The 144,179-nt window shown below is 36.6% G+C and overlaps 2 protein-coding genes and 1 long non-coding RNA gene across 10 annotated transcripts; 1 reads left to right on the top strand and 2 right to left on the bottom strand.

Annotated features, from left to right (window-relative positions):
• Positions 1–48,336: 48,336 nt before the first annotated feature.
• Positions 48,337–55,632, top strand: LOC18445612 (autophagy-related protein 8f). Of its 8 annotated transcripts, none has more exons than XM_006855748.4 (6): positions 48,337–48,384; positions 51,978–52,020; positions 52,220–52,275; positions 53,866–53,918; positions 54,019–54,137; positions 55,292–55,632. In XM_006855748.4, exons 2-6 carry the CDS (start codon positions 51,984–51,986, stop codon positions 55,381–55,383), a joined length of 357 nt encoding a protein of 118 aa, XP_006855810.1. In that variant the 5' UTR covers positions 48,337–48,384; positions 51,978–51,983; the 3' UTR covers positions 55,384–55,632. The 8 variants fall into 8 exon arrangements, with proteins under 8 accessions (XP_006855810.1, XP_011627562.1, XP_011627563.1 ...); XM_011629260.3 differs by having other exon boundaries at positions 51,975–52,020; XM_011629261.3 differs by having other exon boundaries at positions 51,956–52,020.
• A 1,274-nt stretch (positions 55,633–56,906) lies between these two features.
• Positions 56,907–58,779, bottom strand: LOC148779418 (uncharacterized). The gene is made up of 2 exons (XR_016045628.1): positions 58,677–58,779; positions 56,907–57,441 (listed from the first exon to the last, which is right to left on the bottom strand). It is a non-coding gene; the product is annotated as an uncharacterized LOC148779418 (long non-coding RNA).
• Positions 58,780–59,342: 563 nt separating this feature from the next.
• Positions 59,343–138,694, bottom strand: LOC18445613 (Protein phosphatase 2C family protein). Its single transcript, XM_006855749.4, has 12 exons — positions 138,564–138,694; positions 124,299–124,351; positions 123,477–123,921; positions 96,089–96,197; positions 90,648–90,684; positions 86,364–86,408; positions 82,910–82,962; positions 70,080–70,235; positions 67,721–67,804; positions 64,662–64,751; positions 64,503–64,550; positions 59,343–60,040 (listed from the first exon to the last, which is right to left on the bottom strand). Exons 2-12 carry the CDS (start codon positions 124,336–124,338, stop codon positions 59,930–59,932), a joined length of 1,218 nt encoding a protein of 405 aa, XP_006855811.3. The 5' UTR covers positions 124,339–124,351; positions 138,564–138,694; the 3' UTR covers positions 59,343–59,929.
• Positions 138,695–144,179: the final 5,485 nt, after the last annotated feature.

Here is a 144,179-nt window from a genome sequence, read left to right as displayed (position 1 = left end):
TACATTACTGAGTTAGAGCAGGTTCGTTGACATTCTAACAAGTTACCAACATGGGAGTTTTTATCTGCTTTTTTCCAGGAATTTCAAATTTTCATGTTGAAAGTAATTGATTATCAGAGAAAGAAGTACGTATTTTTTTACTGAGATCTATGTCATGGGTGTGTACTTTGTCATCTATCAGAAATAAGACTTGGGCGCAGTCTCTGTTGGAATTTAATAGGATCTTGTTTCATCAAATAGCACCTTCTTTTGTTTATTGTCTTGATGTTCCTATAATATGGAGATCCTCATGGTTGTGAGTTTATATTGTATGCCAAGTGTTTTACTAGCAAAATGCACGTGCGTTGCACATGAATTGTAGTAGCAAAATGCACAATTATAATCTGTAGAGTATTTCTCCCCTACTCTCTCATTATTTCTCTCAGCCCGTTTGAAAGCTTAAAAATCCTAAAACCCCAATCTCTATCTTCCCCATTGATCTCCCCTATTTAGAAACTTAATCTATCTCTATCTTCCCTGCTGATCTCCCTTGTTTAGAGACTTACTCTCTCCTATATATGTGAGCAGAGAGCCATGGGCCAATACATGAGAAAAGGAAAAGGATTAGGATTGCGATAATGGATGTTTCATCACCTTCTCTAGGTGTTAGAATTAGAGCTCGAACGCTGGCCCTGCAAACGAGCACCACAAAGAAAAACCTATATGATCTTTTGTTGGAAAATACAATTTTTTTATTATTATTATTATTAATAATCACCTTTTATGTTTTGGCAACAAGATCACTCACAGATGGTCTTATTACAAACCATAGATGTTCCAAAAATAAATAGCACATCAATAAAATAAATCTCAACTATTTGATGTTATTCATACAACCTAATATTGTGCATGAGAATATAAAATAAAAGAACAAGCAAATAAAAGAAAATAGTGTCGGAGATTACTTCAACCGAGCTTTTTACACCCCACACCAAGTCACCACATCCAATGGCACTGGATGTACGGTCTAGCTTCAATCTCGAACCGAGATAGCTGATTTCGGCCAAACTAGGTAGCCACCCTTAAAATCTCTACTAAACCTTAAACCCCAAAATTAATTTAGGCTCCCTCTATTTTTTCAAGCCCTTAATTTCTTCTTAAGTCTAGAGTGGAGAAAGAGTACTACCTAGGGTTTTTGAGATTAGAGAGAGAAATATAGAGGAGAGAGAGTGGGGCATGCCCTTCGAAGAGAGAGATATTAGGGGAGAGAAGGAGAAGTTGTGTAAAAATGGGGGAGAGCACCCATATTTATAGTGAATATTTAGGTTTAGGGTTTTTTAGGGTTTTCCCATAGTTTTCCTCTTTCATGATATTGAATCTAAACCGTTAATCAAGGTGACTTGTGGGGTGAGAGATCTGAGCCATCCATTTCATAGATGGGTCATCAATATTATAGAATGTGCTTAAATAGTTTTTAAAATTAAACAAATTAATATATAAATTTTTACAATTTTGTACAATCAATAACTATATTTTTATAAATCCAAAAATCATAAATAAAATATTGAGATATTCATAAAAAATTCAAATAATTAAACTAAAATTATTTCAATAATAAAATGAACACAATTAAATTAATATGATGGAAAAAATGATCCATATGGTTTTAGGAATTCAATCTGTAATTATGGGGTACTCCACCTTCAACTGTGGACTACAGACCATACTAGCTTTATTGAACTGAACTAATGTTTTTCATGACCCACAGTCCAAGCAGGGGCTCATTAACGGGTCACCAAAGTCAGACCGATAAATCAAGGGGTCGCAATCCCAGTATGTGGATTACTGGTCCTCCCATGGAGACGAGTCAATGTCACCACGACATGATGTGACCACAGATCTATGGCGCATAGGGGTATCTCTCGCACATGCATATACTTCACCTAAAGGTGGATATCTAGCTTTGCCGAATGATCAATCGATATGTATGCCGTGTGATGAAACATGGATGAGGTTTTGACCCCCGTTTCAGTAGGCCTACCATCACACACAAGGGTTACACAGTCCCTCGGCTCACTCATCTAGGCATAAGCTTCGACCTCATCAAGGGCTAAGCCTAAAACCCTCCTCGGTTAATTCTTTATGCCCAGGTACCTTGGGTTTTCCAACCGACTGGCCTAGATCGATAAGTACAGTCCAGTATAAGAAAACATAATTCGCTTAGTATGGTTATCGAGGGACCACACTTCCACTGAGTTTATGTTTCACTATAAAAGTATTTCAATACACACTCATAAGGCCTTTAAAGGCCACATAAACCCAACATCTCCCACTTGGCCTTTGAAGGCCTTACATTCTATCTTCCTCACTTTCTCTCATCTTCATCTTTCGCACATGTCTTATAAAAACATTAGGGATAATTCCTTTAGTCGGAAGATCTGCAATCATCAAATCTGTAGATATGTAGCTGATCTCAATCTTTTTTAATCTAACCTCATTTCTCAGGTGATAAAAACAAAGCCTAATATGCTTGGAGTTCTTGTGAAACCGAGGCTCCTTAGAGACATAAATAGCGACAGTATTGTCACAGAAAATTCGTACTGCCTCACAACGTACAGGATGAAAATTAAATTGATTAAGAAACTTCTTAATCCACACGTCCTCCTTGGCTACTAGACAGCATGCCACATACTCGGATTTCATGGTGGACAAGGCCACAATATCTTGTTTTTTTTACTTCCAAAAAACCACACCTCCTCCAAGCATAAACACATACCCAGATGTAGACTTTGCATCATCTGGATACATAAGATAGCTTGCATCTGAATAGCCCTCTATTGTTATTTCAGTTCCCCCTTATATGTGAGCACCTAGTTTATAGTCCCCTTTAAATATCTGAAAATTCTTTTTACAGCTTTTCAATACTCATATCCTGGATTACTTTGGAAACGGCTCACCAAACTCATGGCGAAGGACAAGTCAGACCTTATTCCTATCATGACATATATAAGGGACCCAACTGCGCTCCTATATGACACTCTCTCCATGGCTTTTATATCCATGTCTTCGGTAGGACATATCTTATTACTGAGGTTCGGCTTTTTGTCAATTAGAGTAGACATAGGCTTACACATACTAATGTCAAACTTTTCCAGTATCATCTTACAATAGGTTGCCTGGGAAAGTTTGATAGTCTTTTATCTCTTGTTTCTTATTATCTTGAAGCCCAACACATATGAAGCTTCTCTAATGTCCTTCATATCGAAGTGTTGTGCAAGAAAATTTTTCGTCTCTACTACTAAAGCAATGGAGCTCCTAACAATTAGCATATCATCCACATATAACGATATAAATACCACATCACTCTCATTGACCTTTTGATATATGCAATAATCATCAGTATCGTGGAGAACCCTACAAGAGCAAAGGTCTCTTGGAATTTTATATGCCACTGTCGCGATGCTTGTTTTAGGCTATAAAGGGATTTATTAAGTTTGCATACTAAGTTCTCTTTCTCTTTTTCTTCAAATCCCTCAAGTTGGGTCATATAAATTTTTTTTTCTAAATCCCCATTTAGAAAGGCTGTTTTGACATCCATTTGATAAAACCTCAAAGTCAAAATGGGCAGCTATGGCTATAAGGATTCGGATGGATGGAAATTTGGTAACAGGGGAAAAAGTTTCCTTATAATCTATCCCTTCTTTTTGAGTGAAACCCTTTGCAACCAGCCTAACTTTGTATTTTTCTATTTTTCCTTTAGAGTTCAACTTTCTCTTAAAAATCCACTTGAGGTAGAGGTACTAATTCTCATACATAGTTTTGGTTAATGGAAGCATACTCATATTTCATGGCTTCTACGCAGTATTCCCTTTCAGGAGAGGTCAAGGCTTCATGGTGAGTTCTAAATTCTGAATCTGGATCTTTCCCAACCTTATCAAAATGTTCTCCAAGGTAAACAAATTGTTCTCTGTAAAGAGGTGGTCTACTGACTTGGTTACTTCGTCTTGGTTCAAGTAAAGGTTCACTTTCTATAGGGAGTTCAAGATCAGTTTGGGTTGGTTTAGAAGTTTCAGGTTCGGGGTCTCAAACTACATCCTTGTTTTGAGTCTCCTCATAAAAGTCGGCTTGTTTTCTACTCACCCTTGCTTCAAGAAACTCTTTCTCGAAGAAGTGAGCATCACGGTTTTCAATAACCGCACATGTTTTAAAATTGTAAAATCGATACCCCTTATCATGATTGGGGTAACCGATGAAAATGGATTTGACAGTTTTGGATTGTAATTTGGTTCTATTTTGATATGGAATAAGGACATGGGTTGAGCAACTCCAAACTCTTAAGTATTCAAGGTAGGGAGTATGATTTGTGAAAATTTCGTGAAGAGTAAGTGGGGCAGCTTTTGTGGGAGTCCAGTTAAGGATGTAACATACCGTTAATACGACTTCTCCCCAAAACTCCAACGAGAGATTTGCATACCTCATCATACTCCTTACCATTTCCACTAAGGTCCTATTCCTTCTCTCAGCTATACCAATTTGTTCAGAACTATAAGGCATGGTGTACTGATGGATGATCTCATTTTACATGCACAATTCTTTGAAAATGTCAGATGAGTATTTCTCCCCTCTATAGGTTCTAAGGACTTTAATTTTCAGGTTGGTTTGATTCTCTACCTGAGCATTATATTCTTTGAATTTTTCTAAAGCTACTGATTTTGCATGAATAAAGAACACATGGCCATATCGCGAGTGATCATCTATAAAAGAGATAAAATATCTTTTTCCACTTTTGGTGGTCACATTCATAGGTCCATATATGTCACTATGAATAATTTCCAATACGTTAGTAGCTCTTTTTTCCCTGGTGGTATTTTTTCTTATTAATTTTCCTTGCATACAAAACTTGCACACTTTCGATAAATCTTCCTTATAATTTTGAAGAATCCCGTTCCTTTTTAATCTTTCCATTTGTTTCATATTAATTTGTCCTAACCTCATATGCCATAGGTTAGTATCCAATTCATTAGGAGATGAGACATAAGCAATATTCTATTTTATTTCAAGTCGTCTAGTCATGATCACATCTTTCTCCTTTTTTACCACCACTTTCTCCCCAATGAAAGTGGTAATGAATCCAGCCATAGACATCTTAGGAACCGAAACCAAGTACTTCATCATATCATGAGCATAAAGTGCTTGCTTTAGGATCAAGGTGCTCCCACTCATTAGTTTCAGCTCAAAATCCCCAACTCTAATAATATCAGTCTTCTAATTTCCTCCCATGTAAATATGTTGATGTCCTGACCCCATGAGAGTGAAAGAACAGAAACTATCCTTGGTATTTGTAACATGGGTCATAGCACCCGAGTCAAGATACCAAGAGGCTCCCTTGAGGTCAGCCAGCATAGACTCAAAATCCTCACATGTCAAGTCTTTGTTGGTCCTTCCAGATTTGTTAAACCGATAACTATTGGCTATGTGGCCCACCTTCTTGCAAATAAAGCAAGTTCGAGTGTCTCTCTTTGCTCCCTTATTTCCAAAATCTCTCTTTTTGAAATATCTTTTCTTTTCAAAATTATTTATTCCCTTTTCCTTCTTAAATTTAAAAGAAGGTGGAGACTTTACCATATGCACAGCTTCCATTGGTGTTGTTGTCAGTAGTTGTCTTGAATTTTTCCTCTCCTCTTCTGCTTTGATTGTAGTGATGAGCTCCTCTAGTTTTGGTGCTTTCCTTCTAGATGAGATAGAAGATATGAAGGTCTCCCATAAATTAGGAAGTGAATTCATAAGATGAATCACATGCATAGGTTCATTAGGTTTCATGCAAGTGTCTTCTAACTCTCTGACTAGCGCACGAAACACGTGTATATGATCTGCAAACTTGGCACCTTCTGTCATCTTTAATTCATTATACCTCCTCAGAGCCATGGTTTGCTTCATAAGAGAGGGTTTAGCATACACTTTCTCAAGTTTATCATAAATCTCACTTGCAGTATAGATTGACTCATACTCAGAAGCATATAAGTTAGTCATGACAAATAAAAGAATGTAATTACATCTCAAATTCCTCCACTTCCAATTGGCGTACTCATCTTTAATAACTTGAGATGAGTCGTCAATTGGACGACGAGGTCGGACCTAAAAGAGTACATCATGCAAGTTTTCCTCATATAGAAAAAATTTGATTTTTCTTTTCCATGAAACAAAGTTGGTCCCATCAAACCTTTCGGTTTTCAGGATTTCTGAGATGAAGGTACGAACAACCATATATTTCTATTCTCAAGCAAAAATAGGAAAAGGCTCCTAATGGCAATCAAGTAAAATTAGCTCTGATACTAATGAAAAGAAAGACATATGTGATCTTTTGTCGAGAAATACAATTTTCTTTTTTTTTAATAATAATCACCCCTTATGTTTTAGCAACCAGATCACTCACAGATGGTCTTATTACAAATCATAGATGTTCTAAAAATAAATAGCGCATCAATAAAGTAAATCTCAACTACTTGAGGCCATTCATACAACTTAATATTGTGCTTGAGAATATAAAATAAAAGAACAAGCAAATAAAAGAAAAGAGTGCCAGAGATTACCTCAACCCGGCTTTTTACACCCCACATTGAGTCACTACATCCAATGGCACTGGATCTACGATCTAGCTTCAATTTTGAACCGGGATAGCTGGTTTCGACCAAACTTGGTAACCACCCTTAAAATCTCTACTAAATCTTAACCCTCAAAATTAACTTAGGCTCCCTCTAATTTTTCAAACCCTTAGTTTCTTCTTAAGTCTAGATAAGAGAGAAAGTACTACCTAAAGTTAGAGAGAGAAATATAAAGGAGAGAGAGTGAGGCATGCCCCTCTTGGAGAGAGAGATGAGAGAGAGATTAAGGGAGAGATGAGAGAGAGGTTGTGTAGAGATGGGGGAGAGCACCCCTATTTCTGGTGAATATTTAGGTTTAAAGTTTCTTAGGGTTTTACCATAGTTTGCCTCTTTCATGAGAATAAATTTAGACCGTTAATCAATGTGACTTGTGGGGTGAGAGATCTGAGTCATCCATTCCATAGATGGGCCATCAACATTATGGAAGGTGCTTGTACCACTATCCCTATTTCTTTAAACCATTTTCCCATCAATATATTTAAATAAAATAAATATCATGCATTTCATAAAATTGTATGATCCATCTCACATATTCCATAAGGATATGTCAAATTTTATCAAGAAAATAACTATTACCACATATAAATAAAATAAGGTCAATATTTACTATCTATTCAAATTGACCACATCCCTATAAAGCAAATTTGCTATAAAACAAAATAAGCCATGGTCAATATTTCCCTTCCAAGATTTGACCACATGCCACAAATCAAAGTTACCATAATTTAAAGACTTGAACACAAAGCAAATAATGAGAATCCAAAGGGTAGGGCATGCCACCCCTTTGTGGCACATGTGGGCCCCCACCCACATGCCACATGGTGAGCTCATGTGCACTTTGGGCCCCCCAAAAATTTTTATAAATAGTTTTTAAAATTAAACAAATTAATATATGAATTTTTACAATTTTTTAAAATCAATAACTGTATTTTTATAAATCCAAAAATCATCAATAAAATATTGAGAGATTCAATAAAAATTCAAATAATAAAACTAAAATCATTTCAATAATAAAATGAACACAATTAAATTAATATGAAGGGAAAAATGATGCATATGGTTTTAGGAATTCAATCTGTAATTATGGGGTACTCCACCTTCAACTGTGAACTACAGACTACACTAGCTTTATTGAACTGACCCAATGTTTCTCATGACCTACAGTCCAAGCAGGGGCTCATTAGCGGGTCACCAAAGTCAGGCCGATAAATCAAGGGGTCGCAATCCTAGTCTATGGATTACAGGTCCTTCCCCAAAGACGAGTCAGGTCACCACGACCTGATGCAACAACAGCTATATGACATATAGGGGTATCTCTCGCACATGCATATGCTTCACCTAAAGGTGGATATCTGACTTTTCCGAACGATCTATCGATATGTATGCCGTATGATGGAATATAGATGAGGTTTTGGCCCCCGTCTCAGTAGGCCTACCATCACACACAAGGGTCACACAGTCCCTTGGCTCACTCATCTAGGCATAAGCTCCGACCTCATCAAGAGCTAGCCCAAAACCCTCCTCCGTTAATTCTTTATGCCTAGGTACCTTGGGTTTTCCTACCGACTGGCCTAGATCGATAAGCACTGTCTGGTATAAGCCAACATCATTCGTTTAGTATGGTCCTCAAAGGACCACACTTCCACTTAATTTATATTTCACTATAAAAGTATTTCAATACACACCCATAACCCATAAGGTCTTTAAAAGCCATATAAACCCAACAAGCACCACAACCGCTACTCGGCTCAAAAAAAACCATCTCTTATCTCCAGATTGAATACCAAAATTCCCTCTCTCCCAACCTCATCCACTCTTAAAAAAAACACGCTCTCCCACACACACACTCTCTCGTTCATGCGTTCAAAAAACAAACACACATTGTTCAACAACAACAAAAATGATGTTCCAAATATGTACATTAGATATTTCAATCAGAACAAACGGTGTTCCGCTTATGTATATGGACAGTTCATTGTGAACCTCGATGTGAAAAGTAACCATATATAATCAAGAGCAAGACTCCTTGTGGCCAACTACAAATTGCTCATACCTCATTTCATTTGAAACAAAACCTTCCATAAGATATAAAAAGTTCAGAAGAAAAAACCACATATCCCAGATACACAGATTTTATCCATCTCTCTTCAAAGGAGTCAATTAATATCAATAATATTTAAGAAAATCTTCATAACTGAAAATTGCCAGGCAAAAATTACAACGATTACAGCAACCACCAAGAACCATATTTCATATTAAAAGGCATTCATATGATCAAGAGATGCAAGCAAATATCAACAGATTAAATTGCACATAGATTCTAGTACAACAATTATTATTTAAGATTCAGGAAGTAAGATGGACTAAGCAGAGCGCATTAAACATTAGCAGCCGTTGAATAAATAGTCGCTTGTGTTAGAGCGCCATTATTTCTGATATACTCAATCTAAAGGTAATACATTGTTCCATTTATCATAAAGTTGGTATTTTTGTGGGTCCGAACAAAGCATAGCACAAGAAATTAATAGGGAAAAAAAAAAAGGCCAGCTTTCTATGCTTCCCTAGAGCATAAAACTTCTATGCTTCCCCCTATCCAACCGTCCATTCTAAATGGACGGTTTAGATGGCCCCAATCATAATGTCACCCTCTATACTATTGTATTTTTAATTTTTTTTATAGAAAACATTTTAACTCCAAATTTTGGGCATTCAATCTTCTCTTGAACTCGCACATATAAATAATATAAAAAATATTCTCAATAAAATAAAATAACTAAAATACCTCTAAAAGATGCAAGTATATTTTATCAAAACTATTTTTTTAATATTTTATTTAAGTTTGCTCCCATTGAGATGATGCCACATACCAAATTTCATCTCCATATAATTAGTAGAAAATAAATTAAAAATAAAATACTCTGATGCATCGGATCTAAGATTAAATGATTAGGAGCTCACTTGATCCAAATTGGACGGTTGGATGAAGGGGAAGTATATATCTTCTATATTGTAGGAAAAACATAGAAACCTTTTCCAAAAAAAAAATCTTTCAAAATAAAAGAACAAAGCATCTATTAGGGTTTTGAGTACTGGAATTGCTCATGTATGGAGAGTTTTGGCATATTTTGGGTCCTAAATTTTCAAATTTTATGGCTTAACTTTAGAATCTCAGTTTTTTTACCCCTTTCTCATGGTCAATGTAAAAATAAAATAAAGAATCATCTTTTAGTGTTTGATAAAAAAAAAAAAAGGCTTAGATTGCTCTCATATATATATATATATATATATATATGGTATTCTTTCTTATATACTAAGTTCGAACTATAGTATGCTAATTCTTGGTTTCCGTACACGTAAAATTTCATGATGTGCCTTCTTCTTTTCATGGGCATAGTCCTCATTAAACATAAAGAAACTCTCTTGCAGACTCTCTCTCTCTCAATAAACAAAATTTTAGAAAGTATGAAACTTCACCTTAGATGTCTATTTTTTGTATTTCAATTACATTATCTTTTTTCATGTTTTATATTTTCTTTTTCTTTGATATTGATTCATATTTTAGACATTTATTATCGTCATATTTAGAACAGTCTGACCATTTTGTTTCTAATTATGTGAAATCCAACCAAGAATTCAACTCAAAATTTTTTGAGATGGAATTTAGGTTAGTCAAAGTTAACATCATATAAATAAGTGTAATTATCATGAATTTTTTATTATATATGAACAAGCAGTTTCATATAAAATAAATTTCTTTTCAATTTAGTTGGACCATCACCATTTTTTTCTTTAGCGCTTATATTTTGAACTACATCTCTCTTATCACTATCCTTTGCTTTTCCAATCCCATACATCACAACAATTACCTATTGTTTTCTACAAATCTTTTTTTGTTTGCATATTGTTTTCATCAAATAATGAAAGTGATGATCATCAAATCAAGTAAAATCTCTAAAATTTATATTTAAAATATCCATTTGATCCTAATCTTTTTTTAGTCCTTTATCTTTGCTACTTCCCTTGTATCTATTATCTTTACATTTTCAATAGGATCTACATATTACATTTTTGGCAAATAACCTACATGGGTTATTTTTAATTAGAACCATTTGTTTTATCTTTTGGATATATATGTTTGCATGTGTGTATAGTTATTTTATTGGATTTCATCACATTCTAGAATGACCAAAGAATCTTATCTTGCAATTGTAGACTATTTTGATTTTGTTATTGCTTCATTGTGATGCTTTTTTCTTGGTGTAGGTTAGTTGGCTTGCATGCAAGATATTTTGGTATGATACCCTTATGCCTTACTTAAAAATCCAGGTATTAGAATCTCATCAAATATATTTTAGAAGTCTTATTTCAAGTCAGATCATCACATTTTCATTACAAATTCTCGTTATTATTTGGATAAGTTTGTATGCATTCTTGGTATGTTAATTTCTCACTTAATTTGTCGCAGTAAAGAGAAGAAGTTGTGGATTTTAAATAATATCCCAATATGTATTATAGAAATACTACATGAATGTCTTAACAACAAAAAATCATTCTTTCCATTTTACTCTTCTTGAAAATGCATAATACATTATATATATGGGAAAGGATCCGGTCAGCCCACGGGCTGACAGATTGAATCTGGGCTCAATCTAATGCCCACGACCTCAATTCGTATTTGAATTTTCAATTTATTTTTTCAGAAATCCAAATCACTTGAAATTATGAGCATCTATTCTTTGAAAATAGGAAAATATAAAAAATAATTCATAAAATATAAGTTGACAAAAATACCCCCAAAAATTTTCAGGGGTATTTTTTATCAATTTATATGTTTCGAATTATTTTTTTATATTTTTATAGTTGTGCCTTGATGAAAAGAATGAACACCTAAAATTTCAAGTGATTTTGATTTGTCGAAAAAAAGGAAAATTCAAATAATTTTGATTTGTAAAAAAAAATTAAAATACAAATACAAAATGAGATTGTAACCATCAAATTGGCCCATAATTAATTGAGCCATTGGTTGACATTGTAGCTCTCAGCCCATGAGCTGACAGAATCCATTCTCTATTTAAGCTACAATGATTTCACCCAAAGGCCAATCGCCATCCAAAAAATCAGACGACGAGCATTTTTCGATTGCCACGAACCTAGCATGTCTGTGGTGAGCTCCGTCACAGACATACTAGCTCCGTGGCAGTCTAAAACCTCATGCAGAACCGCAACGGATGGTGTCGTCTGTTGCGGGTCCGTTCAATAAACTGCCACATACATAGCAAGTCTGTGACAGGGGTGAAACAATGTAGCATTTCTCCTATCAGTATTTTTTAGGTTTTTCCATATATATATATTTGTGTGTGTATGTATTTTGCGTGTGTGTTTGTCATTTTAAAATGCTAACTGGCCTTCCATTCACCAACTATAAAAACACACACCTAGGTGGGTTATCCAAAGGTTTGTAGTGGTGAATGGATGGCCAGTTACATTCACTATTTCAATGTACCTCATTTGAATCTTGATGCTTCTTAAATTAAGGGATAAGTAGGATGAATCTTAGCACAATGCTTATGGAATTATACTTCAATCCAATTTAATTTTATGGGTACATATCTTTATTTGGCTACAATGTTGCCTATGGTTTGGGTGTATTTTTGGGCCATGATACATGGGGAACACACTTGAGAGATTCATGAATGAAATCACAGGATAATCTTAGACGATAAGGGTTGATCAGATGTCAATCCTACATATGCTTAGTAGACGATAGGTCATTGTATATGAACAATCAACCCGATTTTGGAATATATTTGTGAGATACACTTCAAGTATGATAACGAGGTGTACCAAAGCTAGGACCTACCATACAAGGCCCTGATACACCTTGAAAGCCTTGATAGTCAGTCACTATATGCATCTTGGTAACCAACCGATTATAAAAGCTACCAAATCCATCTCTATTTAAGACCAAACTTTGGGATATATATTTCCAATGGCCTCTACATGGCTCGCAGCACAATATTAGAGGAGTTTGGATACAATTTATGTTTTTTCTAATTCATCCTCTGCCAAAGAGGAGTTTAATAGCTGGACCTTTTGAAAATTCATCAAATCGTATCAAAATAATGTGGAACTTTTCATATATGGTCATGAGGACTCATATTCTCTGGTCCAAAAATTATATAAATTAGATCGCATCCAATTTGTCGGTTGCCAAGATATGCCTTGATCGTCAGCCTCATCATGATATTTGGGAAATTGATCTCAAACTTTTGAAACCTGATATGTGAGTTATGATAACCTTCTATCTGAAGTTTCAAGTTATTTGGAGATGACTAAGCCCTTATCTAAATCCATAAGTAGCCAAGACGCACATTTGTCATTTGCCAGATGTATATTCTACAACCAAGATGATCTCGAATCACTAAAATTGGTACTTCTCCCATTCTATAAGAAGTTTTTTACATGAGGCTTGGACCATTAGATTCCTAACATGAAGTCATATTAACAACAGGAGGATGGCACCTTATTGGGCTTCCATAGGAGAGAGGCTAGCCTTGCAATAGAAATGTTACTGCCTGTCCAAAATATACCCAAAATAAACAAAGTATTTTCGTCTCAAATTTTATATAGTTATGCATCATGAGCCCTTCAAAAAGATTGTCAAACTCAGGGTCTAGAATACCATGAGTAAAATACGGTGGCATCTGCAATGGTCAGATCTATTGTCACAATTTGCAAAAAAAATTGGTCGAATTTGGTGAGCCATGTCTCTCATATTATTGATCCATTAAAGATAACACTTAGACCATTGGGTTCACCTTTGAATTCACTTTCACATGAAATGTTTTAAATCTAAAGGATTTATCATGAGAGAGTGACATCATTTAGATTTAGACATGCTAGAATAATAGGAAAGCTTGGCTGATGACAAATCCAAATAACCACTCACCCTTTTTTTTTCAAACAATATCACAACAAACAATTGCTTTCAGGTTTAAGTTTGAATATTAGGATGTAATGAATGATCTAGATTCGTTTTTGGAGTGGACTCATTTTGACCATATCTAGGCTTCAAATTGAACTTTTGTTTTTTGGGAGATTGATTATTGAGATGAAGAGATTGTGTGCAAAATTTGAGGTCATATAAATACCACAAACAAGGTTTTCTAGAAGTGTCGTTCCATTATACTATGATACAACAGTTGCATTGGATCATTGCTATATATATATATATATATATATATATATATATATATATATATATATATATATATATATATATATATATATATATATATATATATATATATAAATAGGGCAATGATTTCATGCAACCGTTATATAGTAATATGATGCAACAACCTTAAAAAAACATCTTATGGCTATTTGTTTGATCCAAATTTTGAAAAATACACTCTTTTCACTCCAATGAACAATCAAAAGAAAAGAAAAAAATTGAAAACACAAGCTAGAAAGTATATTTTTAGCCCAATTAACATAGACTGATCATTTTGGTGAGATGCTTAGATCTAGGCCTTAGAAGAATTTTTTTCATTTCCAATTTTTTTGGATGGCTTTATTATCATTAGATGAACAATATTAAAAAATAGGAAAAAGGTTTTAAGTTTATAAAGGCTACGATCTTGAAATTCACAAAATGAATGGTCTCGATTCTTTTTTGGAGAAGACTCATTTTGACTATATCTAGGGTTCAAATTGAACTTTTTTTTGTTTAGGGATTGATTATTGAGATGAAGAGAGTGTGTGTGCAAAATTTGGGGTCACACAAATACCACAAACATGGTTTTCTAAAAGTGTCGTTGTATTATACTATGATACAACCGTTGCTTTGAATCATTGCTCATCTATATATATATATATATATATATATATATATATATATATATATATATATATATATATATATATATATAAGGTTTATCTAGAGTTAACAACCCCTCAAAATACAAAGGTTTAAGTTAGAAGGGGTTATGATGGGCGTATTTATCAAAACAATCATTACTTTTTTATTAAAAAATTATTTAAATAGGTAACTTTATCATTAAGCAAGGGCAAATTTGAAATTTTCACAAAAGTACAATGGCATTTTGGAAGTTAGTATTTTGGAACTTTATTTGTAGAGTGCCCTTGTCTTTTAGTTAATTTTCCCCCTTATGGAGATGACAAAAATACCCTTTATTTTGTAGTAATATTTACAAATTTACCCCACAAAAGTAACTTGTTTAAAAAGATAGACAACAAAATTAATAAATCCACCTTTCACTACTCTCTCTATCTTAAACCTTTATAATTTAAAGGGTTGTGAAGTTTAGAATATATATATATATATATATATATATATATATATATATATATATATATATATATATGAGTTTATCTTTTAACTCAAGAATAGGAGGTGCGCAAGGATAAATAGGTGGGCATATTTTGTGTGCAAATTGATATTGATCAATTGGTTGGTTAGTTTACGAGTATAAATAGGATAAACTTAAGTAAGGGAGGATTATTTGTTCAACAATAAAGCAACATTTTGTCTCTAGGGGAAGGCTTTGGATAATGGATTAAATGTGGGCTATCTAACCAATTTTTTAAGCACGTGAGGTTAAGAGATAGGGATGAGAGTGAAAATAGGTTAAGATATAGAAAACAGGGAGGAGAGATAAAATAGGAAGATGTTTTATCTTCTTTTTTTAGTTTATTTAAGGGTGATTTCCCATCATTGTAGATTAGTGAATGAGTTAATAAAATTTGGTCTCGTAAAGATATTGTTTTATGGTTAAGATAGAGAAAACAGGGAGGAGAGATAAAATAGGAAGATGTTTATCTTCTTTTTTTAGTTTATTTAAGGGTGATTTCCCATCATTGTAGATTAGTGAATGAGTTAATAAAATTTGGTCTCGTAAAGATATTGTTTTATGGTGGATTCCCTTGCAGACCTTTGAGAGAGGGTATATTCTCTCAACCTTTCTTTTTTATTGTTATTCTGATTTTATTTTCTCCCTGCATCAATTGGTATCAGAGTCCGGAGTGCAAGTTAGATCCATAAGTAAAATTAGATCCAAAGATATCCAGTTTGTTTTGCAAGCTAATCCTGCTACTGCTATAGATGATCATTGGCTACAAGCTATAGAAAATTTGACTAAAGCCCTAAAGGATTTTCGAACTGAATTACATGAAATAAATCAGGAGTTGAGGATGAACCGGTTGGAACAATGGTTGCAGTGCTTGAAGAACAATATTCATCGTGAAAAAGGTGCTCGCAGCCACATTCATCTTGTACCAGTAATTCCACGACAAACCTAGGGTATTAATTCCAAGCGTAACGAAAAATTTACATGACAGATCTGTGTCCTATAGAACGACTACGGGATTCTAATATTAAAATCAATCTCCCAAAATTTCATGGTCAAGAGTGTTCATCGATTGGATACGTCTTTGGAGCAGGACCCATTCCAGTTAGGAATAATCATAATGAGCTCAAGCTCGTATTCAATAATTACTCTTGAAACACAGTTGTATGCAAAGAGTCTTATATTAGTCTTAAATAAATTGAAGAAAAGGTGTTGAGGCGCATGGTGGGATTACATCACCAATTAGCAGATGGTGATTGGCTTCAAGCTTGAGGTCGAGCTTCTCTCAACCCCGGGATAATGATGTAGCGAAAAAGAAAAATTATTATTATCAGTTTTTGTTTTAGTTTATCTTTTAACTCAAGAATAGAAGGTGCGCAGGGATAATTAGGTGGGAATATTTTTTGCGTGAATTGATTTTGATCAATTGGTTGGTTAGTTTAGGAGTATAAATAAGATAAAGTTAAATAAGGGAATTTATATGTTCAACAATAAGGCAACGTTTTGCCTCTAGGGGAAGGCTTTGGATAATGGATAAAACGTGGGCTATTTAACCAATGTTTTTAGCAAAATAGGGAGGAGAGATAAAATAGGAAAGTGTTTATCTTCCTTTTTTAGTTTATTTAAGGGAGATTTCCCATCATTGTAAATCAGTGAATGAGTTAATAAAATTAGGTCTCATGAAAAGATTTGGTCTCGTGAAGAGATTGTTTTGGGGTGGTTTCCTTGCAGACGTTTGAGAGATGATATATTCTCTCAACTTTTTTTTTTTATTGTTATTTTTCTGGTTTTATTTTCTCCATGCATCAATTGGTATCAGAGCAAGTCAGATCCAGAGAGCAAGATAGAACCAGAAGCAAAATTAGATCCAGAGATATCTAGTTTGTTTTGCAAGCTAATCATGCTCTTGCTATGGACGATCATTGGATACAAGCTATAGAAAATTTGATTAAATCCCTAGAGGATTTTCGAACTAAGTTACATGCGATGAATCAGCAAATGAGGATGCAGCGGTTGGAATAGAGGTTGCAGCGATTGGAGAACAATCTTCATCATGAAAAATGTGCTCGCAACCACATTCATCTTGCACCAGTAATTCTACAACAAACCCAGGGTGTTAATTTCAAGCGTAACGAACAAATTTACAGAACAAATCCGCATCCTATAGAGCGACCACAAGTTCTGATATTAAAATCGATTTCCCAAAATTTCATGGTTAAGAGTGCTCATCAATTGCACATGATGCGTCTTTGGAGCTGGACCCATTCCTAGTTAAGAATAATCATAATCAGCCTAAGCTCATATTCAATAATTACTCTTGGAACACAGTCGCAGGCAAAGAGTCTTACATTAGTCTTAAAGAAATTGAAGAAAATATGTTGAGGCGCATCGTGAGATTACATCACCAATTAGCAGATGGTGATTGGCTTCAAGCTTGAGGTCGAGCTTCCCAACCCCGGGAGAATGATGTAGAGAAAAAAAAATTATTATTATTAGTTTTTTTGAGTTTATCTATTAACTCAAAAATAGGAAGTGCGTAGGGATAATTAGGTGGGCATAATTTGTGCGTGAATTGATATTGATCAATTGGCTAGTTAGTTTAGAAGTATAAATAAGATATGGTTAAATAAGGGAGGTTTATCTGTTCAATAATATGGCAACGTTTTGCCTCTAGGATAAGGCTTTGGATAATAGATAAAACGTGGGCTATCTAACTAATGTTTTTAGCACATAAGGTTAAGAGATAAGAATGAGAGAGAAAATAGGTTAAGAGAGAGAAATAGGGAGGAGAGATAAAATAAGAAAGTGTTTATCTTCTTTTTTTAGTTTATTTAAAGAAGATTTCCCTTCATTGTAAATCAGTGAATGAGTTAATAAAATTTGGTCTCATGAAGAGATTTGGTCTCGTGAAGAGTGTGGACACCCCATTTTAAATCTGCCAAATTTTATGGTTTTAGGACTATATTATTCTAGTATACCCAATTTAATTATCCCAAAACTACCCAAATCCTATCCCAATTTGAAGTAGAACCCAAGAGCTTTCCAACGGTCCAATAATAGCTTGAATTGGACTTACATATAAAAAGATATAACAAATGATAATTTAGTCCATATAAGACCCAACTGTCGGGCCCGACAGGCCCAGACGCAGGCTGATTATGCAGTCAATGCATCTAACAACTCAGTAAACGTGTTTTCTTTAATTATACAAGGCTAAAACTTCAAGATAAATCCAAGAAATTTCGAAAAAACTCCAAAAAATTTTGAAAAAAATCACCAATTGAATCTTGTAAATACCCCCTCTCCCTAATCAAAAGGAGAGAAAAAAAGAGACCAAAGAAAAAAAACCCTAGAAATTCTTGAAATTAGGAAAATTACCCAAAAAATACCAAAAATAGAAAAAACCTTTAGAAAATTCCTAAAAATTTAGGAAAATCCCAAAAAATTAGAGAAAATAACCTTTGGAGATCACAAAAACCCTTAGAAAACTAAGTAAATTCTCCTCCAGTCCACGAGAAAGACCGACAGCTTTAGAAAAATCTCTAGATTGAAAACCCTAGAGAAGATATAAACTTTAGCCTCCTGAAGTCCTAACCACCATGACTGAGAAAACCTAGACCTAAGGCACAAAAACTTTAGATCAAAACTAGAATTATGACACAACAACCCTAGATCTAACCATTCACACCAGAGATCTGCTGGTCAACATCTGAATCAGAGAGGCAAAGAGGATCGTTTCTGATAAGGGGGAGCCCTCAAAGGCTCGGGAATTCCAAGCAATCCAGCCCGGTTTGGTATTATTTTTTCCTCTCTCTCTTTCTTCTTTTTTTTACTGTTTTTCTTCTTTTATTTATTTTTTATCTATTAACTTGTCTTAAAAATCGTATTTTAATGCTCTGGATCATGCATGCTCTGCCACAGATATGAGAGTAGATCTGTTTGTTTCCGGGCAAATCTGGTCTCAGATCTAAATTTGATCTGTCCCGCCTTCCCTACCACTTTATTTACATATTTTAAATTATTTTAAGGTGTTAAAATTCAAGAGATCTTCATTGGAAGATCTGTCAAATTTTCATCGTAAACAGTTTGGCGCCCACAGTGGGACTATTTCGAGCTTGATCCAAGCTTCAAAATAAGTTTATTCATTGTTTTCCACTGTTTTCAATCACAAAAGCTCTTAAAAGTTGGCTGTGGCCAAAATCCAGGGTTTCGGTGCTCTGAAACCCTGCTTTTTCTGGGCGACACTCGGAGTGTTACCCAAATTCAAATGTCTCATAAACCTCTGGAACTTTGTAGATCTGTTGTAGGGACTATTTTATGACTTCAAAAAAACATCTGGATCAAAATAAAATTTTTAAAAACATAAAAAAAAAAATATTTTTCAGTTCAATCTAGGCTTTTCTATTTTATTTTATTTTAATTTATTTCATCATAAATATTTTTATTTCCTAATTTTTCTAAGTTTAAATTAGTATTATTTCATCAATATTAACAAGATAAAAATATAAAACAAATTAAAAAATAATAATTTTTTGGGCGACACCAGCCATGTCGCCCACCTTGCAAGGACGACACCACCGGTGTCGCCCAACTGCAAGTGTCCCAGAAAAATTTTGGGACCCCACAAGACCATTCCAGGGACTTTTGGCTCCTTTATGACCAACTTTTTACCTAAAATAAAATTTTTCAAAATATAAAAAAAAATATTTTACTTCAGATAGATATGTTCTGTTTCTGCCCTTTTGATTTTATTTTAGTTTATTAATTTTGACTAAAATCGTATTTTCTCTGCTTTCACCAAGCTTATTTTAACTTGTTTCATCAAAATTAAAAATTTAAAAAAATTTAAAAAAGTAAAATATATATATATATATATATACATTAGGGTTACTTACCTCTCCAAACTAAACCCACTCTTGGTCTGAGCCGAGACTCGTGCAACATCTAGTAGAGATCTTAGTCTAGCATAGGTTTAAGCGTAAGAGTTGCCTCTAGAGCTAGACTAGGCTTACCCTAGTTCAGGGTCTTAACCAAAATCCATTAAGTCTAGTAAGTCTTGGTTCCAGTCTAGTCTTAGCTAAGGTTTTTGCCCCTAGTGTCAGGCTAGGTTTAACCTAGTCGTCGAGTTTAGATCTTACCTAAGTCTAAATTTTAGAACCCAGCCAAAAGCAATCACCATGTCAATCACTCAAAGTGACCATGATGACTGATTCACGATCGACTCTAAGCTTACTCTGCCCAAACCTAAGGACCAGTATACTGTAATCCCTTGGAGTCATCGACAGACCTCAGGACAATCCATTATCCAATGCCCAAGTCTTCAATTAGAGGCAGAGTCCCAAGAATCCACTATAATCCTGAGATTTGTGTAAAGTCAGGGAGTCCGATCAAGCGTCGTCCTACAAGGGATTTTAGGCAACCAAAGTAGAAGCCGAGTGAGGGAAAAAATTCATGCAACATCTAAAACCAATTTCCGTAACTTGAACCAAAATAACTCTGAGGTGCAACGATCTCAAAACCAAGACCCACCTAGATCTAGGGGATCTAACCCAACCTCGAGCCACCATAGAACAGCTCATGATATCTTGAACATTGAATGAAGTGTCTACTCAAACCGACTCTTAGCCAAGATAGGCGTCCAAGCTGCCCTCAAAAGTCTAGTTGACCTAGGTTACACTGTTCATGCCCCATCTTATAGGTCGATCCCAAACCGAGTTAGTGGTATAGGTCAACCCTTAGCACAACCCAGTCAGCCGATTCTTCAATCGGTCTCTCTGGTTCATCCAATTCAACAAACTATGCAATTTTCGCAAACCGGTGGCGACACCTATGGGTTAATACGCCCCTCATGCACCAATGTATCAAACCTCCGCAGTGACTGCGGCTCATCAATCTCAGGCCCATGCAGGCTAACATATACCCCAAGTTTCAACTTATCAGTCTACGCTTGGGAACCCACCAAGTAGTGGGCCTACTGCCATGCCAAATACTCAACAAGAAGGCACCTTAAAAGCAATGCAGGATATGCTTATAAGAATGGGCATGCATGAAATTCTACCCCCAAAGGCCTATGTTCATTAGACCCTTGGAGGCATGGAAGAACTTCCCCTAGGATTTGTCATCTCAGAATTTAGAAACAAGTTCAATGGGAAGAGCGATCCAGATACTCACGTCAACGCATATCTCCTCTCCGTTCGAGCTTTGCAAGACAGACCTAACCAACTGAAGGCCATCTTTTCACAAACATTGACGGGTGAGGCCTTGAACTGGCATCGGAGAATAATGTCCACTCGACCACACATCACTCTAGATGAAATGTTCTACCCAGTGAATCAAAACTCGATGAGTTTAACTGGACTCACCAGGTTCAACTCGAGAACTGACACACCCATGCCGGTTCCAACGAAATACAGGGAATCACCCATGTCCAAAGAGAACCGGGTGATTCTCAATAGTGAATCGCCGAGTCAACCAGATTCTCAATAGTAAAACACGGGTGTAACAGTGTTCTTCACGAGATTCATGGTTTTTTGTTATTTTTCATCATTTTCAGCTTTGTAATCAAATCTTTCAGCCTTTACTTTAATCTTTTTAGACATTTCAGTCAATAAATTGTAGTAGAATCATCGATTTTGATCACAAATATTTGGATCTATGAAGAACAAAGCGTGAGTTTTAGGGATCTGCCATTTCTCTGATTTCAAGCAAAATATAGCATAATTTTTTGTAAAATCTAAGGGTTGTTGATATAAAGAGTGTTGTTTAGAAGTTGTTCATAATTTGTGAGTATTTTGGACGATTATATCTCATATTTGAATTTGAAGCCACGGGTCAAGGAAAAACATGTAAGAATTGCGTTTTTTTTTTTTTTTCCGTCATTCTATCAATTTTATTAAATATTTTGCAAATAATGTGTTAATATTATAGGGTTTTGATTCCTTATAGTGTTGTTTATCATCAAATGTATTCAATTTGATCTGATTTATTCAATTTAAGGTTGATTTTCGAGAAAAAATGACTGATGTTTGTGAAGAACTACGTTTTTTTTTTTTTTTTCACCATTCCATCGATATTACTCAATTATTTGCAAATAATGTGTTAAATTTATAGGGTTTTGATTTCTTATAGTGTTGTTTATCATCACATGTATTCAATTTGATCTGATTTATTCAATTTGAGCTTGATTTTTTAGAAAAAATGACTGATGTCTACGAAGAACTGCTTTTTCTTTTCTTTTCTTTTTTCCGCCATTCAATCTATTTTACTCAATTATTTCCAAATAATGTGTTAATTTTATAGGGTTTTGATTCCTTATAGTGTTGTTTATCATCAAATATATTCAATTTGATCTAATTTATTTAATTTGAGCTTGATTTTTGAGATGGAATGACTGATATCAGGTGGGTCTGTGAAGAACTGCGTTTTTTTTTTTTTCCGTCATTCAATCGATTTTATTAAATTTTTTTATAATAATGTGTTAATACTATAGGGCTTTGATTCCTTATAATGTTGTTTATCATAACATGTATTCGATTTGATATAATTTATTTCATTTGAGGCGGATTTTCGAGTTGGAATGACTGATGTCAGGTGGGTTTGTAAAGAACTGTGTTTTTTAAAAAAAAAATTGATGATCGATTTATTCAAGAAATCTTGATTTTCTGAAAATTTGTGAAAATCGTGACTAATTATCATGATGAATTAAACTGTATTTTTAATTTTTATTGTTAAATGTTTAATGCAAAAAATTGTATGTTGATAAATTATTGATGCAAAAAAATACATGTTAAATTTTTAATGCAAAACTGTATTTTTAAATTTTAATATATAAAATGTATGTATATGATTGATAAATATTTTATTATTATATTATCTTGAATGACTATATCATTGTAAATATTATTTGTGGGATGTATGAATATTGTTGATATTAACTGTATGAATATCATTGTAAAAAATCGTGGCATGTATGATAAATATATTATCTTGTATTTTTCAATTTTATTATTAAAGTTTTAATGGAAAAAAATATATGTTGATACATAAATTGTATATATATTCTTGATAATTGAGTTGTAGGCATGTTTGGAGCTTGCATTTTTTATTATATTATCTTGTAGTTTTGTAATTAAGATGTACGACTATTTGTAATCATTTTAATTGAGTTGGGATTGTGCCCATATATTATTGTAAATATTATTTGTGGAATTGTGAATGACTATATCATTGTAAATATTTTTTATGCCAAATGTAGACTATATTATTGTAATGGTTGATATATATTATTTTTATCTATAATGTTGCATAAATAAATTATTTTTGCCACTTGGAACTAAAATATTTTTGCCAGTAGAAGTATTTTGCATTAACAACAAATATAACTTCATGAACTACCTTTACATATTATCACTACACATGGTGATTATTTTTCATGTTGAATTGTCAGGTTAATTTTTAACCATTTATATATTAAAATAGTTGAACCATGGCAAGATTTAGGGAAGACCCTACATGGCAACATGGGGTCAAACTTGATCCCAACAAAAAAGATAAAATTATTTGTAATTACTGCTAAAAAGTAATAAGTAGTGGGGTACATAGGTTCAAGCAACACTTGGCAAGGGTTAAGGGAGATGTTTCTGCATGCAATACTGTCCCTAGTAATGTAAGAAAGCAGATGACGGCATTTCTCAAGGCTATCAAAGATAAAAAAATTGCAAAGCAGAGGATGGATGAGGAGATAGTTGGTTTATATACGCCATCGAGCGGGAATGATGCAGAAGAGCACTATAATAATGACTTGGAAATGGCCATAAGAATGAGTTTACAGGAAACATACCAGAAGAAATGTGGGTTTAGAATGCCTGATGGTTATGACATGGGCATGCATGGTGGGCCTAGCTCAGACATATATGGCGGGCCCAGCTCGAGCATGTACGGAGGGCCCAATTCAAATATGTATGGAGGGGTTGGTGGCAATATGTATCAAGAGGAACCGGACGTTGAAGAAATTGTTTCTGGCTTATCTAGGAGTGCCAGTATTGCAGGTCATGGTCATATAGACTCATTTCTCTCAAAGCTTAAGTCACAATAAATGACCCTCAAAGGCATGGTGAAAGGTACGAAGAACATGTTGAGCAGATATGTTGTTAAATGATTCTACGATAAATGGATCCCCTTCGATGCAGCCAACAGCCCATATTTCCCACTTATGGTTAACGCAATCTAGAGAGCAGGGCCCGGGATAAAGCCCCCAACGACATATGAGCTCAGTGGGTCAATCTTGGATGAAGATGTGGAGGAAGTTAGAAAGTGGATTGAATAAATAGAGTTGGCCAAGAATAGACATTACTCTCATGAGTAATGGTTAATTGAATAAAGTTAGCAAAAAAGAGTTTTTAACTTCTTGGCCTATTCCTCAAAAGGTACAACTTTTTTGTCTAGCAAAGGCGTATCGGGGATAAAGAAGGATGCAAACTTCTTGGTATGACTATATGATCAGATAGTGGAGGAGGTAAGAGATAAGCATGTAGTCCAGTTTATTACGGACAATGCGCATGCATGTGTTTCTGTGGGTAACAAGTTGATAGATAAGAGGAAGCATCTAGTATGGACCACGTGTACCGCACACAGCATCGATCTTATGTTAGAGGAGATCAGTGAGATCAAAATTGTGAATGAGACTCTACGGGAAGCGTGGTTGGTGTCAAGATTTATATATAACCACTCTAAAATTCTATTTTTGTTTAGAGAACAGTCTAAGAAAAAAGAGCTAATCAGGCCTGCCATAACCCCCTTTGTGACAGATTACTTGGATCTGGACTCCATTCAAGAATATGAAGCTGCATTAAAGAGATTGTTTACCAATGAAGAGTGATTAAAGGACCGCCTCTCAAAGTTCAGTATCGAGCTAAAAGTGGTCGACATATTCTCAAATAGGAGGTTCTGGTCTCAATGTTCCAGAGTCGTAAAAGCCACTACCCCTTTGGTCAAGGTATTAAGAATGGTGGATGCTGATAAGAAAGCTACCATAGGCATCCTTTACGAAGGTATCGAGAGAACCAAATCAGCTATTGAGGATAAGTGTAGTTTTGCTAGTAAAGTGATCAAGATTATAGAAAGAAGGTGGAACACCAAATTTCGACGTCTAATTCATTATGCACATACATATAAATTTATATCATTAAAATGTTTAATTCTCAATTATTTTTTTAAGAAATTTGAAATGACCTTTCTCTATCTATGTATTTTTTTTGTTACTACTTCAATCCAAAATTTTTTTATTTGACACCTGAACGTCCCCACATGATTATGGAAGGAGTCAGATACATTATTGTCAGGCTGGATAGAAGCCATCGAAAGCAGGTAGCAGTAATACAAGAGGTAATATTCAATATTTGGGTAAGAACTTCATTGAGATGTTATATTTGTGAGGAATAATGCACTAAAACAAAATATTTTGTTTTAGCTTGCTATGTATAAGGATGCTATAGGATCCTTCGAAACTAGACTTGCTAGGAATTATCGAACTACGATGGATCTAAGTTATCCCCTAACTAATATTTTGTTCATTCATATATTTAATCTTATGAATTGTTTTTTGCTCTTACAATGCTTTTTGCATTTTAATCCAGCTGAATGGTGGGAGATATATAGTAGTGATACATCTCACTTAAAGAGGATAACAATCAAGATGCTCTTCCAAACATACTCTGCTACTGGGTGTGAGCGAAATTGGAGTACATTCCAATGGTTGCATACTACTAGGAGGAATCGACTCGCTTCGGAGAGGCTTCATAAACTAGTCTACGTTCATTACAACTTAAACCTCTGAGAGCGACAAATAAGAAAGAAACTTGAAGACTACGGGCCGATAGACTTGGACACAATATTTGTCACAGACACAGTAGAACAATTGGTAGTAGAGGAAGAGGAGCCAGTGTTGCACAATATAGCGTTCCTTGAGGCTATCGGTGAGGAAGATCTTGAAGAAGGTGATGAGCCGCATAAAAGAGGAAGCAGCCCCCGCCAATATATCCACAATTCATCGAAGATGTCGGTGATATTGCACCTAATGAGGGAGAGTGGGAAGGGGGTCTAAGGGAAAATGAGAGAGATGTTGATTCTGAGGCCACCCAATCCCAGCCAAATTATTCACATATCGAGTCCCAACAGCAAAAGGGTAGGGATGAACACGATAGTGTAGGTGAGCATGAAGGATGGACAATCTTCGGGGAGTTTGGATTAAGGCCACAACAAAACACTAACACTCAGGGATTTTGGTATAGTCAGGTGCCCACTAATTTGGATGATTCATTTTTAGAACGAGTCAATGAATTGTCGCGTGAATTCAATCAATGGCACCAACGTGACCAAGATGAAGAACGACATCGTCTGTCGATTTATTTTTAGGTCATATGTTACGAATTGTATGCTTTATTGTAGTCCATGTATGATGATATACTTAATCCATGATAATTCTATATTTATCCTTTTGAGTGATGTAAATTAAATGATAAACAGTAGTTCATGCAGGGAAAGAACATATCAATATTCGCATATTCATGCAAAGAAATAAAAATTCTTAATGGAGTACCCTCATTTCTTATTGGATTCTTAAAAAACAACATTTATAATGAATTTTAATAATTTTTTTGGATTTTTTTAAGGCTTAATCCAACTGATTCGACCGATTCTCGATCCGGATCGCCGATTCATCAATTCTGATGGGTTTTTGAAGTGCTCAATCCGAGTCAGCGATCCGCTTTTTAAACCACTGGTTCAACCGATTCATCTCTCACTACCGCTCGTCGACACCAAGACCTCTCTCCCTATGTGAACTTAGTGCAACCAAACAAAACCTATGAGAATCCTTTGAGGATTTTATCGGTCGATTCTGTGAGGCAGCAATGCGGGTCATAAAATGTCCACTTACAGACCCAGCCAAGATCTCCATAGTCATAAAGAATGCTACTCCCGAGTACAAGACCTTCTTCAGCCAAGGTCTTATCCCCGACTCTTTTGACTCCATGATCGAGCGGGTGGCATGAAATGAAAGGGCCAGAGGGACACCCCTCAGCCCGACAATAAGCCGATAACGCTCCCCAAAATAAGAACAAAAACAAGGGAAATACTTTCAGTCAGGTTAATGAGATCGCCATTAACGGATCGGCCCAAGGTTCAGCTGCTCAATGCAACAATCAGAATCAAAATCGAAGGAGTCAGCTTAGAGCCCCTTAGAGCCAACACTCAAAATAATAACCAAAGGAGAGAGGATAATTACACGTCTCTCAAAGACCCATTAGAAAAAGTGTTGGAATTACTCTTGGCTATGAATATGGTTTATCTCCCACCACCATCTGAACCACCATTTCAAGTCACGGATAAGAGCAGGTGGTGCAAATGGCATCAAAACCATGCTCATGATACTCAAAACTGCATATATTTGAAACGGGTGATTCAATGGTTAATCAATAGGGGGGACATCACTGCGGCACCTAGAAATCAACCTATCGAAGAGCCTAATCAAAATATGGGCATCTTCACAAATCCTCTCCTTAAAAATATAGTCACAACGACCGAAAAGCCGAGTTCTCAAGACAACTTAAAAGAGAACGTTGTTATTCACATGATTGAGTGTGGAGATGAAGAAAAGGATCACAGTCAGTTCATATTGGCTTGTGATCATCATTTTCAAGAACCCGAAGAAGATCTTTTGAGCCTCTTAAGAAGCCCTTCATCTCCAAACCTCGATAACCTTCCTAAATGGGACCGATATGACGAAGATGACTCACTAGAGATTAATATGGTTAGGACCAATGAAAAGGCGTCATCTCCAAACAAAAGGGCTAACACCCCAAAGTCTCCCATTACTCTTGCTAGGGCTGACCCTATCGAGCTTCAGGCTGGTGAGGTCGACTCCTTAACCCGAAGAGGCCGAGTGTTCAAGGCCATTTAATTGATGGCCGATAGTCTCAATGAAAGAATGGGAAACAACTCAAAAACCAAACAACCAGCAAGGGTCGTAGATCACGAGCCGAACAAGGAAATTCAAGGATCTACAATCACCTATGATCTATCAACTCATCTGCCTCTCACACTCAAAAGACACGGAACCAAAAGACAAGCTGAAGGCATACTGCGTCTCACCCTTAAGATCAGCTCTACGGTCCAAGTGATAAAGTTTTATGTCTTGGATATAAAACCTCCATTCAACATTTTGCTAAGAAGACCATGGCTGCATGAAAACCTTGTGATCGCCTCTACACTCCATTAATGCCTCAAATTTTCAACTAAAAATGGCGTCACGAAGGTATATGTTGAACCCCCTGTTTTCTCAATCCTAATATACATAACGGGAAGCTAGCTGTAGGGGTCGAGCTCAGAAAAATCCCACTCGCTTCCTTCGAGCAAGCCGATTGTGCCGCCTTACGCCTAGAGGTCGGCGACCCTATTCCTCAAATTTTGCAAACTTCTGCATCGATGGATGACATTATCCAATGTCAATGTCGATACGGTTTCGGGTCCCTCGAAGCTTGGCACATGTTCTTCTCTCAAGGCTTCCAACTAGGCCAAGGCTTGGGTAGTCAAGGGCAAGGCATAACAGACACAATTTCTGAATCATTAGAAGCCAAAACTGAAAATGGAGATCGAAGAGGTCTCGAGTGTTCTCTCACCTTATTGCAAAGGCAAATGAAGCCTTCAAGCTATCCGAGCTTTATATCTGGAGGCATTCAAAGCCTCGATCCTCTCGATACCCATCCTTCAAATCGGCTTAAGGTATTCATTGAATCCCCAACAGGGAATAACTCTTCTTTCACATCTCAGCACATACAAGAACTGGGAATTGAAGACCTTTTTCTTGACTTGAATTTGAAGGTATGCACAATGGACTCCAACACAGCCAAGCGTGCTCATCCACCGATTCAAACCTAGGAACAGAATTGGTCGATCACTCCCCTATCTCGAGAATCATATCAGCGGCACCTTCAAGTCCCGGTGCCAAAAAATAGGTAGGCGCAGGGTGGCCATCTAACCACCCTACCTGTCCAGTCCCCAACATTTCTCTCGCGAGTCCCATGAGGGACACCTCTTGTGTTATTTCAAAAACTATTGAAAAATCAAAACATGATAAAACTGAAAATAATGAAAAAGAATTTTAAAAAACGACGAACACTCAAGATAGCCCGATAACGGTGCACAATACAAAAGATGACGAATTAGATGACCAAGACGAAGATCAAGAGAGCCAAGAGTCTAAAGAAATCCCTCAACCTGAAGAACTCACTTCTCATGTTGAGCAATTCAAGAAGAGATTCGATGTTGACCCAACAGCTATCAGCGAAGAGACGATCGACATAAACTTAAGAACTGAGAAGGGCCCAAGGTTAACCAAGATTAGAACCTCCCTATCTCCTGAGAGAGAGGGAAAATATGATTTCCTTTCTCAAGGAATATCGCAATGTCTTCGCCTGGTCATACGATGATATGCTAGGGCTAGATTTTGCATTGGTGCAACATCAGCTAATAATCAATGAAGGGGCCAAACCTGTAACGCAGAAACTCCGACGTCAAAAGACCCACCTTGAGCTCAAAATTAAAGATGAAATCGACAAGCCGCTCAAAGCGAAGTTCATTACCCCCCTCGATTACTCAGAATGGCTGGCCAACATAGTGGTCGTACCCAAGAAAGACGGGAGAATCCGAGTGTGTGTTAACTACAGAGACCTCAACAAGGCATGCCCAAAGGACAATTTTCTATTATTAAACATAGATGCATTGGTCGACAACACTGCGGGGCACGAGATTTTGTCATTCATGGACGGCTTCTCAGGCTATAACCAGATCCTTGTGGCAGAAGAAAACCAAGCCAAGACATCATTCATAACAGAATGTGGAACTTACTGTTACTATGTCATGCCCTTTGACCTCAAAAATGTAGGGGCAACTTATCAGTGTGCAATGGCTAGCATCTTCCACAACTTAATGCATACCATCATGGAAGAATATGTCAACGATATTCTGGTCAAGTAAAAAACTAGGTCTGATCATCTCACCAACCTAAGAACCATTTTCGAAAGACTCTGGAAATACCAACTCAAACTCAATTCACAAAAATGTGCTTTTGGAGTTGAATCTGGCAAATTACTAGGATATATAGTAAGCTAAAGGGGCATTGAGGTCGACCTATTCGAAATACGAGTCATCACTGAAATGCCCTCTCCTTGGAGCATCAGAGAAATCTGTACACTTCAACGTCACATATAAGCTATAAGGCATTTCATTTCACAACTGGCAGATAAGTGCTCGTCGTTCAATAGGCTCCTTAAGAAGGATACCCCATTCATATGGGATGATCAATGCCAAGAAGCGTTTGATCAAATCAAGGAGTACCTAACCAAACCTCTCATCCTTAGTCCTTCTAGTCCATATAAACCCATGTTCTTATACATATCTGTGACAGATAAGACCATGGGGGCAATGTTAGGACAATACGACGACCATGAAAAAGAACAAACGATATACTACATCAGCAAAACCATAGTCGACTATAAGACAAGATACACAGATGTAGAGAACAATTGCTTGATGCTTGTATGGGCCATGCATAAGTTAAGACACTATGTCTTATCTCATTCAGTTAAGCTCATCTAAAAAATAGATCCACTCAAGTACCTATTGAAGAGATCAGTCCTGAACAGACGTTTGGCGAAGTGGAGAATGCTATTGAGCTAGTTCGAGATCGAATATGTTACTCAAAAATCGATCAAAGGACAAGCCATTGCTAGCCACTTAGCTGAACACGCACTGCCAAATAACACTCCTATCAACACGGATCTCCCTGATGAGAACATCTTCACAATTGAGGAATCAATTTGGGAGCTATACTTCGATGGTGCAAGGAATAAATACGGGTCAGGTATAAGAGTCATACTATGCTCACCTGAGAAGATTTTAGTGCCAACAGGCATCAGATTGAATTCCCATAGACCAATAACATTGCTGAATATGAAGCCTTGATAGCCGGGCTCGCGAACGCCATGAGAATGAAAATCCAATAAATACGAGTGATTGGTGACTCCTTACTCGTCATAAACCAAGTTCAATGGATTTGGAAGGTGAAAGAAGAAAAGCTCAAGCCCTATCAAGAAAAGGTGGAAAAGATGATCCCATATTTCAAGAAAATCACCTTTCAGACTAGGGAAAATAATCGGTTCGCCGATGCCCTTGCGACCCTTGCTTCAATGGTTGATATTCCTCAAAAAATCACCATGCTGCTATTCTATATCAGAAATAAACATGATCCTTCTTCACCAAGGATCGAAGAAGAAATAGAGCAAGAAAATGAGAAAGATGCGGAAGTATGTCTCGTGGCTTTAGATGCGCTAGTTAAGGCAAAACTATGGTTCCATGATGTTTTGTCCTTGCTAAAAGATGGGTGTTATACTATGAAAGAGCCATCAAAAAGGATAAAGAAGCCCTTCGAAGGTTTTCTATGAGATTCTTAGTAAGAGGTGATCTCCTGTTCAAAATGTCATTTGATGGCATCATTCTACAGTGTCTTAATCAGCCAGAAATTGACCAAGTACTGACAGAGTTACACAATGAAGGAGGTCATTCTGAGACAGCCGCCTTAGCTCAAAAAATCAAGCATCAAGGCTATTATTAGACCACCTGGCTGAAGATTGTTGGAAGTTCGTTACGAGGTGTCCCAAATGTCAACTTTATGAAGACCTCATCCATGCATCGTTCGTACCACTCAACTCAACACCGCCCGTATGGCCCTTTGCCATGTGGGGTCTTGATATCAAAGGATTGATCTCACCAAAAGCTTCAAAAGACCACCGTTTTATATTAACGGCTACATAGTACTTCACCAAATGGGCTAAGGCTGCATCATTTGTCAAAATTGAGGGACAACATGTTGGCCATTTCATAAAGAAAAATATTGTATTCAGGTTCGATGTTCCTGAGTCAATCATTACTAACAATGGTTCCAATCTCAAAAATGAAAAGGCCTCTAAGGTGTGCAAAAAAGTTTGGGATAACGCAGAAATTCTCTACACCTTACTACCCTCAAGGAAATGGACAAGCAGAGGCTACAAACAAAGTACTTCTCAAAATTATAGACAGAATAATCACAGGTGGCAAAGATTGGCACGAAAAGCTAAATGACGTGTTATGGGCCTATCGGACAACTGAGAAGACTCCTACTGACATGATCGCATACTCAGCAATGTATGGTATGGAACCAGCGTTACCCATTAAAGTTGAGATACCGTCTCTTCGAGTGCTTATTCATAAAGATTCAGATGAGGAACAAAAGATCGAAGCACGAATCACTGCCCTCGTTAATTTGGATGAAAGACGATTACGAGCAACACAAAATATTGTTGCTGACTAGCGTAGAATCAAGAGGGCATACCAAAGTAAAGTTATTCCTCGACAGTTCAGGGAAGGGGACATGGTACTCAAGAAAATCTTCCACACTCCTGCAAACCCACACCCTTTAGGTAAGTTCAAACTAATCGGGAGGGGTCATTTGTGGTCACTTGAGTGCACCTAGGCAATTCTTACAAGATCAAGAATCAGGAGGGGTGCGAGCTCAACGACCCCATGAATGCGATGTATCTCAGAAAATACTACCTGTAACGGGCTCAAAAGAGTGGTAAAAACCTGAAAAGGCATAAAAAAAAAATGAACGTGGTGAAAACTTGAAAGGGCATCACGATTGTCTATATATATATATATATATATATATATATATATATATCCAAGAACGAGCTTTTGATTCAAAAACACTCAAGTACAAACAAGTACTTTCAAGTTCCAACAATATGGCACAAGTAGACCCTTAGAACGAAGACTCCTCCTAGACCCTGCAAGTTCCCAACATGAATGGAAAACTGAAGTGACTTCGACGATTCCTGGAAGAACATCGGGACCTCTCCAAGATGGAAGCTCAGTAAGAATCCAGAGAACTCTTCATGGGCTCGCGAAACACAGGATGAAAGCTTTAAAGGTAAAAAGACAACTTCGAGACTTTTGAGTTCTCATGATATCATAAGGAAATCCTTTCAGCATCTTTGGGTAAAATATAATAAAGAAAATGATCACGAAAGGGGCCACAAGTGGCAAAACTGTAAGGCTCGTCCCTTTTAAAAGCATTTTTTCAATCTGATTGTTAAAACCCTCCATTTGTAAAACCCTTTTAGAAAGAACTTCCTCTATCACTACAAGAGGTTAAACTGTTAGTCGATGTGCCTCATTCTCGAAGCCAACTTCCTACGCCTATTATGAAGGCTTGAAACTAGCCAGGCACTCCATGGTTGTATGAGTATAACTACCAACTACCACATATTAGAGATGGGTGCACCTCGCCAATGATGATATTGGCTAGTCTATGAGCATTTTTCTCTCGACTGGATCACCTGAAACGAAATGAGGCAAGCTCCTCCCAGTGTGTGCGTACGATGTCCCAAAGTCCAATTCGAAAAACGTCAAACTCATATGACGTAAAAGAGCTGAGACATGATAAACGTCAAACTCGTGCGATGTTAATGAGCCGAGACAAGATAAGCGACAAACTCATGCGACGTTAAAGAGTCGAGACATGATAAACGTCAAACTCGTGCGACGTAAAAGAGACGAAACAAGATAAGTGTCAAACTTGTGAGTCGTTAAAAAGCCGAGATAGGAAAAACGGTAAACTCGTGCGAGGTTAAAGAGCCAAGACAGGAAAAACGGTAAACTCGTGCGAGGTTAAAGAGCCGAGACAGGAAAAACGTCAAACTCGTACAACGTAAAAAAGTCGAGACAGAGACCGTCTAGCACCGTATGACGCGAAAGGCGGGTGTATCTAGGGCACGACCACCCTGTTCAATGAAAAAATGTCAAGTTCATGCGATGTAAAAGAGCAGAGACAAGTATCGTTTAGCCCCGTATGACATGAAAGGTCAGGTGTATTAGGGGTACAACCACCCTATTTCAATGGAAAAACATCAAACTCATACGACGTAAAAAAGCCGAGGCAGGTACCGTCTATCCCCATATGACGTGAAAGGTCGGGTGTATCCATGGCATAACCACCATGTTCAATGAAAAACATCAAACTCGTGCGACGTAAAAGAGCCGAGATAGGTATCGTCTAGCCCCATATGACGTAAAAGGTCGGGTGTATCCAGGGCACAACCACCCTATTTCAATGGAAAAATGTCAAACTCGTGCGACGTAAAAGAGCCGAGCCAAGTACCATCTATCCCCATATGATGTGAAAGGTTGGGTATATCTAGGGCACAACCACCCTGTTCAGTGGAAAAACATCAAACTCGTACGACGTAAAAGAGCCGAGACAGGTATCGTCTAACCTTGTATGACGTGAAAGGTCGGGTGTATCCAAGGCACAATCGCCATATTTCAATGGAAAAACGTCAAACTCGTGCGACGTAAAAGAGCCGAGGCAGGTATCATCTATCCCTGTATGACGTGAAAGGTCGGGTGTATCCAAGGCACAACCACCCTATTCGATGGAAAAATGTCAAACTCGTGTGACGTAAAAGAGCCAAAGCAGGTACCGTCTAGCCCCATATGACTCAAAAACATCAGGTGTATCTAGGGCATAACCACCCTGTTCGATGGATTCCGTCTATCCCCGTATTGACGTAAAAGGGTCGAGTGTATGTTCCATCGCTGCATGATGCTAAATTGCTTAGAGGGCTCTATGGTTGCAGGAGTTAAAACTGCTAACCAAACTTGTTTTCTGAAATATCTTTCTCTTTTCAAAATTTTCACTATATGTCTTGTGTTTTTCAAAAATTTTACTTTCTTTGTTAAAATCATAATTTGTCCTTGCTCCGTGTTCTATTTCAAATCTTCCCCTACTTTCAAAAATTCTAAAAAAGTCTATAGAAAACAAAGGAGCTTGGACACCCGTATATGATGATTACCGCGTTGTTGCGATTGTCGCGTTGCCGCAGTGCTGGATCATCTCTCACTTCAGATTCGGCCAGACTTGTCTCTTCCTATAGAAAGCCTTTTCCTATAAACAGCCTTAGGAAACCCTAAGGAGATCAAAGAAAATGCTAGGGTTAAAAATTCAAACTACAAATACCCCTAAAGTTAAGTGGCATGGTTAGAAAATCCAACTCGAGTTTAAAGCATGTGTAACTCACCGACACGCCAAAAACCTTAGGAGGAAAATATCCCTAGGTGGGTGAGCTTGGTAAGCACAATGACTTAGAGGGATAGTTGGTGTGCCCCCTGACCACGTGAACTTAGGAACAAATTTAAAATGTACGTTTTATCTTTGATGTTCACCTGCTCGTCGAAGGACAAGGAATGCTATAGTGTCTACTTATTTGCCACTCACCTGTCCCTCGAAGGACAGGGAGTGCCAACGAGGGGCAATTGTAGACACCTCATTTTAAATATGGCAAATTCTATGTTTTTCTAAACCCTTAGGACCACATTATCCTAGTAGATCCAATTTAATTACCTCAAAACTACCCAAATCCTATCCTAATTTGAAGTAGAGCCCAAGAGCTTTCCAACGGTTCAAGAATATCTTGAATCAAACCTACATATGAAAAGATATAACAAATGACAATTTAGTCCATGTGAGACCCAACTATCGAGCCGCAAGCCGGACTGTAACGGGTCGACAGGCCCATACGCGGGCTGATGATTCATTCAACGCATCTGAAAACTTCAATATGAATCCAAAAACTTCAAGATAAATCCAAAAACTTCAAGATAAATCCAAAAACTTCTAAAAAAACTCCAAACAATTTAGAAAAAATCACCAATTGAATCTTGTAAATACCCCCTCCCCCTAACCAAAATGAGAGAAAAAAAGAGGCCAAAGAAAAAAAACCTTAGAAATTCTTGAAATTAGAAAAATTACCCCAAAAATACCAAAAATAGAAAAAACCCTTAAAAAATTCTTACAAATTTAGGAAAATCCCAAAAAATTAAAGAAAATCTCATAATTCATATTCAACCTCTAAATATCACAAAACCCTTAGAAAACTAAGTTAGTTCTTCTCCAAACCCCGAAAAAGAACGACAGCTTTAGAAAAATCTCTAGATTGAAAACCCCAGAGAAGATAGAAACCCTAGCTTCCTGAAGTCCTAACCCCCAAGATTGAGAAAACCTAGATCTAGGGTACAAAAATCCTAGATCAAAACTAGAATTAGGGCACAACTGATGATCTACATTTGAATTGGAGAGGCAAAGATGACCGGTTTTGATACGGGCGGGCCCTTGAAGGCTCGGGAATCCAGGGCCATTCAGCCCGGTTTGGTATTATTTGTTCCTCTCTCTTTCTTCTTCTTTTTACTCTTTTTCTTTTTTTAGCTATTTTTGATCTGTTAACTTGTCTTAAAAATCGTATTTTAACGCTCTGGATCATGCTAGCTCTGCTATAGATCTGATAGTAGATCTGCTCGTTTCCAGACAAAACTAGCCTCATATCTGAATTCGATCTGTCGTACTTTCTCTACCACTTTATTTATATCTTTTTAGTTAGTTTAAGGTTTTAAAATTCGAGAGATCTCCATCAGAAGATTTGTCAGATTTTCATCGCAAACAAAGGGATTGTTTTGGGGTGGATTCCCTTGCAGACCTTTGAGAGATGGCATATTCTCTCAACCTTTCTTTTTTATTGTTATTTTTCTAGTTTTATTTTCTCCCTACATCAGTGTTTCACTCCTTAGATTACACTTCTTTCTTTTTTTGCAGTTATTACCATTTCTAAGGTTTTTTGTTGTAGGGTAAGAGAAGTCTGGCCAACTTTTGCAGAAGATATTTAATATTTCTAGTAAGATTCAGTTACAGATTAACATCGAGCAGGTGAAAGGGGAGCTGCATGAGGGACAAAAAATATCAAGGAATATGCTTAAATCAGAGATAGAGAATTCACTACGATTGGAGGAAATATTATGGTGCTAACGATTGAGATCAAGATGGCTTACAGAAGGGTAAAACGATCCTAACTACTTAGGACATTTTCAAAGATAATATGTTGATATTGTTTCAAGAGTTTCATCAGAAAGGAATTGTTAATGAGGTATTAAATTCAATTTTTACCGCTCTTGTGCCCAAGAAACACAATATTGAATGCCTTCAAGCTATTAGACCTCTGCTGCCGTCGACCTACAAGACTTGGTTGAATTTTTGGTGAGCATACTTAAAAAAGTCGTCAACCTACGAGACTTGGTTGAAATTTTGGTGAGCAGAATTAAAAGAGTAACACTTGAAGTGACACATGATCGACATACAACTTTTATTAAACATAAGAAGATTATGGATAGCATTCTAGTGGCACGGGAGACCATTCACTCCGCTAGACACCAAAGGCTTAAGCATTTGCTAAAATCGACTTTGAAAAGGCTTATTGGAGGGTTTGACTGGGACTACATAGAGGAGATCATGAGATTGATGGCTTTGGAACTAAGTAGATGTCATGGATCAAGGGTTTGTGTCTTCAGCACATTTTTTATCTTGATCAATGGAGGAGTAGTTCCATAGTTCAAGCCTTCGAGGGGTTTATGTAGGGCAAACTCCTCACCATATTTCTGTATAGTATAGTGGGAATGTCTTTTAGCTTGATGTTAGAAGGAGTGGTGCCTAGTGGCATGTTAGAAGACCTACATATGTCTTGTAATGGCCCTCATATATCACATCTATAATAGGTAAATGACACTCTATTATTCGTGAAGACTTCCATGGAGCAGGTTCAACATTTACAGTGTTTTCTTCACGCAAAAGACACAGGAAACCATAACAGCTCTATGAGAGCCGTTGTGACTTTTAGGCAAAACTGCATGTGAGACATTGTTCATTTTCGCTCCATGGCATTTTTAAGACTTTATATATATATATATATATATAGGAAAACTCTTCTCAACGCCTATAGGTGAAAATGAATAGTGATTTCGCCTACCCTCATCACCTTCCAAAGTCCATCGCACGGTCACGATTGTTCAATAGTATTTTATTTTTTATTTTTTTTCTATAAATCAGAATAACTTGAAATTTGGAGTGTGTATACATCTTAGGAAGGCGTATCTAATAAAAAAATAAAAAATAAATTGACCAAAATACCTCCAAAACTTTGTGGGGGTATTTTGGTCAATGTTTTTAATGTAAAATATTATTTTGATATTTTTTGTAGATTCGCCTCCTTTTTATGAATACACATTCCAAATTTTAGGTCATTTCGATTTGTAAAATAAAAATGAAAAATAAAAAACTACCAAACAATCGTGACCGTGCGATGAACTTTGGATGGTGATGAGGGTAGGCGAATCACTGCTCATTTTCGCTTATAGGAGTTTTGTAGTATGTATGTGTATATATATATATATATATATATATATATATATATATATATATATATATATATATATATATATGGGAAAAGTTTATATAGAACCGAGGTTCTAAACAATCAAAGTTGAGCCTACCTCAAAACGTTTACTAGAAGATTTTATTCTGATGCCCAAATATCTTCAAATTGATCATCTCGACATTAAGATGCATGGACATGAGAAAAAAATGAATGTCAAGTTATGGAAATAGTGTATTTTGTAACGCATTTTTAGACCATCAATTTTCAAGATTATCAAGTTTTCATAGATCTGATGATCTACACTATTTTTTAAGCTTTGAGCTTTATAAATAAATATGAAAATATATTTTTAGGCTATCACAAAGATTTCCAGTTGTAAAACCACATTTCTTGATACTATTTGAAGGTAGGCTCTAATTTGATTGTTAAGAGCCTGGGCTATATACAAAGCGCACCCTATACCACGCAACAATCACCTATACCATGCAAGACAACTTCTACTGAAAAATCCCAGTACGAAGAAACTTATTTTATTGTCGATGCCATTATTGAAGACAAACATGTTTTAGACAACCCAAATACAGTTGCCAAGTGTTATTTGTGCAATAACCTCTGTCCTTCAAATGGCAACAAAAGCAGAGAATGGTACGAGAAGATTCTACTAGAAACATAATCAATTTCACTAGTTCACTATCACCAGAAAAATTCAAAAATAGTTGCTTATTCGAAATTACAAATAAGAAAAATATTATCCTTTGAAGATTGGGGATCAGACCCATTTAGAGCAAAGAAATTATATTCCCCTGAATTCCCAAATAAATATTATCGCCATTCAGATTATATTAATGCTTGGCACAAAATTCTAGCCATACAAAACCCATATAATTCGCACACTTGGTTTCTGCAATTTAAGATGCCCATAACAACCCCATTTCCGAACTGGTTCCAAAACTGGTTTGCTATATGAGGATCTTCATCCCAAATATTACCTGAGTCTCTACAGGTATCCCAAGCTCGTTTCATTGAATATAATGGGAATAATCCCAATATTGATTATCATTTATATTTTATAGCACTTTACCAGATTCCATGAATAATGAAATGGTCATTTACTATATCTCCAAATAATACTAATAATCATGAATATATTCCTTGCATTGGCAAACAAATTGCTATTAAATGGTGGGACGTCTTTGTCTACCATAATCTTAAACCAGATACTATACAAATCAAACAAATCCCTACTAGTCATGGTTCTCATTCCTATGCCAACCCAAATAGTCTTGCTGAATATATTGCAATGATGAAAAAACAAAACCCCAAAGCAACCAAAGATGAGCTTGAAAAACAATTGTTAAAAATGTTCAAAGAAGAGGCAGAAACGCTCAAATCCATGATGAAGAAGGTACACCAGAAATAAATGTCTTAAATGATTCACCAGACCCAGATCCAACAAGACATAATATGTCTCAAAAACATACCTTGTACTAGACCAGGCCAATCTACAATCTGATGTATCCAAAGAAGCCCAAGTACCTGTCATATCAAATAAAGTAGATTCTCTATCTCTGTGACAAGCCATAAAGTAGATTCTCTATCTCTGTGACAAGCCATAAAGCAAAAAGAAGATTCCTTCGCCACCATAAATCAAAAAGAAGATTCGTCGACGCTAGAAGACAAAGCACCGACATCTCACGACAAAAGAAGATGCCCACTAGCAAAAAAATAAAGCATAGGCTTTCCTACTTTCCCTCACAGCCAACCACCTGTCCTCCACTACTTGCCGACAATCAACCATCCTTTATCCACCGTCCATCTGGCGACAATCAACAACAATGATAAAAAGCAATCAACCAAAATAATTCCCTCTTCACATCCGTTGCTATATAAGGAGCTGCATCCCTCAGAAGAAGGCAGGTCGAGCACCACTTCAAAGAGTCTTGACATCTATTCTCTGCCCTATCTCTCTCTCTCTTGTAAAAATTTCCTTTAAGTTTAGTTTGAGCAACTTGCTTACGTGTGATTGTAATAAGTCTCAATTACCAAGCCACTGTCCACCAGAGTGGAAGGATTTCTGCAGTTATTGTTTGTGTGTTCTGTAAGTACTTTCTTTCTTTTCATTCCAGAGTCTGTTTTATGTTTGTAATACAGTTTGTAAACAGTTAGTTAGATTAATTTGTACTAAGGTCTCTTGTAAATGATGTTATGCAATTTAGAGCAATTTATAGTGTTCTTTAACTTGTTCAATATTATATCCGAATTGTTGACAGAAATCTCTTAATTCTTTGTTGCCAGTCATTCTTTGCCTATCTAATTATTTTTTAAGTTATATATCATTGCATAAGGCTAATCCTTCAACACATATTTCAGCGGATAGCTCTCCTAATGTGTAGGCAGAGTACTGTATTACTCCTCCATGCTTATTTTTCAATCTATTCTTAACTTTTTCAGCAAATAAATATGGTAGACTAGCTATAAATTTTTCTTTCCAATGGTCTAAATGGCTATCCTCTCTGGTTAAAAGTCTAGAAAAGAATACGTCTTTATACCATTTATAATGGGATAATGTTGGGCACCTTAAATTTGAGGGTAAATCCTCTGATCTGGCTTCTAATAATGCGATACTGCCCACAAAATGAAGAGTGATGGTATAAATGAGAGTATTAACTGCATCACTTTCTGAATAGAGGACATCTTGTTGTTGTTCATTCTTTACTGTCCATTGCCTATTGGTAGTAAGAATTTGATTTTTTATTGTTTCAAGTAGATGAAAATCCCACCAGCCGCGTAACCAGCCAGTGAATCCACATATTATTGCTTTAGCCATTTCTTGGTCATGATTGCCTACCATTTTGCAGGCTGAAGCATACATGGTCATACGTTTCATTGTGTCACGAATTTGATGTTCTGACATGCCATCTATATTCCAATTTACTATGGTTCTTCCTGAATAAGAGGTGGTATGGGATATTAAGTCTTCTTCAAATTGAATATCTACTGGTGTAGGTCTATGATGGTAAGGTCTAGCGGTAGCAGGTTTCCACCCTTTACCATAGGCTATTCTTTGTATATGTGAATCTTGGGATTCTGTGAATGCTAGTCCTTGATTTTCTAAAGTGTCGTGAATCATTGGTTCTTGTTCTTGAAGCGTTAATGTTGAAGATTCGGGAAGTATTTTTTATTTTCTTTTGATATCTTTTATCTCTAATTCAGATAATTTTGATATCAATTGATCCATTAGATTAGTATTGGCTTCTCCCATGTGAAATTTTTCTTTGTTTAACTCAGGAGGTGGTTTGAATAATAGGGTCTTTTTAAGTTCTTGAAAAGGATTTGGTCTAATCATATTTTCTATTCTTAAAGTTTGTTTCCCTATTGATTGCATAAAAAGATTGGTATAATTATTCTGCTCTATAATATGGGAAATTAATTCAGTTCTATGAACTATCTCTCCAGTAGTCATTTTATAGGGGGTAGCTCTTGTTCTGACACAAGAGAGCTTTCTCCTTCTTTGTTTGTTCCTTTTATGATAATACTTCGTTCTGGAGGATGAACACTAGTAATATTAGTTCCTTCTATGGTATTATAGGTAGTGTATTGTTTTTCTATTGTATTTATTTCAAAATTAAGAACTTTAACATTTCTTTCCTCTAATATATTTCTTAACCAAATAAAAAACCCTATAGTGCAGGTTTTAGTTTTATATAACTTATTGTATTTTTTATGGAATAATTCTATTAGTCTAGGTTCAAATTTTTTCAAATACCAATTTCTTATATCTTTGTTTTCGTTTGACACATAATCCTGTTCTATCCATTGTTTTGATACTCTTTCTGGAGTAGTAAGAGTTAAAACATGAAAATCCATTTCGATATCTGATAGATCAGGTTCAGCTTTTACTGTGGATTGACATTGGGGGATGACTATATTATCTCTTGTTCCTAATAGGCTTTGTATCCTTGGATTCATACTGCTTGAAGTAGAATTCCTGGATGTTCCATAGGCCTAGGGTTTAAATTGATACTAGCATCAGCTCTAGTATGTCTAGTAATCTGATTTGGAAATTGGATTTCTATTTTCCCGTCTGTATGTTCTATAAATTTATCAGGAACATTATGAATGGGTGCCTTTAAATGTTGGTTCTCATTTTGTATATTCCATGATTCTGGTAATACAATATCTGACCATTGTATGGTTTTGGGAATTATCACATTAGATTTTTCTATGTTTGTTTAGAAGAAAGTAGTTTTTCCCTTTGTGTCCATTTGTATAGCATTGGGACATAAAATATTCATACTTTATAATATATGCGATATACTATAACAATATTTTGTGATCCTGGAATCATATCAAAACCTTGAGTTTTAAGATTTAATGATAATACTTTTAATATATTTGAATCACTTAATGATATAGAATAATCTGTAAAACAATTGAAATAGACAGGCCCACTACATAAACTAGATTCTATCATACCTAATAAGGAATTAGAAAACTTATTATGCCTAGTATCTCTTAAGCATACTAAAATAGAGGTATTTAATCCTAACTTAGTTAATGGTTTAATAGCTATTTGAATTAGTCTTATATGTAGATAGTTACAATGTTTATTCCTATGTGCCTGTATTATTTTATCAGATAATAATTGGAAATTTTCTTGACTATTGGTTACTGATAAAGTTTGTTCTAAAGTTTTTATGGCATAACCTACTTTTAATTCAAATGTTCCTTTTCTTTATATATATATATATATCTGATATAGGTACTTTAGGTATGTTCCAGTTTGAGAATTGTTTATATATATATAGGAAAGAGTTTATATGGACCAGAGGCTCTAAATAATCAAATTTGAGCCCAACTAAAAAATTTCATTGGAAGAAGTTGTTTTGATGCTCAAATATCGTCAAACTGATCATCTCGACAACAAGATGTATGGACATGAGAAAAAAATGGATTTCAAGTTTTGAAAATAGTGCATCTTGTAGTGCATTTTTGGACCATAAATTTTCAAGTTTTCATGAACCTACTATACATACACTATTTTTTAAGATTTTAAATTTATAATTGAAGATGCAAATATATTTTAAGGCTATCACAAAGATTTTCAATATTGAAATGAAAAGTCTTCCCAACGCCTATAGGCAAAAATGAACAATGATTTCGCCTACCCTCATCACCTTCCAAAGTTCATCGCACGGTCACGATTGTCCAATAGTATTTTATTTTTTATGTTTTTCTATAAATCAAAATAACCTGAAATTTGGAGCGTGTATATCTTAGTGAGACACATCTAATAAAAATATAAAAAAAAATAAAAAATAAATTGATCAAAATACCCCGAAACTTTGCTAGGGTATTTTGGTCAATGTTTTTCATGTAAAATATTGTTTTGATATTTTTTGTAGATTCACCTCTCTTCTATGAATACACATTCCAAATTTCAGATCATTCTGATTTGTAAAAAATAAAAAATAAAAAACTACCAGACAATAGTGACCGTGCGATGAACTTTGTACGGTAATAAGGGTAGGCGAAATTACTGGTCATTTTCACTTATAGGAGTTTTGTAGTAGATATATATATATATATATATATATATATATATATATATATATGGGAAAAGTATATATAGAGCCGAGGTTCTAAACAATCAAATTTGAGCCTACCTCAAAAAGTTCCTTAGAAAGATGTTATTTTGATGCCCAAATATCTTCAAATTGATCATCTCGACATCAAGATGCATGGATATGATAAAAAATGAATGTCAAGTTATGGAAATAGTGTATTTTGTAACTCATTTTTAGACCGTCAATTTTCAAGATTATAAAGTTTTCATGGATCTGTTGATCTACACTATTTTTGAAGCTTTGAGCTTTATAAATAAATATGAAAATATCTTTTAAGGCTATTACAAAGATTTCCAGTTGTAAAACTACATTTCTCGACACTATTTGAAGGTAGGCTCTAATTTGATTGTTAAGAGCCTAGGCTCTATACAAAGCGCACCATATATATGGGAAAAAGTTTATATAGAACGGAGGCTCTAAACAATCAAACTCGAGCCCAACTAAAAAATTTCACTGCAAGAAGTTATTTTGATGCTCAAATATCCTCAAACTGATCATCTCGACATCAAGATGTATGGACATGAGAAAAAAATGGATTCAAGTTTTGAAAATAGTGCATCTTGTAATGCATTTTTGGACCGTAAATTTTCAAGTTTTCATGGACCTACTTTATATACACTATTTTTTAAGCTTTTAAATTTATAATTGAAGATGAAAGTATATTTTAAGGCTATCACAAAGATTTTTAATATTGAAATGACATTTCTTGACACTATTTGAAAGTAGCCTCTAATTTGATTGTTTAAAGCCTAGGCTCTATACAAACCGCACACACACATACACATACACATACACACACACACACACACACACACACACACACACACACATATATATATATATATATATTAAAGTACTGACACTATAGAGCATTTTATAATTGTACTTAACAAATTTTAGACACTAATATACCCTTTTTTTGTATATGAAGAATTTTTTAACAAGGGTATTTTTAGGGATTAGGAGATGCGTGACATCATCTGCATAGTATGTGTTTTCACCCACATACAGTACACTAGTAGCATTTAATGCTTCAAGTAGGTGATATCACACTTTATATGAATGATGTAATACCTCTCCTAATGACAAAAAAATATACTTATTAAAAAATATATATTGTATTACAAAACAAGGTTATATAAGTGTCTAAAATTTGTTGAGTACAATTATAAAATGGAGTGGTTTATATAGAGCCTAGGCTCTAAACAATCAAAATTAGAGCCTACCTTCAAATAATATCGAGAAATGTGGTTTCAAAATCATGAATCTTTGTGATATACTTAAAATACATTTTTATATTTATTTATAAAGTTTAAAGCTTCAAAAATAGTGGATATCGATAGATCTATGAAAATCTGAAAAATTGACAATCCAAAAATGCATTACAAAATGCACTATTTTCAAAACTTGAAATCCATTTTTTTTCATATGCAAACATCATGATGTCGAGATGATCAATTTGAAAATATTTGGCCATAAAAAAAACATTTTCTAGTGAATTTTTTGTACTAGGCTAAATGGTTGAATTTCAGGCAACCATTGTATATTAATATGATGCAATAATCTTAAAAAACCATTTTTAGGGCCATTTGTTTGATCCAAATTTTGAAATATACACTCTTTTTATTCTAATTAACAATTAACAAAAAAGAAAATTTTGAAAACACAACTTAGAAAGTATTTTTTTAGCCCAATTAACCTAGGCCATTCATTTTGGTGAGATACTTAGATCTAGGCCTTAGAAGGATTTTTTTATTTCCAATTCTTTTGGATGGCTTTATTATCATTAAATGAACAATGTTAAAAAAGAAAAAAATGATTTTGAGTTTATAAAGGCTAAGATTTTGAAATTCACAAAATGAATTGTCTTGATTCGTTTTTAAAGGGGACTCATTTTGATCATATCTAGGGTTCAAATTGATCCCTTTTTTTTTTGAAGGATTGATTATTGAGATGAAGAGAGTGTGTGTGCAAAATTTGGGGGCATACAAATAACAAGAACATGGTTTTCTAGAAGTGTTGTTGCATTACACTATGATACAACTGTTGCATTAGATCATAGCTCATATATATATATATATATATATATATATATATATATATATATATATATATATATATGTGTGTGTGTGTGTGTGTGTGTGTGTATGTGTGTGTGTATGTGTGTGTGGAAGATACTACAAAATGCCTTTAAGCGAAAATGAACAATGATTTGTCTACCTTTATCACCTTCCAAAGTTCATCGTACGGTCACGATTGTCCCGTAGTGTTTTATATTTCATTTTTTTTCTGCAAATCAGAATGATCTGAAATTTGGAGAATCAAAAATAGGAGAATATATGAAAAAATATTAAAAAAATAGTTAACATGAAATAAATTGACCAAACTACCCTCAAAAACTTTCATGGGTATTCTGGTCAATTATTTTTGCGAATTAATGTTTTTATATTTTTATTGAACGGAATAATTGACCAAAATACCCTCAAAATAGTTTTTTATTTTGGTCAATAATTGAGGGTATTTTGGTCAATAATTGACCAGAATACCAAATTGAGGGTATTTTGGACAATAATTTGGTATTTTGGTCAATAATTGAAGGTATTTTGAGGGTATTTTAACCAAAATTTGGTATTCTGGTCAATAATTTGGTATTTTGGTCAAATTACCAAATTGAGGGTATTATTTTGACCAAAATACCCTCAATTTTGGCCTTAAAATATCCTCAATTTGGTCAATAATTTGGTATTTTGGTCAAAATACCAAATTGAGGGTATTTTGGTCAATCAATTTGGTAATTTATTGACCAAAATACCCTAAAAATAGTTTCATGGGTATTCTGGTCAATTATTCTGGTCAAAAAGTTTCATGGGTATTCTAGTCACGATTGTCCGGTAGTGTTTTATATATATATATTTTTTTCTATAAATCAGAATGATCAGAAATTTGGAACGTGTACATAAAAAAAGAAAGAAAATTTACAGAAAATATAAAAAAAATATTTTACATAAAATAAATTAGCCAAAATACCATCAAAAAAACAATTTATATGAAATAATTTTTTTACATTTTTATAATTAATTCTTATTAGGTGCTACCCAAATAGCTCACACCCCTATCCCAAGACATACAAATTTCAAAAGAAGCTAATTCCCATAAAAGCCATATCCCCAAGACAAGCATCTCTAGGTATCCAATGCCTTTAAGCCATAAATTGCCAAGGACCATGGTGTTCTTGAGCTACGGATCTAATAGATCCATGGTTAGAAATTTTGTTTTTTAAACATAAATTTAGGTTCTGTTTGACAAAACATAGTATAAATATTTAAATTTATAAAAATATGAATAAAGCCACTGGCCGTTTTGCATAGTTATAAATTGTATATTATTCTAATATATCTTTATTTATGCATGTTTGATGGTAATTATATTATTCTAATATATCTCTTTGGGTTCTCGTCTTTTCTCTCTCTCTAAAACCCTCTTTCCCTAACAGCACCTTTTTGTCCGAGAAAATAGCGGCCTATAGTGGTTAGTGGCCAATGGTGGTTTAAAGGCCTCAGCTGAAGAGTAGAGAGTTTTTTTTTTTTTTTTTCTTTTAAGGGTTTTTTTTTTCTGTTGGGTATCTCTAATGTACATGCCCTGTAAGAAACAAGGTGACGGACGAATTGAATCGCGTAAAATTCACTTGAATTTTGTGGGATTATGATAATTATAGGTTCTTTAATATCCTTGAATATCAAGATATCACGGTGTCATCAAACATACCCTTAAGAATAAAAAAGGAAGGGTTAACGAGGGTAAGCAACCAAACAACCCCATATGTTTAGGGCTCGTTTGGATCATCTCCCGCTATTACGATGTATACACATAATAAAGAATGGAGTCTAAAGTTTTGAAATAGTACATCTTGTAAAATATTTTTGAATGATCGATTTTTAAGATTTTCATAAACCTGTTCGATCTACACTATTTTTTAAAATTTAAATTTTATAGTTAGAAATAAAAATATATGATTTTCAGTATTAAAACAGCATTTTTCCATATTTGAAGGTACGCTTTATTTTGATTGTTTAGAGCCTCGGCATCATACAAACACAACCCCGGAGAGAAAATAGGAAAAAGCCCGGGATTTTTTCCCATTTCCCTCTCCATGAAAACAGGAAAGAAAGCGAGAGATTCGTATTAAAGATGATGGTGTTTTTCGTCATTTATAAAGTTTGGGTGTATCATCATGCTTGCCGTCTTTATCCTGTACTTATAAAAGGGCCGATGACGTGCTTTTCTTCGTCTCTAAACTTGTTGTACAGGGTTTCCTCTCTCTCCTCTCTTTCTCTCTCTAAAACGATCGCAGTTAGGGCATCGGGCAACTTCTTGTTTCCCCTCTGTCTTTCAGGTTAGGCATCTTCTTCTTGTGATTGTGGGTTTCATTGTTTGTTTTCTCTCTGGATTATTAGGATTTCTTTCTTCTTACTGGTTTTATTCTCTCTTCTGATGATTAAGGTGTTTGTTTCCCTCTGAAAATTAAGGATTTGTTTCCTGATATCTGGTTTTATTCTCTTCCTGATTTATCAGCTTAGATATGTGTTTTGTTTTTGGTTCTTTTTTATTATCCTGTTTCTTCTGTGAGCTCTAGAATACTTGGGTTCACCCCATTAGAAATCTAAATGAAATTATTTGGCTTCTCCATCTCTTATTCAGATTCTGTTATCGAGATTTCCATAGCTCTTCCCCTCTCTATATATATTTGACCGGGTTTCTTTAGTCAGTTTGTTGTGTCAACTAACTAGGTTTTTGTCTCTGATGTTAATTTTTGTTTATATTTCGTGTTGTTTGTTAAAAACCACTTTTGACTACCTGATGCATGCATCTATATTTGTTCGATTCAATGAAGGAGGTTTTGTTTGTTTATGGCCTTATTGGTGTTTACGTTTCAGAATTGATTTGATTAAATTCTGTTCATTCGAGATGCAATTATTATTATGTTTTAAAATTCTTGTTACATTTGACTTGGATTGATGATTACAGGGGCAAATTCGTTTTTCTAGGAAACAAAACTAAGAAAAAAAATCAAAAGCATTCTTTTTTTTTCATGTATGAATTTGTTGGCTAGTTACATGTTTCTTTCGAATTCCAAAACAGAAAGAGACTGTACTGTTATGGATTTTATTGGCTTAAATAGCATATACACATATATGAGAGACTTGCATATCCTTCTTTTTTTTTTTTCTGCTTTTCTCTTTATTGTGGAAATCAGTCTTGCTCATAGTCATGGCCACATAGGTTTTTTGTGAAAATATGATATGCTTTAAACCTATTGAAACAATTTGTTGTTCCCTTTTTGGTGAGAGCTAATTCTTTGGTATTGTTAAATTTTTTTTGTGCAAATATGATATTCTTTAAACCTATTGAAACTATTTCTTGTTCTCTTTTTGGTGAGGAGTATGCACATGAGTTTCTTCCGCAAGTTGGTACCCCAAACATGTTTTGATGGCAAACTCAGCTCTACTTGAGTTTTCACTTGAGTTTTCAATAACGTCCTTCCTTTTTGTGCTTTTAACAGATTCAGATTTCATGACCCTGATGTCTTTATCATATAAGACTTGTGTTATTGTGATGGACTAAAGTCATGTCCTTTCACTTGTTCTAGGCAACATGTACGTTCATTAAGTGGTTAAGTGCCATGTTCTCTGTTCCAATCACTAAGAGAAGTATTGATCCGTCTCCTATGTATGGTGCCTTTCATTTTTATTTCCAATGTTTCACTATTGATAACATGTGGTAGTACTATGCAAGCTGCCTTTTTAAAAGTCTGTCGGAATTTTTATAAGGATCAGGTTGCCCATGGGTTATTGGATTTGAGGCGCAGGGAGGGAGGCTTGGTATTGTCTTCAAGATCGATGAAAAAGGCCTATGTTTTGCGAGTTGGAATCTCTTGAACTATGCTTTCATTAGATAGGTTTAAAGATCTATCGTGGATGTTTTTAGTAGCGTAGTAAGTCTTTGAAAACGGATACTATCAGTCTCTGAAAACCAATACTATTGGTCTCTGAAAACGGATGCTATCTACGTCCATAATTTTCTAGTTTCTGATCCAAAATTCTAAATCTTTAGGAATCCTTAGCCATTCAAAGAAATCCTTTGAGTTTCCTTAGTAGGTGGGCTGTAGATTGTGGATCAATAGAAGATTTCAAGGTGATCCCTTGGGGCGTTGTGGTTTCCCATTTACATATCACCAATGATGCTCTAATGTTCTAGGATTTCTTGACCGTTGCTATGAACAGAATCTATTTTTAAGAGGATTGCGAAGCTAGCAATCTTCTGGGGCTCTCTGAAGATGAAAAGAGTCTGTTTTTAAGGTGCGCGTTCCAATTGCAGGGGAGCTGAAGTAAAAATAAGAAGCATGAACGATCTCTTAGCAATTGTCGATAGAGTATAGTGGCATCAAAATGAATGAATTTGTGCGAGTCTGCGAGACTAAAGATATTTTTACTGAGTGAAGGTACAAATTTTATGATTTAATCTTCTGGGAAATGATTCTTGAGCTAAATTGCGCGGGTCCGTTGAAATTGGGAGACATAATAACATGAATGGCTTGATATTAACAGCATAGGAGGATCCCTTTGGGTTTAGAGAGTGTTCTCCACCAGATTGGGGGTTTTGTTTAAATTAATCTTGATGAGAAGCAATTTTCTTTGAGCATTTCTTGTGCTTCACTTGATTAAGTATGATTACTTGAGTGATTCACCACTAGAGGAGATTTGAAGTTCTCTAAATTGTTTGCACACATTTCATAGCATCCTTGATTCCTGGTTATGCCAAAGAGTTTTTTTTTTTTTTTTTGAAAAGGTTGACTATGCATTATGTATAATATTGTAAAGCTTTAAATAGTTAAAAAAAGTGCAACCCACATACCGGGTGCTCTGTCAGAACATTAAAACCAAAATACGGGGCTGTAGTCTTGAACAAATACACTACGATGTGTGGCGTGCTTATCAGTGTTGCATAAATTGAAAAATAATGATGGGCTATACATACCCACATTGACAAAAATGCCAGGTATGGGGTCCTCCAATGATGCAGTGGTCTAAAAGAGATGCTACTTACCATGGTTAGCCCCACTGTGGCACCCTCTCTGGCAACAGTCAACAATCTGGTTGGCTTCCTGTCAGATGTGCTGAAAGACACTCACAGATGCCTGCAAAGGTGAAATATATGGTTGAAAAAGGGATCTCTAATCTCGAGGTGCATTGAGCGGAAGTAGGAGCCCACAATGTGATGTTTTTGGAGTCACCCTCCATTATGAGGGTATTTTGCCCCAGGTTGCATCGAATCTTTGTAATTCTATGAGCAAAGCAATTGCAGCCCTGGGCTACCAAAGGAGCATCCATCTATGTTGAGCTTGATGAAAAGGAATAGAGCAGTTGCTGTTTTGGATTGTGGTTCAGTTAGCGAAATTGATGTTAGGGTGGACATTTTCTGCAGACACCTTTTTTTTTTGAAATATTTAATACAACTTCTTTTGTTGAGTAATAAGTATATTTCCTCTTTTAAGTAAAATTTGTAGGCATTGCAAACACAGTATGCTAACATTTATTTAATTATCTAGTAAAACATTATTATGTTTTGTACATTTGTTTCCTAAAACTAGTGACCTCCGCAAGCCACATGCTATGTTTGATTTGTAGCCCTTTAATGAGGTAAGTTGTCTGTACTTGCCTATCCATGTTTTGTTGGAATTCTTGATTCCGTAACTCATTCGAAGGAGTGAGCTACTTATTCCCATCTAATTTTGCTTCTATGGATCTTCAGAATTGAATTTTCATTATACCGCTTATTAGCTAGAGATGCATGTTGATGACATCTTATTCTAACCTCGCATGTGTGTTCCATTATTTAATTGCATGATGTTTCTTTATTTTCTTTTGGTGTTACCTTTCGACTGAATCTCATGATGGCAAAGATAGCCTTCACACTGTCTTTCAGCAGGAGAAAATGACAACGAGTTCTTTCAAGCAGGAGCATGACCTTGGTATGCAAGACTTAGTTACATTGCTAGATTCTTTCCATTGATGTTCTTCTTCTTTCATATTTCTATTGTACTCTTTCTTGCCAGAAACTCCTTGATACAAAATGACATAAAAAGAAATTTTTTTTTGAGATTTTCTTTGGATTCAATTTTCGATTGCTGTTTCTGTGTTTCATGCTTGTGTCCTTATATTGGTCTGCAGAGAAGAGACGCGCTGAAGCTGCTAGGATCAGGGAAAAATATCCAGATAGAATCCCAGTGAGATCTCCTTCTATATTTTATCTAGTGTCACTTTTTGCTATGAGTTTCTTTTACACACTGGCATTGCATTTGCTTTGTATGTGTAAAATAATGACCCAATTGGCTGAACAGGTCTTTCACACGTAGTTCATAATAGATATGGTTCAGATCTTTTTGATATGTTGTACCTTCTGTTTGTTGAGCTGATTTTCTGGTCTCATAATGGAATACTGGAATAGAACATTTTCCGTAATGTCTCCTTTAGAATTGCCTTGATTAGGAAAGGAATGAATGATCGCCGAGAAAGTTTGATCTGTCCTTCCATTTTAGTGGCCTTCAGAGTGGAACATGGGATTCTAAGGAAGCATTGAAGATCCAGGTCTAGAAGTGGGTTATTGTGAATTAAAATATTCTTCTTAATTGAAATATTCTTTTTATGCTAACTTCCCTGATAACATGTGACATTGTTGTGATGAAGATGATTTTGTGGTATTTATGTATCTTTCTTCTTCAAATATTATATGAATGTGAAACTTGTAATTAGTGCATGGTATGAGTTGACATTATTAAATTTAGATACCTAACATTCATTAGAGCTTATGCTCCTTCCAGCATTTCAGATTTGAAGAACTTTTACCTGATAAAGGAATTAGGTCCTTGTGGAGACCAATATGTGAACACAACAATCCACAAAAAAAGAGAAACTATAAGTGAATGTGCTAGCTTGAAAGATGTTGGAAAACCAGTAGACGTTTTGTTAAAATATGCTTTCCTTTTCGCAACTGACATAGTACTTGTGTCTCATAATTTCGGTTGGCTAGAATACAGCTACTGCTACTATTACTAGTATTACTATTACTTCTTGGTATGTGCAGTCTAGGTGCATCGGGCTCCAGAGCCACACCTCTTGTAGTGAGTCATTTCCTTGAAAATCCATCTTGGAGATGGATTGAGATCCCAAATTTTGCATGTCTTATCATCTCAACTGCCATGATCATGAATCTGAAATGACGGAATTCCTTAACGTTTTTTGTTTTAGACCGTTCATTTCATTTTTCTAAGATCATTAGATCTGCACTGTTTTTGGATTTCCAAATTTCATGGATTTGAGACGAAAATGGATTTGAGGGCATTCGGATGTGTGCTTTGTGTCCTAAATTAGGTGAAAACCAGGGTGGACAATGCATCCATCCTTTGGCAAATGAAAAGCTTTCTCCTAATTGATGGGCTTTATTTGTTTTCTGGATATTCAATTGGTTGGGGACCATTTGGTTTGCATCTTTGATTGTGAATACTATGGATGCCCTTTCGTTATGACTAGCTTTGTTAGGATCCTTTAGTAAGAGTTCTACAGTGTTAGTTTTGTATGGAATATTTATGTGTATTCTTGTTATAGTTGTGGTGCTTTAAAGCAATATGAATATGGTGATTTAAACGGACATCTCAACTTTTAGAGCACCCAGACATTTTTTAAAGGCATATGTTCGTTTGTTCCAAGAATTTAGCATTTGTAATATGACCAACTATTTTTTTTTAATTATTATATAAGAATTATATAAGATTGTGTTTTAAATATTGAGTGGTACATGTTATTTGTTATATCTTTAGGTGATTGTTGAGAAGGCTGAGAGAAGCGATATTCCCAACATAGACAAGAAAAAGTGAGTTGGTCTTACTTCTTACTTCTCTCTACCAATGCGTGCTTTCCAGGTATCATCAAAATATCCCATCGATAATCGAATGGTGGCATTATCTTATTAGGTACCTCGTCCCTGCTGATCTGACTGTTGGGCAGTTTGTGTATGTGATTCGCAAACGGATTAAGTTGAGTGCTGAGAAGGCAATATTCATCTTTGTGGACAATGTGCTCCCTCCTACAGGTTTCCCTCTCCTAAGAGTGATATACTTGTTAGCATTTGAATCATTGATTTTACTCTCCCCAACTCTCTTGCTTTTAGAGTCATATTCTTCTAGCATTATTTGAATGGTGTGTGTGTGTGAGTTGGTTTTCTTTTAATTGGATCTCTGAAAGGTTTAAAAAAACCTGCCTGACGCTGTGGTGCAAAGTCTTAGCACCATTTTAGAGATTTGAGGGTTTCTGTTTTTTCACTTTAGGGTTAAAAAATATACCCCATGACATTTTGATACAACAAACTTGGGTCAAAATGACCCATTGCTCTATTGGGCAAATTTTAAAAATCAAAATGACCCATTGTTCTATCGGACAAAATTTTAAAACCGAAACATGCCTTACGGTCGCCTATCCGCTTGGGCTCGCCCACCCAAGCCCTAGGTGCCCCCCTAGCCCGCTTGGGCATGCCCGCCCAGGTACAACTGCGGTTTAAAAATCAAAAAACGCCGTACGGCCGCCTAGCCCTTTTGGGCCTGCCCACGCAGGCCCTAGGTGCCTGCCTAGCTCGCTTGGGCGTGCCCTCCCAGGTTCAACTGCAGGGCAAAATTTAAAAATTGAAAAATGCCTTGCGCCCGCCTAGCTTGCTTGGGCACGCTTACCCAGGCCCTAGGTGCCCGCCTAGCCTGCTTGGGCGTGCCCACCCAAGCTTTAGGTGCCCGCCTACAACCGCCTGTGTAGGGCCGCCTCGATCGAGGTGGTGTGCGGTTTTTTAGTTTAGCCCGCCCAGGCCCCGGGCGGACCGTTTTTCTGTCTCTTTCATTTAGTCCGCCTAGGCCCCGGGCGGACCGTTTTTCTGTCTAATTCATTTAGTCTGCCTAGGACCGGGCGGACCGTTTTTTTGTCTCACATACATTTGTGTGTTTGTTTTTTGAAACCTTCTGTGTCTCTCTCTCACGCATTTGTGTGCTTGTATGCGTGTCTCTCACACATTTGTGTTCTTGTATGCGTCTCTCACACACATTTGTGTGCTTGTGTGCGTGTGCATGTGTGTGCATACTGTATTTGGCCGCAGTGGTGTTATTGAAGCTCTGTCGAACAGGCATGCAAACGCACATCAACAAACCTAACAAATGAATGTAATTGGGCTAAATGCAGTTTCTTTTGGTTTTGTGATGCATGCAGCTGCGATCATGTCGACAATCTATGATGAGAAGAAAGATGAAGATGGATTTCTCTATGTCACGTACAGCGGGGAGAACACATTTGGGCACTAGGCTACAAATGCTCATTTCCTTTTTATCGTCCTTATTATTATGTCCATGCACTTGTTATATACCTTCCTTCCAGGTACTGATGAATTGTACAGTCGGCCCTCTGTACATAGCCGTCCTTTGTTGCTCATGTTGGAACCTCCTTCAATATCTTATATGGGCTTCCCGACAAACTTTTAATATTTGGGTTCTCAATTGCACGCATCTCTAAAGTACAGGCGTGATTCTCAATAAATGACCTTGATTTTACCACCATTGTGTTGCAGTTTTTTTTTTTTTTTAAAATATGTTGATGGTGGGAATGAAGGGTTGGATGTTGTGTTAGAGGCATCCGCCCCCAACCACCCGTGTGTTTCTAAAGGATGAGGTTTCTGGTAAGGCCTAGGTTTTATGAAACAAAATAAAGCCTTGCTTCAAGTCAAGTCCTCGTCCTAAGCACTTGAAATCTTTATGATGCTTTTAAAATCAATTTCTAATACCGATAATGAAATTAAAAAATATATAAAGGTACAGGCCTCGCGGATTTATGTATTACTTATTTTTTAGGGTGAAATGGATGGTGGTCTAGATAATTTGTTACAATAATTATATTTTTAGAGCTTGAAGTCTTTTTAGATCTTGAAGTCATTTTAGAACTTGGGGAAGTTGACGGTCTAAGATAATTTGTGACAATAACTATAATTTTAGGGCTTGTGTTTTTTACAGTTAGAACGTTTAAGCCAAGATGTTCGTAAAGGTTGAATTAAAATTTTTGACGAGTTATAAAGTGAGGCTTCACTTATTTTAATATGGTTGCGGCCCTATCAAGCTATTTTACTTATCTAATGTATCAAAGCACTTGCTATGCTTTTAATTAGGGAAAATTGTTTCATGGGCTGGATGGCATTTTTACATATGCTATCTAGAAAGTGTAAAGCATCCATTTTCATCTTAAAGATGTTTTTTTATTCTATCTGAAAACAATGAAAACTAACTGTCTAAATGTTTTTTTATTAGAATTATTATTTTTAGTTTTTAAATTTATTTTTTTCATATTCATGATCTTCATGTTAGAGATTACGTATCTTTAAAAATTAAGGTCTAAAATCCATCTGAAAAATAGATTTATTAAGAGGCTTGCTTTTTTATATATGCGGGCTTGGCTGCATAAACGGACTCCTTTAATTAGAATCTGGTTTATATAATACGGTGCGCCGCAAAATTTGGAAGTGCGCTCTAATTGGATTGATGAAAGTTGCAACTTTGTAGAAACCGCACTGGAGATCCACTTTTTTGGTAAATGCAAACTGCTTATTTACTTCGTGCACTCCTCTTCAGATTGATTGAAATGTTTTTGACCAATATTATGAATTTTATTACTAGATAAAAGCGAAAGACTTCGTTTTTTTTTTTTGTTTTTTTGTTTTTTGAGTAAGCACATGTATTTCATTAAGGTAGTTACAAAGAAACAAGGAAAATAAAGAAAGAGAAAAGAAAGAACCGAAAAGAGCACAACCACAAGAGCAAAGAACGAAGAGAAGAGACACTTCTACAATTCTCTAGAAGTTGTAAGTTTGGCTAGATCATCGGCATCGGAGTTGAACCCCCCATGACATGAGCAAATACCACCTCACAGGACGTCAAAGCCATAGTGATTTCATCCATAATAACTCGCAAATTCCATAATATAACATCCGGCCATGTGTACCATTTGATATAACATTTGCTGAATCTCCTTCTATAATAACTTGGAGGTGTTCGTCGAGCCACTTCCATCTTGAGTGGTCAGAGTTTTGCTTCATTGATTTCACAACCATGCAACCTCCCGTAATAAGACCATAAGGTGGCTCCATGGTGATCTCGAAGAAGACCACAATAATCAAAGGCGTTTTGACGAACACTCCAATCAACCACAAGCGAAAGTTAGAAAGATGCAGCACCGAGCTTGAGCTCCAACCAAGAAACCTCCTCTTTGGCTGGGTGATTCGAATTTTCTCGATTGAACAAAGAGACCTGAAATGCTTATGTAACATTAATGGTCTTCCTCCAAATCGATCGAAGTTTACGAGGCACGTTTCATTCCTGCAACACCAATTAATAGCATTTTGAGAATCTCCTTCCACAGTGAAAACTTTACCCAATCAATAATCAACTAGTGTTTCAAACCCCGGATCGGTGGAACGGATCGTTAATCCTAGTGCAGGCTTGGACGACCCGGCTGCAGAATCCAGCTATTGGCTGGGTCCAAGTAACTTGGAATCGGTTTGGGCAACTTGCTCGTGTCGAGTTGGTAGGCGAAAAAGTGTCTAAAAAATAAAAATATATAAATTTTTTTTTTTTCAAAAAAGACGAAACAATGTGAACACTAAATGACATTAAAAAGTAGTGAAAAATAGATTTTGAAAAATCAATTTGTGATGAGCGGTAATTTAGAAATAATCTAAAAAATAAGGGAAAATGTAACAATAAGAATTCAAAGCTAAAATACTTTTTAATCTTTGCCAAAATAATAGAAAAACATATAAAAACACATTAAAATAAATTTCTTATTTTTTTTGGATTCTTTTCATATTTTTTTGTGAATTTTTTCAAACTTGGGAACTTGACCGCCAAACTAGGATTAACTGGACTTGCCCATGGACCGGTTCTAGGTAACCTGGCCGGGTCCTGTTCGACCCGGTTGCTATGTCTAACACCGGTTCAACCATAGATCTGTGTTGTATCAGTAATCTATAAAATATTACAAATAAATAAAATAAAATAAAATTAAAATCAAGATTTATAAGGTGGAGATTTAAAAAGAACCTAAAAAAATATTAAATAAGCTTAAAAAATAAGAAAACGATAAGTTTTTTTTTTTTGGTTGGGGTGGGGGTAGAGTAGTGTGTGAGGGACAAAGTCAAGACCCATATGATCCAAGAGCCAGTTCTGACCTAACCTATTCCCATCCTAATTGCTACCTCCATTTTAGCGATTCCAAAACGTGACGTCCAACATGTGTGCCAGACCGGTAGAACTTGTATATAGAGCCGGTCTGACACAACAAAATTGTGCCGGCCCAATTTTGTATTCAAGATGTATCGGTCTAGTTTAAAGAGTGAAAAATATAGCCTAGAAAGAGGATATTTTGGTTTGACTTTGGGGGGTTACAAATATGGAAAGCTCCAAGGTTAGGAGTGTGATTTGCACGTCTAAGAAGCAGAGTTAAAAAAGGGTCCCTATAATTTACCTTAAATACAACGAGGAGAAAATGGAGATTTTCAGAAATCATCATTTTCCCCTCTTTCGAAAAAGACGGGATTCACCAATTTGCTTACTTTGAAGTTTCTACTAAGATCTCGTATGAACCATTTGCCCCTTCTCTACCATGTCTTGTGATTTCCTTGCTGCTGCTTCAGCTTGGTGCTTTTTTGACGTCAACTGTAGAAAATTCAGAGAGAGAGTTGATGAAAAAAAAGAGGGGCAACCGGATTTTCTACTTAGCAAATCATCATCGTCCAAAATAATGGCCGGTACTTTGGCTGCAGCCTTATAAAAGCATTTTTCTTTTTTCTAATGATTTGGAACCCTAGATTGTTAGTTTAATGGCAGCCAGGGGGTTGAGAATTGATTGGGGATAAATCTTTTGAGCTTTTAGTTAAAATTTTCTTTTTCCTTAATTGATCAAAAGATGAACAAAGATGGTTTTATTTTTTCCTTCACAATAACAAATTAAAATAAGCGAAACAAATTTAAAGTTGTAAAGCAAGCACATCATGAAAAGACAAATAGGAAGCAGTTTGTTTAACAATGAAATCAAAATATTTTGCATGGTTAAATAAGCTTAACAAACCCTATCAAATTAAGCGTCCCTGTACAATAAAAGTACTGGGGAGGTGAACCTCTTGTGTCACCCTTGTACTGTACCCACGCAAGAAAAATATAAATTGGGAAAAAAAAATTGAAAATGAGAGAAATCATGAAATAAAAGAGCAGCAGCCAAATCATGAAAATATCTTCATTTCTCTTAAAATGAAATTTGTCCCAACAAGTATAAAATCCTTAATTTCTCCACTATTTCCCAACTAGTTCAATCAGCATCCCAGATGGTCTGGAGCAATCTTCAACAAAAGCACTAGTTCTAAAAACGGCACTAATATGACAGCCAAAATAATATGCGATTTCATGGGAGGCAGTTATGAGAGAGCCGCACAATAGACTTTGAGTGCAGGGGAGGAACATATTCTGACCAGTTGTGATGCCAATGCATCATCTGCAGTAACTGATAATGCGACAAGATTCCACTAGTTTACTTATGTTCGAAATGTGAGACTTATCCAGCAGCCCTTCGAACCACTCACATCTAACCTAACCGCATCAGGTCTCATAACCCAAAAGGAAAACCACTAAATTGAAGTGTCCACAAAACATTAGAATGAAGTTTCCATTCAATTATCCCAGGTAACTTTGAAACAAAGTTCTAATTTCATCAACATTTTGTAAATGGAGTGAAGTATATGGCCTAGAAAGTTTGGCAGCAAGAAGCCCTGCACTTTCCCTCAAAAGAAGGAAGTATGCATCCTTAGAGCGGTCACTTTTGCCTGAACACTATGACAATTGCAGTACAGTTATCCTTGCATCGACGTTCACGAATGGCTTCACGAACAAGGCGCCGACTTACAATACTAGCAGAAAGCCCCTCCTGCAGTTGATAGCGACCAAACAAAATCACGAAGACATTCAATTCACATGTAATATCTTTTTGATTCCCAGAAATTATTGTGCAGTAAATCACGATGGCTATAAATGAAACTGCAGGTTAAAAAACTAATCTACAGATGTGAAATATTTACAACGACAAGTATGGTTATTTAAAAGCTCATAACACAAAGTAGCTTCCCACTGCCTAAACAGCAATTCATGGTGCGTGCTGGCCAACCATCAGCACTGGCCCCTCAAGAAGTTGAATCTACTGTGTTCGTTTATTCAATCTCAGAACAGAATAACAATGCCTGTTTTAAGAGGAATTGCTGTGAGGATTATATATTCCTCTTTTCAAGTCCCATGAAAAATCTTGTTGCATCAATTGGTAACTGCAACAAACCCAATCCCAGCAAGTGTACGCTGTGTCTGGGAAGACGAGGTACCACCCAAGCTTCGTATTTCAATTGGCCTGCTGGCTTGAACAAGGCCCTAACCTTTGACCATCTACAACATAGGGGCATCCAATTACTGAACAGATGCAACATGTAACAGAAGAAGAGGAACAAGATCATCTGTTTTTCCATCTCAAAACAGCCTAATGCAGTTGGTCCTGGTCTATAAATAGTCAAGACATCCCGTGGGTTTGGCTAAAATTAGTTGACAAAATCTTTAGGTTATGGATGCCATCCTCAAATTCAAAAACAGCTAGGATAATGTGGCATCTCTCCAGTTGGACCATCACTTAGTCAATTTGGATGGAAAGAAATCACAGAATATCCCAGTGTGGAGTGTCAAGCCTTTTAGCTCTAAAGGACCACACCGTGAGTCTTGTACTATCGTGTGACATCAAATATAAATAATTCATTGGCTATTCGGCAATGGACGTTCACAATCAATGGGGGGGAATCTCTAAATCCACCTCATATCATGAGACAAGATTTTCAAACTGGTTCACCAAATATAGGGAAATCAAAGTAAACTCAATGGAAGTTCGAAGGGCAAACCAGGGCCTGCTTTTGTAATGCCATAGGAGTCAGGACCAATAGGCCATTGTGACTCTACACAAGAAGATGCCACAGCCTTGCTGGTCAATTCGGTTTCCGAATCGCTTTGGGTAACTATGAATCTGATGATTGTCATTGTTTTTTAGTATATGTCAATGTTATCTGAACCGGACCAGACCAGAAACACCGTTGGATTGGTGGTCATTCTGATTAGGTTCGCCCCCGGGACGAAAATGTCCACCGAACCGGTCCAATCACTGGACTAGCTAGTCACCAGTTCATACCCCAACAGGCCTGTCCAATGGTTTTAAAAGATTAACATTTCTCCCCTAAATGTTTTGGTCATTGTTCTAAACTTTTTGGTGCTTTTTGTTCTTTATTTTTTATTGGGGCGTTTTGGATTTTTTATTAAACTGGGTGGATTTGGGGGCTCTAGAAACTAGAAACCTTTGTTTAGAGAGAGAAAAAGAGTAGTGATTATTCTCTCTCCCTCTCCCTACTTGAAAGCACTCCAACCAAGCCCAATTTTCCAGCAACAACTTAGGAGGAATTTGTTCGGTTTTGTGGTATTTAAAGGCCTAAAGAGCTTGTAAATATGATATTTTATAATGGAATATGCACTTCAGTGGGAGTGTGTTGATTGACTAAGGGTTAGACTGTTTATGGCCCTAGTCATTTTCAAAACCCTTACCCTTTGGGTATGTGCACTACCGAGAAGGGTTTGTAGTAGGTCATCTTATGTTGATGCTGGAGAGATGCCCAGGGATGATATTTATAGGTCAGAAAACTGTGTGGTCTCCTGCATGCAGTTGTAGGCCTGTGATAATAAGGGCCAAAGCCTTAACAAACTTCCGCACGACATGTACCAATCTACTCCTAGTATATTTTATTTGGGTATTAAAAATATTTTTATGATTTTTAAAATTTTAAAATATTATTTTTGTTGTAATTTTCATCAAAAGGGTATTTATGAAATCTTCAGAACTTAGAATAACAAATGTGGGACCAAAAATATAACCCCAGATCATATCTTTCAATCACGCGAGCATAGGCAGACGAGTCATAACCATTTCAACGATCATGTTTCCTATCATAATCGAGTTCAAGTGCCTCCACTTTCTCATCAGGTGTTATGTGTTTACCGGTACACTTTGCTCCCACCTTCGACGTCTATCCATGCATGACTTCGTATTAACTTCGAGGTCTATCTATCCATCACTTCGCATTATGAGTAATTGCCCCACAGTTTTCACAAGCCTCGATTATTTTGGTCAATTTAGTTTTATGAATTATTTTTTAAATATTTTTATTAGGTGCATTTTGATGAGAAGAATAAACGTCTAAAATTTCAAGTTATGTGGATTTGTAGAAAAAAAATAAAATTTAAACATGGAATGAGCTCGTGACCGTCAGATTGACCCATATTGAATCTAGGCCGTTGGGCTCATATGAGTTTTTTATAGTGAGGAACATGTGCCACCCTCAAGGGGGCCACGCCCAAATTTTTTTTATACAAAAACTGGCACGCCACTTATTTGGGAAATAAAAGGGGTACACCACGTATTTCCGAAGTGGAGGGCATGCCCCACTTTCTTATTGTTGTTTAAAAATTAAAATTAATTAATATAGAACGTCTCTTATTTTAAATTAGATTTTGTTTCCTATCCTATGAGAGTTTTAAAAAATAGATTATCTTTGATTATGGGAGATCTAGATAATGATAAAACATAGATTATCTGTGATTATGAGAGATTTAGATAATGATAAAGTTTAGTTATATTTCAAAGTTAAACAAGATTTGAACCCCCTCTCAACATAAGATTCTCTCTCTCACGCCATAAAATTTTATCCCCCTCTCTTTCTCTCACACCACCTTCTCTCCTATTTTCTTTCACACCGCCCTCTCTCCTCATATTTTCTATCACACCACCCTCTCTTATTGGAGTAAGTTCTATGAAAAGAAAATAACAAGAGGAAAGATGGGACTTTCAAAACCCTAAGTGAAGCTTGTTGTCTTTTGAAGAAATGTTGGGTGACAACCAACCTAGAGAGAGATCAACTTACAAGCTCAGCCCTAGTTTGTTCACATAGAGTTTCTAGAAAGGGAAAAGTTTATATAGAGCCGAGGCTCTAAAGAATCAAATTAGAGCCTACCTCAAAAATTTCACTAGAAGAGGTTGTTTTGATGCCTAAATATCCTCAAATTGATCATCTCGACATAACATGCATGGACATAAGAAAAAAATGGATTTCATCAGATCAGCCCAGATTCAATCTGAGCCGTTGGGCTCATTTTTTCCTTTGAGCAAGTGGGCTCACCCTAGCATCTTCGATATATATATATATGAAAAGATCCTGTTCGCCCACTAGAAGATGGAATAGTCTAAGCCCAACAGTCTAGATTCAATTTGGGCCAATCTTATGGTCACGATTGCATTTCATATTTGAATTTTGATATTTTTTCTATAAATCCAAATCTTTTGAAATGCGGAGCAATCACTCTTCTCATCAAGGCACACCGAATAAATATTAAAAATATTGTTCGTCAAAACTAAAATTGACCTATAACTTTTGGGGATATTTTAGTCAATTTATTTGTTACAAATTACATTTTTAATATTTTTATTAAGTTCGACTATTTTTCAAGAGTAGACACTCAAAACTTTAAGTGATTTGGGTTTCAAAAAATTTAAAATTAAAATTATAATACGAAATGCAATCATGACCATCAATCAACCCATATTCAATATAAGACCGTTGGGCCTTTATTAGAGTCTGTCAGCTAGCAAGCTGACCTCGGACTCTCCTCATATATATTTATATACATATATATAAGGTGCAGTGATAGTAGGAGAAGCCTTTAACTATTGTGTTTATGGGCAGGATTGCAAACATAAGGAGCAGAGAGCATGACATTTAACCCAGGTTGATAAGTCAACTTGCTTTTTTCCTACTAAATGAGCACTAGAATTAAGCTCTCGAGTGTGCACAATCTTCATGTGATTTCATTTTATGTTTTCCAAATTGATGGGCATTGAAGTATGTTTTTCTATTAAGATCACAGACAATTTGTCACTATCACAAAATGCTTTTACATATAAAATGGATATTCAACCCTGAGAAGTAAAACAGTTTTTGTATCTCAAATAATATGCATTTCCTTGTGATTTCCCTTGCTCAATTGTTCTTTTCTTCCTTCCAGTCTCAACAACTAACAATATAGAAAAGAATATGCCCTAGCTTTCAAACAAACGTGTGTGTGCACATGCACACTCATTTGTACATGTATGTGTAGCAATATGTGTGCATGTGCGGCATAGTATTGATGTGCAATTTCATGAAAGAACATAAGAAAAGAGAAACACAAGAAATAACATATACAAAGGTAATACGATCATCTAAAAGAACATGCACCATGAAATTATTATGTTTCCAGAATAGTGCAGATAATATTACCTTCAATAGTTTCCCAACAAACTCAACAGCATCTCCTGATCCAAAAACCTGATGTCATGAACAACGACATCATCAATAGATAAATACTACATTCTATTATCACTATAAGGCATGTGGATGCAAAATGTACAGGAAACTAAGATAGGAAAGAGAACATACTCCCCACAGTCCATCGCAACCGAGAATAATGAAATGCTCTCTTTTAGTGATATTAAACGAATGGATGTCAGGCACCGCAGTCACACCTACCTGTCATACACCTCAATATTATGCACAGTACAAAAACACGACCCAACCGTAATGAGCCAATACAAAGGATTCAATCATAGTAAGTTGATCATTTTACAAAAAGAGGTCAAGTGAATCATAGTTTTACATGGAAGAAAATGTATAATTGCTGCAGACACATGTATTTTCTCACGTCTAATTATTTTCTCACGTCCAATTTCAAGCAATAATATAAGCCACGATCAAGAGTAAAGCCTAAGACCCAGTTGGATGGATTGATTAAGTGTTTTCTTGATTACTTTTTATCAAGGACTAAGAAAAAGCAGGTTCTTTTTAGTGATTTATTACTGATTTGCAGGCTTTTGTGACACTTTTCAAGTAAATAGGGTTCAAATACAAAGCAGGACAAAAAAAATCTCACTATAAGTGGTCAATGTCTAGTGCGTTGGAACAAACGTTTTTAGTCAGTCTAGGGTGGCCTGTCCAAACTGGCACAAAACGACGAAAGTATTTACTAATCAAATTCTTAAGATACAGCAGATGTAACATAATCAATCAAAAGAGAAGGAATAATTGTCCATGAGTTAGGCACTTCAATGAAATGAGGCCAAACATACTTTTATAAAGCGAGCTAGTCATGAACAGTTGTCTTCTTTTCAAGCGACTGATATGTGAAAAGCACACATAATAGTACAAGGAAGTCACAATCAGTCAGCCATTAGATGTGAAATCTGATAGCTTTAGTTGTGTCACAGTTTATAAAATGTTCTTTTAAACTTTGAGCTTAGTCAATGGAGCAGTCCAAGCAACTTGTTTCACATCCAATGGCGATAATGGATTGTGACCTCCTTGTGCCGAAGAAAAATGGCATTATTGTATGCTTGTCCTAATTATTACTTTTAATGAGTTAACCAGAAAAACCAAATTAATGGAAAAATGCTTCGCCTCTCAAAACCAAAAATCCAGTGACTCCAATCAAAGACCCACAAAAATCCAATCTAACATGCAATATTAATAACTCATATATATTAAGCTCCCGACTTCCCAATTTCCAAAAACTAACTTGTCTTTAGTATGGAATGTCCCAAAGAAAACATGGATCAAGCCATGTCTGTGGGGCCCTTTTATCACATGCATGGCTTACCTAAGTGTCTCAAATTCCATCTAAAAACTCTAGTAGATGTGATTCGCAGTCCATTATATACCAGCATGAATTCCCTAGCATTCATAAATTGATCTTCTAGACTTCCAACCAACTTCACCTTGTTGGTTCAAGCCCTCCATAATCAGCCCTGAGTTTCCACCCACGTGGACAATACTCCAACAGTCCCAATGCCTCTGCTTGATTGTTGGTTGCAATGTACCCAATAGATGTCATTGCTACCATGTCCATGTTCTTATCATGGAAGAGAAATCAGCCCCTGCCCTTCTCAGATGGCATTGTGTTGCACATATGAAAATGTCCATTCAGTGGGGCATGCAATGCACAAAAAATCAGTGTTTAAAAAATTGGAATCAGCCTGCACCTTGCCAGGGTCATATTCCCAGTCGCCCAGTCTGGCTCAGGCAATTTACGATTCAGACTAGCCTATATTTGACCAAAAAAAAAAAGGAAGAAAAATGGAAAACAAGGAGACTTGGGCGATTCCATGGTTGTTTGGCCTGATATTGCGAGCCTCCACATCCAATCCACCTCAGGAAATTTCTTAGTAGGACGAATGATTTTTGAAACACTACAACAAACGCCCAACAGGCTCCATCTCCCCCTTCTCATAGTCATATCCGAGACCCTCAAAGTTATGGGAAAGAGAGATTCAGAATGCTATTACCTCCCAAAAATGGCTAATGGATCCCACTAAGGCCGTTTATGTAGTATGTAGTTTCTGGTAAACCAAATGAGCCGTTGCCTTCTATGCAGTGTTGACAACCCCCACTTTTAATATCTTGGTAGCTAATCTCTAAAAAATTCCCAGGCATTAATCTAGTTGATTATGCATTGTCCAAAGGTTTCACATGTGCTCATCTCATTCCTAATCAAATATGTGGATGGGTAGCCAGCAAGAAGATAATTCATGTCCTCTTCACTGTAAGAAAAATGGGCATCTGGATGCAAAGTTAACTGTTGCAGCCTTTATTGCAAGGTTTGGTAACCCGCCATGCATGGATGGCCTTGCAGACCAGGTTGTTTGCTCCCATAGGAGCATGAACACAAGAATCTGCTGTTGGGTGCTTCCATTCAAACAATCAGACCCTATTCATCTCACTACAGCTTAGGTAGTGAGAGCACCAAGGCATCTCCAGATCAAGATGATCTTGGTCCTAGTGTTCATCACCACACATTATTATGATAGTAAAATGTTGAATTACAAAGACTAATATTATCGTAGTGTGCGTGTGAGTGAAATCGATAAAAGACAACTCTCCAAGAAAAAAAATAGTGAAAAGAGGAAAAGCAGTTTCAGTGGTTTCTTTCTCTCCAACAGAACCGCATGGTGCATTGTATGCAACAAACATGTACACAGTATAAAAAAGATACTGCATGAAAAAACAATACTACAACTAAAGTCACAAGTTTCCAAGACTACTGTAAGCAAAATCCCATACAGAGGCAAACATAACAAATGGAATTTCATGGAGCTTCAATACCTCAAATGTTGCAGCATACTTATCTAAATGGAATATAAGCATATAACTGAATTATAAGCCTAGCAAAAGCACTTAGATAAAACAAGATCTGTTCCCAATCCCAGCTAGTATTGTTGACCTCCTGGTGCTACAGTGGTGGTGGCAGTTTGCTCATAGCAATTATGTCTTGGAATTTGATTATGACAAAGACAATATGAAACTTGCAGCATTACTGCAGAAAAGACTCATGTCCAATTGGTCAGTTTACGTATTACCATAACATGGAGGCACATGTATATGCCAAGAGAATACAGGAAATCAATAGTTGAGTGAAATAATTAGTCAAGGAGAATAGAGTAACTAACCTTCTTGAATTGGCGATCTCCAAATGCCCTAGAGACTTCAAGGCGTCCTTGCAATCGTCCATTAGAACCTATTACTCCACCAGCCTAGAAAAGAAAACATACATATGAACTCACAATGTGTAACAGGAAGAGAGACAAATAATAGCAGCATAAATGGAAACCACAGTTTAACTACAATAAGCTGATCTTTATAATGCAATATCAAATCTCGGAGCATGAGAACAATATCAAAGTCCTCAATGAATGGCGAACTCCAAATGCCCTAGAGACTTCGAGGTATCCTCGCAGTCGTCCATTAGGACAGATTACCCACCAGCCTAACAAAGAAAATATGGCTATGTACCACAATGTCCAACAGGAAGAGAGATAATTAGTAGCCGCATAATTGGAAACCACAGATTAACTACAACAAGCTGATCTCACAATGAAACATCAAAGCATGGAGCATAAGAATAATATCAAAGTCCTCAATGAATATGGTTTATACTATGTATAAAGTTCACATATGATTTGACATAAAATATCAATCTACTATGGTGCAGTAAATTAAAAAAGCAGGGATGCGTGCCATTTGACAATTTTCTGGCCAGATTTCGTTTACATTAACCTAAATGGTCCAATAATAAGGAAGAAGCAAAATAGGGGCTGAACCTGCCTTTTATTTGTTCAGCTTTTGAATTTCCAAATGATATTGAAGGAAACAGAGCACTCGCTCTGTCTAGCTGTTGGGATCCAGTCCTGGACCATTGCAGATGGACCCAATAACCCATTAGGTCAAACCCACCCGATAACCTGGTCTTTGTAAATTTGGAGTCGACCCATATTTGGACCATGACGGGACCTCATAAGGTCCAAGTCTGGACCTGGACCCAGAATTGCCCCATCTTGACCTAACGACTGGATCCAAGAGATCCGAACCTTGGTTGGATTGACCTGGCAAGTCAACAGGTTGATCTTACCAGATTGACAACTCTATCTGTACTTAAGGTGGCATAACCCAAAACTTTAATCCCCATCTTGCTTGAAACATTGTTCAAGCCATTTCCTACCCTAATACATCCGAATATTGGCCCTCCCCCTTTCCTTCTTTCGCACCCTCTCGTGCTCCAACTCCCTAACTATACAACCATAAAGATGGTTTGGTGTCTTGAAGAACAAATATTTTGATACAGGTGAATCAAATATAGACTATCTTTTTGGTAATAACTAAGTCAAATATGCTTTACATTTACATAGGAGAATAGACCAAACAAGGCATCATGATCAAGCAAAGTCAAGGTCAGTACTTGAAAACGAAAGGGTATCGAATGAGAAGGCAAAGAAGATTTAGTAATGGCAGGAAACAAGAAATTTAAAACAACAAAGAATATAAGAAAAACACACCAATTGAGATGTGAAGAAAATTGAAAGAGTGTAAGTGAATACTGAGGGATTTTCAAGGGAATCAACCAAAGTTTTCTAGAAAATATGTCAAAATTGTGTTGCACAGAAACCAGGACATAATTATGGGAATTGAGGTGGTCCAACTTCAAAAATTGCATTAGTGTCAACCAATGATGGAAAACTCGGACTCAGGCATCCAACAGGGTAGGGCTCGAGCCTAGAGCAGCTCTTGGGAACTTGTGAAACAGTCAGTTCCCGAGGTTTTTCAATGCAACACAGCCCCTGCCAGGTCTGAGTCAGTAGGACGAGTTTGATTGGACTCCCTGAGTTTTAAAACATTTTGCGTAAATAAAAATAGCTACGTAGGATGCATTTACCGGAAATTGTGTATGCATCATACTATTCAATGAAGCGGACAATAAGCAAAATCACAAGTCCTTTATGTTTCTGGGATGGAAATTTGAGCCAACAAACAGTAATTGAATAGTATGATGCATAAACATAAAGGACCTGTGATTTTGAGCAAACAGACACTACCTCCATTATAAAAAAAACTGAGCCAACATACTCTAATTCCATAATCAAATAAATTGAGTTCTTGATCCTCACTTTCTCTCTCTCTCTCACACACGCACACACATATGTATGTATGAAATGCATGGATCATGCTTCTATCAGCCTATGTACGTACATGCAAGTTTATATTTAAGCATGTATGTATGCACAGATGCATGTATGTTTGTGTGTATAAGCAAGTTTAAGCTTATTTGGGTCATTTGTGCAGTAGAGTCTAAAACCTGAATCTGTAGTGCAATCCACTCTTCAGTCCAGAAAATTTCACAACTATATGATAGGAAAAATAAAAGCCCTAGCCCTGACCTTAGGTACATGAGAACTTACAATCAAAGTCAAAAAGAGTAACATCAATGAATACTTTTTCACAATGGATTAATTAAAACAAACACACTAATTTTACCTTCTGTATGCGAGCACGTTCTTCTGGATAGATTGCTTTGTGTTCTCTAGATACAACAATGGCTTTTAATGATCTTTCATCTGAAGAATCCAGATATCCATCTCCTGTTGAACGAGCCAAGACTGCTTTTGCATCTCCAATGTTAGCAATTAACACCTGTGCATGCATCATAGTCATCAGCTATGAAATCCTCATCACAAAATTGATCAAAAAATATATGAAATGGAGAGGCCTGAATCAACAAGGGATATAAATGTCTTAAATATGGGAAAGATATAGCATCAACACTTTCTCAAAAAAAAAAGGGTGAACATGTACAAGTCAAATCAAATCTCTTGCAAAACTAGATGGGGTAGAAACAATACATTTAGGCAAAATTCATCATCGATACAAGAGAGAGCCTTTCTCACTTACGCCAATCTAGGGATTAAGACTTGAGGACCTTCATATATTAGGGTACACGGTTGATTCTTTCTTTTGTTTGATCAATTGTCATGTTGTTTACTTACCCATTTTATGTGTAGGAGGCCTATAGGAATTGCCTAATACAAGAAGTAATTGCAATTTGCAAACAAATTTTTTTTTTTTGGGTAACTTCAATGGGGATGGGGCCCCCTAACCGTTGTACAATGGAATTAAAGTCATCATGATCCAGCGACCCACCATCCTGGCTACCTAGACTTGAGCCCATTCCTAAATTTGCAAACAACTGAAAAGACGAAACAGACACAAAGGCCCTGGCTAAACCCAAAAGACGGGCCTTTAAATAATTTCCTTTCAACTAACACCCTAAGGACACCAAATGCCTAACGAATTTTATTAAATAAAGATCTAATAAACCATCATCGCCAGATCTACAAATCAAATTTAAAGCTGAATAGATAATAATTCGTCTGAAACTAGTAGTTTGGGAGTTTTATCTCATTAAATTCATCTATCTAGGTTGCTAATAATGCATGTTGTTCATGTTGTTAAGAATGAGGGAATCATCCTTCTAGTTGGGGTATGCAATGGATAGAAATGCACTCGTATGAATAGTAAAATGCATACAAGGAAAACACACACACACACATTTACAACACAACCACACACACATATACAATTCAAACTCAACACCCTTAAAAAGATGCACCAATGAAGACCATCAACAGTTTGCCCACAAGACGGTCATAGTGCCTTGTCCTGACAGCCCTTAGTGAACAACTTCACGTAATCATCACACAAAATATAAGAGAAAGAATGCCAATATTAAGTCCCATCTGAGCGAAGTCAACCTCCACACACTTGGTCTGATCATGAATGATGGCAATCCTTGTTTTGCATGCTCTGTGTATGTGTGTGTGTGTGTGTGCGTGTGTCAGTGTGGATGAAGGAAAATGATGGTGTGTTCCTCCCGAAGCTTCCATTTGGAGCTTCCCCCATCTCAAAAACTAGTTTGGACTTTGGAGGTGACCCAAGACTCATTTGATTTGGAGATTCATGAAAGCTCCAAATCCTCTAGATCTACCTCTCATTCAAATGGACAGTCTAGATCTCATTTGGGGGCTATAGTTGACTTGGAGCATTTTGAGAGCTCCGAAAAAAATTTTCTGAATGAGACTGTTTTTGAAGTGAAGGAGACAATTCACAAACTGTATTGGATCCTTCAATCATATCAAAAGTTGTTTTCAAGGTGGGAGGAGTACTAATAGTGTGCACACCCCATCATTTTCCATATAAATATTTGTGATGGGCATGGGCATTTTAGTCCTTTATATCCCAGATCTTCTATATAAAAGTGATAAATCCCTTTAGTCAAACAGTTAATGAGAATCAGTTGTACTCTTAGATTATAATAAGGTATCTGAACCAGTCCGAATTCCTGATATAGAAAGTCCCAATGTCTGTTCATAGCGAATTTGTAGTAGAAATCAACCAATGTACATCTCTAGTAACAAAATCCACAAGGACTCAATCTTTAATATTGGATGAGAAATTTCTCCCTATTATCTCTTTGACTCCCAAGGTTTGAAACCCTAATTTGGCAATAGTGTTTTAAAATGTGGGATGCGGCCGAAAGCGATGGGGGGGGGGGGGGGGAGAGGGGGAGGTTGCGGCTCGATGCGGTCCGGATGCGGGTGCATCGCGGCGATGCGGTAAATAAATATAAGAAATATTAAAAATTATAAAAAAATTGGTTAATGCACAGGAAAAAATATGGAGGTGATATATGTAACAATAGGTATTTTAAGTTTATTCATTAACTCCAAAAGTATTAGCTGTCGAAGATTCTGTATCCACTATCCCCTGATAGAAACTAGAAACTAGCTTCATAAACATTCAACAACCATAAGTACAAATCTGTAATCACAAACTTTAAAGTTACAAAGTACTACAAACTAAAGGTCCATGATGTTGGCAATATGGGCTTTCAAGGCCTTAATGCCAAGAGTCTTTCGATTAGTGGGAGTAAGTGAAAGAGATAGAATCTGGGTACTTTGCGAACTGGGGCCCAGATTCTCTTACCCCGAGTATATGAGGCACTGAGAGTTTACGTTTTGAGAAATCAATTTCTTAAGGAAGTGTGAGGGTCACCTCCTAGTCAGGAATTTTAATTAGAATGCCTCATGATTAGTTGTGATTAACCAGGGCTTGGAGAATCCAATCGAGTAGCATAAAACCCGAGTGTTTGTTGAGAGTTGGCCCTGTATGGGATGGTCAAGAATCATGAGACATGAGTCCGTAACCTGATACAAGACCATTCCATGGCATGTGCATGTTCATTCGCAAGGGAAGCCACTCTTCTTAAGTTTTATCCGACTTAGAAGAGCCAGTGCACATGTGTTTTGAGAGGACCCCTGTATTTAAGTAGGAATATGTCCCATAGGGGTGCGCTTGTAATCTATTGAGAACTCGATGATGGGAAGCTCTGCCTCAATGACTTTGATGTGTCCAATTATGTGTTCCTGCCTTAAATTGTGGAGCATAAGTGCATTGGGTCAACTTGAGACATAGTGGAACATCATACGAGACTAGTGCAATGGAGTGCTTCGATACTTAGAATCAAAGCCTCGAGATCTCACATGCCTTTTGTCCGATTTTATTTTAATGAGAAATGATGTTTAAAAATGATTTAAATATTTATTGGAATTTTTGGAGAATTTTTTGGATTGTTTTAATCACCAAAAATGTGATTTTCAAAATTGTTCTGGCTTATGTGAGGATGTCCATGTGGATGCCATGTGGCACCCAAGTGGTCATAGGGTGGCCACGTGGCACCATGGACCGCTCACGTTGGGTCCTCCTTTGTTTGGGAGAAGATTCCCATGCATGGGAGACCCTATGGCACTTGGTCACTTACCTTCTTTTTTATTTTTCTTTTTTTTCAAACCTTATGTTATATTGTTATGACTTAAAGTTGGATTTTAGTCACATGCTTAAATGTCACACATGTGACATGCTTGGCTTGTGTAGAGCCAAAGCAATTTTAAAATAAAATAATGTTTTAAAATATTACTATCCACATGGGACATATGCCATGTGAACATTTCATGTGAATGTGCCCCATTGGTGTGACCCATGTGAAAAGTGCAAGGTACATGTGAAGGGTGTAGGTTGAGCTAATTCTATTGGTGGTGTCATAAGCCCCTTTTACCTTTCCCATGTGATTGAAACATTTTACCAAAATGCCCTTACCCTTGATCAGTCTCTACAATTATAGATTTATTAAAATTCAAAGGTCATTATGTAAAGCCCTTTTGGATATGATTGGAATTAATATATGGGGACAAGGATAAAAGGGTAATGTGGCATTGATTTAATGTTTATGAAGTAATAAGGTGCTTAAATCGCATCCCTTCATCCCAGTAGTTGGATGGGGATGAGTATAATTAGTCTCTCACATGCCATTGATGAAGTGCATCAAGTGTCATAATCAATTCATAACTGATACACTTCATATAAATACACTTAAAGCCCAAACTCAAACCCTAAAAAAACATTATCATGAATCAAAGAGAGAGAAAAGACATCAAAACTTGAGCTCCACGTTCAGCCCCTTCTGATTCATGTTCTTGATCACAAGATGATATTTATTGGTGCTCCTTCTACAAAGTCAAGTCCATCATATGTCACCATCAAGGTATTATCTATTTGTGAGTTTCTCCTTCATTGCTTTACTTCTTCATGATCTAAACTTGCTGTAAATTCATGTTTACAGAAGTTTAACTTCCTTTTATCATTGGTTTTTCTAGATCTTTAAGCTAGAGTTATAAGTTGTGCTCCTTAACCTTGATCGTGAGTTTAATACCTTGATTGCTTTATGAATCATGTCTAGTTTCTTACAGATTCCTTCCATCCAAATTTTCTTGAGTACATCCTTTATTAATCTTCATGTCCAAAGAGTTAATATCCATTTTAAAAATTCATTTGTTGAGTTAGAGTTTATCTTTTTACATTGAGAGAAACATTCGTGGACCATATGGAGTAGTTTGTTCATATTTGGCTCATTTTGAGTCCGATCTCTCTCATTCCTTTTGCAAACTGATTTCCATCATTTTAATCTCTCTCATTGGGCTTTATTAGTTGTTTTAAAAGTGCTTCAATCTTCCCATTTGAATTGATCACCTTGTGATTACAAAACCACTCTTGCACTCATCCTTGGGACGATACTAATTCCTCAAAAGGTCCGGTTGTGGCTCAGGCATAAAGGTTCAAATCCATTGGCTTCCCCACTTAATATTGGCACTCAACTCAATGTTACAAGTCTAGAAAAGTTATGTAATTTTTGTTTCAAGTGTTTATATTATGTCATTTAGTTATGTAAGAGCATAAACTCATTTCTTATAAAAATGTCATGCTTTTTGACAAAGTTTTGATTTGTGGGCAAAGACATGTATTGTGCCGCATAAGAGAACTGTTATAGAGTCATTTGTAGGTAGTATTCATGTCTTAAAGTTTTTTTACTTCTGATTTGAGTGGCTGTAATTGTTTATTTGCTTGTTTAAGCAAGACCGCTTATTAAAAATTTCGAGTTGTATCGTCATTTTGGTTTTGCTCAAAGAACACCCTAGACTCTATACACATCAATTGGTATCAGAGCTAGGGCTCTTTAGCAGCCCCGTTTTGGAGTCTTAAGTGAGTGTCTAGAGTGCCAAGTTAGGGACCAATGGCTGCCAAGTCGATTTTGACCGAATTGCTCAAAGAGAAGCTGTTCAGTGGAACCAATTTTCTGGAATGGAGGAGCATAATAGGTTATGCCTTTCATGAAGAAGATCTCATACCTCTTCTTACATCTAGACCACCAAATCAGCCAGCCCTTAATGCCCCTCACGTTATTAAGGATGCTTATGAAACTTGGCACCGAAAAAATAAAAGTGTCAAGAACATTATGCTTGCCACAATGAATGAAACCTATGTTAAGGATTATGAAGATTTTATATTTGTGAAAGACATAATAGATGATATGAAAAATAAGTTTGACACTCCCAATGAGGCCAAGAGAATTTTGAGGTTGAGAGGCCTTGTTACTTGCAAGATGGATGATCACACAAAAGTAAGTGATCATTTAAGAGAGTTTAAGAATTGTGTTAAGGAAGGAGAGAAAACCGGTCTCCACTTTGATTGAGTTACTATTAACACACACTTTGTACTCTCCATTTCTCCCTCATGGGAGAGTTTCGTGGCGAACTTAATGGCGAAAGATGCACCATGCACGATCAATGACATAGCTTCTTTCATGGAGATGGAAGAATAAAGAAGAATGGCAATGGATGGATCTTTGGCTATGATCCATATGGTAAAAGCTCAAAACCCACCCTTTTCTTCTACTCCCCTTCTTCTCTTCCTTCTTCTTCTATGGTGAATGCATGTAATACTGGGGTGAGTGGGAGTGCTCACATTCAAAACAAGAAAAAGAAAGGAAAAGGAAAATGGATGGGGAAGGGTAAGAAAAATCAATGAGGAAAACCATACCCCCCTTATCCGTTTAGCCCTTAGCCTCCTAAACCCCATGCCCTCCATCCTAACCAAGCAAGTCAAGAGTCTTTTAGACATAAGCTGTCGCGCACACCAATGATGGTTCATGGGAGGCCCGTGTGGCCCTCTAACCAAGACTTCTCAAAAGTGCAATGCTTTAGGTGTAAGAAGTTTGGACACACGCAAAAGTTTTGTAGATACCCTCCTCCACCACAAAACCCTCCCTTTTCTCTTAAGCCTAATGCTGGTAAGCCTAATGCTTATGCTAGTAGTGGACCAAGGAAAGAGGATTTGTGTGGTTTATGAGACTCTAATTACTAATGAGGACGTTGATGTGTGGGTGCTTGATTCCGGTGCCACCGTTCAAGTGACCAACTCGATGAAAGGGTTTAAATCCTTTATTGAAGTCAAACCCGACACCCATAATCTTTATATGAGCGAAAATCAAGCGGAAAATTTTTAGGAAAAGGGGAATATATGTTGGAGCTCACTAATTGTGAGACTCTAATCCTTAAAGAAACCCTCTATGCCCCTCTACGATACAACTCGAAATTTTCAATAAGCAATCTTGCTTAAACAAATAAATAAACAATTACAACCTCTCAAATCAGACGTAAGAACACTTTAAGACATGAATACCACTTACAAATGACTTTATAACGGTTCCCTTTTGGGGCACAATACATATCCTTACCCACAAATCAAAACTATGCCACAAAGCATGATATTTTTACAAGAAATGAGCTTATGCTCTTACATAACCAAATGGGAAAATATAAACACCTTAAACAAAAATTATAAAACTTTTCTAGACTTGTAACAATGAGTTAAGTACCAATATTAAGGGGGGGAAGCCAATGGATTCGAACCTTTATGCCCGGGTCACAACCGGACCTTTTGAAGACTTAATATTGTCCTAAAGATGAGTGCAAGACTGGTTTTGTAATCACAAGGTGATCAATTCAAATGGGAAACTTGAAACACTTTTAAAACAATTAATAACGCCCAATGAGAGAGATGAAAATGATGGAGATCAGTTTGCCAAAGGAACGAGAGAGATCGGGCTCAAAACGAGCCAAAGATGAACAAACTACTCCATATGGTCCATCGGTCCACCAATGTTTTTCTCAATATGAAAAGAGGAACTCTAACTCAACAAATGAACTTTTAAAATGGATATTAATTCTCTGAACTTGAAGATTAATAAAGGATGTACTTAAGAAAATTTGGATGGAAAAGATCTATGAGAAACTAGATATGATTCATAAAACAAACAAGGTATTGAACTCACGATCAAGGTTAAGAGGTACACCTTATAAATCAAGCTTAAAGATCATGCAAAACCAATGATAAAAGGAAGTTAAACTTATGTAAACATGAATTTACAGCAAGTTTAGATCATGAAGAAGTGAAGCAATGAAGGAGAAACTCACAAATAAATGATACCTTGATGGTGACATATGATGGACTTGACTTTATAGAAGGAAGGAGCACCATTAAAGATCATCTTGTGATCAAGAACATGAACCAAATGAGCTTGAATGTGGCGCTCAAGTTTTGATCTCTTTTTCTCTCTTTGATTCATGAAAAGTGTTTTCTTAGGGTTTGAATTTGAGCTTGAAGTGTATTTATATGAAGTGTATAAGTTATGAATTGATTATAACCCTTGATGCACTTCATCAATAGCACATGAGACGCTAATTATCCTAGCCACTCATCCTCATCCAACCACTAGGATGAAGGGATGAGATTTAAGCACCTTATCACCTCATAAACCCTAAATCAAAGCCACATTACCCTTTTGTCCTTGTCCCCATATATTAATTCCAATCATATCCAAAAGGGCTTTACATAAAGACCCTTGAATTTTAATAAATCTATAACTGTAGAGAATGATCAAGAGTAAGGGCATTTTGGTAAAAGGTGTCAATCACATGGGAAAGGTAAAAAGGGCTTATGACACCACCAATAGAATTAGCTCAACCCACACCCTTCACGTGCACCTTACAATCTTCACATGGGTCGCACCAATGAGGCACACCCACATGAAATGTTCACATGGCATATGTCCCAAGTGGATAATAATATTTTAAAATATTATTTTATTTTAAAATAGCTTTCGCTCTACACAAGCCAAGCATGTCACATGTGACATTTAAGCATGTGACTAAAATCCAACTTTATATCATAACAATATAACATAAGGTTTGAAATAAAAAACAGAAAGATAAGTGACCGAGTGCCATAGGCTCTCCCATGCATAAGAATCTGAGTGCAAACAAAGGGGGCCCAACGTGAGGGGTCCATGGTGCCACGTGGCCACCCTATGGCCACTCAGGTGCCACAAGGCATCCACTTGGACGTCCTTATATTGAAATAAGCCCGAACAATTTTGAAAATCACATTTTTGGTGATTTAAAAAATCCAAAAAATTCTCCAAAAATTCCAATAAATATTTAAATCATATTTAAATATTTTTACATCATTTCTCATTAAATAAAATCGAGCAATAGGTATGTGAGATCTCGAGGCTTTAATTCTAGGTATCGAAGAACTCCATTGGGCTAGATCCGAATGATGTTTCCGTTGTGTCTCAAATTGACCCAATGCATCTATACTTCACAGTCTATGATAGGGACACATAATTGGACACATCAAAATCATTGAGGCAGAGCTTCCCATCATCAGGTTCTCGATGCATTACAGACGTACCCTTGCGGGACATATTCCTACTTAAATATAAAGGTCCTCTCAAATCACATGTGCACTGGGTCTTCTAAGTCGGATAAAACTTAAGAGAGTGGCTTCCCTTGTAAATGAAAGCGCACATGTCATGGAATGGTCTCGTATCAGTTTACAGACTCATGTCCCATGAGTCTTGACCATCCCATATAGGGCCAACGCTCAACAAACACTCGAGCTCTATACTACTCGATTGGATTCTCCAAGCCCTGGTTAATCACAATTCATCGTGAGATATTCTAAATGAAATTCCTGACTAGAGAATCTGGGCCCCAGTTTGCAAAGTTCCCAGGTTCTATCTCTCACTCACTCCCACTAAGCAAAAGAGTCTTGGCATTAAGGCCTTGAAAGGCCATATTGCCAACATCAACTTATATTGTGGCAGAGGCTAATGCTGAGACCGATGCTTTAGACAAGGAAATGCCTCCATCTCAAGGCCCCCGCTGATTTCTTGACTTTTTTGTGTTTCAATTTTGGATTGATTGTGATTGCCTCACCCTCGCTTCTCACCTCTCCTCTCTTCTTAGTCCTCTCTCTTACAGCTTTCTCGCTCTATCTCCCTCCGCACCCGCCCTTCTCTTTCCTTCCTTTATCTTCTTTCTTGTAGCTATAACCCTACAAAGCTAGAGTTTCAGGACACCGCAGCTAATTAATTCTTAGCATCTGGTCTGTAGGTTGCTTTGTCTTCAGTAGAGGAGCACCCGATCTGTGGGTGGCCACCATTCTTTTTTGTTAGTTGCACTCTATTTCGATTTCTTTTTATACTTGTATATTTTTGTATAATGTACACTTCAAAGTGGGTTGCCTCCTCATAAGTGACCTTAACCCCGCTTTCTTCTTTCGCCCCCTTTTAATCTCTATCTTGAAACACCTCTCCCTTTTTCTTACCCTTTCTCAATATCTTAAACCACTTCCTATCTAAGTTCTACCTAAAAACCTCAATCTCTCCATATCCTTCCTTTTTTTCGCTCCTACCCGTCCTCTTGTCTCTTCTTGTTTATACTAGACATTTTTGGTATTAGAGTACCCGGTCAGTAGGCTGTCTTTACCTCATTTCTCATGAGAAATTTTTGCACTCTATTTAATTTAGTAATATATTGTCACCATCTGGAGAAAAAAAAAAAAATGAGGTCAAGGTAGAGGTGAACAATAAATTATATTACTAAACATGCCAAGTAACTTAATTTATAATGTGTTACACTATTTCGCATTAACCATGGCATACTAGTATAGCTATTAAAATTCTAAGCTTGTGAAATAATATACAATACTTTTTAATTGATTTTAAAATTTGATCAGTCTGACTAGTCAACCGGCCCAACCAAACCAATGTCTCACCATTCCATGGCTAGCCCAATCCTAACGACAGTAGTTCTCAATATTACGTCATCAAAGCGGATAATTTATCTCTTCAAACTTATGTATACATATTACTATCTACAAGATGCTCCAAGAATGCAATCCTGTGCTCCCAAAGTGGGATCACGGTCCTATTGCGATCGCATGTTGGGGGAGTGAAAGGCCAAGCCAATAGGCATCAGTCAACAGGTTAACAAACTCATATTCTTTATATGTTTAAAGGAAAAGAAGCAATAAATGCATCGCAATTAAAAAAGAAAGCAATAAAAGAATATCCTTTAAAAAAAAAGAAAAGAGAGAGCATTAATTGCAAAACAATAACAAAAGAAAGCAATAATTATGCAAATCCATGTTCTATAAATTTTCAATGTAAAAGAGATTCTTAAATTAGCATCAATCACAAAGGCTTCTGAATTTAATGCTCCAAAAATAGCATTTAATGTAGGGAATGAAGGGTCCAACATTTGTCAATAATGGTTCTTCAATTTTGAACCGTCACTTTAAAAAGTGTACACGAGAGAGGATTATCTCTCTCTCTCTCTCTCTCTCTCTCTCTCTCTCTCTCTCTCTCTCTCTCTCTCTCTCTCTCTATTTCTATACTTATTTGCTCTATATACCTCATGCTTGAGTTTTTTTTAATATTTAAATGAAGGGTGATCTGTGAAGAATAGGACAGGACATGTATATGTTTGACTGAGACGATATCCTTTATTATCATCTACAATGTAAAATCAAATAAACATCTTTAGTATATTATTGCGAAGAAAGGACTAATGTGTGAGAAGACTCAATTACATAAATGAGTTATTACTCTCAATTTATTTTTATTTTATTTTTTTGAGAAAAGGTTAACTTCTCAAATTTTATTTGAGTAAATTTCTTATAGCCTACTAGAGGATATTTCTAATTTATTAATTTTGCAGCTAAATATTTCTAAGTTTATGATTGATCTCTTTTTAAAAAATTTCTACCCTAACATGTTTATTATATGGGAACACTCATGGTGCTCCTAAACTAGGGAACTCGCTAGAAATGATCCTGCTCCCCCGCCCCCTCCAGCCCTCAAGAACTATTGTTAGTGATTTGTTTATTACATTTCATAAATAATTCAAATCGAGTTTGAAAAAGTATTAAGATTTGCAGGATTGATATGGATAATAAATATCAATAAAAGAAATTTCAAGGTTTTCTAAGTCATAATGGTACTATCCACTAACGCACATGTCCACATATCCACGAACAAAGTGGGGTCGTAGAATGTGAGAACTGACAATATTCTAGAGATGACTTGTCCTTTACTTCTGCAATCCAATGATCTTAGAGGCTTGTAGGACAAAGCCATTTATGACTCTTGCTCACCTCATCAATAGATTCTCTACCAGAGTTCTAGTTAGTGTTTCACCGGTTTAATGTCCGACTGATCAGAAACTATATTATGCATTGTGCAGTTTTGGACGTACTTGTGGTATCCAAGCCTTTACCAAAACTCTCATCACTGGGTTTCAAACACAGATCAAGGGATCTTTTGTCGCAAATGCCACCAATTAGGCCACTAACAAAGAGCAACAGATAGTTTCTAACCTTCCAGAGATCTTCCACCATATAGACATTAGATGACTAAGGATAAAAAATTTCATGCAGTTCAGACGGTGAATCGGTTTGTTCAGCAGTCTAGATCTTCACAAATGACATCAGTTTATTATATTGCCATATATGTTTGTGCTACTGTCAGTAAAGTATTGTTAATGTCATCCACTTCTAGGCTTTAGTTGATGCCCACACAGATTCTGAGTAGGACAGCTGTCCTGATACTCACACATCTGGATATCCTATTCTCTTGGGAGACTCACTTGTCTCTTGGTGAAGCAAGAAACAAAATGTAGCCTTTAAGATCAATGCTGAGGCAGAATACAGAGCAATGTCCATAGCCTTTGATGAGATTTGCAGCTTCTTTGCGATTGATTAACTTGGGGACACAAACGGTTCAGTTACTTCTCTGAATGGCACTAACATCAATACTGTCAATAATGCTAGAAGTACAGTATTTCATGACAAAACAAAGCACATTGGGGTTGATTGTCACTCCATTTAAGAGAGATACTAGTCAATGGTGTTCTTTTCTATAATCCAATTTGTTGATTTGTTTAATGCAGTTACCAGACAACAACATGACAACTTAGGAAGCTAAGTGCTGCAATAAATATGCCAGTTTTAGCGGGGTGGTTGATCTATATGTGTATATATGGATTTATTTGTATATAAATATTTGCGTAGGCATATTGTAGTCTATGTACCCTAGATGTCAGTGCAAAAGAGACAGTCCCTACACTGTAATGACTCAATCAGTTAATGAGAATCAGTCTTACTCTGCCTCTACAAGGGCCTCAATAAATCCTGACACTACTGATATTATGCCCACACAAGAAATCCGAGATGAAACATAAAGTCCCAAATCTAACAGCAACATCCAAAGACGCTATTCACCCAGAGCTACTGATTTGTATTTGTATCCCTTAAGTCACATGGTGTGACTAAGAGGGGTACTCTGTCCATGTGTTTCTTAGGCAAACATTTAATATAATCCATGAACTGAAACCACATATTCATGAATTGTTAATGAAGCAAACATATAACTTCATTATCAAACCACATAACAAAATACTTCATGAGGATGCTAGCTAAGCTTTAAAAATGCCAGAATTTGTTATCAACAAAATCCATGGAAAATACAAAACCACAGGTCTCACAGGCACACAAATTTAAGGACAACTTACCGTTTGCCCAAGTATCCATACACATACCGCTGTAGCTCCATCATGCCATCCTCCTAGAAAGAAAATGACAAAACTATCACAAAAATTTTAAGGAAAAAAAAAATGTATATATATATATATATATATATATATATATATATATATATATATATATATATATATATATATATATATATATATATTGATTGTTAATTTCAAGATTGATAGCCAAGAAGTACCAAAAAGAGATTATTTTCGATATTTTGGCTCGATAACCTTTGAGAACGAAGAGATTGAGGAAGATGTTGTGCAATAGAATTAGAACTGAGTGGAAGAAATGGAGATGTACTTCAAGAGTTTTATACGATCGTCACATAGCAATGAAACTGAAGGGAAAGTTCTATAGGACGGTTGTAAGACTAGGCATGCTTTATGGAATGGAATGTTGGGCGGTCAAGAAACAACATATCCATAGAACAAGTGTAGCTTAGATGAGTGCCAAGACAAGAAAGGATAGACTTCGTAACGAATACATCCAAGGGAACATAGAGGTAGTTCCAATAGGCTATAAGATGAGGGAAAGTAGACTTCAATGGTCTAGCCTTGCGCACCATCAATCTAGAACAACACCAGTTAGGAGGGGTGATTTGGTTCAGGTGGAATGCTCAGAAAGGGCAAAGGGAAGGCCTAAAGGACATAAATGGAAGTAGTGAGAAGAGATATGATGACTTATGGCCTGATTGAGGGTATGCTTGGATAGAGCAGAGTGGTAGAACAAGATTCCTGTAGCTGACCCCAAATAGTACGGAGAGGATCAGATGATCACGATTGTTAATTTCAATAATTTTCAATTTCAAATAGTCAAAACATCAACCACATTGACATTGAAAATTATAAGCAAAAGGATAGAAAAAATCTAATTTCAAACTATAAGTAAATATGACAATGCAAGGAAAAGTTAAGACTAATAAAGCACACATCCAAATTCCGATGTAAAAATGATTTAGGTGCTCCAATTTGGTTACTAATATATGCATCATCTTGTGGTTGTATCCAAATATTCTTTCATGTAAGTATATCAAATGTAATAGATGACACGAAATGAGGTAAGCATCGGAATATTGTACATTTCCATTTCCACAACAACATAAGTCCAAATTTAGAACCATATATTTCTTTGCACTCGAACAAGGTGTACTTTGAACAACAAGGAAAAAATATCAATAAATATTTTATTCAATTGAACCATATATTGATAAGGTACAGCAAAAAAGCATAGATCTTTCTTTTTAAATAGTAAATTTACCGTGTACTTAGTTATTACAGTATTCATCATCAATATCCAACCCTTATCTTAACTATTTGGGGTCAGCTACATGATTCTTGTTTCGTCTTTCTACTCTATCAAAGGCTATACCCTCAGATAGATTAGAAAACGAGAATCCTTAACAAAGGTTATAGACTATACCAATGACAGATACCATGATTAGAGGTTCTACAAAGAGATGCATTAAGTTGTATGACATTTGCCAAAGGGCAGTGTCATCTACCCTATTTGTACATTGTTCTACCATTTTAGTCACTAGTACATATATTTTTATATCTCTAGTAGATGGATAAACAAACCAATATCAATAAAAGGAGAGATAATGTACATGTTCGAAATAAAATAAACTAAAATACAAAATCCTAGGCTCCTAAAGTAGTATAAAGGTCCATGGCAACAAGTTGAGTTAGTGAGGAATGGATTCAAGGCTAGGTGGTCAAAGGTGGGATCACCATAACATGACGTCTTGAATTGCATTCCTATCACGGGTAGGGGACCTCATCCCCACTGAACTACTCAAAAAAACAAAAAACATAAAAAAAGGTTGAGTTAGTGAGCCTGTCAGTGACTATAGCTGCAAGTTGCAACGAAATCATAAAATTAGAAGCACAGCCAGACCAATAGCATCAATGCCTTACTAAGAGTACCCCAGGCACTTCGTGTGCCAACAAAAAGGATTGAGTGTAGTTGTTGGACATAGCAATGTTTTGCTACTTGCAGGAGAGCTCAGCATCCTACAGCACCCCTTTGAGCTGGCCACCAGCTAGCAACCCCTTATATCCCACACAGTTGCAATTAAGAAAAAGCCAGCACCCAACAGGCTCATTATGAATAGGCAAGAGAAGGATGACAAAGCCTAGGCCTACCTGGAGAATGCAGCAAGGGGGATAAAGAAGTGGGAGAAGAAGGCCTGCTAACTTTGAGGTTGGGGACATGGAGATGTTAAATTCTCGCCCCACCAACTGAAGGTTACAGGAAAGCACACAAAAGACTACAAACAGATCTACAACGGACCATTCCTGATTATTGGAAGTTATTGCATTCAGCTACCCAAGGTGTTGAAGCATCATCTCATTTTCCACGAGTTGTCAGTTGCCTAAGCTCCTAAGGACCACAAGGATGAAGTACAGAACCAGTCAACCTGAGCACCTTCCAACACAGGAAACTTCATTCGATGAGGAGGTCCAATGCATCTTGGCTGCCGTCACAAGCAGCAGTCAAGGCTCAGGTAGCTACGAGGAGTACATGGTGAAGTGGGAAGGGACTCTTGGAGAGCAAGTGAGGTGGAGCAGGTAAGAGATCTTTAGCAGTTCAGGCAGCAAATGAAGGACTGCTTTGAAGGCAACTGACATGTCTAGAAAGCTTAGCAAAGAAAATAATAGTTAGTGATAGGATCAATCATTATATTATTTTTTTCTAAATTATTATTCACTTGCATGTAAACTATTCAATTCATATGAGAGATGACTTGCATATTTGATTGATCATTTGGCACTGGGTTCTTAACCATTTTGTTGAAGGCATTTATTGTATCACATCCACCGAATTATCATTAGAATGAATAAACTGTCAAATTGCAAAGAAAGCTACCCAATTGTTCTTAATCTGAGCCCAGGGGCAAGGAGAAAGAGAGAGAATTAATCCATGCAACTAGAAAAGAGAGATGGACCAAAAACTAAACTCATTCCATGGACCATACTGCTTATCAGGAGGACCATATGCAATAACATATACCCAACTTCTTTTCATTTGAAGATGAGAATTAACTAAATACTCAAATGGAAAAACTACAAGAATAACAATCACGAATCTAATCAAATCCAGACACCCATGAATAAATGGTATTAGAATGATGCAAGGAAGCAATGCAATGGTAGCCAGTAGTATCAACATATAAACACAATCCTTATTTCTCTGTAATGCTCTATTTTGTTACTAACTAAACCCACATTTAAGACTCTAAGTAGTTTACCTCACAAGAGTACCAACCAAATAAATTGCATTTTATTGCAGTTTCATATATCAGAAGATAATTTCAACTATTTATAGCTCGATTCGACTAATAATTAGTAATAACAGAATGCCAGTTTCAAGCAAAATAGCAACATATGAACTACCAATTACCGATTACATCCAGTAGTGTACTACCTGTAGCACTCTCCTTGAGTAATGACTCATCAGTTTTCTGGAATCCTGAAAGGAATGATTAATTGGGTTGCCAAAAAGCCCACATACTTGGAGCAAATATATGCAGTGAGAAAAAGGAAACAAATACTGGTCCCCCATGGAGACATTTTAAAAGACCCAAACCTATAATTGTCAAAGGAAAACAGATGTAGACAATAAACATCATGGACATTTTCCTTAGCATTGATGAGTATACGGAAGCCCTACGTAAAGAAAATACTGAACTACAAATACTATTCAGCATGCTTCTATAACAACAATAACACAATAGGTGGCTCAACAATAACAAACAATCCATATATAGGTGAACTGGTATCCATTTGAATCATATCACAGATTAACCATTTCAAAGGAAGCTTTCACATGCTTCACAATGGTTCTACGAATTAATAACGCAGAAATGGACATTAGCATGCAGACAGTATATGTGTTAAAATATTTTTTAACTATATATTTCTCATTTAGTTTATTATAACCTATATGTCCTTTTCTCAGTTTGTTTGGGTCGTTTTGTCTTTTTCATTTATTTCATTAATATAAAAAGAGTTGAGAGGTTCATGGGACTCAATTGACTCTCACATAACTCTCTTCTTTCCATCTTCATCTCTCTCTCTCTCTCTCTCTGTCTCTCTCTCTCTCTCTATATATATATATATATATATATATACTACGCAATGCCTATGGGCGAGATGTTACAGTGATCTCGCCCAAAGGCCTATCGCCGTCCGAAAAAATTAGAAGGCATACATTTTTCGACAGCCACAGACCTAGCCGTGGCGGTACCGTCACGGACATACTAGGTCCGTGGCGGTCAAAATATCACGCGAAAATACAACGGATGCCGTCCGTTGTGGGTCCGTTCAATAAAACGCCACGGACATAGCAAGTCCATGGCAATGGCGAAACACTATAGCAAAAACCTATAGGGCGTTTTTTAGGTTTTTCCATTTATATATATATATATACATATATATATATATATATATACATATATATATATATGTATATATATATATATATTCTTTTGGGCCTTCTCCTTGCCCATTAAGAGCCTTCCACTTTGACTAAATCGCACCTCCTAACTAGTATTGTATTAGGTCAAATTTTATATATATGAAAATGAATCGTATATATATAAAGGTTAGGTTGTCACATAGGATTTTCAGGGAGCTCTGACATACTCGCCTCCCTCATCCCCTCATGTGCTATTTTACCAATATCTCTACATCTTCTAAAATTCTATTTTTCTGATTTCCCCTCTATATTTAACTCTTACTATCTCCCCTTCTTTACAATTGCTTCGCCTTTTTACGCTCTCTCTCAAACCGTATTGTCGTATCTCTCTTTTCCCCTCCTTTCTCTATTATTTGCTCTCATGTTGTCCCTTTGTTTTCTTTACATTCTCACTAACCGAGTCTTTACCACTACCTCATTTCTCTCTCTTTCTTATGTTCTTCTCTCGGTTTGTTTTCATGGAGTTTCGAGCTAATGATATTACACCACTTCTGTTATGAATCCTTTCACCCATCCTTTGTTTTCGTGCTGCTACATTTTTGTCATATCTCTTGTTGCTTCTTCTTTTTTGGTTCGCATACTCTTTTTTCTATTTAGTTGTCGTTGGGTTTTATGGCCTTAAAAGGCCTAGAGACCTTGCCAAAATGATACTTCATAGTAAAATATGCAGTTCAGTGGGAGTGTGTGTGACTGACCATGGGTTGGGTGGTTTATGGCCCTAGTTACGTCCAAAACCCTTACCCATGGGCATGTAGCACTACCGATAAGGGTTTACAGTCGGTCATCCCTTATTGAGGTCGGATCGGTGCCTAGAGATGATGTTTATAGGCCAAGAGAACTAAGTGGTCTCCTATGTGCGGCTATAAGCCAATGAGAGCAACGGCCAAAGCCTCAACAAACTTTTGCATGGCATGTACACATGACAACCCCATTACTGGGAAGTAGCCTTATAAAGAAGGGGCACATATATATGTGCATAGAGACAACCCCTTTTGTACTATAGTGACAAGTGCTAGATTTGCTCTTAAGGGAGGGGCTGAAATCCACAATCCAGGATCATGGTTCCATTGTTTATTGACTAGTTTTAACAAGCCAATCATGAGCCCATGCATAGAGATTGTGGGTCATGGATCTTTGTTAGGTTGGATAAGAAAACAGTGGTGGATTATGGTTCTTGGGATATGTGGAGTGACCTTATTGTCGCTAATTTTGACCTATTGGTACCAGTTCACTCCTAGTATATTTTATTTTGGTATTAGAAATATTTTTGTGATTTTTACAATGTTTTTCAGAATTTTAAAAATTTATTTCTCCTGTAAATTCCTAAAAGGCATTTTCATCATTTCTAAAATTTGGAAGGGCACATGTGGGGCCCAGGATCCAGCCCCACATGTGTGCCACCCAGGGGTTGGATGTGGGCGATTGTGGGACCAGTTAATCTCTCTTCGGTGGCATGCCCCCTTTCTTTTATTATGTGACATCGTTTTTTTAAGGGTGTGGTTTACATAAGGTTGCAACCTTAAACAATCCAATTAAGGCGCACCTCTAAATTTTATCATAAATGTAATTTTGATGTAAAAAATACTTAGGTGCCAGGTTCAGGGCCATTGCAATGCATGAATCTTCAAATATTCATGGGAGTGGATCTAGAAATGGCATACTAATTCAGTACGATATCTGAGGTTAAGTGAGACATTCCTTTCAGAGTTCTGCAAAATAAAAAAAATGTGGATATCATGTTGTCCTTCAAAGGCTCTGCATGAGGCACCCTTCCCTTTTAAAATTGACCTATTACTCTCCAGCCATATTATCAGCACCACGACCACAGTAGAGGCACCCCATAGCAGGCCCAACGATGGCAGGGGATGAGAGAATTAGGCAACAAATAATTGCTGGGCAGTTTCAGGGAGAGGCCACACAGCGTAGAATAAGTTTGGAAGGAAGGACCAAAGTTGGTTGGTTACTACACACTGGAGGAAAAGATGGTCAACTGATTGCTCATTTTGTTTGCACATTATGCAACAGCTAAGTGTATACCTTTAGAGAATGGATGTGTCATCCTGTGTTGCACATTATTTAATAATGCAATATTTATCTCCTTAAACCATCATCTCTCTTAAGACTTCCCACAGGTGAAAATTATGTTCTCCTCCAGTCCCCCGACCAGGGAAAATTCCTCATTTGGTGGTAGAGTCTTTTAACAATAGACATCGGCATCCTAAAGAGACATGATAAGAAGACTGAGATGTTTGATAAGCAATCCTTCTTCCCCCTAGGGAAAGAAATTGACCTCCCATGATTGCCATTTGTCAAGTAATTAATTCATGTGGAAACAAATACCAGCATTTTTTTGTTAGATTGAAGCATCATATCAATTTTAAGATCAATAGAACACATAATGTGATTTCATTTATAAAGAAAACAATTTATGTTTCCAGAGTAACAAGAAACCCTACCTTGACTAAACAGCCACTATAAAGTACATTCAACAAAATGATTTATCAAACAAATTATAAAAATAACATGTCTTCAACGTCGGAAGTAATCAAGCTATTTATCTTTCATAAAAAATTACCAACTAGAATAGGACGATGAAACCATCTCTTGGAGAAAGATAAAATGCTTTTGATCTAGAAACATGAAGGTCGATGTCAACCCTAGAATATTACAAAATACGAACCATTGAATGTCTAAATAATGTTCAAAGATGACACATCTAATCTCAAAAGTAGAGAAATTTTCATTGTGCAAAGCAAGTTATCCCAAGTTTTAGGAAGTAACTCATGGTAAAATGTGTGCCAAGTAGTTTATTTATCACAAAGAAGTATGAAATTGTTTTGGAATCTCAATAGAAGTTCAATATTCCTTTAAATTGAGCAATTGGGAAAATCAAGTATGGCAGATCATTGTTTCATAAACAGCAAAAGATGTTTTTTTCAGGGGGACAAATTAAATATGGCATGACAGAGTATCGTACAATGAAATACAAGAGGAAGAAATGATAACAAGAATATTCATAACTGATATCCACACATTTCGGGACTGGGAATACAGAAGCTAGTAACACTCCTACCAGATTCCAAATGGTAAAGATATCACGTTCCTCTCAAAAGACTACATGAACAAAAGTTCGATCTAAATAGCACATGAAAAAGAAAATCCCCTATGGGAAAATAAGGAAAACATATGGAATTCAATGAATCTTGAAATTAACCAAGTGCAATGTGATACCCTCAAGAATGGCCTTCTTTGCAACTTTTAAGTCCATCTGCAAGTTTTATGGAACATAAATGCTCTTAGTACATGAAAACAAAACTTCATTTTTTCTCAAAATTGCGTAAGAAATAATATCCAAACACAGAAAACCCTGGAATAACTCAATTCCCCTAACACAAATAAATCAATAAATACACACAAGCATACTGATGCATACGCACACACGCAAGCACACATGTGCAAGTGTCATATATATATATATATATATATATATATATGGGAAAAGATGGGATTAGCCCACTAGCTCATATGCGCCCAACGCCTAGATTGAATATAAGCCGATCTGACGATCACGGATGTCCGATAGTGCTTGAATTTTATTTTATTTTTCTACAAATCCAAATCACTTAAAATTTTAGGTGTGTGTTCTTCTCATCAAGGCGCACCTAATAAAAATATAAAAAACTTATTTGTGAAAAACAAAATGACCAAAATACCCCCCAAAACTTTTTGAGGGTATTTTGGTCAATTTATTCCATGTAAAATATTTTTTTGATATTTTTTGAAGATTCACCTATTCTTGATGAACACACGCCTAAAATTTCAAGTGATTTGGATTTGTAGAAAAAAAACTAAAATTCAAACACTACTGGACATCCGTGATCGTCAAATCGGCCCAGATTCAATCTGGGACGTTGGGCTCATATGTTCATATGAGCTAGTGGGCTAATCCCATTTTTTCCCTCTATATATATACACACACACACACACAACCATTTCTGTAATGGATGTGTCAATGTGTGGTGTTTAGTTAACATTTCCCTTTTCCGTTGCTGTTTGTTGTACTTCTTTCTCGGGATTTAAAACCCTTTCACTGTTGAAACTTGCAAGTGCGCCTCTACTGGGAAGAATTATTAACACCCATGACCTCTAAAATGATTTTCACACCAGGATAACCATCGCAACATCATTATCAACATGCAGGTTACACTGCACTACTCCCAGATTCAGAATTGTTTTGAAAACCTTGACGAAATTAAAAACTGTCCTGGGCTGACCTATTTTATTTCCTCTTTAAATAACGTTTGTCAAAAGCTACTTCAAACAACTCTTTCAGGATTATTACCCCAATATCAACACTATGAACCCAAAGGTAGATTTAAGACTCACCAATAACTGATGATGAATGTCTAAGGTGAAGATACGGACAAAGAAATGGCACCCGCAATAATATCAAAATAATGAACTCATTCCAAACAAAATTTTGGCTTTTAACCTAAAACAAAGGTGGTCATTGCTAAGGCTTAAAAAGTTCAAGGGACAAGTTCTAATTCAATCGTACTATTGGTTATAAAAAGAGACATCCTCAACAAAATCCAATGCAAGCATGGTGTCTCCCATAGCCTAGGAATCTTTTTGACATCTTTTGTGAGATTATAGACCCTCTTAGGTGCCTTACAGTTGATATTCTACATTTCCATAAGTAGCCCAATTGAATGCAAATTGTAAGTTGATTTGGATGTGTCGTTCAAGTACTAAATTATCAGTGGGTCAAGGAGAGAGATTTGAAGATCCAAGCATAAGTCATGTAGGTAGATGTATCCACCTGACAATTACTCAACCAGACATAGCCTTTACAGTGAGTATAGTGAGTCAATTCATGCATTCTTGCAGGACACCACACTGGGAAGCCAAGAGGAGAATTTTGATATATCTTAAGGGGGCTCCAAAATGAGGACTTATTTGCAAGCAGAATGGCCATTTCAACATTGAGAGCCATTCTGATGTCAATTAGGTGGATCTCCATCAGATAGAAGATCTATTACAGGTTATTGTACTTTGTTGGAGGAAACTTGGTAACATGGAAGAGTTAAAAAAAAAATGTGGTAGCCAAGTCTAGCATAGAGGCTGAATATAAAGCAATGGCTCACATTACACGTGCATGAATGTGGCTGAAACCTTGATAAAAGAGATGGGATTCACAATTACCAAGCTAATGAAGATGTTTTGTTAATTACGCAGCCATCCATATAACTAACACCCCAGTATTCCCTAAGAGAACAAAGCATATTAAAGTGGATTGTCATTTTATTTGAGAGAAAGTAACAAGTAAGCAGATATCTACTCGATATGTGAAGTCGAAGGATTAATTGGCTATTTTTTCATTTTTTTTTTGAGGAAGTTAACGGTTGTATTGCTATAAAAGAAAAGTATACATACGAGTCGAAAGCACCCCACAAGCTAGGTCTCTCAACAAAAAACATAGGCCAACTATGGTCCTGTACAAAAAATAAGGGGTGTATAGGACTCGCCCAATTACAAGAGATATATAGTGAGAAAGAAAAAGAAGATGCGCCCACAGAGGTCCAAAGCAAAAAAGAAGATGGACCAGAGACAAAATGATAGTCTAAGCAACTCATCAAAACGTCGTGGCTATGCGGGGGCTTCAGCTTAGGCCCAAGCACCATCCTTAGCCAAAAGATTTGGGAAGTCGTTCGACATCCTCCAAATATATATCTAAAAGAAGTCTATATCCCTGCAAATATGCACAAGGGATGGCATTTCCAGGGGCCCAAGATATAGTGTTTTTGCCATTGTGGTCTCGAAAGACCCCTCCAACTCTAGTTGGGCCTGGGTTGCCGAGGGAGCATTCATCGAAATTAAGCTTGATGATGCCATCTGGGGGAGGCAACCAGTTGTTAGCTCTTAAGACCCAGGGTGGTTCAAGGTTTAGGATATTTTCCTAGTCATAAAGGAAAGTAGCCGTCGAGACACCAGCTAAAGCCCTGTTGTTGAAGGCTCAAAAGATTACTAGCGAAGTAATCTTGTGGAAAAGAGCTGGAACTTCACATTTAATATCTCGAAAAATCCTAGAATTTCTTTCAAGCCAAAGTACCCAGATGGTTGCTCCAACGGAAGCTCTCCAGAGGATTCTGCCCGCCTTTGGCCAATGAGATTCCAGAGAAGATGTGATGAGAGCCGGGGGAGAGGCTGGGGTAACCCATGAGAGACCAAAAAGCTGGATAATATGACTCCAGAGGTCAAGAGCGAGGTTGCAATGAATGAAGAGATGAGAGTTTGTTTCTTCCTCGCAAAGACATATGACGCACCTATTGGGGATGGGAATCTTTCCTTTGGAGGTGGTCTACAGTGAGTGCTCTTTCAGAGCAGGCAATCCAATTGAAGGCCTAAACTTTTGGAGGAGCAATGGTCGACCAAACCTTGGAAGTAACAGAGGTAGGGTTTGAGAGGGAAGGTAGGTGGTTGCAACAGTCTTTTGTAAAAAAAGGCCACCGAAAATGAGCAAGAGGGGGAAGGAGTCCACACCAGGGTACCCAACCACGAGAGGGCGAGGAAGGTAGAGTGGAGCGAGGCTGATAAGGACATGAATTCCACTGTTACCTCTTCAGAAAGAGGGCGTCTGAAGGAGGGTTCCAAACCCTTCGATTTCCAGAGATAACCATTTTGTCAAAAGAGGATTTGTTAGAGGCAAGAGAGTAAAGAGATGGGAAGAGATCTCATAGAGGGGTGTGGCCTAACCAGAGGTCAGACCAAAAATGCAGTCTAGCTCCTCCTCTCGGATGAAATCGAATGAATCGCTTGAACAGAGATAGGGAAGTCAAGAATGACTTCCAAGCGCCTGAGACCCTGGACGAACAAGTTCCCTCTAGAAGCCAAAGATCTGCGACAATTCTATATTTACTGTGGAGAGCCTAGGCCCAGAGTGAGTTGTTCTGGGTGGCCATTCTCCACCACCATTTCCCTAGCAAAGCTAAATTATGTTTACTTAAGCTCCTGATGCCAAGTCCTCCCTGGTGTTTCGAGAGGCAGACCTTGTCTCAGAAGATAAGGTGGAATTTTTTGGACTCAGCTTCTCCAGACCAAAGGAAATTCCTCATCAATTGATCCAAGTGATTAGCTACTGCGGCGGGCATGTGGAATAAGGACATGAAGTAGACCGGAGAGTTAGCCAAGGTAGCTTTGATGAGCGTGGTCCGCCCTGCAAAAGACAGGAACCTACCTTTCCAACTTGCCAATCGCTTGTCTACCTAGTCTATTACGTGAGACCACTGCCTCTTCTTAGGCTTCCCTAATCCCATAGGCAAACCAAGGTATGCAGTAGGGAGGTCCTTCACGCTGCAATCCTAGTTGGGGATAAGAGATCTAGTTTCAAGAATGGAGAGGGCCACCCCAATCATTTTCGATTTTTCCATATTCACTTTGAAACCTGTGGCGTACTCAAAGCATTTAAGAAACAATCTTAGGTTTTTTATTTCCTCCATTACAGCATCTAGGAATACTAACGTGTCATCTGCGTACTGCAAGTGGGACACAATCGGGTCGTGAGTACTGCTTTTGAAACCGGAAAGAAGGCTCGCCTGGTATAACTGGGTGATGGATTGACTGAACACTTCAGCTGAGATGGAGAAGAAGAAGGGGGAGAGGGGGTCCCCCTGACGAAGGCCCCTCAAGGACAGGAAGAATCCCTTCAGGGCACCATTGATGAGAACGGAAGATGGGTTGGAGTAGCAACCCCTAATCCATTCTAAACATGGCTTCGTCCAGGATTGACCAGTCTACATGGTCATAGGCCTTCTCCCAATCTATCTTGAAGATCAAGCCCGGCTTTTTAGTTAGGTGTCGAGAGTGCAAGCACTCGTGTGCCACCAGAGCTCTATCCCGGATTTGCCTATCGTTGATGAAGGCGGACTGTGATGGTGAGATGACGAATGGAAGAACATATTTACCAAGGCTCTTAGTTGAAACCAGACTCTGATGTTTTTTCCAAGTTAGGAATGGTAGTATTTATGCTCCTACTTGAGGTGGAGTGTTGAAGAAAAGTTATTGCGGTTATGTGCCTTGTTTGTGGGCAAATAGGGTATCCTTGCCCTTTTTTATATGCTTGACATTAGTATAACTATAATTTAAATAAAGGCATTACTGTAATTTATACATGAAGTTAGGTTCATATATAATATAGAGAGGTGTGGAGGCTATGTAACTCTAACAGGACTGCTTCCGGCCACCTCTCTTCATCTTTTTGCAGTCTCTCTCAAACTCTTACTCTCCCTAACTTTTCTCTCACTCCTTATTCTCAGCACTCCCTTCTTTCTCATTGGTACTATAGTTCTAACAAAAATAAAAACTTGCAGGTGTCCAAAGAAAATACTTTTTCTTCAACATAGTCAACAGTTTATTTACAAATAAAAGCCATGTACATCTCAAAATATGAAGGCGAAAATTCACTTTCAAAGGATATGCATGATCCACAAATCAAATATCCACTATTCCCATTATGGAGATCTTTTTCATAACTCCATGGGACAAATAGAGTAAATAATTAAGCTATGAAAAATATATAATAGATTAGTACAAGTACACCATGTCAATCACCATACACCAAACTCCAGCCCATGCATGTGGAATTCAAGAAATATTAGACTAAGTGGACACACCAACTCACGTGGTAAGCCTGCAGACAGTACATTTGCATGCAAATGGTTCCTTGCATACTCCGCAGCCAAACGTCCACCATGTCCATCAAAAATTGCATAAAATGAACACCTATAACTTTTATTATGTTAAATGAAATTTCAGACAACATAATCTTTATAAATTTAGAAAATGTGAAAAAAATTTCTCAAACAAAAAAATAATTGAGAATGGAGCATACAGAGTCCACAAGTCAAATTGCTCCCAAGTGCAAATCTATATATCCATTATGAAATTCAAGACATTTTATTGTATGAAACATCAGATAAAACGTCAAACATAGTCCTGAGCAACACAAGGAATCAAATTCCTTAGCCTGCAAGACCATGAGTCCTAAGAAAATGTTGGAAAAGTTCCCAACCTAATAAAGATATCAATCTTATTTTTAATAATGATAGAATAGCCAACCACAAATCTTCACAATAGCCAACACGATGCACAATTACCAAGCTATAAGGAAAAAAAGAAATAACATATACCATTCACATCTACTTGTTAGAATTTACCAAACTATAAGGAAAGACCATGCAGCATTCACATCCATCTGTTAGAATTATGTCTCAAACAAGTGCAATCATAAAGAACTTCAAAAAGTGCGCACTATGCGAAAGAAATTATGGGCAAGACAACCAAAACTTTAATTCACTCTTTTTTCCTTTTTTTCTTTTTTAATTGAGTGCTAGTTTATCATAATGGGCCATAGGGAAACGATCAGCATTAGTGACACAACCAGTACGTCGTTTCAGGTATTGGAAGATATCTTAACTGCAAATGTTACATAATTTTACATCGCATAATTTTGTGCCTATTATGAAATGAGAGCAAGGGCATGAATGCATGACATGAGTTCAAAATGTTCGGTTTTGTGGCCTTTAAAGGCCTAGAGAGCTCGTAATATGATATTTTATAATAGAATAGGCACTTCAATGGGAGTGTGAGTGTGTGTGTGTTGACTGACCAAGGATTGGGCGGTTTATAGTCCTGGTCAATGTCCAAAACCCTTACCCCTGAGCATGGGGCACTACCGAGAAGGTTTTACAATGGGTCATTCCTTGTTGAGGTCTAAGGATGCCAATGGTTGATGTTTACAGACCAGGAGAACAGTGTGGTCTCCTTTGTGCGGTTGTAGGCCTGTGAAAGCAAGAGTCAAAGCCTCAAAAAACTTTTGTACAGCATGTACACATGATAACGGCATTACTGAGAAGCATCCCTATAGAGGGACACATATACACGTACATAGAGAGAGCCCCATTTGCACTGTGGCGACAAGAGCTAGACTTACTCTTAGGGGAGGAATTGTAATCCATATTTCAGAGTCATGGTTTCACCACTTATTATCCAATTTTGAGAAGCCAATCATGAGCCCCTTCTTTAAGACTGGGTCATAGGTCTCTGTTCGATTGGATAAAAAAATAGTAGTGGATCATCGTTCTTGGGTCAACTAGAGTGACCTTATTGTCACTAATTGGTACCAATCCACTCTTTGTATAATTTATTTTGGTATAAGAAATATTATTTTGATTTTTACAAAAACTTTCAAAATTTTCAAATATTGTTTCTGTTGTAAATATTCATTAAAAGGATATTTCTGAAAGTTTCGAAACTTTAAATGACACATATGCGACCAAGGATCAAACCCCACATGTGTGCACTTTTTTTTTGTGGGGCCACGTGAACCCCCTTAGATAACATGCTCATTTTTTTTTTTAACACAGTGTGGCACGCCATTTTCAGCAAATAGGGGGCACGCCCCACATTTTTTAATTTGTTCAAATTTTAAACAGGTTAAAAATAGGAAATCTTTTAATTTTGAATAAGATTTGGTTTCCTATTCAAGTGGGAATTTTAAAATATAGATTATCCTTGATTTCCTAAAAGATTATGGAAGATATAGATAATGATAAGATTGGTTATATTCAATATAAATAAGAGTTGGATATGGTAAAATTTAAGCGGATAAAGTTCCTATTTTTCCACCCAAGATGGCTGATTTGTGGGATGGATGGCTCAGATTAAATCTCTCTCACCCCTCAGATTTCCTAATTATCCTAAAAGATCAAGCTAGAAATTAGTTAAGGCATACCTAACTTAGAATCCTATTCAAAGCAGGACATAAATCTTGTTTCTTTTGAAACAAGATTTGAGCCCCCTTTCTTATGACAACAAGTTCTTTTTCTCATACTCTAAGATCTCTCTCTTCCACACCACAGTTCTCTCCGTCACAATTTTTTTTACGCTCTTAGAAAAAAAAAAAGAAAAAAAGGTAATGCCTTTTTCTCTCTCACGTCAACCTTTCTCTTTCCCATATTTCTCTCACACAAACCTCTCTCTCTCCCCATAGTTTTGGCATGCTATCATTTCTCCTTCTCCTTTATGTGTAATAACTCAAAGAAATAAAGGAAGAAAGAAGGGACATGAAACCCTAAGTGAGTTTTGTTGTTTTTGAAGAAGAAGAGAGGTACAGCCAGCCAAGAGAGAAATAAACCCTCAAGCCTTACCCTAGTATGTTCCTATAGGGTTTCCACAAACTCTAGTAGAATTTTTATGCTCTCTAAAACCTTAGATTGAAAGGTATAGCATGAAAAGCTTCGCATCTCAGAATTTCCAGTAAAACCTAAAGGACTAAAAGTGCGACATCAGTCAGAGAAGCGCGTGTGGGGTGTACCAAGACCTGTGAAGGTCACTCAAGACATCTTCCAGTAAGTTTTTCCAATAGATTTAATTAATTTTTAATAATATTTCTTATTTTTTTGGGAATTTCCAAGAAAATTTTTAAATTTAATACCTTGAGTTCCACATAGCCACTTCTTTCACAAAATGGCATCACCAAGTGACTGGTAGCTCACGCACAAATGCAGTTCTTCGAACTCCAGCATGTGGAGACCGCAATATTTCTAGTGCATTTCATATGCATGATGGGTGTCCAACTATCATAGTTTGGACATGATTTATACAACCTGAGACGTCCAGCTCAAGGTTCTAAATGAAATAACATTGCTTTATTTCAATGGTCATAAAGCAGCATGGAGGGACATCATCAAAAGATCGCTTTCATAGGGTAGACCTGGGTATCAAACAATGTGGCTAAAATTTGAGGCATGACCAAGTTCAACGCAAACAAGCAGATGAGCAACACCACATGGATCACAAGAACAAAGGATTAAGAAACAAGTGAACCAAGATATCCTCTTTCTACAAAGGATAGAAATTAGAAAATCGAAGACTACAATGCTGAAATTAGTCATTGATCAACACAAAGTAAAGCAAACCAACCAACTAAAATTCAAGGAACTCAACAGCAAAACAGAAGGTACCAATGTTATTAAAACAAGACTGGACTGTCCAGTCCAACCAGTTAAACCACAAATTGGGTATGCAAACGGTCCGGTCTAGACCAAAATGGGTCAAAACTAGTCTTAACCTAGCAAGAATCCGTATAAACCAGCCAGATCAACTAGTCCAGCAGTTATCCACTAGTGGAACTGGCAAACCGATCGAAACCATCAGTTCAAACAGGTTCTACCGATTTTCTTTTATTCTTTTCATTTATTTCAATGACTGGTCCAAATGGTGCACTGGCTGGTGTGATCAGTTTGGACCAAATTGTCGCCCGCACTTAGATGACCTGTCCAGTCTTAACAACAAATGAAAGATGCAAACTTGAGCAAATAAACAAATGCATCAAGGCCATCAAGACATACTAAAGCAAGCAACCTTACAAAGAAGATTCCAGTGCTACTGCAATTAGCTACCAATCAATCCAATCTAGCCAGACTAATGGAAAAGGACTAGACTCAGTGAAGAGACACCATTCCTAAATGTGAAAGCCCTAAGTTCTATCCTAATAGCACACCAACCAACCCTCAAGAAATCAAAACTCTTCCAAATAAACAAACCAAGCCCCAAGGCAACATATTAGAAATTCGAATGAACAAATCAAGAAAGCCCCAAAGCACCATGTCAGAAAGCCTGTGTTCTTCAGAACCTGACCACAGACACCAGCTGCTTGTCTCCCCATCTCCTTCTGTGACACATGCTTGGCTTGCTAGGCACTGTGATTGCATCTTTGGTATAAGTATAACTTCCAAATCCAGGTTCTCCAATGAGAAACCACTGCCTGTATCTGCTCTCTCTCTCCTCTCACTGGGATTACTCAGCACAAGGCATGAATCTTTGGCCACAACTTCCTGATCCAAGTCCTCCATGTTAAGCTTGTTTGAACCTACATCTCTACTGAAATTCAAACTTTTGTAATTTTTTCCTTCACGACACTAGCATGGAGCATCTTTATCTGAATCTAAATTCTAACTAAACATGGAATTCTCCATTATGTATATTCATTGAACCAAATGAATCCATGAAACAAATTCCCATTTAGGCCTCATTTGGGTACAATGATTCCACACGTCATATTTCACATATCTGGGATATTTCCAGATTCCACCATTTGGCAAACCCAAAATCCTGTGTATTGGAAATCCAACAGAAATGAAACCTTCGAAATCTGCACAACTTTTCCAAGGTTTCATTTCCATTTTGAAGCTCGATCTTTCTTATTTTCTTGAAACTGGGCTGGCCTTGCATTCGTCATACTGGGCCCACTAACCCCAAATCCAATCTCACGAAACTCCCTCTCTATCTAGAATATAGCACCACTGGAATAACACATCCCCAAGGGCAAACCAACCCAAAAATCAGAGTCGACAGAATCTGCTGGAAAAATCTCGAGCTTGATGGTTAAAGCACGAGCTTGTTTCAACTTTTTTTTTTTTTTTTGAGGGAATTGTTTCTACTGTGTTTCTCTAATCCCCATTTAATGGTCGGGCTTGTTCTCTCTGCAATTTCCTTACAGTTCCTTCTAGCGGTTGAGAGTTCCTTTTCCACAAAGATTATCAGTTCTTTCTATAGAAATTGGATCTCCCTCCCACCCTTGCTCCCTCCACCTACCTTTAAAGCTCGAGCTTCTCTCTCAAGTTGTTTCGTAATACGCGGAAATGTGCAACTGAGGTCTATGGCGATTTGCGGGCGTGCCATTAAGGATCGAGCACTTTGTCTCTCTAAAATTTGTCGGAGTCTACCATAGTTGTCTCTTTAAAGTTTTCGCCTCAAGATATGGGTTATCAATGGGTTTCAAGAGGATTTGTTAAAGCCAATGACTTTGCCAACAAGGGATTGCAATTTGAATTTCACTTTTGAATGGGAAAAAACATTCAAAACCCCCTATCTTATTATTATAGAAGCCCTTAATTTCAGGGAAGAGACAATCAATTCAATGTTCGGAAATTCGGCCGCTCAGCCACCTAGGCGGTCAATCACCTAAAACAACTAGGCGGAACCTAGGTGGGGCACCTAGGTGGCTTGTGTCTAGGCGCTCGCCTAGGTGCGCAAGGGACCGCCTAGGCTGTACAGTCAAGGCAGCGCCTAAGCACCACCTCGATGCAGGTTACCGAGGGCAGAAAAATGCCCTTGGCTATGGTCAAAATAGTAATTTTTCAGGCAGCAAGGCCCCCAAAATGCCTAGGAGCCTGCTTGCGCTTTTTTTAACATTAATTCTAAATTCAGTTTCGAGGACTCTGCTCACCCCCAATTATTTTTTCTTAACCTAGGTTGATTTGGTTCTTGGAAACTCAATTTTAATGGGTTTTGATCATCCAACACCCTTTTCTTACATTGTGACGGCCCAAAATTCCCAAGTACATACAAGATAATTTTTTCAAATCTTTGGATTTTGGAAAAGAATCTTCGTCCATCAAGTAGGTTCTTTTTTGCAATTCTCAATTTGACCAAATCAATCCTTTGATCATTCTGTTTTAAAAAAAAGATTAATTTATCACATATCAAAGTTAGAGTTTGAGGCTCTTTGCCATGATTACTTCCGAAGGACAAGAAAGTATAGTGTATCCTGTTGAGAAATTACATATAGCACAAATCCTTATGAAGGTTTCCATACCTTTGCGTGAAGAAAATGGTGAAAGTTCATGATAAAGTGTTAGAGAGAGACAGAGACAAGTTTTGCAAACATGAGTCTCCCAAAAAATTTTATTTGATAAAATGACTATCAAATATTTGGTGAAAATCCATTTGGTTAGTTGGAAATGACTGCAAGGAATCCATAAATTTTCCATTTGGTATCCAAATGGGAGATATGATAAATCCAACACAGGAGTCTTTGATATTCAAAATCCATGGATATTTGAATGTCCAAGAATCCTAATTTTCTGCTACCCAAATGAGGCCTTAGTGGAACTAATAGCTCAAAAAGTCCAAAGGGAAATCACTATGAACAGTCATCTTTGTTAACTAGAAAACCCTTTTTCTGCAATTAGTGGACCATCACCATATATGTAGAACTTCCCAATACAACCCAATTAATCCTTTCTCAACTCAACACTCATGTCATGATATGCCCAAACTTAATTAACATAAATTCTTCAACAAAAATTCTAACTAGGTTCAAAATTCAATTTCTAAGCTTTTCTTATCCAAACTCTCAGAGAGATAGGAAGGTGGATCCTGACTACGAACCTTTCCCACGAAACATGGGTCAAGCATTGCCCTGGTGCCTTTATGCTATCCTTTCATCACCTTAGACTCCCACAAGTTTCTGCAGAGCTTCCTCTCCACTTGTTCTTTTGTTGGTTTGAGCTGATCGATAGCTCTTTCTAAAAAATCATTGGTTTCCCATACCATTGCTTTGCATATGAGACCGTGATAAGCCCTATTGCCATAAGAGGGCCACCCTCATACTCATTTCATATTTAAATCTTTACTTTCCTCCAGAGGGAGCAAGTGGGATGCTGCCTTTGCCATCTCCATGCCGCCTTTCGCTCAACCTACATCAAGCTCTTTTGTACTAATTTTTTTCACATTCCTTTATATATTGAAAGGTGTGGCTATGTTGAGTTCCAAGGTATAAATTCAAATTTTTCTTTATCAATCATTAGAATTTCTACTTACAAGTGCTAAAGTACAATGTATAAATGGAAAATGAACCTACTATAATCTAAGATATTTGCCTTTTACTGCCAAACAAAACTACTTTCATAAAACTGAATAGAAACTCTCAATACAAATCCAAAAACAATTAGGAATTCTAATCTAATCAAAAGTCCTAGTCCAAGTAGGAATCCTAATCTAAATAGGGCTGCAATTACAATTAGGACTTCTTATTGGGGTGTGTGGCCTTTAAAGCCCATGAGAGCATATAAATAAGAATTATAGTGGATTGTACACTTCAATGGAAGTGTCTACATTGGCTGACTAACCTAGGGTTAGGCGGTCTATGACCCTAATCATGTCCAAAACCTTTACCCCAGAACATATGGCCCTACCAAAGAGGGTTTTCAAAGGGCCATCCCTTATTGAGATCAAAGAGATATCCAAAGATAGTTTGGAAGCCAAGAGAGCTTCATGGTCTCCTGTATGCCAATGTAGGTGCGAGAGCAAGGTGTAAATCCTCAACAAGCTTCCTCACGAAATGTACACATCACAGCCATATATCGGGAAGCAACCCAACAAAGAGATACATATAGATGTGCATAGAGAAATTCCCCCTTGCACTATAGTGATATACGTATGACTTGTTCTTAAAAGGGGGAACTTATAATCTACACTCTAAGACCATAGTTTCACTATTTATTGATCAGCTTTGATGAACCAATCATGATTCCCTGCATTAAACTATCATGGGTTTCGTTGGGTTAGTTTGAGCAGATAGTCAAGGATCATAGCTATTGGGTCGGCTAGAGTGCCCTAACAGTCACTTTACTTGACCCATTGGTACTGATTCAATTCTAGATGTCATTTTTTAGTGTAAAAAATGTCTCTGAGTTTTAGAAATTGTTTAAGTTTTTAAAATTATTCTCAGCAATAAAAAGGACGTGATGGAAGTAGTCCGAAAAGATATGGAGCCTTATGGCCTCACTGAGGATAAAGCCTTTAATAGAGCAGAATGGAAAACCAAGATTCATGTAGCTGACCCCAATTAATTAGGAAAAGGCTAAAATGATGATAGTGATGATGATTCTCAGCAGTAAAAACTCTTAAAAAGGGCATGTTTGAAATTTCTAAATTACGTGGGAGTAGGGGAGCCAATAAGTACACAGGTGGGGCCCTTGGACCTACCCCACATGTGCATGACAACCACACGTGTAGCATGTGGAGCGCTTAAGGGCCCGCACGTCACATATAAATTGGGACCCCCCCTTCCTCTCTCTCCCTGAACTTATTTTAAAATAAAAGAGTTTTATTTTAGTTGGAAACTTTAAGAAAATATTTTGAAAAACGATTTTGTGTTCTTATTTTGTGGGAGCATAAAATATTTTGTTTTCGAAAATATTCTTCAAATCTTTAACCAAATCTGTTGACTTTGAATTCATACAATATCGAGAGAGATAAGGGAGTTCTAGATGATTATGTTTTGATTAGTCTTATCCTAAGTTGACTAGAAGTGAATATGGGGCAAAGGTTCAAGGGATAAAGTTCCTAGATTTCTCGCTAAATCAGGATGGCTGATTCATAGGATAGATGGCTCTGATATGTACCTCTCTCACCTCACAGGTTATCTAAAATCTGATAGTTCATAATGAGTCATATATTAGATAGGAAAACCTAGGGCCCTTGATTCCTATATAAGGAGGGGACACCCCCTCATTCTCCACACAAGTTTTCTAGCCTCTCTTTCTCTCCTCTCTCATACACACCTCTGTTTGTCTCTCTCGCTCCTCTCTAATCTCTAGAGAGTGACACACCACCCATAGGTGTGAAAAGAAAAGGATAGACAGCCCTAGAAAGATGAAGGGAGGTGCCACTTGTGCCATGCTCCACAGAGGTCCATAGAGGGTCTAAGAAACCCTAATTTTGTTTATCCTCACAAAACCCTAGACTTGAAAGGTATTGCCTAAGGAAGCATCCCAACTCAAAGAAAACATGGACAAAGGGATCAGAGTGTGCACCATCAATCAGGTAATCAGTGTGGTGTGTACCAAGTCCTAAAGGGGTGACCCTAGACAAAGTCAAGTAAGTCTTCCCAGCAATTTTTAGTTTATTTTCAGTCAATACTGCTCAGTTTGATTCAATTTTCAGTGACATTATTTGCATTAGACTTTACAGTTAAAGCTTTTATTCTGTCCTAGATTATTTATTTGGTGGTAAAAAGAAAGATTATCGGTGGTATTTAGGGTTTTGTTTCTTACTTACAGCAGTGTTATGTAACACTTGTAAGTGGAATTCCGATATACTTAATAAAAGAAAAGAGAAAATTTTGATTTTACTCTCTGAAGTTTCACACAGCCACTTCTTTCACTTTCAAACAAATATGAATCAAGAACTTAAAACATATTTGATAAATAAAACTAGGAAGACCTACTGAACCTTTCCCTAGGGTTACCCCCACACGCCACACTCCCAATTACTTAGGCGCACCTTGAGGCACCGACCCTGACTATAAAACAAGGTGTGGACTTCCGTACCACCTAACTTGGCTAGCCTGGGTGCTTGGAGCCCCCCTTTATGACCACTGCTTTTTAGATGAGGCATACCTGCTCCAGAGAGAGCAGAAAGAGAACTAGAGAGGGGAATGGAGGAGAAAGAAAGAGAGATGTCTAAGAAACAAGGGAGCTGGGAATGGAGGATCCTTCCTTATCTAGGCATCAAGTGTTGGAGTTGTGCCCTTTCAAGCCGAGAAAGGACCCTCACATCCACTAGAGTGCATGGCCTCAGGGTGCACTCCACTACAACCTGAGAGACCTATCACATATTGGATTGACTTTGATAAGCCAAACATGAGCCCCTATCAGACACTGTGGATCATGGATTTAGTAAGTCATTCTGAGAAGGTGACTTTGGATTCGAGATCTAGCCAAGTGAAGTGCTCTAGTGCCCAATTTATTTCTACAGGATCCTAATTTTCCTCATTAATATTTTTATATAATGCCAAATTGTGTTATTATGATGTACGCTTTCAAGGATTTTGGGGGGTTTCGAGGATTTTTCTGAGTTTTTCCTTAACCAAATCTAGAGTTTTAAGAATTTGTCCGGGTATAATAACACAAAAGGACGGCCACCACGCGTTCCCCACGTGACACCCATGGCCAATGGGTGCCTTATAGAACCAAGTGGGTCCACATCAGCCCCATGTGGAAGTGACATGAGGTCATGTCAACCCCCATGGTGAACCTTTAGAACTTTTTGGAATATGTAAAAGATTGAGAAATTGGTTTTGAGAACATGCCTAACGTGAGGTTTGGTGGTTGGTTGTATGCACATATGGGAATCTTCTAGAAATGGCATAGGTTTTTAAATTATGATTGAAACCCTGAGCCCATATGGAATTATATATATAACCACCCATTCCATATGACATCATTTAATTGGGTGGGTGCATATGCACACCAAATTGACATAGAAATGGAGGGCATTCTTAAATTCAAATTGCTTCTAGAATGTGAGCTAAATTACCATAGAGGCACGCGCCAACCTATGATTTGTCATTTAAATAACGTGATCTAGCACGGGCCTTAGTAGAAGCAAATTGAATTTCATGTGTATTTGAGTTTAAAATTAATGAAGGGAAATTTGGAATGAATTAAGGTTTTATGGGAGCGTAACGGTGTTAAATCTAACCACTCATTGAAATGGCATAATGAGCGGATAAGTGGCTAGGATCAAGCTTCTCTCATACTATAGGTGATTGACTTCAATGCGCAAGATTAAGTCACTACAAGTATCACTACACTTGCTTATAGATACCCACCTTGCCAGCTCATTTTATCACCTAATCACTAGTGTGGATGGCCCAACCATAGACATTCTCTCTCTTCATTTGTGTGTTAGTGTGAGAAAGTGTGAGGTGAAGAGTGAGAATTTAGAGAGAGAAATTGAGTGTGAAACTCCATTAAAGCCTCATCTCAAGGTTGAAGGCCATACCCTGGCTTCTAAGAGCTTCAATTTGGGGAATTATTCATCGAAGCCATGCATCCTTAAAGCTTCTTGCGGTTGCAATCCTCTATTTACAGCAAGGTATAATTGCCTTCTATCTAGTTGATTCGGAAACTGAATCGATTTTAGAATCGGAATTGCGAAATCACCGCTCGCTGGAATATTCATGTTTTCAGAGTCGACATCCATACAAGAGAAATCATGGGGGGGCAAGATTCCTTATTTTAGGAATCGAGATTCAACCAAAATCGAATCACAATCCCTACATAAATGGAATTGAGATTCCTAGATCTTTCGAATCGAGTTTCCGACCTAGTTGGAATCAACTGCTATGAAATTGAGATTCCTTCATTTATGGAGTCAAAATTATAACATATTTGAAATTGAGAGGGAACTAAGAGGGAAACAATGTATCGATGCCATTCATTGACTGATATGCCATACATTCACATTTAGATTATTTGTATTGCACTATTTCTAACATCTTGGAGCGGCAATCTCTCCAATGGAGGAAGACATTACATAAAGAACTAAGTAGAGAACATGGACCACTACTTTGGTTTCTATTGGTCATTTCATGCCAAAAAAGACGATTAGACCTTGTAGCTTGAGATTGGATGTCTGCATTGAGTAATTTGATACATTGGATACTTCTAAACATCACTTCTCAAAAAAAAGCAAAAAGAAAAAAAAAAGTGCAAGGGGGTAGGACGTCTGGCAAATATGGAAACTAGTTTCAACAAGTGTAGAATCCATATTTCGAGATTCACCAATTGTGGAATCAAGAATCAATAAATACTATACATGATATTCTGTAAGTTTTGGAATCCAAGTTCTTAAAATAAAGAATTGAGATTTCAAACTTCACAGAAATGGGTTCCGTGAAGATTCTTAATCAGAATTGCTAAATCGGAGTTCTGAATCGGAATCGCGACCTTAGATGAGAGATTACACTACTATGATTTAATCATTTGATTCCTAGTTGACTGATCAATTTTGAAGGAGTTTTGAATGAGGATTCTTGAAATTTAATAAACTGATTATTCTGAGATTTTTGGATCCAAATCAGTAAATGAAATCATAGCTTTGTAGGTTTAATTTGGTGAAATTTTAAGGGAATACTATGTCAAAAAAAAAAATTGATAGTAATACTATGTCACAAGTTTCCCATGCCATACCACTTTTCCTGGCCTAATTATCCCCCATGTCTTTCCCACTTTTTGATCCAAGTTTTGTTGAGCCTCTCTTGTTAAAGTGCCACACAAAGTATAGATCATAAGATGCTAACTGTTTCCCAGTGAGATGATGATGTGAAATTGGCCTAATTGTGATTTGCCTCTGGATAGTCACTTCATGGTACGTTGTTAAGACCATGGCCGCAAACCAGGCACATTGAGCTCATTTGAATTTGTAATTTGTACACTGAGTCTTGCAGTGTTTTGTATTTAACATTCATGCACAATTTGGCATTGAATATTTCAATGGTGCTGAAACATATAGCACTTGGATTTAGGGGGGGTGTATCCTCAATCGCCATACATAGTTTGGTTGGAATTTTGTAAAGGGACCCTAATTGAGTTGTAATCCTAGGTTTGAAGAGTATATGGACGTGAAAAATGTTACAATAATTGAAGTTTAAGTGGCTGCAATTGAGGGCAAAGTTGGCCTATGTGATTATGATGTATTTTGAAGTTGTGCAGTCCATTTTAAATCATGTACCTTAGTCTTCGTTACATACAACATTGTGAGGCTCTAAGGTATTCCAATCACAATTAGGATTTAGTTTGACGAAAAGATTTCTTGCTAATCTATGAGGTGCGAAAGAGAAAGAAAACAAATCAGAACTATCCATCCTAATAATTAACCATCATAATTTACGGAGGAATCTAGAAACCTTATCCGTTGAACTTTTGACCTATCTCCACTTCTAGTCACTCTACGATAAGGCCAGTTAACTCAAATCTTCTATTTTGACTAGAATTTCTTTTCTCTCACAAAGGAATTGTCGAATATCAAAGTCAAAGATAATTGGTCAAGTTTCAAATATTGAAAGAATATTTTCCAAACACAAACTATCCTCTAGTCCCAATAAATACCCTCATAAAAATTTTTCCACAAATTTTCCCAAAATAATATTTCTCTAAATCTAAGAGGAATCGCAAGTAGATTGCATCCCCCTAAGTGGGGTGTGAGGCCTTGTGGGCCTTGCATCCCACACCCACGTGGGTCCCACTATGCCCCTACAAGCTCTACAATTTTCAGATTCGCTAGTAGATTGCATCCCCCTAAGTGGGGCGCGAGGCCTTGTGGGCCTTACATCCCACACACACATGGGTCCCACTAGGCCCCTACAAGCTCTACAATTTTCATAAATATTGTTAAGACTTTTAAGCCATTAAAACAAAATATAAAACTTCTCAAAAAAATTCAAAAATCACAGCAAAACACTCAAAAATACCTGTAGAAGTGCATAGTATCAATGGGTTAAGAAAAGGACTATCCAGGCACTCTTCCCATGCTAAAAACCACGACATAAACGGGACCCATGACCCACAGTCATGCGCAGGGGGCTCACGATTGGACCGTCAAAGATGGCCAATAAATAGTGAAACCACGGTACTAGTATATGGATTATAGGTTCCCCCTAAGGAACAAGTCACATGCACATATCACTATAATACACAAGGAACTCTCTTTATGCACATGTACACATATCCCCTATAGGGTTGCTTCTCAAAATGTGATCTCATATGTATATGCCATGAAGAAGTTTCGTTGAGGATTTACTGAGTCACAAGCCTACAGTCGCACAAAAGAGACCACAAAACTCTCCTGGCCGATAAACCATCCTTGGGCATCTCTTTGATCTCAACAAGGGATGACCCTCCAAAAAACCCTCAAAAATACTGCCTATGCCTAGGGCATAGGATTTTAGACATGACCTGGGCCATATATCACCCAACTAGTTCAGTCAACCAATATACACTCCCATTATACTTATATGCTCTTACGGGCTTTAAAAGCCACAAACCTCAACATCTCCCATTTGCCCTTTTGATACAGACAGAAAATAACAATCAGAATAATAATAATTAAAAAAAAAACGATTGAGAGAATACACCTCTCTCAAAGTCTGCAAGGGAATCCACCCCAAAAACAAGGTCTTTAAGGGAATCCACCCCAAAAACGAAATCTGCAAGGGAATCCACCCCAAAAAGATCTTACCATAAGATCAACCACAAAAATTATCGCAAGATCAACTTTATTCAACTTTCTCTAATCATTCTCTGATCTGTTTACAATGAGGGACCTCTTTCATTTAAATACACTTCAAAACAATACATAAATAACTACAAAACCAATCCTAAATAAAATAAAGTCTCTCTCTCTCAAGTTTGTACTTACCTTATCTTTCTCTCAATCTCTTCTCCCTGTTTTCTCTCTCAATCTCTTTTCCTTATTATCCCTCTCACTCTTTCTCCCTCACATACCATCCCTACTTTCTCTCTTTCTAACTTCCACATTAGAGTAAAAGATAACTACTCCTTATTATTTCTAAACCAAAAGATTATTACCTTATCTATATGTTATTCCCTAAACTAAAAAAATCGACCTTCCCAAAACAAATCATGGCCCCAAACTTAGGCCCTCCTAACTTATCTCTTCCTACCCCTAAGAAAAATAAAAATGATAACACTAAATCGTTTTTTTTTAATTTTTCTCCTGCGTCACCTTTGAAGGTTATCAAATCACTCCCTCGCTCCCAAGCCCATCCCATGTACATGCTTGGTAAGCACATTTGCCACTAATCCCTTAGTCAAAGTATCTACTGACATAGCCTCTATCGAGAGATAAGCGACCTCGATCTCTCCCACTTGGATCTCCTTGCAAATGTAGTAATAATCCACCTTTATGTTCCTTAATTTCTTGTGAAACCATGGCTCCTTAGCCACATGGATCACTGCTTGGTTGTCATTACAAATCCTCACAAATGGGTACTTTACTGGATTAAATCCGAGCTTATTCAGGAACTTCTTCAACCAGACGACCTCTTTTGCAGCGAAACAACAAGCACAAACTCGTACTCCATAGTCGAGAGTGCAATGACGTCCTGTTTCATTGAGCACCATGAAACAACTCCACTGTCTAGTGTGAAGATATACCTGGATGTAGACTTCATTGCCACTGGATCGCCCTGATAGTCTGCATCAAAATATCAGAGCATCTGAATGTTCGAGCCTCCTCCATAAATGAACGCGAGATTAATAGTTCCCTTTAAATATCACATTAACTCTTTTAATGGTTTCCAGTGCTTGATTACTCAAAAACCTACTGATCATGCTAATAGCAAAGGATAATTGCGGTCTCGTCACCAACATAGCATACATCCTGCACTTCTGTATGGGATTGTCAGCATGGCCTCTTTTTCTTCTGTACTTGTGGCACACATGGCTAGGCTTAGCTTGGTCATCTCATCAATATATGAATCCTCTCCAAAATCATTCATATCAAAGTGTTGTGACAAGAAAGCTTTTGTTCCGAAACTAGATTCATTGAACTACGGGCAATGAGCATGTCATCCACATACTGAGAGATGAACACAACATCACCCCTGTTGACCTTGACATACATATAATAATCTTCCTGGTTAAGCACAAAACCAGCTTTCAACAAGGTCTACTGAAACTTTATGTATCAAGGTTACCTTTCGCAAAAAAGAACTTTATGTATCATGGCCTTATGCTTGTTTTAGGCCATAAAGGGATTTCTTATGCTTATACACTACGTTTTCCTTCCGTTCTCTATGAAACCCTGTAGATGTTTCATATAAATTTCTTCTTTTAACTCCCCATTTAAAAAGGTTGTCTATACATCCATCTGAAGGAGTTCGATGTCAAAACGGGCTGTTATGGCTATAAGGATCCTAATGGACGGGAACTTAGCTATAGGGGAGAAGGTCTCATCATAATCTATCATTTCTTTCGACGTAAATCCCTAAGTTACCAATCTGGCTTTTGTAGTTTGTTAGCTTCCCTTTCAAATTCCGTTCCTTCTTAAAGAACAACTTGCAACCGATAGGGTTAATATCATGAGATAGTGTTACTAGGTCCCAAACATGGTTGGGTTTAATGAAGGTCATCAATCATGGTCTCTTCCCACTGATTATTTTTTGAACAGGCTAGGGGTTTCTGATAAGAACAAGGTTCATGCAAGGATTCTTCAATCCGCTCATAATATTCTCTTAGGACGTGATGAAAGCAGGTCTTCTCCTTATATCGTTACTTCTCCTAAGATGAGGTGGTTCGGGATCCTGAAGTCTCACCCATGTCCCTCGTCATCTCATAAAAGTCTGCTTGCGTAGGATTGACACACCGAATTCATCCTCAAGGAAGTGAGCATACCTACACTACAGGACATCGCTTGTGTCTGTAATGCAGAACCTGTATCCCTTACCATGACGTGGGTATCCGACGAAGATGCACTCAACTGTTTTCGTTCTAACTTTGTCTGATTTTGGTGGGGTCTTGGAACATGGGATAGGCATCCCCAAACTCTGAGATGGTCAAAGGACAGAGGACAACCAGTGAAAATCTCATGGGGAATTAGTGGGATAGCTTTCTTGAAAGTCCAAGTACGAATTTAACTGGTTGTTAAAACTGCCTTCCCCCACCCCCCCCAAAAAAAAAAAAAAAAGAACTCTAGTAGAGCTTGGCATGTCCCTTCATGCTCCTTACCATTTCCACTAAGATCTTATTATGTCTCTCAGCTAATCCATTTTGTTGTGGCATAGTATATTAGAGTACAATAACTTGCTCAGTACAAAACACCTCAAATAATTGTAAGGAATACTCACCATCCCTATCAGTTTTAAAACAACTCAAATAATTGTAAGGAATACTCACCATCCCTATCAGTTTTAAACACCTTAATTTTCTAGTCAGTTTGGATCTCCACCTCAGCTTTATACCCTACAATTTCTACCCTTCCACTCAACATATATAAATGGCCAAAACAAGAGTGGTCATTTATAAAAATGATAAAGCAACTTTTTTGCGGCCCTTGTATGGACATCTAAAAATGCCAGCAGCACCGATCTTTCATAGAGGGTTTCTTTACTAGCTTTCCTTGAACACAAGACTCGCATACTTTGCTTAAATTACCATTTAGGTTTTTCAATAATCACTCTCTTTAATCTCTCCATCCTCTTGCGATTGACAAGGCCCAATCTCATATTCCATATGTATGCCTCATTATCACAACATGAGACATAACAAATAGAGTTCTTTATGGCAACTGAAAAGCACCCATCTACAAGAAGACCATTCATGATTATTTCTTTACCCAATTATACTTCCACCTTATTGCTAGTAAATATGGTGGTATATCCTGTAGTAGCCAACCTTGATGTCGAAACCAAACTCCTCATGTCTAATGCCTTAACTATTTGCTTTAGGACCTCATCCATTCTCTAACTGAAGGACATAATCACCAATACCCAGTAATTCTATCGTCGGATTTCCACCCATGAAGATATGCTGGTCCCCAAGGGCGACAGGCTTATTAAAGTTTCTAAAATCATCCTTGGTGTTAGACAAGTGGGCAATGGACCCCAAATCAAAAACTCCACGATCCTCCTTAGGACCAGCTAGCATAGTCTCAATGACCACACGAGCATGCTCCTTATCACCCCCAAGATTCGCATTCTTCAATGCCTTGCAATATTTTGCAATTGTGCCCATACTTATTGCAATTATAACACTAGGTGTTTTATAAATCCTTTTTTTTCTTATGCCTATTATCCCCCTTATGATTTCCATCTCTCTCATTCTTGTTCTTACCCTTGCCCTTGCCCTTGCCCTTCTTTTTCTTGAATAAAACAAAAGTTGAGTTTTAGATATATCAGATTCGCAATCTCTAGAAGTTGGAGAAACATGTGACATTCTTCTGTATTCTTCTACTTTAAGCTTGATGATGATCTCATTCATCTTTAGGTTGCTCTTTGTGCAGTTAGGGCAGAGGTCAAAGCTTCCCATCAACACAGTAGGGTGTTGAGCAGGTGGTACACTTGCATGGTCTTGTTAGGCTTTACTCGTGCCACCTCAAGCTCTCGGACCAGTGCTCTGAATGTCTAGATATGTTCTGCAATCTTCCCTCCTTTCATTTTTAAATCTGCCGACTACTTCATAACAAGTGTTTTTCTGATGAGTGGAGTAGCAAAATCCGTCTCGAGTTTCTAAAGAATCTCCTACACAGTCTTAAGAGTTTCGTACTAGAGAGCACGTGAGTCATCCATAGCCATTAATATGAGATGCTTAGCCAAGGTATTTCTACGCTCCCACTGAGCACAAGCATCTACAATTGCTTGCCTCCATAAGTATTGCCTCTTGATTAGGTGGGTAGTCTCTATAAGCAGCTGACCAAATCCTCCAAAGAGGACATATCCTATCTCTCTTGTCCTACTTGCAAAGTAACACCCATCAAATATTTTGGTCTTCAATAGTTTAGTTCAACAATAAAGCTTGAGACTGCCATGTTCTTGACTCAAGAAAACAAATATATATATATATATATATATATATATATATATATATATATCCTTTTCCCAATTAATTGGTGTCGGCTACACGAATGCTGGTCTGCCATTCTACTCTATTTAAGGTCATACCCTCAGTAAGGCTATAAGTCCCCATATCTTTTCGAACTACTTCCAACCACGTCCTTTTGAGCCCACTGCTTGCCCTTTTCAATCTTTCCACTTGAACTAACTCGCACCCCCTAACAGGTGTTGTACTGGGTCGACGCCACACATGGCCAGCCCACTTAAGTCTACTCTCTCTGATCTTATCGGCTATTAGTGCCACACCTAAACTTTCCCGAATGGATTCATTTCGGATTTTATCCCTTCTTGTCTTGTCACTCATCCATCTCAACATCTTCATCTCAACTACACTCATTTTATGAGTATATTGCTTTTTGTCCGCCCAACATAGTAAAGCTGGTCTCACAGCTGTTCTATAAAACCTACCCTTCAACTTCATTAGTAGCGGCGATCATATAAAATTCCAGTTGCACATCTCTACTTCGTCCACCCTTAATTTGAATTGAATTTCTTTTTATTTCTATTTTGTCTTGATTTTATCATGTTAATTTCTACTCTAGCCTTCCCGGAGGGAATCTCCGGGAGATTCTGTTGGAATCATTCCATTCCAATTCCGACGGATGGATTCCTCTTAATCCCTTTTTTATTTTATGATTTCCTCAATCTCTCCATTTTTCTAGATTATCAACCCAAGGTATCAAAAGTACGGTCTTTTTTGTACTTCCTGACCGTCAATCTTAACTACTTCCTAAACTCTACTCCTATTACTACTCTACTTGCATTCCATATGCTCTTAATCCAGCTAATTTTAAAACCTTCAGATTATAATCCCTCCCAAGTTCTAACTTTGTGTTGATGTCGTTTTGGGTCTCATCAATCAAAACTATGTCATTTGCATGAAACTATGTCATCTGCGAAAAACATGCACCACGGTACCTCATCCTGCAGGTGTCTAGTTAAGTCGTCCAAAACTAAGACAAAGAGATACGGGCGCAATGTTTACCCTTAATGTAGAACTAGTCACTGAAAAGTCACTCATCTCTCCGTTAATTGTTCGTACACTAGTTAGCACTCCTTCGTACATATCTCTCAACAAGTCGATGTAGTGTCTAGAGACTCTTTTCTTTTCCAACACACACCCTCCAAATTAAATCTGAGGTACTCTATCATAAGCTTTCTCTAGGTCAATAAAGACCATGTGGAGGTCTTTTATCTTTGCCCTAAACTTCTCAATCAGTTGCCTAAGTAGGAAAACAGCCTCGGTTGTTGACTTTTCTGGCATAAAACCAAATTGGTTTTCAGATACACTCATTTCATGCCTTAGTCGTTGCTCAATCACTCTCTCTCTCAGAGCTTCTTAATATAGCTCATAAGCTTGATCCCTCGATAGTTCGTACAATTTTGTATGTCTCTTTTGTTCTTGTAAATAGGTACCACAATACTTTTCCTCCATTCATTTGGCATTTTCTTCTTTTTTTTCAGCACCTTATTGAATACTTCGTCAGACAGTCAATGTCAATCTCCCCCATGCACTTCCAAACCTCTATCGGGATACCATCTGGTCCTAAAGCCTTTCCTATCTTCATCATTTTCAAAACTTATTTCACTTCTGATATCTTAATCCTACGAATCTATCTATGACCTCCGCCCTCATTTATACCAACAGTTCTTCAACCGCTATATTCCCATTGTGTTCGTCATTTAATAATTTTCTAAAATAAACTCTCCACCTTTCATTGACCTTATCATACTTCACCAAGACCCTTTGATCTTCATTCTTAATACATTTAATATGGGTTTAGATACCTACACTTTCTCTTTTACTCTTGTTAATTAGAAGACATCTTTTTCACCTTCTCTTGTTCCCAATTTATTGTATAGATTATCATATGCCTTAATTTTTGCTTTACTTACTATTTGTTTAGCGTTTTTCTTAGCATTTTCATATTCTTCTAAGTTTCGGATGTTTCTATTAAACTGTCAAGATTTATAACACGATCATATTTCGATAATGTCCCTCTGGACCTCATCACTCCACCACTAAGTTTCCTTATCGGAATTTCTTTTTCCTCTAAATTCTCCTAAAACTTCTTTTGCCACTTTCTTGATATGGTCAGCCATCTCATTCCAAATTACATTGACATCATGTTCAAAGTTCTATAAATTACATTGGCTTATGTCATCCACTTTTATAAGGTTATTAAATGTTCATCTTGCTAATATATATATATATATATATATATATATATATATATATATATATATATATATATGTGTGTGTGTGTGGAAATCGACGCTATCAGCCCACGGGCTGACTGCTACAGTGTCAGCCAATGGCCCAAATTGAATATATGTCGATCTAACCGTCACAACCTTATTTTGTATTTGAATTTTTATTTTTATTTTCAAATCCAAATCACTTGAAAATTTAGGCATACATTCTACTCATCAAGGCGGACCTAATAAAAATATAAAAATAATAATTCGCAAAATATAAATTAACCAAAATACCCCCAAAAAGTTTCGGGGATAATGGTCAATTTATATTTTTTGAATTCTTTTTTAATATTTTTATTAGAGTCTCATTTTTTAAAAAATAAACGCTCAGAATTTCAAGGGATTTGGATTTGTACAAACATAAATAAAAATTCAAATATGAAATGAGGTCGTAACCATTGGATTGGGCCCAAATTCAATCTAAGGCAGTACGCTAACACTGTAGTGGTCAATCTGTAGGCTGACAGGATCTTTACCCTATAAATATATATATACACATCAGTGGTTTAAAAAATGGACCGTTGCCCCGGATCGGGCACTCCAAAAACCCATCCGGATCAGTGATTCGACGATCCAGATCGGGTATCAGCCGAATCGGTCGAATTCAGCCTTAAAAAAAACCAAAAAAATTATTAAAATGCATTATAAATGTTGTTTTTTAGGAATCCAATAACAAATGGGGGTACTCCATTAAGAACTTTCATTTTTTTGCATCAATATGTGAATATTGAGATGTTCTTTCCCTGGATGAAGATTCTCATCAAACATTTATTAAAACCTAACTAAATACAATATTACACATTAAAATTAGAATTATTGGTTTGTATTTTATTATTTTATCATCATTTTACTATACAAATAAGAATAAATTTGAAATTTATCTAATAATATCATATAATTTAAAAATCTAATTTATAACTATAACAAAAAATAATACATTACATAAAGTATAAGATTTGGTTTAATAAATTAATAAACAAAAATAATACATTACAACCTAACTAACTCAAATATGAAGTACTGAAATTGAAATTGTTGGTTTATATTTTATAAAATATTTATAAATAAAAAAAATCTAAAATATCTTATAATATCATCTAATTTAAATATTGTTATTTACAACTATAAGAAAAATAATATATTATATAATTTATAATATAAATAAATTAATAAATAAAATATAAGATGTGGTTATCAATGTATAATAATTAATTATACTATCATAAAATTATTAGGAAACACTTCCATATCATATGATTAAAAATAAAAATAAAACCGCCTATAAAATTTAATGTTATGATATTAAAAAAAATTCAAAATACATTTTATCGTAAAAATTGTACCATTTAATGATAAACTATTGATAAATAAAAAGTGAGGTGGATCTAAGAAAATGGGGAAGGTTCGACAGGTTTCACCTCTTCTCCTCTCTTCATTCACATCCCGCGATTCATCATCTTCATCTTCCTATTTTACCCACACCAACAAATACTACACCGTCATCTTCTTATTTTACCCATTTGTCCCACATCGACAAAGGAGGAAAGGCACAATGCGTATAAATTCCACACTCCTCAACGCCAAGCAATGTTGAGCTGGATGACAGCAGCCGAAGTTTCATGCAAGTTTTGATAATTTCAATCGTGTGATGTGGTAGCGCTATTCCCCTTAATTTTATTCAAATAATAAAGACGCCGATGATTTACTGTAGCAATAGGCCGAATCATGACGTCAAACACTGACTTTATGACGTCATCGAGTGTGTTTCTAAAAAAACAGGCCGGATCCCGTTTTTCCATCATATTTGGAACGAGCTGGGCGATACTCGATCCGAATCGCCCGATACCGAATCAGACCACCAATTTTTAAAACACTGATATATATATATATATATATATATATATATATATATATATATATTATTCTTAAACTATTGGCGGTAAAAAGACCTACTCCGATACCATTGAAAGGTGTAGCTTTGTAGAATTCTAAAGCATAAATTCAAAATTTTCTTTCTTAATAACTGGAATTTCTACTTACAAGTGACACAATTCAATTATAAACTAGAAAGAAACCTACTATAATCCTGCCAAACAAAACTATATTCATAAAACCGAATACAAACTTTTAATATGAATCCAAAAGCAATTAGAAATTCGTATCTAAGTAGGAGCCCTAGTCCAAGTAGGAATCCTAGTCTAAGTGGGACTCCTAATACAATAAGGACTTCTAAATAAATATGAATCATGAACAAAAAATAAAATTGATAAATCTTTGCCTTGGGTTATTCCTTTAAGACTTAGCATACCCACACACCCGATTACCAAACCAATAGCGGAAATACCTCTGGAACACCCTCTAACAAATATATGAGCTGAGAGCATGAAACAAGACTGGGTTTCTTTCAACCCTTAAACTATGGGTCATGCCACGAAGGTACCTACCCTAACCTCAAGAGAGGATGTGGGCTAGGTGTACCCCCTAACTTGGCTAGCCTGGGCGGTGCGAGCCATCATTTATGGCCCTGCCTTTTAATTGAGGTGTACCTGCCTAGAGAAAGTGGACAGAGAGAGAGAGAGAGAGAGAGAGAGAGAGAACTACAGAGGGGCAAGGAGGAGATGGAGGAAGGACATGAGAGGTTTGAGAAACAAGGTGCTGAGAATGAGGGGAAGATCCCTCCTTATGTAGGCCTCAAGGCCCTGAGATATTCCAATATCAATCAGGAATAAATTTTAACAAAAGATTTACTGGCAATCTGTGAGGTGAGTAAGAAAACAAATCAGAGCCATCCATCCCTGAAATCAATCATCATAATATGGAGAAGAACGTATCCTCTAAATCTTTAACCATATCCACTTCTAGTCAATCTAGGATAAGACCAGTTAAACTTTACTTTCTATTTTGACTAGAATTTATTCTCTGATTGTAGAAATTCAAAGTGGAAGAGACTTGGTCAAATTCTAAAGACTTAAAAAATATTTTCCAAACACAATATTCTCACAAATACTTTCCCAAAGATTTTTCCAACGAAATATTTCTCTTAAATCTAAGAGGATTCCCCACAGATCTCCCAACTTGGGGCATCCCCCTAAGTGGGGCACAAGGCCTTGTAGGCCCCACGTCCTACAATCATGTGGGTCCCACACATGTGGGAGCTGGGCCCTTGGCCTCCCCACTAGGGTCTCACTCTGCCCCTACAAATTCTAAAATTTTGTAAATGCTTTTTAGGGTTTTAAACCATTAAAACAATTTATAAAATTTCTGATAAATATTCAAAAATCATAGGAGAATAAATAACATTGAAGACAACATTTCTGAAGTTATTAAAAAAATACTAAAACACTCAAAGGTGCTTCTAGAAGTGGATAGGTATCGATGGATTAAGAAAAGGTGATTGTCAGGGCACACCACCATGCCAGAAACTATGCTTCACGACTATCTTCTCAAACCAACCCAACAAGATCCATGACCTACAGTCATTCACAGGGGCTCATAATTGACCTGTCAAAGCTGGCCAATAAATAATGGAACCACAGTCCTAATATGTAAATTACAAGTCCTCCCCTAAGAGCAAGCCACATGCACATATTGCTATATTGCAATAGAGACTCTCTCTATGTATATGTACATATGCATCCCTCTATAAGGCTTCTTCCCAAAATGCAGTTGTCCTATGTACATGCCATGTAGAAGTTTTGTTGAGGATTTGGTCATTGATCTCACAAGCATAAAACCACACTGGAGACCACAAAGCTCTCCTAGCCAAAAAACCATCCCAGGAGATCTCTCCGACCTCATAAATAGATGAACCTTTAGGAAACCATCAAAATTAGTGCCTATGCCTAAGGGAAAGGGTTCTGGATATGACCTGGGCCATAGACCATCCAACCCTAGGTCAGGCAACCAATATACACTCCCACTAAAGTGCAAAATTCATTATATTTATTATATTTGCAAGCTCTCACGAGCTTTAACAGCTACAAACCCCAACAGAGAAATCCCCAATATTCCATTATCACAACTTCCATGTTCGTCTTATCTAATGGATCTGAGTGGCTCCCAAGGTTTCTCATATTGCACATATGCCTTTAAGCACTAGTAAAACCGCATGTGCAGATTAAAATTAAAGAACGATGAAAAAGAAGTCTCCCACTAGAAAGGATCGTATTTGAACTACAACCTTAATTGAAGATTGTCCTTCAACTAATACTAGAGTAGTTCAACCAATATTCAAGTAACTCGACAGTACAGAATCAACGACAGGGTTCCGTTAGACACAGAGAGAGAGAGAGAGAGAGAGACCTACCATAAATAAATCTGCTCCCACTCTGCAAAAATCTATGTTTTTCTCAATCACTAATTTTACCATATATATAAGGAAATTCAGGACAACTCCTCAGTCCTAGTAAAATTGTGATTCCAGAGACAATTCTGATAACCAGTTGAAAGATTATTTTCAACTTCACAACCATAAATAGAGAAACGAGCTGTATTTACATGATCATCGCTTATTGTTTGTTTAGCCAAATTGTGTACTAAGGAAAATTTTGAAGAGAAACTGGACTCCAAGCGCATAGACCTGAGATTACACACAATCAGTGGATAAATTCACTCAATATCATATCAAAATCAAGAGCTTTTTCATCAAAACATGGGTTCGAGAAAAGTTTCAAGCGTTCAGAAGGAACTTGTTTCATTCACGTTTCACTTTCATACAAAGGACGAAACTCCTTTAACCCACAAGTTACAAAGACATAAAAGAAATAAAGAAAGAAGAAAGAATCTAGATATAAACACTGGAGATATATGGGCCTTATGCCTTGCTTTAGAAGGGTGTAGGGTGCTACTCTCTCTCTCTCTCTCTAGAAATATCATTCCTTTGTCCTTCAATTTCTGGGTTTTGCTCTACCTCGAATTTCTCTCGTGTGCACAATATCGAATTTCACTCAAGTGTGCACAATCTCTAAATAGTGAAGCTTATTCTCCGTTTCCAATAAGACTTTCAGAGAGTGAGCTCTAAAATTCATACTGATATCTCCCTGAAAATTCAGCAAAAAGATCCTTTGCTCATTAAAGGGGCTCTCTTCTACAGTGCTTAAGCATGTTCTTTAATTTGGAAACATCCCAAAACTTACTCTCAATGATTTCCTTTCATCTACAATTGAAATCTCGTGATCTTGAGAAGGAAGATTCGATTTGGAGTTTGCCGCAGAGGCGGATTTTCCTGAAACCCCTTTCGGGAATTGACAAAAACAACAGTATTTTCATGATCGAATCATTTCAAAACATACCTTGCTCGATTACTTATCAAAATATCATTCTTCTATCGTTGATTTCACTACAAAAGATGCGAAAAACTTCAAGATGTGGAGAGATTTCAGTAGCTACCTAAAACCTTTCTTATTTCTGATAACATTCCAGTTTTCATTCAAATCCTTCATTTTAGTCACATCCTCTTCAAGGAAAATACTATCATATTCCTCATATCAACGCTTCCACAACTATTTCCATTAATAAGCTTCCCATTTCTTCCATAATCTTCACCTTCGGATAAAAGTAAGAAACCTTCCTATCTCAGCCACTCCTTCACATTCTTGCTCCCACCTCCCAATTTAACTTAATTTTAATCTTTTGAAACCTTCTGGAATCCTCTTAAGGGCTTCTGTAATGATCTAGAATTTCCTTAATTGCTTAACCATCATCCCCCTTACCTGCTGCAAAAGCGGGATAAGCCTTTCTATGTCTGCTGCAAAGACACACTTGAGCTCTGTGGCAGAACTACAAGACACCCCCATAAGCCTTTCAATTTGACCAACACCTTCATAAACCATAAAAGGCTTCTCTAAAAAAACCCGCCTTTGCAATTTTCCCTCTCATAGTGCATCTAAACCTTTTTTTTTTTTTAAACAAGTTTTGCCACAAAGGCAGACATTGAGCTTCATGGTTCTGCAACAGACTCAAAACCAATTTCATATGAATCAAAAAAGATAAAAACCCTTCTTGAAAGCACTTCCCTAACTCCCCACCAATATCCTGCCTCTTTAGGACCATCTAATTTAAATGTTAAGTTTGCCGCAGAAGGACCATTCACTCTGCGACAGACTCAATCAACTCCAAATGTAACATGTTTTGAGTGCAGAACCTCATCTTACATTATTTCCAGGCCCCTGCCATAGCCCCAGACCATTTAACATTATTTTCATTAACTTTTAAAATTAAGGATCATATGGTCTTTTCCAATTTGTTTAGGTATGTTATAAACACCTCCAAACATTGTTAAAGACATTTCAATGAGTATTCAAGCATAAATTGCCCACATGTCATATATTAATAAAGAAGAGAGGGCAAATGTGAATTTAATTGCAGAAATTAAGAATTTCTAACAATAAAAGCAAGAAGCATTCGGTACTATGGAAAATAGAAGTTTTATTCAAAGCAAAAAGCATGATGGGCAAAAGGCCAATGATTCCAACAAGAACATAATAGAGTGCAGCAAATACCAGGTGACATTCAAGTTCAATAATTCAAGGCATCACCTCAATTTCCCAGTTACACCAATGAACGCATCTGGAAGGATCACCCAAGCATCCTCCATGGTGGTTCTGGAACCTTTATCCTCAGCCGCATCTGCTTCAATAAAAGATAACTGCCCCCTAGAACTGGCGGAATCACAAACAGCTTTATCCTCAATTGTAGTACCACTCTCAGATGTATGGATCGTATCACAAGAGACATCCAGTTTTCTGTCACTGGGATTTTGACTACAGGTCCCTGTCGAAATTGAAGGCCAGATTGCTGCATCATTATCCAGGATCACATTTGATGCGTTGCGTCGAATACCATCACTTGGAATGCTTTGAAGAAACTCCACAGGTGTTTCTGTATTTTCTGTTTCTAAGTCCCCAGAATGTTTTGATTTCTTCGCACTAAGGTTCGCATCATTAAAATCACCTTCTCGTTTACAATGAAAGTCATTTTCACCTTCATTTTTGGCCATTAGAAAATGCCTTTAGTCATAACATAGAAAAATGGAACCTTCACTAGTTACACCAAATCAGAGGTAGCAGCAATTCAACCCCCAATGTATAAAGAGTAGTCAATACCTGCACATATGGAATCAGAGTCGTATTAAAACTCATGGACCGATTTGGTAAGCATCCAAAATGAAAATCATGCTAACTGATCAGCATCAAAAAATGACGACAATGCACATGCTGATTGCATGTCTGAAAATGGGATTAATTATTCACAGAACAATAAAGATCATGAGGTATGAGAATGACACTTGGTATAATAGACGATACTGGTTGGAAGAATGTCAAATTAATTTTCCAAAATCGAAAAGCATCGCAGATTACCATGGTGCTCATGCTGTTGCATAACCTCCAGATGGTGCATGTTTGGATAGCCCCTTTCCAAAGTTGGATAATTCAAATTTCAAAGCATCCACGTTAGCGTAAATTAGTTATAAGCAATCTAACAACTGAACTATTTGAATATGTTTCAAAATTGAAATGCTGAGAAACATATATACACAGTTTTCTGAGAAGTCATCAAAGAAGTTCTGAAGGGCACCCATGCACCTCAACTCAACTCAACTGCATCAGACTTAAAAACATGAAGGTGCTATGGGAGTAAACAAGAATGTAAAAGAATGGGAGTAAACAAGAATGTAAAAGACAGTCACACGTGACATGCACGATGCATACAAACCTCACATCTTGCACTGAACGGCTTAGCCAAGTAAAAAATGAAACTTGTCATTTTAGTCTGCATAATTGTTCTATGTAAACGCATTACTCTAGTGTTAAAAATGTAACCACAGACCCATAGCCCAAACAGAGAAAGCGAAATCACCATTTACCAATTAGCTTCACCAAAGAATTTAGGTTCCAAAACAGATAGATCTCTCCACTACATTATCACAGTTTCAAGCAACAATTACGTACAATACAATTACCATGAGGCATTCATAGTGATCGAGCTTCCCGGCCTTTATAGGAGAGGTCACGAGTTCAAACTCAATGGAATGTTTTTTTCTACTTTCTAATTTTTGGAGGACTATAATCTACAAATAGTATCTAGTCCATAGACTATAATCCTATACATGGCCTATGAATTAGAGGTTTGTAATATCATTATACAAAAATTATATTATATTATATGCACTAATAATCGTTAAAGTCCATAGACTATATACTATTGAAATTATGTCCTTTCAAGGCTTTAAAATTCCTACATTGAATGGCTCATAACTTCAGAGAGAGTAAAAGAGCAAAATGATTTTAGGATCCTGGAGTGCTCGGACCAAGATTCATGGAAACCCAAGAGTCATGAGGAGGATTTGTATGCATGGAAGGTATCGAGAGGGTTGAGGGTTACCTCTATGTTAGGGTCGGTTATTGTTTTTGAGCCTCATAACTGAGAGATGTGCCAAGGCGATGTGTTTTATTTGATTTATGTGATTGATCATATGAGCTCAATGACCAAATTAGCCATGTATGAGAAGGTTAAGGTTAGGGCCAATATAGGGCATTGCCCTAAATCCCTAACTCATATAACCTTCTCATAAAATGTGTATAGTCACGTGCAATGCATGGGAAGCCACTCTTCCAGGGACGCTGGTAAGCAGCATGCACATTTGCCAAGAGAGGAACCCTCGCACCACCTCTAAGGGGTGCACCTGAAATCCTCTAGTACTTGGAGATTCAGAGTTATTTATTGGTTTGACTTTGATAAGCTATATCATGAGCATCTGATTGTACATTGTGGGTCATATCGAGAATGCAGCTTTGGATTTTGAGTTTAGCCGACTGGAGCTGATTCCTAATTAAATTCCATAGGATCCTAATTCCCCTTAGAAATATTTTTAAAAATAATTTATTTTAATAAAAAATAATTAAAAGGATTTTTGTGATTGTTTGAAATTTTATCGGATTTTTCTAAGTAAGAAAATTAGTTTTCCATAATTGTTTTCGCAAAATAACGATCAAGGATATACTGCCCCAAAACCGCACGGGACGCCTAAATGGCCAATGGATGTCTATGTGGGCATGGGGGGGTCCCATGTCAGGCCCACGTAGCCCCACGTGTGGGTGACTTCAGTCCCCATGAAGGACGCCCTTGTCCTTTGTTATATTGTTATTTTAAGTGGAGGGCATTTAAATGTATTATTTTGTGTTATTTGGAAAATTGGAAATTAATTTAAGCACATGTTAAATGTGAAAAGCAAGTGGTTTGTGTACATGTGTGACGCCTTCTAGAAGGGGCATAGGGTTTAATACATAGTTACCGGGAAAGAGAGTGACAACAGCTCGGGGATCGAGAGCGGGAGCGCAGAGCAAGGTAGGCTCGAAGATCCGTTGTTTTGGGAACGAGGTCCATACATGGTCAAGTTAAGGGATTGAGATCCCTGACTTTTAGGGAGCGTGTTTCATATCTTCACAGGAACGAATTCTTTACTAAATGGATCGCTTTCCCCCATGATAAGGATTGAGGTTCCCGAAGTTCACTTATCAATTGTATTGTAACTTGAGAGCGAATACCATTGAACAATATGGTGATGTAATACTTAAGCCCTCAACCCCATGTTAACAATGGGAATGGAGAGTGATAAAAACAGCACACCTACCTACATTGGTCTGCCCACAATGCACACGTCCTCATTTTTGGCACCAACAGTTGGCTTGGGCAACTCCCACTCAAATATCAAATGATGATTAAAATAAGAATGTTGTAATAGATTGTTTCCAAAAACAATGCCGCAATAGTTAAGTTCACCTTTGCAAAGTAAGAAAAACGAAAGACACTGCCATATATAATTCCCAATAGCACTCCTCTATCAAAGATTGCTAGGGATTCAAAAACAAATACATGAGAGAAACCTCATATTTCCATGCATACATGTTATTCCATCACCTGTAAGGCAATCTCATGAGTGGCTCGATTTGATTGACAAACACTCAAGCGATAGAAGTCCTTCAAGAGGTAGACAAGACCTAGTGAACTAGCTCCAAGGAAGTTGACCATATTGACATTCTTCAATTGAACCATAACGCAACTAACTTTTGTATCTCCTTCCATCTTCTTGCTTCTCTCCTTGTCTTCATAAAAAATGTAGGAAATCATGGAATTCAAAAAGATTGTAGGTCATAAAAATTTGGAGGTCAACACTCAATTGTATATGAACCAAAAAAATGTATCGGTGAAACTCACTCCCAAATTAGAGGATACTTGATCCCAAGTTAGTGGAATCATGGTTCCGCCTACTCATGGAACCATGATCTTTGGCATAGGGATCTAGATCCCATTAGATAGAATCGTGTTCCTCGATTTCCCGAATCAATATCCCAAATATCAAGGAACCGCCCAAAATTGAGATCCCATATCTCGGAGCTCGAGATCGAGCTTTCGGAGCAGAAGTGACTCCCTCCTTAGAAGATCCCAGTAACTATGGTTTAATATTTCAATTTAAATCCTAAGGGTATGTAGTAATTGTGCACTTAACCAACTAGTTTATATGGCATCCTATTGTTAGCCACACATGCTCTTTCAAATAGAGGGAAAAGTTTCAAATTTGAGTTTTGCTAAAATTTCGCTTAATTTCCTCAAGGGTATGCCTTCCAACTTGGTTTTAAGTGTATTTATTTGGAATGAGCAAAGGTATTCTCCAACTAGGGTAATTTGGAGTGAATTATGGTTTTTAAAGTGGATAAAGGTGTTTAAATCCATGCCACACATCAAAATGGCATGATGAAAGATGGTGGGCTAGGATCAAGCTCTCTTTGCAGCCATAGGATGATGACATAAAGGGCCTAGATTCATCTATCTAGAAGCATCTATACACTTGGTGGCTAGAAGCCTATAAATACCTCCCAATCATTCATTCCTACACACACTTGCGTTGATTGTTTCTCTCTCCAAGTGGCACACCCCTTTCTGTCTCTTTAGATCTCCTAGTGTGGCACGCCCAAGCCAATTTTTTCTCTTCCTCCATGAGATCAGAGTTGAGTGAAGTGAGTGATCAATTCTAGTGAGAAAATGGCACCATTTATGATCAATTCAAGATCAATTAAAGCCACGGATGATCTAACAACCAAGAGGTCCGTCAATTGAGTAAGATCTACTCCTTCTTCCATTGTTTTTAGAATTTCTTCTTGCTGTAAAATCAAATTACAGCAAGGTTTCATCATCTCTTAGATTCTTGATTCTTCCAATAGTTGTATACTATGATGCCCAGAAACATTAAATTGGGTGTTGTATTCATGTAGAATGCCTTAAAAACATATATATCATCATTAAAAAAGGATGTTGTAGCCCTATCCTGAATTGCATAGATGTTGGTAGAGGGATCGGGAGGCTGGGATTGAACCATAAAAGCTCCCTACGTTGGGAATGCCTGGGAGTTTTCTTTATGAAGCGGGAAGGGAAGCGGCTTGATATATGAATTATATGTATATGAGATTGCTTTGGGAACACCGCATATATTTAATTGTTTTTTAAGTATCTAAGAAATTGACAAATGTATAATCTATTTTTTAGAGTTATCTATACATGCATAATGAAAACTCTATAGCACGATAGGCCACGCACCATTAAGGGAATGCTACCCTTCTCTTTACTCAATAGCAGTGAATAGAGACACTACAATAGAGGAGGAGTTGATACCAGACGGAGGTAGAAGAAGGTGGCAATCCTCGTTTAGAAGAAACCTCTCAAAGGAGGAAACAGACCAATTTCTCTCACTTTCAGCACTTTTACACCGTACTTTTATCCCTATCCAAAGAAGGGATAAGTTGGTATGGTCCCTCGTCCCTTCAGGGGTGTCTACTATAGCCTCCTTTTACAATATACTCACCCAACCTCCTACTTTCCCTCTCAATCCCACATCGGTGCTCTCTCAAGTAAGGCAAACTATAGCACCTCCCAAGGTGCAAACATTCAACTGGATTGCTGGCTCCCACAAGGCACTAACTATCGATCACCTACAAAAGAAAGGGATTTCTATTCCCAATAGGTGCAGCATGTGTTTGTGCGAGGAGAAATCCAACAACCACCTCTTCCTCCACTGTAATTTTGCACACGACCTTTGGAGTCTCCTGCTGCAACTCTTTGCTGTCCACTGGGTAACACCACCAACGGTCAAAGATCTACTGGCGCCGAATTACGCCTCACATTGATCGAAAGCTGGAAGATTTCTATGGAAGGCAACGGTGGCAGCAACCATTTGGATGCTTTGGAAAGAAAGAAACGCCATAATATTTCAAGGAAAGGTCAGCCTGGCCCCAACTCTCTTTCAAAAGGTTACATCCTTAGCAACCTTTTGGGCGTCAAACCACCCCCTCTTCAAGGGTATCCCAACAAATTCCTTCCTAATTCAATGAGAGAATATTCTTTTACACAGATCAAAGAAAAAGGAAATATCAAGCGTCTGGGAACCTACCCCTCAAGGAGCAATCAAACTTAACTTTGATGGGTGCTCCTTGGGAAACCTTGGCCATGCAGGTGCGGGTGGTGTCTTTAGAGACCACCAACATAACATCCTTTTCACCCTCCTTAAAGGCCTACAAAGCTTCGATCAATCTTAGGGATAGAACCTAATAGTGGAGGGTGATGCCCGAAATATCATTACTTGGGCCTCCAAGAATGCTACTCTTCCATGATATCTTGCACCTCTTTATGACGAGATTGTACAGCTTTGCAAGGATATGCCCGTCTCATGGATGCATACATCGAGGACATCAAACGAGCTCGCGGATCTGCTGGTGAAGGACGGAGCCAAGGCCCATGAAGAAGACTAGGCCCTTAACTTTTTTGCATTGGGCCGGTCACAAAGAACCCTGCTAGGAGAACGTTTGTCTTCGAACGGGCAATTTATTTTTGTGCTTCTTTGTCAACTAACTATATACTCTGTAAGGGGACTTACTTATAACCCCATTTTGTACAGGGTCTGTTGACCTATTCTTTTTTTTCGAGAGTCCCAGCTAGTCGGGCACTCTCGGACTAACCTAAACTTGTACCTTCTTTTCTACAGTAATACAAAAGCTAACATTTCAAAAAAAAAAAAAAAACTCTATAACAAGAAAGTCGCATAAAAAACTGAGGAAAAATGAGATTGAGAGCCATGATAAGAACTGAACTTAGGAGTTGTCTGAGTCGCTAATCAAAGAAGACAAGGAAATTCAAATCCTGGTAATTCTTGAATCCAAGAGTGAGGATTTCCCCCAGGTCTGGACCGACTCGGGGGATTCCAAGTCCATTTGCCAATTTTCAATCATTTATGCAAACTACGACCATGAAAACAAAAAACAATCATCGACTACAAGTGGTTTTTAGCTAGAAAAATGTCGTCATCATTATCATCATCAAAGCTCTATCCCAACTATTTAGGATCGGCTACACGAATCATGTTTTACTATTCTACTCTATTAAGGGCCATAGACTCAATAATGTTGGGTATATGGCCTGTCAAGGCCAAAATACCAATAATCTCTCATTCAGTAGGAGTGATTGAGAGATAGAATCGGGCTGCTTTGCGAAACGGGGCCCAGATTCTTATACCCTGAGTTCTTGAGGTTATGAGAGTTTTACATTCGAGAAAGCAATTTCTCAAGGAGGTGTGAGGGCCACCTCCTAATCAAGATCTTGTTTATATTAGCCTCATGATTATTGTGATTAGCCAGGGCTTGGAGTATTTAATCGAGTACAATAGAACCCAAGTATTTTTTTTTTTAGTAGCGGCCCTATATGGGATGGTCATGACTTATGGGATATAAATTTGTATCCTTATACGAGACCATTCCATGGCATGTGCACTAACATTCACATGGGAAGCCACTTTTCCAAATCCATTATCCGAGTTTGGAGGAGCCAATGCGCATAACCTTTGAGAGGACCCTTGTACTTGTATTGAAATATGTCCCACAGGGGTGGCACCTGTAATCCATTGAGAGCCGGATGATGGGAAGCTCTGGCTCAGTGACTTTGATGTGACCAATTATGTATCCCTACTATAGGCTATGGAGCATAGGTCCATTGGGTAACCTTGACATACCAGCGGAACATCATTCGGGAATTACCCAATAGAGTACTCTGATACTTAGAGTCGAGGCCAAGAGATTTTACTTACCCTTTGTGCAATTTAATTATGATGAGAAATGATAAATAAACATTTATAAATACTTTGCATAATAAATAATTATTTTTGGAGAATTTTTTGAAACTTTTTAATCGCGAAAAATTGGTTTTCAAAATTTGTTCTGCCAAAATGCCATATGAGGACATCCCTGTGATGCCACGTGGCACCCGAGTAGCCATAGGGTGGCCACGTGGCACCCCAAGGGGCCCCACGTAGATCACCGCCCACTTGGGCACTGATCACTATGCACAATGACCTTGTTGGGATTTGGGTCTTTGTTTTACTTAACACCTTATGTTATTTATTGTTATTTAAAGTGTTATATTATGTTATGACTTAAATGTTATTTTGTCACATGTTTATTTGATTTACACAACTGGCTTTGTTAGCATGTGTGAGGTCCATTTTAATTTAATTTAATTATTGAATCCATGAAAATTCGATTTTTTTGAATTTGAATTTCAAAAATATCTTCACATATGTGTGAAGGGACATTAAGCTCATTGTGGTTGGTTTGAAATATTAGATCTTTAAGTCCCAAAACCTACCCACTTGGAAAAATCGATCTTGCTTGAATTGAATAGAGAGAGCAAACCTTAAGACCTCTACGTACCCACCCATTTCCCTTTAAGAGTTCCCATCCTCCATTGACGATCTTTGAAGCTTGGTGGAGGTCCATCACTTCATAAGATCAAGCTTATCTCATACCATGATCAAGGTATTATCTCTAAGTTATTTTATATCAAAGATCATTTTATCCTTGATAAAAGGTTCCTGGAAATTTCATTTAGAATCATGTTTTGGATTCCTTAGACCTCCATTTTGTTATTATCTTCATGTCATTCTTACATAGTGTGATCCCTCACTTGCTTATGTGTTTTATGCATTGATAAACCCTTGATCATATGCATAGTTTCCTTTGATCTACCCTGAACGAATTCTCTTGAGCATTTCTAAGCCTTGTTATTTAAATTCCAGAGATATTTAGATCCTCTTAGAAGTGTATTTGCTCATTTAAAGTTGGAACTTTTGCATGATGTGGTGGACCGGTGGACCACCACAAGTAGTTTTGCTCTATCTTGCTCCATATTGATCCAATTTGCTCCATTATTCTTGCAAACCGTTTTTAAATCGATTTTGTGGACTCTAAGAAGTGGTTTTAAAAGTGTAAGAGCTCCCTAATTGGATTAGAAACTCTTGAGATTATAAACCACTCTTGCAATATTCATTGGGACAAAATTATGTCCGTAAAATGCTTGTATTTGTGGCCCGGGCACAAGGGGTTTGAACCGTTGGCTTCCCCACTTAGTTCGGCACTTTAATATCTCTGTTTAGTGGTTTTATTTACTGTTATCTCAGTTGTTACAATTGTTATATAATTTGATAGTGTGAAAGTGTTTGAGCAATGTATGTAATTCAATGGTGCAATTTTTGGGCTTGTTCAAGTGACATGTAATTGCCCCATAAGGGGACTGTGTAGAGTTTTTATTTCAGTGGTTTTTAAGTCCTCAAGTGCTTGTAAGGTCGATTCATGGTGACGTTATTGTATGCTTGCATTGTTTAAGCAAGTGCCTTCTCTTGAGTTGTAATGAAATTGTTTTTTTTGGCTTTATTAATAGCACCTAGACTTTATACCACAACAAGACCATAAATCCCCATATGTTTTCTCACTAGTTCCATCCATGTCCTTTTGAGCCTTCCCCATACCCTTGTGGAGCCTAAACCAAATCGCACTTCCTAACCGGTGATGTATTGAGTCTACGCTGCACATGGCCCACCACGTAAGTCTACTTTTCCTAATCTTATCACCTATTGAAGCCACACCTAAGTTCCCTCGATTGTATTCATTTCAAATTCTATTTTTTCTTATCTTACGAGTCATCCATTTCAACATCCTCACCTCAGCTACACGCATCCTATAGGTATGTTGTTTCTTGACCGCCCAACATTCAATCTCATAAAACGAAGTTAGTCTCATAGTTATCTTATAGAACTTCTCCTTCAGCTTCATTGGCATGCGGCGATCACATAAAACTCTGGACACAATCTCCACTTCGTTTACCCACCTCTAATTCCATGTACAATATCTTCCTCAATCTCTCCATTTACCTGAATTATCGAATTAAGGTATCGAAAATACTCTCTTTTAGGTAATTTTTGGTCATCAATTATAACTACTTCCTCATTTCAACTCCTGTTAATACTAAACTTGAATTCCATATATTTTGTCTTAATACGATCGATTTTAAAATCTTTAAATTCTAGAGCATCTCTCCAAAATTCTAACTTTGCATTGACATCGCTTTTAGTCTCATCGATCAAAACTACGCCATCCGCAAACAACACACACAATAGTACCTCATGTTGTTGATGCCTAGTTAACTACTTCATAACTAAAACAACGGGATATGGACCCAACACTAACCCCTTATATAGGCCTATTGTCACTAAAAAAACTTGTCTCTCCACTAGTTGTTGGCACACTAATTAGTGCTCCATCGTGATATCTCTCACCATGTCAATATAGCATCTGTAGACTCCTTTTTTTCCAACACCTACCAAATTACATCTCTCAATACGACGATACCCTATCGCAAGCTTCCTCTAAATCAATAAAGACCATGTGGAGGTCATTTCCCTTCTCCCTGAACTTCTCAATCAGTTGTCTAAGTAGGAATATGGCCTATATTGTTAACCTCCTTAGCATAAACCCTAATTGATTTTCTAATACACTCATTTTACGCCTTAGTTGTTGCTCAATCACTCTCTCCCACCGCTTCATAGTGTGGCTCATAAGTTTGATCTCTTGACAATTCTCACGATTATGTGTCTTCTTTGTTCTTGTAAGTAAGGAGTACAACACCTTTCCTCTATTCATCTATTGTCTCCTTTGTTCTTGTAAATAAGTACCACAATAACTTTCCTCCATTCGTCTGGCATTTTCTTTGTTCTCAATACCATGTTGAATAGCTTGGTCGGCCAGTATATAATCTCCCCCATGCACTTCCAAACCTCTATCGGGATACCGTCAGTTCCTAAAGTCTTCCTACCTTCATCCTCCTTAAAACTTCTTTCACCTCAGATATCCTAATCCTAAATATGTATCTATGACCCCCACCCTCATTTATGCTAAAAGATCCTCCTAGAACTGTGTTCCCATTACATTTGTTATTTAACAATTTTTTAAAATAAACTCTTCACATTTCATTGACCTCATCATCCTCCACCAAGACCCTCTGATCCTCACTCTTAATGCATTTAATATGGTCTAGATCTCATTTCCTCTCTCATTTTTGCTAGTTTAAAGACGTAATGTTCACCTTCTTTTATTCTTAGTTTATTGTATAGATTATCATATCCCTCTAGTTTCTCTTAAAACTTCTTTTGCCGCTTTCTTAATATAGTCAGCCATCTCATTCCACATAACATTGACTTCGTGTTCAAAGTTCCATTTTTCTCCTTTTACCAATTTATCCTAAATAAATCTATTTTCTCATTTTAAAATTCCACCACCCAATTCATGGACAAATATTAATACCGCTCATTCTCTTTCATTTCTTTATGCCAACATTTATAACAATGAGTCTATGTTTGTGTGGTCAAACTCTCACCTGGGATAATCTTCAAGTCTTTACATGATGGTTGATCGATCTTCTTAAATATAGTCAGCCATTTCATACCAAATAACATTAACTTCGTGTTCAGAGTTTCATTTTCCTTCTTTTACTAATTTATCCTAAATAAGTCTATTTTCTCATTTTTTAAATTCCACCAACTAGTTCTCGGACAACTAGTCATTCTCTTCCATCTCTTTATGCAGACATCTAGAACAATGAGCCTATGTTGTGTGGTCAAACTCTCACCTGGGATAATTTTCAAGTCCTTACATAATGGTTGATCCATCTTCTTAACTAGGAAGAAGTCTATCTAACTTTTATATGATCCACTTTTATAAGTTACTAAACGTTCATCTTGTTTTTAAAAGTAGGTGTTTGCTATTGCTAGGTTGCAAGTAATAGCAAAATCTAGAATAGCCTCACCTATCTCATTTTTTCCACAAAACTATATTCCCCATGTACCCATTCATATCCTCTACTATCCTTACCCACATGACCATTTAAGCTCCCTCTTAAAGAATTCCTCTCTCCATTTGGTATGTATTGAACTAGTCCATCCATGTCCTCCCAGAATTATCTCTTAATTTTGTCCTCTTGTCCTACCTATGGTGCATAAGCACTATTACATTAATTATCCCTTCCCCTAACACAAGTTTAATTAATAGAAGCATGTCATCTACTATCTTGACATTAACTAGTTTATCCTTTAAATCTTGGTCTATTATTATGCCTACACCATATCTATTATTATCTTTTTATGTATACCAAAGTTTATACACATCAATCTCTTTAGCTTTTTCCCCTTTCCAGTTAATTTCTTGTTGGCAAGCTATGTTTACTCTCTTTTATTTCATTGTATCCAATATCCACTAATTTATACTCTTACCTGTTAGCGTTCCTATATTCCATGTGGCTAGAAGAACCTATTATCTCTTCCCGCATAAAACCCCATGTGTATCCATGCATGATAGCTTATCTATGATACCACTCCAAAAAGTAAGCCAATGGTTCTAAGCTACATTGCAAAGACACATGTATGTATCCGCGTCTAACATGGACACCCAAGTGAGAAACGCCAACCCTAACATTGGCTCTTTAGATGTAACATGTCAATAAGTTTACTTTAAGCTACTTCAAGCAGATTATAGTGACTCCAAAAAAAGGCCAGCACACATTTATGCATTTCAAATGTCAAACATGCATGTCATGTCCATGGTATCGTGACACATGCTAATAACCATGGACACACTTGACCAAGTTCCATATATTTTGAGAATTAGTCATTATAAAACCATTCAAAAACACAAACCCTAACATTTTCCTTTCACATATGACATGTAGATACGTCATTCATACCTATTTCTGCATCATGAACCAAGCTAAACCCAAATTGAATATTTTGTTGGCCTCAGATTTCCACTCAAGCAAAGCAGCCAAAGAGGTTTAATGACAACAAAATCTTTGGCACATGTCAGTTATGAACAAATTCCTCAAAGAAAGGACAAGGGATTCCTCAACTTCCCTATGCCAAATAGTACACCTTGTTCACCATAAAGTTTGTGATCAACTTCCTCAGCAATCTAGTAACATGTTCTTGTCATTGTTAACCCTCATTCTGATTCTCTTGAGGGTATTGCTTCCTATGCTCCACCTCCTAAATAATGGCTCATGAAATGTCATGATTTAAGGACTCCGTTCAGCAATTTCCTTCCACAACATTGGGCCCCTCTTCTCTAATCCTGCTTAATATCTTTCCTCTATCGAATAAGTACTTTGGTTTTCTTTCCCAACAATGTTGGATTTCGACAGCCCCATGCTGCTATTTAAAGGTAATTTGATGTAGGGATGAGAGGATAAAAAATAAATAAATCAGAAAAATACAAATAAAAACAAAGGGTAAGAGATTATACCACTCTCTGGGTCTATAGGGGTGTCCACCCCAAAAACGATCCTTTCACAAAACCTAAAATCAATTCTGCTTCTCTAGTCACTATAAATAAACAAAACATAAATACCCAAAAATAAATAAAAGATCATGTAATCTAAATCAAGTAAAATGAAAATTAAAACCGAGTGCATTATTCTTCCAAGGTTCGAAGATGCTCAACCTCGAGTATGTTGTGTTCACAAGATACTTGGTAGTTGTTACTTTGTCTTCTTCAGTGAACTGATCATTTAAACACTTGATACGCAACTTGTAGCGGAACTCTAAGATATTGAGCATAATTATGATATCTCTTTTAAGCTCAAAAGGTCGTATTCTACATTCTACAACTAGTGTATCTTCTTCTTTATAATAGAATATTGAATGTGTTTTTTTTAGCAAGTATAATTGATTATTGAATGTTGTAGCGTTTTTAGGTTGTTTTAGCATCTTTCTCATTGAGATCGACCTTTTTATGGTGTTCAATATATTCAAGTTTCTTCATCATCTGATCTCGAATCTGGAGATTTGGTGGCAGATCTACTAGATTACGAGAACCCTCATATTGCCAGCCGACATATTCTAATCATCGCAATTATTGATTTATTTCACCAATCTCCTCAAATTTCTGCATCTCTCTCCTCAAATTTCCTCAACAATTCTTGTATAACTTCCACGGCTTGATCTATGCCCTCTTTAATTTGTCGACCCATCACCTCTATGATGGCAACATATCCAATTCATGTAGAGACAAGTGGAAATAAAGTTAACAAACCAGAAAATAAAAAATAAAAAAAAACAGTTTATACCTTCTGTGGGTCTGTAGTAGGGTCCTCCCTACCAGATCTTTTCACAAGACTCAAAATTGATTCTTTAATTGTTCTTCTCTATTCTCAACAGCTAAAAAGACATAAATAGCCAAATTTAAATAAATAAAATAGCATATCACATAAACCTGCTTTTGAATATTCTAAAGAATTCCAATAAATCAAAAATCAAAACCCCGATACCTCGTAATCTCCCCAATAAATAATAACAGCTCATCCTCAACACTGAAAGATGACCCCCAAACTTGGATTGAATACCAAGTGAGAGGCACCTGTGCATCACAACTTAAAGTCTGAATATCTACGTCCCCATTTATCTCAACTGCCTACTAATTATTAAAATAAGGGACATATCTGTATGCGTTAGGACATGGTTGTCTTGGTAACAAGAACAGGTGAAACAAGCACCACGCATTCAATTCCAGGCCATTAGAACTAAAATCAGAGGCCTCACCATGCCCAGCTCTTTTCTCTTGAAAAGATCACTAACCAAAATGCCCCCAAAAATCCACTTTCTTTCCCTATATCATACACATCGGTCCCAAGCTTCCAAATACTCACAGAGCCACAAACATTGGTCACTGTAACCATGACTAACTTTATCCCTCTGAAACCTAATAAATAAATTTCAAAAATCCACCAAAACTAGCATCGCATTCAAAATGCACGGTGGCTCCTGCCAAGGACTTATGCTCAACCTATGTAACAATTTGTTTTATCCATGGGTGACAATGCTCTACAGGTTTGTCAACCCATATTTTCAGGGTTAGAAGGTTGCCAAAAAAATTATACGAAGACTTTAAGATTTTCTACACATGCCTTGAGAACTCTTCAATGTTCACGAAGGTTTTAAACATCTAGTCAGGAAAAATTACAGAATCTTAACATTATGTTATTAAATCAGGGTTAAACATCTGTTAGGATGATATTAGTCTTAGATTCTCTTGAACAACTAAAAGGATGAAGAAAATATACGAGAACACCGCACACCAAAAGAAATTATGATGAAAAAAAATGAGAAAGAGAAGAAAACAAGAAACGATAGAGCAGCTTTCAATTGTAGCCCACATGTAACAGATCTTAAACGATGAGAAGAGGAGTGAAGAGGTGAGAGAAACCTGACATCGAGCTGAAGACCATTGGATCCTTGATTGAGAAGAGAGTGCAAGTGGCTGGCGTCAGAGGAAACCGCGAGTGGAAACAATGGCGGGCCAAAGTCTTGTTCGATCGAAATTTCACGCGAGTATTGTGGCACGTAGGAAGGTAATGAAGGAAATTGAGACACCGTGGAGCGCACGAAATTCTTACGGGGACATAAAACTCGGTTGCCTGGGAATTGTCTGGCGCCCCGGCCTGTCCCTTACCGGCCTAAACAAAAATATTGTAGACCGGGATCTCGCTCTTTAGCCGTAGTTTTCTTTAGGGGTATTTGTGGATTTTTTCAATCGCAGAGAATTTCGGGGTTAAATTGACAACTTTATTCTTTTTAAGATGAAGGTTGGCGTTTAATTAGGGTTTTTAGATAACGAATTAGATTTTAGGATTGTTTTTTCTATAAATATGTAACTATTAAATTAAAAAAAATAGAAAATTACAAAAACATCTCAAAGTCATACTTTCCCACAAATTCAAATCACTTGAAATTTTACGTGTGCGTTCTTTTCATCAATGAGAACTTAATAAAAATATACGCGAAAAGCAAAATAACCAAAATACCTTTCAAAACTTTTTGGGGGTATTTTGATCAATTTATTTCATGTAAAATATTTTTTTGATATTTTTAGAAGATTCACCTATTTTTTATGAACCAACGTTTAAAATTTCAAGTAATTTGGATTTGTAGAAAAAAAAAATTCAAACGCTACCGAACATCCGTGATCGTCAGATCGGCCCATATTCAATATGGGCCGTAGAGCTCATATGTTCATATGAGCAAATGGGCTAACCCCAGCTTTTCCTATATATATATATATATATATATATATATATATATATATATATATATATATATATATATATATATATATATATATATATATATATATATATATATATATATATATATATATATATATATATATATATATATATATATATATATATATAAGTTTATATAGAGCCGAGGCTCTAAACAGTCAAATTTGAGCCTACCTCAAAAATTGCACTAAAAGAGGTTGTTTGGATGCCGAAATATTTTCAAATTGATCATCTCGACATCAAGATTCATGGTCATGAGAAAAAAATGGATATCAAGTTTTGGAAATAGTGTATTTTGTGATGCCTTTTTTTACCATCAATTTTCAAAATTTTCAAGTTTTTATATATATGTCGATCTACACTATTTTTAAATCTTTCAACTTTATAAATAAATATGAAAATGTATTTTAAGGCTATCACAAAAATTTCCAATATTGAAACCACATTTATCAACACTATTTGAAGGTAGGCTCTAATTCGATTGTTTAGAACCTAGGCTCTATACAAACCACACCATATATATATGGGTTTGTCTCGAGTTAACAACTCCTCAAAATACAAAGGTTCAAGTTAGAAAGAGTTGTGATAGGTGTATTTATCAAAACAATCATTACTTTTTTTATTAAAAAATTATTTAAATAGGTAATTTTACCATTAAGCAATGACAAATTTGAAATTTTCATAAAAATACAGTGGCATTTTGGAAGTTAGTGTTCTGAAACTTTATTTGTAAAGTGCCTTTGTTTTTTAGTTAAAATTTCAACTTTACCTATTATGGAGATGACAAAAGTACCTTTTGTCTTGTAGTAATATTTACAAAATTGCCCCACAAAAGTAACATTTTAAAAAAAATACTACAAAATTAATAAGTTCACCCTTCACAACTTGTTCTATCTTGAACCTTTGTAATTTGAAAGGTTGTGAAGTTAGATTATCCCTATATATAATTAAAATTTGAGTAATGATTTTAAGAGAACCTCCCACACCTATGTGTGTAGGACCATAAATGATCACCATTAAATTTGGCATAAATCTCTAAAAAAGTTATCACATGGGTGTGAGACTTGACTTTTTTAGAGATATGTGTCAAATTTAGTAGTGATCCTTAGGAGTCCTATCCACATAGATGTGGGAGGGTCTCACAAGATCATTACTCATAAAATTTAAGTTGGGAGTTCTTATGGGTTTCTAGTCTTTTTTAGGATTATTAGTGTATGTTTTAGTTGTAAAGATTTGAGCAGTAAAATTGGAACTTTATTTTTTAAAAGATGGTGGGTTGGGATTTGATTTGGACTTCTTAGGTATCGTTGAGTACCTGAAAATCTATTATGGGAAAATATATTAAATATGAGATTACCATCTTTGGGTACAATTCAAGAAAATAGAAATAAATTACATAAGATTTCCCCAACATAAGTGAAATTTATTATATTAAATATGAGATTACCATCTGTGGTACAATTCAAGAAAATAGAAATAAATTACACAAGATTTCCTCAAAATAAGTGAAAATTATTACATGGGCTTTGAAATCCATTACGGGCTTAACGAACAGGTAATCTAACTACACCTGTCTATTACCACATAAATCCTCTATCAACCTACACTCGTCTATTACCACATAAATCCTCCATGTCCCACCATTCTCTCTCCTGGGCCCATCCATCCTCCCACTATTGTCTCTCATGTTCCATCCATTCTCCTTCTCTGTTGTGCACATCCATTTCTACTTTCCCTCCTGGGTCCATCCATCCTCCCACTATTGTCTCTCATGGTCCATCCATTCTCCCTGGCTGTTGTGCACATCCATTTCTACTTTCCCTCTAAACTCCACTTATAAGTGTTTGCATGCACATCCATGTGTTTGCGCGCACATCCATTTCTATATCCCACACATCCATTTCTACGTCCCTCTATCCCCAATTTGGGTTGTAGCCATCTTCGTCAGCTTGTATGTAAAAACAAAAATAATAATTAGTAGAAATTACACAACACAAAAATTTCACACAATATAATCCTTATAAGAGATTAGTAAAAGTTCTAATTACCAAACCTTATAGTTTACCAATCAAACTAGTTCCCATTTTTTAACTTGTACCATAAATATTTTGAATTTGGTATCATAAATTTATTATTTATTTGAAATTATATAGAGAGACATTTGAAAGACTTTTACAAAAAATAAATAAAAATAAGGTTTATCACAATAAAATCATGTTATTCCAATCATATTTTTCCAATGACTTATCATGTTGAAACCAAAGTCTAATCATGTTAGAAGACATGTGATCTCATATAACTGCCAAAGGCATGCAAAATAAGTAGGAAATGATGTCATAATGACTTTAGAACCATACAAGTTGTTATTAGAAAATATTTTTAGAATGATGATAATGTTATTATTAGAAAATCGTTTTAGAATGGAGTGATGATGACTTTAATTCTGCATTTCAATGGAATTTTGTGACAAAAAAGAAAGAAATGATAATTTATAGGCAAGTGCCGGTAAAATGTTCCTAATGCATTCCCCATATTTCTTCATTGGAAAAAGTTTATATAAGGTTGCAATCTTATACTGTTGAAGTAGGTGCACCTCAAAAATTCTATGGTGGAGAGTGTTCAAGAATAGAAGAACCCCGAATTGATCATCTCAACCTTGTGATGAATGAACGAGAAGAAAAAAAAGAATTCCAAGTCTAAAAAATAATGCATCTTGTAACAAGTTATCTGGACCGTCTATTTTCAAAGTTTTTAAGTGTTTTTTTATCTGCTTGATTTGTACCATTTTTGGAATTTTAAATTTTATAACTAAAGATAAAAATGGATTTGGAAGCCATCATAAGGTTTTCGACACGAAAATAATATCTCTAAGTAAATTTTATAGGTGCTCCTTACTTCTGCCATATAAAGAGGTAACTTTATACAAACCTCACCCTTCTTCCAGACATAGCCAAACAGTAGCAATGTATTTCCCAGACAATATATTTCCAGGCATCGAATCATGGTTCATCGAAAGCCAAGAAAAAATATCCAAACCACCCTAGAAATATATTGTCTGTGAAATGTATTACTGGCGTAATACATTACTCCGTAAGACATTGTCACTGTTTGGGTAGTATTGAGATGCAACTTGGAAAATACATTATTACTGTTTGGCTATGTCCAGAAGAAATATAGGAAATACATTACCAACAATTTCTTCTTTTTTTTTGGCTTTATACCCGAAACATGGTTGAGCGTACAATCCCTAATAGTATGTAGCTTAAACTTTATAAATGTAGCTTAAACTTTATAATTGCATCAGGCATAAGAATTGGCCACACATTTTGTATGCCTTTGCATCTTGACTTGGAATCACATACTTTCAAGATGTTAACACTTTGGAATAACATATTTTTATTATGATAAGCCATCATATTTTTTATGTTTTCTTTTCTTGTGCTAAAGCCTTTCGATCATCTCTCTCCAGAAAACTTCCATAGGTAAATTCAAAAGAAAAAGAAAAAGTTTGGAGAAATTTGTCTTGTAACCTAGAAGGCTTTATGATTAAATGAGATGTATTAGAGGAGAAATTATGTTGGGGCATTGGAGGAGATTGAAGAGGTAAATTAATTTTTTTTTAAAAAAAAACAATTCAAGCACATTGATTTGACGATTCGGTGAGTAAAGTCAATTATTTTGAATTTATCAATAAACAATAGCAACAAAAAAACAAAAATAAAGCCAAAAGAATAAACAGATTGATATTAGCAGAGAACCCAAATCGATTTATTTTTTTTGGAACAATAGCTACAACTGTGGTTGCAGAACCAAAAAAATAAATCTTGGATAGCTGGAAATAAACGCTAGATACAATTGTGGTTGCGGAAGATGGGGCTGGGGTTACCGGGTTTTAACGGAACTGGGGCTACCTGTTTTAGGGGGTTGGTATATGATTTTTCGAGTTTTAGCTTCTAGTTGAAGAATCGACTTTTAGGTGCTAGTTGCAGAAGATGGGGTTGTTGTGTGATTTTTGAGGTTTTAGGTGCTAGTTGAAGAAAATGGGGATGCTGTGTGATTTTTGAGGCAAAGAAGCTATTGGTTATAGAATATAGGGCTACCGCGTTTTAGCCTTGAAGATTTTTTTTTTTTCTTGTTTATTAGGAGATGAATCACGGATGTTTGGGGAGAGACTCACTGAAAGATTTCCCCGATGACCAGTCAAGTGCGTAATAGATTTTTCAAGTCAAGCGGGCAATAAATTTTTCACCACCGCACCTAATAAATTTTCTGATTGTTTGGAAAATCTCAGCTAGTCTTTTTCCATTTCTACCCAAACAATGAAAATGTCATATTTACGTGTAATTTATTTTCATGTAATAGATTTTTAGGTTCCCAAACTGCCCGTTAGATAACATGTTATGTTTTAGGGCTGTTTGATTCTATAAATATATAATTATTGGACTAAACAAGAAAAAAGAAAAAAAAGAAGAAGAGTGAAGAGAACAAGTGTTCATTTTGGGTCTCGCAAATATATCTCTTTTGGAGTGGGTGGAGTACCTTGTGACCTAAGAGAAGATAATCTCGTATCCTTTATTTTTATCTTTTATTTTTTTGGTTTTTTTATTTTCTTTCTCCCTTCATCCCTCTATCAGGTTTCTATGAATATAAGCTTTTTAGCCTCAATTTCTCTTGAAAAAGTTCGGTTCAAGGACGCCCTTACTTGTCCAGTTGTATCTAGTTGTCAAACATTGAAGCCTTTCCCAAGACCTCTCTCA

The sequence above is a fragment of the Amborella trichopoda genome, chromosome 12 (assembly GCF_054954075.1).
Source record: "Amborella trichopoda isolate Santa Cruz 75 chromosome 12, AtrichopodaSantaCruz75HAP2 v2.0, whole genome shotgun sequence".
Taxonomy (NCBI): Eukaryota; Viridiplantae; Streptophyta; class Magnoliopsida; order Amborellales; family Amborellaceae; genus Amborella; species Amborella trichopoda.
The sequence above is the reverse complement of the archived record's forward strand: the minus strand, read 5'-3'. Positions and strand labels throughout refer to the sequence as shown.

Excerpts from the sequence above, each read along its gene's own strand:
- LOC18445612 (XM_006855748.4), top strand. The coding sequence starts at position 51,984 with ATGACAACGAGTTCTTTCAAGCAGGAGCATGACCTTG. Across the intron at positions 52,021-52,219 it reads CAAGCAGGAGCATGACCTTG|AGAAGAGACGCGCTGAAGCT; the intron begins GTATGCAAGACT and ends ATTGGTCTGCAG. Across the intron at positions 52,276-53,865 it reads AATATCCAGATAGAATCCCA|GTGATTGTTGAGAAGGCTGA; the intron begins GTGAGATCTCCT and ends TTATATCTTTAG.
- LOC18445613 (XM_006855749.4), bottom strand. The coding sequence starts at position 124,338 with ATGCACCATCTGGAGGTTATGCAACAGCATGAGCACCATG. Across the intron at positions 70,236-82,909 it reads TATGGATACTTGGGCAAACG|GTGTTAATTGCTAACATTGG; the intron begins GTAAGTTGTCCT and ends ATGCATGCACAG. Across the intron at positions 64,551-64,661 it reads GTTGCGATGGACTGTGGGGA|GTTTTTGGATCAGGAGATGC; the intron begins GTATGTTCTCTT and ends TCATGACATCAG.